The sequence below is a fragment of the Coregonus clupeaformis genome, chromosome 9 (genome assembly GCF_020615455.1).
Source record: "Coregonus clupeaformis isolate EN_2021a chromosome 9, ASM2061545v1, whole genome shotgun sequence".
Classification (NCBI taxonomy): domain Eukaryota; kingdom Metazoa; phylum Chordata; class Actinopteri; order Salmoniformes; family Salmonidae; genus Coregonus; species Coregonus clupeaformis.
This window is the reverse complement of record NC_059200.1, coordinates 38,857,684-38,994,144: the sequence shown is the minus strand read 5'-3', so window position 1 is coordinate 38,994,144 and position 136,461 is coordinate 38,857,684. Positions and strand designations below refer to the sequence as shown.

Sequence of the window (136,461 nt, the reverse complement as noted above, 5' to 3'; positions counted from 1 at the left end):
TTATTGACCAAATACTTATTTTCCACCATAATTTGAAAATAAATTCATTAAAAATCCTACAATGTGATTTTCTGGAAAATATTTTCTCATTTTGTCTGTCATAGTTGACGTGTACCTATGATGAAAATTACAGGCCTCTCTCATCTTTTTAAGTGGGAGAACTTGCACAATTGGTGGCTGACTAAATACTTTTTTCCCCCACTGTATAGTGTATGTTGAAAGAGGTTACAGAAGACAGAAATGCAAAAAGTGTCCTAATTTTTCTGAATTCACCCTACAAGTGATCTGTTCAAAGTAAAGATTATGAAACTATTTGAAGTGTTGCAACACTGTCTCCTTTTATATGTGGTCTCTCTTCATCAGGTCCTTCTGCCTGTGGTCCATGGCTGGGTTCAGATTCTTCACCCTTCTCCCAAAGTGTGCACTTACACACTCCGAGTCATGGATTTAACAGTGATGGAAACCCTCTCCAGCCAATGCTCTTCCCAATCCAATGCTTTTAAATCCATGAGAGGGAGTGTGCAAGTGACCACTTTGGGAGAAGTGTGTAGAATTGTAATGCAGCCCAATAGTCCCAAATATCTTCCTCTCCTCACCTTTCTTTCAGTTCATAACCGCTAATCTGGAGGAAGTAGAACACTAAAAGCAATATGTTGAAAACCTATTCTGCCCTTTCATCTATCTGGGACAATAATTAGGAAAAAGAGATGAGGAAAGAAAGCCACTTAAGAATATTAGGAACCATATTATATGCAGTACAAAGAAGGCACTCATGTCCATTTGAATGCAAGAAGATAATCAATGTATAATATCATTTTATGAGCTCAAATATCAATGAAATTAGGACAAGGTCACATCTAAGACAGTACAAGTAGTCATCTGTGATTTCATCCAGATTCTGTTACTACAGGATACAATGCAAGGACAAGATTTAATCATGTATAAGCTGCATATTAAGGGTGTCTGCCCGCAGGTGGTGAAAATGAAACCAAAGGGAAATTCATAAAAATGTGGACATGGAATACTATAAACTTATATTGTGTGGACTGTTTTGACAGATTAGGGAGGGAACTTTATTTATGAAAGGGGTTACATGGACCTCTCTGTAATGAAAATGGATGGCCATTCAGCACAATATATTTGACCTAAACCCTCCCTGAATGCTTGAAAAAAAACAAGTGACCCTCCACTATACCCCAAATAATAATGAAAACAAAGTGGATAGCAGAGAACATGTCTACAGTTTACACTCACGACTTGGAAAGACCAAAGCCTTAGATATGCAGTTTTAGAAACTGTTCTTCGTCCTGTAAGCATTACATGGCAATGCAGGAATTTTGATAGCGCAGAGTGCTGCAGGCCAGAAGGTCGTGGGTTCGCAGACCACCGTGGACAAGAGTAGGGGTGGAAAGATCTCCTTCATAGAAAAACATTGCATGAATCTATCAACGTATTTGCAGGTCCGACAAAAAATTGCCTTTTATAAACATTTCATGCAATTCTACGTCATTTTACATATTAGCAGAATCTTTTTTAATACCACACAAATTACTGAAATGACAGGCTAAGAATGGACAGATATATGCAGTGCCTTCAGAAAGTATTCACACCCCTTGACTTTTTCCACATTTTGTTGTCTTACAGCCTGAATTTAAAATTGATTACATTTTGTGTCACTGGCCTACACATAATACCCCATCATAATGTCAAAGACATTTGTACAAATTAATTAAAAATGAACAAATGAAATGTCTTGAGTCAACAAGTATTCAACCACTTTGTTATGGCAATCCTAAATCAATCTTTGCTTAACAAGTCACATAATAAGTTGCATGGATTCACTCTGTGTACAATAATAGTGTTTAACTAAATGTTTTAATGACTACCTCATCTCTGTACCCCACACATACAATTATCTGTAAGGTCCCTCAGTCGAGTAGTGGATTTCAAACACAGATTCAACCACAAAGACCAGCGAGGTTTCCAATGCCTCGCAAAGAAGGGCAATAAAAATAAGAAAAAGCAGACATTGAATATCCCTTTAAGCATGGTGAAGTTATTAATTACACTTTGGTTGGTGTATCAATACACCCAGTCACTACAAAGATACAGTCGACCTTCCTAACTCATTTGCCGGAGAAGAAGGAAACCGCTCATGGATTTCACCAATGGTGACATTTAAAACAGTTACAGAGTTCAATGGCTGTGATAGGAGAAAACTGAGGATGGATCAACAACATTGTAGTTACTCCACAGTACTAACCTAAATGACAGAGTGAAAAGAAGAAAGCCTGTACAGATAAAAACAATATTCCAAAACATGCATCCTGTTTGCAATAAGGTGATAAAGTAATACTGCAAAAGATGTGGCAAAGAAATGAAGTTTTTGTCCTAAATACAAAGTGTTATGATTGGGGCAAATCCAACACAACACATCACTGAGTGCCACTCTTCATATTTTAAAGCATTGTGGTGGCTGCATCATGTTATGGGTATGCTTGGCATCGGCAACAACTAGGGAGTTTTTTAGGATAAAAATAAACGGAATAGAGCAAAGCACAGGTAAAATCCTAGAGGAAAACCTGGTTCAGTCTGCTTTCCAACAGACACTGAGAGACAAATTCACCTTTCAGCAGGACAATAACCTAAAACACAAGGCGAAATATACACAGGAGTTGCTTACCAAGATGACATTGAATGTTGATGAGTGGCCTAGTTACAGTTTTGACTTAAATTGGCTTGAAAATCTATGGCAAGACTTGAAAATGGTTGTCTAGCAATGATCAAAAACCAACTTGACAAAGTTTGAATAATAATAATAAAAATAAGGGCAATTATTGTACAATCCAGGTGTGCAAAGCTCTTAGAGACTTACCCAGAAAGACTCACAGCTGTAATTGCTGCCAAAGGTGCTTCTGCAAAGTGTTGACTCAGGTGTGTGAATACTTACGTAAATGTGATATTTCTGTATTTCATTTTTTATACATTAGCAACATTTGGGGTATTGTGTGTAGATGGGTGAGATTCTTTTTCAATTTAATCCATTTAGAATTCAGGCTGTAACACAACTACATTTGGAATAATTGAAGGGTTATGAATACTTTCTGATGGCACTGTAGGCCTATTTGTTTATGTTATCATATTTCTCCAATGCCAAATCTGTGTGTATTGTTTGCAACTAAACTGTCCCTGTTTGCAAATAATTAAATCTGAGACGTCATTAGGAATCTGAGCATGGTACCTTTCTACCCCAGACAGTGTAGGCCTACCGACGCAGAAAAATGTAAGCATTAATTGCTGGCTACTTTCCTTCCGTGGCTTAACCTAACGAGAGAAGGTCACAAGTGTTTCCCTAAAAGCTGTCTGGGTTTAAACATTTATTGTACAGAAAGTGAATAGCTTAATCAATTGATAGTGACAGAATTAGATTACTTCTCAAGCAAAGTCTATTTATTGTCTCCTCGGCTATAGAAGGGTGTAGATCAGCCCCTGAATGTCAAAGAAACTAAGCAATGATATCCTCATATGCATCGGCGTCTTTCCTGGGTATTTTACAGCTTGTTCCTAGCATAAGGCATTGCGGACCAAAATGCTGTTATTGATTACTTTATATAATCGGTTGATCAGTTTCATTTTCTTCCAAATCTTAAGCTAACAAGGGTAGGCCTGTGCTTTTTGCCATTTTCTTTAATAAAAGGTAGGCCTATGGCATACCCTCTTATACCCCCTCAATTCGAAACTTGGTTTTAACTTAACAACCCTTCACTGACACGGAGGTAGGCTATTTAAAGAGTGCATGGTGGGTTGAGGAACTCACCTACAAATCTATTGATATAGCAGCCTATGGCCTAATTCCGTCTGTCAAGCAGGTAGGCCTACCTCTTATAATGAAGACGGTTTAAATTAATTATGCCTACTCAAATTTGCCTACTTTCAGCACCATGAGCTGTCCATTTCCGATTGATTTTGCTGTGGCTGCTGCTTCAAGTTTCAGGACCACAATGTAAGTTACTCGAATCTGGCTTATTGGGAGGTGAATGTTTCTGATAAATACATCATGAGCAAGAAACATATTGTTTTTATAAAAACAATTATAGTAGCAAGCTATCAAAATTGACCTCTGGTCCTCCTCATCTTCGCGCCTATACCCTATTCTTTTCGGAAGAAACCTTTGACTCTCCTGCTGAACTGCCACCATAGGCCCACACAGCACAGCCATTGGTTAGGCAGCACACAAAACGTTTTTGATCAGCAAGAGCAGAGCAGGCTGGGCCTCACGATTGGAATATTCATTGCAGTGTGTAATGCGGCCTAGTTGTAGTTACACCATCCCAGCAGCTATCTTAGAAATATAACTTTGCTCTGTGCTTCTCCGAGCATGCACTTTGTAGCCTATAGCCTATAGGCTATGGATTACTTGATTGAGACCACACTAAATAGCCTACAGGTGCACTAGATATAGCCTGATAAACAACTCATTCTAAAACACTGAGAAATATTTACATTTCATAAATTACAAATTACATGAAACACACGGCCAAGGCAACAAAGGTGTGTCTCAAGAAGAAGCACATTAAGGTCCTGGAGTGGCCTAGCCAGTCTCCAGACCTTAATCCCATAGAAAATCTGTGGAGGGAGCTGAAGGTTCGAGTTGCCAAACGTCAGCCTGGAAACCTTAATGACTTGGAGAAGATCTACAAAGAGGAGTGGAACAAAATCCCTCCTGAGATGTGTGCAACCTGGTGGCCAACTACAAGAAACGTCTGACCTCTGTGATTGCCAACAAGGGTTTTGCCACCAAGTACTAAGTCATGTTTTGCAGAGGGGTCAAATACTTATTTCCCTCATTACAATGCAAATCAATTCATAACATTTTTGACATGCGTTTTTTCTGTATTTTTGTTGTTGTTATTCTGTCTCTCACTGTTCAAATAAACCTACCATTAAAATTATAGACTGATCATTTCTTTGTCAGTGGGCAAACGTACAAAATCAGCAGGGGATCAAATACTTTTTCCCCCTCACTGTATATACTGCTTACACAGACAAGTTACATAGGCATTGTTCATAGGGTTGGTTCCGGCATGTGTCTGGCACCATCTCCTATCTTAACTTATAGAACATATTCTGGGCGTTCTGCCAGATGGTCCTAAGGAGGGGGTCATGTCGCCCCCCCCCCCCCTCATATCTTTACCAAACACAGGTAGGAACCAAGGACTATTTATGACACGAAAGACAAGATTAACATTTTCAAGGCTGTCTATTCACACAATAACATTTTCCATCACAACCTCAAGTGCACATTACTGTGCTATCACTCAGAGTGCATGGTTATGTTCCTTCACTCATTCACCCACATTGTAAACGACCCCGACAGATGAAAATGCACATGATTTACTTACTTAGTCCTATTCGATTATCAATGAAATAGGCTACTAAATAGGCTAATGCATGGCTGGCTACTACTGCCTGCATTTATTCCAGACACAGATTTAGATGACGTTAGGCTAATTCTCTTGCCCCATATATTGTTTCACTTTCGAGAGGAGCAAAACCTGTCTACTGTCACTTATGCCATAACATTTGTACAATCAAAATAAACTATCTACATTTGTCATTTTATTTTCTAATGATCTGTCGCATGGGAAACATGCCTGGGTGAGAATAAATTATAATAGCACGCAAGGTCTTGGATCATGACATAATGACAGACGTCAGCAATGGAATAATTATACGGACAAAGTAGGCCTACTAAACAACGCCAAGTAGACACACATAAACTACCATATGGCCTCAGCAAAGTCAAAAGGAAATAACTAGATTGAACAACAATGACTAGCTACTGATTCTGATTCATACACAATGTTTGCAGTGGCATGTATTCATGGATGCCAAGGGAAGCCAGGCTTCCCCAAATATTTGACCAATCCCAAAATATAAATTCTAAAATACTGTATCTTTCGTCTCTGTATTTTCATAAGAGAAATCATCAGAGTGAGCGAAACAGCGCCCCTCTGTCTCAGTATGTGTAGCCCATGTTTCTGATGCTGTCGGGAACAAAAGCATTTGGCCTCCCTTGATAAAAAAAATAATAATTAGCCAATATCGGTGTTGAGCTGAGCTCAACTGTTGGTTGTCCTGGCACAGCAAAAATCCCCACAAGGGAGGCCAGTTTGCAAAGTAAGCAAAACGTCATCATTGTTAGACAAACGTGTCTGTTTCTGGTCTGCTTGTGTTGATGTCCTTCAGTAGCTAGCTTGCTAAATCGGCCCTTTCCTAAGCCATGGATGAAGATGTGGATTTGGACTTGTGGTTTTGACTTAATTCTCTGTATAGGCCAATGATTATGATGGCGATTCTGATCTAACCGTAAATTCATATAATGTGCCACTGGTCTGAGACGACTGAAGTTCAATATACTAGCTAGCTAACTTAGCTGGTTCATTTTTGCCCATGCGAGGAAGTTAGGCTAGCAAGCATTTTAGCTAGGTAGCCTATGAAAACAAAAACTAAAAGCGTACTGTATGACAGAGCCCTAGACCATTTTCCAACATGAAAGAGAGGAGGGTGGCATTGGCGTTCAACTAGTCTATAAGTAGGGTGAGACAACTTTTTTTTTACTTGCACTCGCAAGCAAGCATGCACATACGCACACACGCAGAAATCAGTACCATGGACAGCCACATGATATTTAGCAACATTGATTGGACTAAATGGTTTTTGGTATCTTTACGTTTGTTTTCAGTGTATTAAACTAAGCATATATAGTCTTGTTGATTTGATGATGTTTAAATGTTTAAGTTCAAATGGTGCTGCAATAATGGAGGCAGTGCTCCTGTTGTCTTTGTGCTGACTTGCGGTAACTTTGTGGTTCTAAATCAGTAGTTGTTTAGTAAACTGTTGAAAACATGAACTTGCGTGACCATGCTGCAGGTCATATACAGTAATCTATGTGTAGTTGAAATTATTCCGCCACTGTGTGACTGATGTCTTTTTGTTGTCACGGCCTTATTGTATATCATGGTGGCATATCAACAAATGGGTTATAGAGCAAACAACGCAAATATCACAACATAGGTTGTAATATGGCTTTTTTATTGGCTTGGCTTCCCCAGTGATTTTACCCATGCACCACTACTGGATGTTTGGAGGGGAGACTTGTGCCCTGAGACGAGCGACCGTGAGTGAATGAAACAGAGCCGCGCCTGTGTCTGTCTGGGGAAATGAGAGCAGAGCAGAGCGGCTTGTTCTAATCCAATCGTTGCAGCAGGCTCAACCGATACCCCGCCCATTTCTTTACAGACAGAAGAACTAGCCAATAGTTGCTTAGAGCACACAGCTCTTAACACTGTTTGAGTGATAATTACAAAAAATACTCATGTCATAATTGTATTCTGAAAATTCTCCATATCCTTTACGATACTTGTTTTGTCCAAGTACTCAGCACACCCCTAATCCAAGCGATTGATAGTTGGTATTCAACAGTCATAAAAGTGTGCCTATTTACTTTAAAGAAATACTAAAATAGTGTTTTTGTCAGACAGTATAGGCAGCAGCTCTATAGAGATGAGATGATGACTTGGAATGAAATAATAAAGTCATCAAATAAAACAAATGTAATATACACAACAACTGAAATATTTTATTAAGCTAAACTAAAGTAATGTAAGTAAATTATGGTTAATAAGTTATTCAACCCACATAATACAGCATTCAACCCACATAATGCATAGTGAATTTAATGTTTTTAAAAATTCTAGAACCGAAACTGAACCGACCTCAAAAAGCACTAATCGCTCAGCACTGCTGTGACTCCAGTGCATTGATGAACCTAGGTGCTATAAAGCTCTGTAATATTAATTATATACAGTTAAAAGCCATTTAGGGTGATATTTTTGGTCAGAGGGTTTGACACATTGGACATTTCACAATTTAGGCTAAACTAATGTCACGTACGTTAAGGAACGGACCAAGGTGCAGCGTGAACGGCGAACATGTTTATTAACTAATAAACACACGAAACAGTAACCAAAACAACAAACTTAACCGTGATGGTCCAAAGGCTAACACACAAGCCTAAACATGAACATAACAAAATCCCACAACGCAGGCAGGAAAACTGGTTGCCTAAGTATGATCCCCAATCAGAGACAACGAGCGACAGCTGCCTCTGATTGGGAGCCACACCCGGCCAAACATAGAAATACAAACCTAGAATATATTCACACCCTGACCAAACTAGCTAGAGTTCTATAGGCCAGGGCGTGACAGTACCCCCAAAGGTGCGGACTCCGGCCGCACAAACCTGACTGAATCGGAGTGGAGATCCAGCCACTGACCGGAGCTGGATCAGGCAACGGTGGAGCGGACTGCTCTGGCTCCGGAGTGGAGCCGCTGACCGGTGCCGGACCAGGCACCGGTGGAACGGGCACGGGCCATGCCGGACTGGTGACGCGCACCACTGGTTTGGTGCGAGGAGCAGGAACAGGCCGGGCCGGACTGGCGACGCGCACCACTGGCTTGGTGCGAGGAGCAGGGACAGACCGGGCCGGACTGGCGACGCGCACCACTGGCTTGGTGCGAGGAGCAGGAACAAGCCGGGCCGGACTGGCGACGCGCACCACTGGCTTGGTGCGAGGAGCAGAGACAGGCCGGGCTGGACTGGCGACTCGCACCACTGGCTTGGTGCGAGGAGCAGGAACAGGCCGGGCCGGACTGGTGACGCGCACCAGTGGCTTGGTGCGAGGAGCAGGGACAGGGACAGGCCGGGCCGGACTGGCGACGCGCACCACTGGCTTGGTGCGAGGAGCAGGGACAGGCCGGGCCAGACTGTCTCCGTCCTTTACACTCCGCGCCCCGTCCTCCTCCAGTGAGGACTCCTCCTTGAGCCCCCACGAGTGCAGTGGTCGGGGCTCCTCTCTGTCGCTCCCCGACCACCCTTTTAGCCCCCCTCAAAAAAATTTTTGGGGCTGTCTCTCCACCCTGATCCCTTTCAGGGCCTCCATCTTTCTTGCCAGATCCTCTCTTATCTCCCGCCAAGTCCATCCTCTCTGCTCCTCCTCGGCACACTGCTTGGTCCAGGTCTGGTGGGATTTTCTGTCACGTACGTTAAGGAACGGGACGGACCAAGGTGCAGCGTGAACGGCGAACATGTTTATTAACTAATAAACACATGAAACAGTAACTAAAACAACAAACTTAACCGTGACGGTCCAAAGGCTAACACACAAGCCTAAACATGAACATAACAAAATCCCACAACGCAGGCAGGAAAACTGGTTGCCTAAGTATGATCCCCAATCAGAGACAACAAGGGACAGCTGCCTCTGATTGGGAACCACACCCGGCCAAACATAGAAATACAAACCTAGAATATATTCACACCCTGACCAAACTAGCTAGAGTTCTATAGGCCAGGGCGTGACAACTAAACCACAAATCCAAATGTACTTTGAATAAAGTTTTCATCAGCCCCAGTGTCAATCCATGAATATATTGTTCATGCTGAAGGTGTCTGCCATAACCGTCCACCTCCAAGCAAATAATTCTTCCTCTAAGAACTCAGAGTAGTTGTGGCATGCATTGCTAAGAATGATGAGTTTTTGTTGTGTTGTGAACCATTTCTGCATCACAGCCACATTTGGAAGTTACATTGTCTCCTAACGGTGTTTTCGCATATAGTCCTCTTTAAAAGAACTGATCTCAGTCCTCTTTAAAGTGAACTCTGGGGTAAGAAAAAGCTAAAGAACTCAGTTCTCTTTGTATTCACACTGCCCTTGCCTTTGAATGAAGACTCAACTCTTTTGCCAGTTCACTTCCCTTCACCTATTTTGTGGGTTTTTACAAAGTGCAGGGCAAGCCATTCTATCAGAATGTGTTATTGGACAGCTAGATATTCTTACTTACATTTTGGAATGCATTTAGTTAAAAGATGAGACATAATAATTGTAATCAGAAGATATTATTATTGGTAACAGAATAAATGTATTTTGTACATTCTGTTGTCTTCTCACACTATTCAAACCCCACAATCAAATAAACAGCTTATGAAGCTCTCTTACCCTATAGATCACATATTGCAAACAAATAATCTGAACTAAAAACACCACACATATTTTAGAATTTCTGTGCATCCTTGACAATCGCTAATCAATATCCAAAAACAGCCCAAGTTTTTTCTGTGAACCTGCACATCATCATCTTGTCTCTTTTGTGGCACCAATGTGAGGGTTTATGGCAGGGGAAACATTGTTGCAGTAGTGTAGTGTTTGGTGCGGGAATAATGACAAACTAACCTGGGGAGCATTGTGTTCACATTGCCCTAAAAAGGGAACCGGACCGTGGAATTCAAGCGAACCGAACTCAGACCACCTCTCGAGATGGTCTCAGTTCGTTCGCTTCGGGGTCTCTTTTAAAGGGTTCTGAGTTCCATTGGAGTGTTCACACTGCACAAAAAATTCAGCGAACCACGCTGAGTTCACAAAAATTGGTTGAAAGGGACCAAGTGTGAAAACACCCTTAGGAAACAGTAATAAAAAGGGATAGTTTATCCCAATTCAAAAATAAGATGTTTCCTTATCTTGAGAGTAGTAATCCATGGTTCAGATTTGTTAATTTAGCCACTGCCATCAACTTCTAACATTAGCATTAATCAATGACCAAAACAGTGGGAATGATGGTGTCACGACTTCCGCCGAGGCTGCCCCCCCTCCTGGTTCGGGCAGGCTTCGGCGTTCGTCGTCACCAGAGTACTAGCTACTGCCGATCCCATTCTCATCACTCCACTTGTCATGTCTTGTCAATCACACACACCTGGTGCTCATTCCCCTAATTAGTATGTGTATAAGTGTTCCCTCTGTTCCCCTTGTCTTTGTGAGTGATTGTTTGTTGTGAGAGCGTGTAGCTTGGTTGAGCTACTATTCACTGTGTTTATGCCAAGGTGGATGTTTTCCCTTGTATAGTTTCGTTTGACCCTTGAGGCGTTTGATTCATGTAAACGGAACAAACTCTGGACTTCGGTATTTTACCTCCTGCGCCTGACTCCTTCATTCACACCTCATCACAGAATCACTCACCCGATCTGATATGGAGTCAGCAGGAGAAGACCGTATGCCTGGAGTTGTGGCAAGGGTCCAGGAGCATTCCTCGATGTTGGCCAGCTTGGGAGAAGCGATGGATCGGGTTCTTCAGGTGGTAGAACGCCTGGAGAGGAGACGATTCGATCCATCGAGACCAGCTGGTCAACCGGATCCAGCCACCTACACCCCAGCCCCTGGAGGGATCCAGATATCCCGGCCACCGGCGTTTGATGGGACGGCAGCGGGATGTAAGGGATTCCTACTGCAACTGGAGTTGTATTTCTCCAGTATCAGGCCGGAGCCCCGGGAGCAGGAGAAGGTATCCGTCCTCGTTTCCTGCCTTTGTGGGAGATCCCTGGAGTGAGCCAACACGGTGTGGAACGAGGGAGGTACCGCATTGGAGGACTACGGGGAGTTTGCTCGCCTCTTTCGGGCTGTTTTTGATCACCCGCCTGAAGGTCGAGAGGTGGGCGAACGACTGGTTCATCTGAGGCAGGGGACGAGGACCGCTCAGGACTACGCGCTGGAGTTCCGGACGCTGGCAGCGGGGTCCGGGTGGAACGAGCGGGCACTGATCGACCATTTCCGGTGCCACCTAAGGGAGGACGTCCGACGGGAGATAGCCTGCCGGGATGCCATGCTATCGTTCTCCCAACTGGTGGACATGGCCATCCGGCTGGACAATCTGCTAGCAGCCAGAGGACGTCCTGGAAGGGGTCTACCCGTTCCCACTCCAGACGACTCTGAGCAGATGGAGCTGGGGGGAGCCGCCGGTCGAGAGAGCGCAGGAGGACAGCGACAGTGCCACTCTGGTGGCACGAAGGGACAATCCACCTCATGTCGCAGTCAACGATCTTTTGGGTCTGGAGGCGGTAGGCAGGGTACTCACGCATCACCCCAAGTAACGAACACCCAAACGTGTTCAGAGCCCTTTGCGGCGCACTGTACTTTATCAATCTCCTTTCCCGATCACTTGGTAGGTTCCCAGTGTAAGGCGCTAGTCGATTCAGGCGCAGCTGTGAATTTTATGGACAGGGCATTTGCATGCCGTCAAGGCATTTCATTGGTTCCTCTAACCATTCCACTCCCCATCAGAGCACTTGATAGTCGACCATTAGGGTCCGGGTTGGTTAAGGAAGTTACGGTACCAGTCACCATGATTACGCAGGAGACGCATGTTGAGCAGATCACCTTTATGATTATTGAGTCTCCTGCTTACCCTGTAGTCTTGGGTATCCCGTGGTTAGCCCTTCACAAATTATGTGGATATATTGAAGCAACATCTCAAGACATCAGTCAGGAAGTTAAAGCTTGGTCGCAAATTGGTCTTCCAAATGGACAATGACCCCAAGCATTCTTCCAAAGTTGTGGCAAAATGGCTTAAGGACAACAAAGTCAAGGTATTGGAGTGGCCATCACAAAGCCCTGACCTCAATCCTATAGAAAATTTGTGGGCAGAACTGAAAAAGCGTGTGCGAGCAAGGAGGCCTACAAACCTGACTCAGTTATACCAGCTCTGTCAGGAGGAATGGGCCAAAATTCACCCAACTTATTGTAGGAAGCTTGTGGAAGGCTACCTGAAACATTTGACCCAAGTTAAACAATTTAAAGACAATGCTACCAAATACTAATTGAGTGTACTTCTGACCAACTGGGAATGAAAGAAATAAAAGCTGAAATAAATAATTCTCTCTACTATTATTCTGACATTTCACATTCTTAAAATAAAGTGGTGATCCTAACTGACCTAAGACATGGAATATTTACTAGGATTAAATGTCAGGAATTGTGAAAAACTGAGTTTAAATGTATTTGGCTAAGGTGTATGTAAACTTCCGACTTCAACTGTATAGTGCACCACACACAAAAACACACTAGCCAGTAACAATCAGGCATGTAAAAACCCTATTCATTGTAGTGTGTTGACCATTGTTGAATAGACATGTGTACACCTTCTGAGTTGTTTTTGGAAGCTATAGTAGTACTCCAGTAGTGACAGAGAAGTAAAACTCACAGAGCCTCCTCAACAAATTGCTTTACATTGTTGTGTCCTGAGCTAAAGATTATTTATGCTCTCTTCTAGTAGTCAAGATAGCACAAAGTAAAGCAGTGATGTTACTATGAATACCTTCTTTGTGATGCATTATAGGTGCATTTACAATGCCTTATGAGCTTGACATAATCCACTATAATGCATGACATAGGTATAACTACATTCATAAATCATAATGAGCAGGCAAAGTGTTATAATGCCTTGTTCATAATGCACTATAAATGTAGTCACAGATGTTTATGAGCAGTTTATAGTGCCTATGCTGTGAATAATACATTATGCATAGCTCATAGGGCATTATAAATGCTCCTATAGTGTTTAGACTCTATGATTACAGAATACAAGTGTACAGTAATTAAGATTAGATTTTGGGGGATGACAAACTTTTTTAACCAGCCTGTATCATCATCATCATCATCACAATAAAGCACCTCTGAATGTAGAGCTGGAGAACATAGAGACCTCCACCAAAGAAAAAAGGTTATTGTGTTCCAGGGATGTGTCAGATGATCCTGAAGCTGAAGCAGTCACCAGTGGTGTTTAAGCTGCTCACATTGCTCTCTTGGCTTTCCCCTTTCTTCTCAAAGCCACCTGTTTTGTTTCCGGTTGCCCTCTTTCACATCCATTCACTGGAAAAGAGGCCAGTATAAATAGCTGTGATTCATGAATGGGGAAAGAGAATAAGAAAGAGAGACCGAAAGAGAGGAGAGGGAAGATACATTGCAACCACCCAAGGTCATTTAGTTTTTTCTCAATTCTGATTGTTTACAATGCAACAGGGAGGAATGGGAAGGGAAATTACTGTAGTTTTAGGGCTCCCTTGAAAAATAGATTAATATCTCAATTGACTAACCTGGTTAAATAAAGGATTAATAATAACAAAAAAACATATAGGGTACTTAATGAAGTTTGTAGTTATCACATGACTCTGTTCACTTTAAATTACCTTGCCAAATGCCATTTTAGCCTTAAAGTGGGCTTGTTTTATTCACTGCTTATTGCTTATTTTGTAACTTCATTTTCTTCAGTTTGTGATAAAATGTTCAAATCAAATGTATTGGTCACATACACATGGTTAGCAGATGTTATTGCGAGTGTAGCGAAATGCTTGTGCTTCTAGTTCCGACAGTGCAGTAATATCTAGCAAGTAATAACTAACAGTTCCACAACAAATATCTAATACACACAAATCTAAGTAATGGAATGAAATAAGAATATATAGATATATGGATGAGCAATGTCATTGTCAGAGCGGCATAGGCTAAGACGCAATAGATAGTATAGAATACAGTATATACATATGAGATGGGTAATGCAAGATATGTAAACATTATTACGATAGTATAGAATACAGTATATACATATGAGACGAGTAATGCAAGATATGTAAACATTATTAAAGTGGCATTACTAAAGTGACTAGTGTTCCATTTATTAAAGTGGCCAGTGATTTTCAAGTCTGTATGTAGGCAGCAGCACCTCTGTGCTAGTGATGGCTGTTTAACAGTCTGATGGCCTTGAGATAGAAGCAGTTTTTCAGTCTCTCGGTCCCAGCTTTGATGCACCTGTACTGACCTCGCCTTCTGGATGATAGCGGGGTGAACAGGCAGTGGCTCGGGTGGTAGTTGTCCTTGATTATCTTTTTGGCCTTCCTGTGACATCGGGTGCTGTAGGTTTCCTGGAGGGCAGGTAGTTTGCCCCCGGGGATGCGTTGTGCAGACCGCACCACCCTCTGGAGAGCCCTGCGGTTGTGGGCGTTGTAGTTGCCGTACCAGGCGGTGATACAGCCCGACAGGATGCTCTCAATTGTGCATCTGTAAAAGTTTGTGAGGGTTTTCTTCAGCCTCCTGAGGTTGAAGAGACGCTGTTGCACCTTCTTCACCACACTGTCTGTGTGGGTGGACCATTTCAGTTTGTCAGTGATATGTACGCCTAGGAATTTAAAACGTTCCACCTTCTCGATGTGGATAGGGGGGTACTCCCTCTGCTGTTTCCTGATGTCCACGATCATCTCCTTTGTTTTGTTGACGTTGAGTGAGAGGTTATTTTCCTGACACCACACTCCGAGAGCCCTCACCTCCTCCCTGTAGGCTGTCTCATCGTTGTTGGTAATCAAGCCTACTACTGTTGTGTCGTCTGCAAACTTGATGATTGAGTTGGAGGCGTGCATGGCTATGCAGTCATGGGTGAACAGGGAGTACAGGAGGGGGCTGAGCACACACCCTTGTGGGGCCTAAGTGTTGAGGATCAGTGAAGTGGAGATGTTGTTTCCTACCTTCACCACCTGGGGGCGGCCCGTCAGGAAGTCCAGGACCCAATTGCACAGGGCAGGGTTGAGACCCAGGGCCTCAAGCTTAATGATGAGCTTGGAGGGTACTATGGTGTTGAATGCTGAGCTATAGTCAATAAACAGCATTCTTACATAGGTATTGCTCTTGTCCAGATGGGATGGGGCAGTGTGCAGTGTGATGGCGATTGCATCGTCTGTAGACCTATTGGGGCGGTAAGCAAATTGAAGTGGGTCTAGGGTGACCGGTAAGGTGGAGGTCATATGATCCTTGACTAGTCTCTCAAAGCACTTCATGATGACAGAAGTGAGTGCTACATTGCGATAGTCATTTAGTTCAGTTACCTTTGCATTCTTGGGTACAGGAACAATGGTGGCCATCTTGAAACATGTGGGGACAGCAGACTGGGATAGGGAGAGATTGAATATGTCCATAAACACACCAGCCAGCTGGTCTGCGCATGCTCTAAGGACACGGCTAGGAGTGCCGTTTGGGCCGGCAGCCTTGCGAGGGTTAACACGTTTAAATGTCTTACTCACGTCGGCCACGGAGAAGGAGAGCCCACAGTCCTTGGTAGCTGGCCTTGTCGGTGGCACTGTGTTATCCTCAAAGCGGGCAAAGAACTTGTTTAGCTTGTATATTGCATACCTGGATTAATTACATTTGACACATTCTCTTCACTATGACATAACAATGAAAACAATTTGAATACAAAGCTATAAACTCTATATTAACATAAACATATTTTACATTTCACTTGTCAGAGTGGCCTTGCAAAAGCAGGTTAGAGAGATCCTGATATCTGGGTTTCCCCCTCTTCTGGTTTGAGGACAATGTGGCAGGCCCTCCTTGTCTATCATCTTGTTCTGATTCCTCTCGTCCAGGCTCAGAATGACTACTGCAGCACACATCCTACATTCAGGGAGCCAGGTCAGTGGAAGCTGCCGCCCAAACTCCACTTTCTCCCCACCTGTCCCACACCTTGCCTTTCCTGTACCCCTCCACTTTCTCACCTTTATTTTTTTGGAACCTAATAAGAGTTGGGGCCACCTAGCAATTTGAGGAGTATTTGCTTTCTGAGAGAGGTGTGTATTAGTATATGTGGGCTATGGGAAATAGACTAAGGCCAGATCTGATGTCATACATCTTTGCAGTGTATGAAAGGGTTAGATGTGCTGCATGATTGCAGGTGTCTTGTATGCATGGTTTAAAGGTGGTGAAAATGTGGTAATGCACACTCATGAGGTACTGGGTATATAGATGTACTGTAGAGATGTTACATTTTGTAACCCAAATGCCAATTGGGATAGGCTGGACACATGACATAAAAAAAAAAATCGGATAAAACTAGTTCATTGCATCTGCCGTGGAGCCCAGGTTCATAATATTACCATATGTCCCAGCTGCTTGCCGCAGTTTTGAAGTAATCACGAAAAAACAGGCCTTATTTTAGGGCATTTTTCACCCTGCCAGCTCCTAGTAGTTCTATTGAGCACCGTGGCACCAACTCGCCTTCGGAATGTTTTATTCCCAGCCCATTGTTCTACATCACAATGCCTGCTTCGCTATTGTTGGCAATGAGACCTGCCCAGGTTGAACCAATTGCTGGTAGTTAAAACATCAACAACTAAATATTACTCATGGAACTCTGAGGTCATCCCATTGTTTCCTATAGGGGAAATATAGGTATGTCTGTCTATTTCGCAATGTGTATATTTAAAAGTTTTCAAGTCGGGCACCATTTTAATCATGAGAACCTCCTCTTTCTAATTATGTCAAGCTGGACAGCGTACTCCATTGTCGTCAAACACTAGCCCCTAAATACTTTTTGCCCTTGGAACGCTGAGCTCCCCCCATTGTTTTCCTATGGAGAGGCATGCTAGTATATTTCGGCAAATATCTCGCAATGTGTATATTTTGATTTTTTAAGCAGGACACCATTTTAATCACGACAATCTCCTCTTTCTAATTATGTAAGGATGTGCAGCGTACTCCGTTGTCATCGATCGCTAGACCAGAAATAGTCAGAAGTTGCCATTTTTTCCCTACTTCCTCGTTATGCAGACATAAGCACAGTTTACACGATCGACGTGTGGATGTCTACTTTCTACACGAGTTGTTATTTTTCAGTTTTGTCCTAAGAACAGATTGTAGTGGTAAAATGAAAAGATATACATTTTTTGGTGCCATTTAGGAGAAATTGAATTCTAAGCATAATTCCAGTCAAAATAGGCTCTGCGAACGTTCGATTCAATTAATTTGCTATGGGCTCACGCTAGTGTTCCAGTTCAGCCAATGTTCTATTGCCATTTTTCAGCCTTGGGTGAATTTTGACTCGTTCTATTGTCCAGCCTACTTGGGAAAGGCTTGCCTTCTAGTTAACCCCCTAGAGTCAATTAACACACCGGTGCGTCAATCTAAGTAACATAATACAAAAATCCCCATCAAAATCCGTCAATTTAAACTAGAGATTCAGTGGGGGAAAAAAGTATTTAGTCAGCCACCAATTGTGCATGTTCTCCCACTTAAAAAGATTAGAGAGGCCTGTAATTTTCATCATAGGTAAACGTCAACTATGACAGACAAAATTAGAAAAAAAAATCCAGAAAATCACATTGTAGGATTTTTAATGAATTTATTTGCAAATTATGGTGGAAAATAAGTATTTGGTCAATAACTAAAGTTTCTCAATACTTTGTTATATACCCTTTGTTGGCAATGACACTGGTCAAATGTTTTCTGTAAGTCTTCACAAGGTTTTCACACACTGTTGCTGGTATTTTGGCCCATTTCTCCATGCAGATCTCCTCTAGAGCAGTGATGTTTTGGGGCTGTCGCTGGGCAACACAGACTTTCAACTCCCTCCAAAGATTTTCTATGGGGTTGAGATCTGGAGACTGGCTAGGCCACTCCAGGACCTTGAAATGCTTCTTACGAAGCCACTCCTTCGTTGCCCGGGCGGTGTGTTTGGGATCATTGTCATGCTGAAAGACCCAGCCACGTTTCATCTTCAATGCCCTTGCTGATGGAAGGAGGTTTTCACTCAAAATCTCACGATACATGGCCCCATTCATTATTTCCTTTACACGGATCAGTCGTCCTGGACCCTTTGCAGAAAAACAGCCCCAAAGCATGATGTTTCCACCCCCATGCTTCACAGTAGGTATGGTGTTCTTTGGATGCAACTCAGCATTCTTTGTCCTCCAAACACGACGAGTTGAGTTTTTACCAAAAAGTTCTATTTTGGTTTCATCTGACCATATGACATTCTTCCAATCCTCTTCTGGATCATCCAAATGCACTCTAGCAAACTTCAGACGGGCCTGGACATGTTCTGGCTTAAGCAGGGGGACACGTCTGGCACTGCAGGATTTCAGTCCCTGGCGGCGTAGTGTGTTACTGATGGTAGGCTTTGTTACTTTGGTCCCAGCTCTCTGCAGGTCATTCACTAGGTCCCCCCGTGTGGTTCTGGGATTTTTGCTCACCGTTCTTGTGATCATTTTGACCCCACGGGGTGAGATCTTGCGTGGAGCCCCCAGATCGAGGGGAGATTATCAGTGGTCTTGTATGTCTTCCATTTCCTAATAATTGCTCCCACAGTTGATTTCTTCAAACCAAGCTGCTTACCTATTGCAGATTCAGTCTTCCCAGTCTGGTGCAGGTCTACAATTTTGTTTCTGGTGTCCTTTGACAGCTCTTTGGTCTTGGCCATAGTGGAGTTTGGAGTGTGACTGTTTGAGGTTGTGGACAGGTGTCTTTTATACTGATAACAAGTTCAAACAGTTGCCATTAATACAGGTAACGAGTGGAGGACAGAGGAGCCTCTTAAAGAAGAAGTTACAGGTCTGTGAGAGCCAGAAATCTTGCTTGTTTGTAGGTGACCAAATACTAATTTTCCACCATAATTTGCAAATAAATTTATAAAAAAATCCTACAATGTGATTTTCTGGATTTTTTTTCTCAATTTGTCTGTCATAGTTGACGTGTACCTATGATGAAAATTACAGGCCTCTCTCATCTTTTTAAGTGGGAGAACTTGCACAATTGGTGGCTGACTAAATACTTTTTTTCCCCACTGTATTTTGCGGTTTTTGGCATGGGATGTATCTCGATCTACCACATCCGCATCTGCAGTGAAAGGTGGCAGAGCTAGAGCGGTGTTTGTCAGACCATGAGACATCCTGAAAATCGGTCTTCTAATGAAAATGTTTATAGCGTGTGAATGGTTTGACCTAGAAACTATGGAAAGGGGAGACTCTTACGAACATGATGGTGTTCTCCGTTTTGCACTATGACCCCCATAAGTGTCACTGGACTCATCTGAAGGTAAACGGTACCGGTATATATTTTTTTGTTGTAGTTTTGTGCCTACCCAAAAAATAGGTTAAATATGTGTATAAAAATGTTATATATAAATGTACACTACCAGTCAAAAGTTTGGACACACCTACTCATTCAAGGGTTTTTCTTTATTTTTACTATTTTTTACATTGTAGAATAATAGTGAAGACATCAAAACTATGAAATAACACATATGGAATCATGTAGTAACCAAAACAGTGTTAAACAAATCAAAATATATTTTAGATTTCAGATTCTTCAAATAGCCACCCTTTGCCTTGATGACAGCTTTGCACACTCTTGGCATTCCCTCAACCATGCTGGAATGCATTTCAATTAACAGGTGTGCCTTGTTAAAAGTTAATTTGTGGAATTTCTTTCCTTCTTAATGCGTTTGAGGCAATCAGTTGTGTTGTGACAAGGTAGGGGGGATATACAGAAGATAGCCCTATTTGGTAAAAGACCAAGTCCATATTATGGCAAGAACAGCTCAAATAAGCAAAGAGAAATGACAGTCCATCATTACTTTAAGACATGAAGGTAAGTCAATCTGGAACATTTCAAGAACTTTGAAAGTTTCTTCAAGTGCAGTCGCACAAACCATCAAGCGCTATGATGAAACTGGCTTTCATGAGGACCGCCACAGGAATGGAAGACCCAGAGTTACCTCTGCTGCAGAGGATAAGTTCATTAGAGTTACCAGCCTCAGAAATTGCAGCTCAAATAAATGATTCACGGAGTTCAAGTCACAGACACATCTCAACATCAACTGTTCAGAGGGGACTGTGTGAATCAGGCCTTCATGGTCGTATTACTGCAAAGAAACCGCTACTAAAGGACATCAATAAGAAAAAGAGACTTGTTTGGGCCAAGAAACACGAGCAATAGACATTAGACAGGTGGAAGTCTGTCCTTTGGTCTGGAGTCCAAATTTGAGAATTTTGGTTCCAACCGCCGTGTTCGGTGTGGATGAACGGAGGATCTCCGCATTGGTAGTTCCCACCGTAAAGCATGGAGGAGGAGGTGTTATGGTGTGGGGGTGCTTTGCTGTTGACATTTATTTAGAATTTAAGGCACACTTAACCAGCATGGCTACCACAGCATTCTGCAGCGATACGCCATCCCATCTGGTTTGGGCTTAGTGGGACTATCATTTGTTTATCAACAGGGCAATGACCCAACACACCTCCAGGCTGTGTAAGGGCTATTAGACCAAGAAGGAGAGTGATGGAGTGCTGCATCAGATGACCTGGCCTCCACAATCCCCCGACCTCAACCCAGTTGAGATGGTTTGGGATGAGTCGGACCGCAGAGTGAAGGAAAATCTGCCAACAAGTGCTCAGCATATGTGGGAACTCCTTCAAGACTGTTGGAAAAGCATTCCAGGTGAAGCTGGTTGAGAGAATGCCAAGAGTGTGCAAAGCTGTCATCAAGGCAAAGGGTGGTTATTTGAAGAATCTCAAATTTGTTTAACACTTTTTTGGATACTACATGATTCCATATGTGTTATTTCATAGTTTTGATGTCTTCACTATTATTCTACAATGTAGAAAATAGGAAAAATAAAGAAAAACCCTTGAATGAGTAGGTGTGTCCAAACTTTTGACTGGCACTGTATATATATTTCCGGAGCTTTCTTATATATCCTAGATATACAAACACTTCAAAACCTTGTTTGTTATGATTTATTTTTTGGCTGTCTTTTTTGTCATTTATGAATGTGTTATTAAATTTCTCTCGGCTATAGTAGTATCAAATTATGTTTGTATATATTTTTTGGATAGCTAAAGGGGTCCTAAAATTCCAAATAAAATAGCTAAATGATCCATGGTATGACCATCTTAAATAAATTATATATGTCAGCTTAGAACCCCCCCGCCACTCACAGCTTAGACTTTTAAGAATTAACAAGTTACATCAATAAGGGATCATAGCTTTCACCTGGATTCACCTGGTCTGTCTATGTCATGGAATGAGCAAGTGTTCCTAATGTTTTGTACTGAGTGTAGATAGCTTCATATAATCAGGTCCATTAACCTCTACGGGATCGGTGTCCCGTATACGGGACGGTTGAGCTAACATGTGCTAATGTGATTAGCATGACTGTTGTAAGTAACAGCAAACTTTCCAGGACACAGACATGTCTTATATGGGCAGAAAGCGTAAATTATTGTTAATCTAACTGCACTGTCCAATTTACAGTAGCTATTACAGTGAAAAAATACCATGCTATTGTTTGAGGAGAGTGCACAACAACAAAACACTTATCACGGTAACAAGATTGATAAATTCACCTCTAAAGGTAAATAATGTACTTAAGTTCAGTAATCTTGCTCTGATTTGTCATCCTGAGGGTCCCAGAGATAAAATTTAGCATAGTTTTGTTTGATAAAATCCATTTTTATATTCAAATGTAGGAACTGGGTTCTACAGTTTGAACCCTTGCTGTCTCTGGCTCCACACCCAACCCGCCCGGTCATCTAGATGTGTGAAAGTTAGTTTATAAGCTAATGATCCATCATGTATGACATTCCTGGGAGTGTGTAAACTTACATTTTGTATTACCATATAATTTTTGTATGTTCTCTATAGTTATGTACTTGAAAATGTATCAATTGACCAATTCGGCACATTTGGTCAGACTTGATACAAAATAGTCCAGTATTGCAATGCTTCCCTGGATCAATCTGAAACTTTGCACACACACTGCTTCCATCTAGTGGCCAAAATCTAAATTGTGCCTGAACTGCAATATTATATTGTGGCCTTTCTCTTGCATTTCAAAGATGTTTGAAAGATATTGGTATTATCTTTTACCAGATCTAATGTGTTATATTCTCCTACATTAATTTCACATTACACTAACGTCAAAGTGTTTCCTTTCAAATGGTATCAAGAATATGCATATCCTTGCTTCAGGTCCTGAGCTACAGGCAGTTAGATTTAAGACTCCTTCAATACTGTTGGAAAATCATTCCAGGTGAAGCTGGTTGAGAGAATGCCAAGAGAGTGCAAAGATGTCATCAAGGCAAAGGGTGGCTATTTGAAAAATATCAAATATTTTGATTTTTTAAAACACTTTTTTGTTTACTACATGATTCCATATGTGTTATTTCATTGTTTTGATGTCTTCACTATTATTCTACAATGTAAACATTGTAAAAATAAAGAAAAACCCTTGAATGAGTAGGTGTGTCCAAACTTTTTACTAGTAGTGTATGTAAATATACACTGAACGGGTTGGCCTACAAACTATACTGAACAAAATATAAACACAACATGTAAAGTGTCGGTCCCATGTTTCATGAGCTGAAATAAAAGATCCCAGAAATGTTCAGACACACAAAAAGCTTACATATCTCAGACTGCCCATCTGATCTTTTATTTTTATTGGCCAGTCTGAGATATGGCTTTTTCTTTGCAACTCTGCCTAGAAGGTCAGTATCCCGGAGTCGCCTCTTCACTGTTGACATTGAGACTGGTGTTATGTGGGTACTATTTAATGAAGCTGCCAGTTGAGGACCTGTGAGTGCCTTCAGAAAGTAGTCACACCCCTTGACTTATTCAACATTTTGTTGTGTTACAGCTGGAATTCAAAATGAATTAAATAGATTTTTCCCCCCTCAACCATCTACACACAATACCCCATAATGACAAAGTGAAAACATGTTTAGAAGTTTTTGCGAATGTATTGAAAATTTAATACAGAAATATCTCGTTTACATACGTACAGTTGAAGCCGGATGTTTACATACACCTTAGCTAAATACATTTAAACTCAGTTTTTCACAATTCCTGACATTTAACCCTAGCAGAAGTTCCCTGTCTTAGGTCAGTTAGGATCACCACTTTATTTTAAGAATGTGAAATGTCAGAATAATAGTAGAGAGAATTATTTATTTCAGCATTTATTTCTTGCATCACATTCCAAAGTGGGTCAGAAGTTTACATACACTCAATTAGTATTTAGTAGCATTGCCTTTAAATTGTTTAATTTGGCTCAAATGTTTCAGGTAGCCTTCCACAAGCTTCCCACAATAAATTGAGTGAATTTTGGCCCGTTCCTCCTGACAGAGCTGGTGTAACTGAGTCGGGTTTGTAGGCCTCCTTGCTCATGCACGCTTTTTCAGTTCTGCCCACACATTTTCTATAGGATTGAGGTCAGGGCTTTGTGATAGCCACTCCAATACCTTGACTTTGTTGTCCTTAAGCCATTTTGCCACAACTTTGGAAGTATGCTTAGGGTCATTGTCCATTTGGAAGACCCATTTGCGACCAAGCTTTAACTTCCTGACTGATGTCTTGAGATGTTGCTTCAATATATCCACATAATTTTCCTTCCTCATGATGCCATCTATTTTGTGAAGTGCACCAGTCCCTCCTGCAGCAAAGCACCCCCACAGCATGATGCTGCCATCTCCGTGCTTCACGGTTGGGATGGTGTTCTTCGGCTTGCAAGCCACCCCATTTTTCCTCCAAACATAACGATGGTCATTATTGCCAAACAGTTCTATTTTTGTTTTGTCAGACCAGAGGACATTTCTCCAAAAAGTACGATCTTTGTCCCTATGTGCTGTTGCAAACCGTAGTCTGGCTTTTTTATGGCGGTTTTGGAGCATTGGCTTCTTCCTTGCTGAGCGGCCTTTCAGGTTATGCCGATATAGGACTCGTTTTACTGTGGATATAGATACTTTTGTACCCGTTTCCTCCAGCATCTTCACAAGGTCCTTTGCTGTTGTTCTGGGATTGATTTGCACTTTTCGCACCAAAGTACATTCATCTCTAGGAGACAGAACGCGTCTCCTTCCTGGGCGGTATGACGGCTGTGTGGTCCCATGGTGTTTATACTTGCGTACCATTGTTTGTACAGATGAATGTGGTACCTTCAGGCATTTGGAAATTGCTCCCAAGGATGAACCAGACTTGTGGAGGTCTACAATTTTTTTTCTGAGGGCTTTGCACATTTTTTGCGATTATCCCATGATGTCAAGCAAAGAGGCACTGAGTTTGAAGGTAGGCCTTGAAATACATCCACAGGGACACCAATTGACTCAAATGATGTCAATTAGCCTATCAGAAGCTTCTAAAGCCATGACATCATTTTCTGGAATTTTCCAAGCTGTTTAAAGGCACCGTCATTTTAGTGTATGTAAACTTCTGACCCACTGGAATTGTGATACAGTGAATTATAAGTGAAATAATCTGTCTGTAAACAATTATTGGAAAAATTACTTGTGTCATGCACAAAGTAGATGTCCTTACCGACTTGCCAAAACTATAGTTTGTTAACAAGAAATTTGTGGGGTGGTTGAAAAATGAGTTTTAATGACTCCAACCTAAGTGTATGTAAACTTCCGACTTCAACTGTATTTTCACCCGAGTCAATACTTTGTATAAGCACCTTTGGCAGCAATTACAGCTTTGAGTTGTCTTGGGCATGTCTGTATCAGCTTTGCACATCTGGATTTTGGGATTTTCTCCCATTCTTCCTTGCAGATTTTCTCAAGCTCTGTTATGTTAGATAGGGAGTGGCGGTGAACAGCAATCTTCAAGTCTTTCCACAGATTTTCAATGGGATTCAAGTCAAGGACTTTCACATTTTTGTTCTGAAGCCATTCCAGTGTTGCTTTGGCTGTATGCTTGGGGTCATTGTCCGGTTGGAACGCAAATCTTTGCCCCCAGTCTAAGGTCGTTTGCACTCTGAAGCAGGTTCTCATCAAGGATCTGCCTGTGTTTGGCTCCATTCATTGTTCCCTCTATCCTTACCAGTCTCCTAGTCCCTACTGCTGAAAAGCATCCCCATAGAATTATGCTGCCACCACCATGCTTCACGGTAGAAATGGTGTTAGACGGGTGATGAGCTGTGCCTGGTTCTCTCCAGACATAGCACTTTGCATTCAGGCCAAAGAGTTCAATTTGTCAGACCACATAATATTTTGCCTTATGCTCAGTCTTTCATGTGCCTTTTTGCACACTCCAGGCATGCTGGCATGTGTCATTTTCTCAGGAGTGGCTTCCGTCTGGCCACTCTCCCATAAAGCCTAGATTGGTGAAGTGCTGTAGAGATTGTTGTCCTTCTGGTTCTCCCATCTCAGCCAAGGAACTCTTTCGTTCTGTCAGAGATGTCATTGGGTCCTTCTTGCATGGTTGCTCTGTTTAGTCAGACAGCCAGCTCTAGGCAGAGTCTGGGTAGTTCCATCTTTTTTCCATTTCCCCAATGATGGAGACTACTGTGCTCTTGGAAACGTTCAACACTCTAGAAATGGTTTAATACCCTTCCCCAGATATATGCCTCATCACAATTCTATCTCGGAGATCTACAGACAGTTCCTTTGACTTCACGGTATAGTTTCTGCACTGTCAACTGTTGGACCTTATATAGACAGGTGTGTTTCTTTCTAAATCATGTCCAAACAATTGAATTGGCCACAGTTGTAGCCATAAATCAAGGATGATCAAAGGAATTGGATGCACCTGAGCTCAATTTGGAGTGTCATAGCAAATTGGTGTGAATATTTATGTAAATGAGATCGTTCTGTATTTCAATTTCAATACATTTGCAAACATTTCTAAAAACATGTTTTCACTTTGTCATTATGGGGTATTGTGTGTAGATAGGTGAGAAAAGCAATCCATTTTTAATTCAGGCTGTAACACAAAATGTGGATTAAGTCAAGGGGTATGAATCCTTTCTGAAGGTAATGTATACATATATAGACACCGCAACCTTTTCCCTATATTGAGTACTTCATATTTTAATTTCAAAGGATATAATTTTACTAAAGTTTTGTCTAAAAACTATCTTTGTGAAGTCTTTTCTCCGAACCTGTGTCCTTATCTTGGCAGTTGCTGAGCAGTTGGGGAAAAACATCAATCAATCAATTTTATTTTATATAGCCCTTCGTACATCAGCTAATATCTCGAAGTGCTGTACAGAAACCCAGCCTAAAACCCCAAACAGCTAGTAATGCAGGTGTAGAAGCACGGTGGCTAGGAAAAACTCCCTAGAAAGGCCAAAACCTAGGAAGAAACCTAGAGAGGAACCAGGCTATGAGGGGTGGCCAGTCCTCTTCTGGCTGTGCCGGGTGGAGATTATAACAGAACCATACCAAGATGTTCAAAAATGTTCATAAGTGACAAGCATGGTCAAATAATAATCAGGAATAAATCTCAGTTGGCTTTTCATAGCCGATCATTAAGAGTTGAAAACAGCAGGTCTGGGACAGGTAGGGGTTCCATAACCGCAGGCAGAACAGTTGAAACTGGAATAGCAGCAAGGCCAGGCGGACTGGGGACAGCAAGGTGTCAGCATGCCCGGTAGTCCTGACGTATGGTCCTAGGGCTCAGGTTCTCAGAGAGAAGAGAGAACGAGAGAATTAGAGAGAGCATACTTAAATTCACACAGGACACTGGATAAGACAGGAGAAGTACTCCAGGTATAACCAACTAACCCCAGCCCCCGACACATAAACTACTGCAGCATAAATACTGGAGGCTGAGACAGGAGCGGTCCGGAGACACTGTGGCCCCATCCGAAGAAACCCCGGACAGGGCCAAACAGGAAGGATATAACCCCACCCACTCCGCCAAAGCACAGCCCCCGCACCACTAGAGGGATATCCCAACCACCAACTTACAATCCTGGGACAAGGCCGAGTATAGCCCACAGAGGTCTCCACCACAGCACAAACCAAGGGGGTGCCAACCCAGACAGGAAGATCACGTCAGTAACTCAACCCACTCAAGTGACGCACCCCTCCTAGGGACGGCATGAAAGAGCACCAGCAAGCCAGTGACTCAGCCCCTGTAACAGGGTTAGAGGCAGAGAACCCCAGTGGAGAGAGGGGAACCGGCCCGGCAGAGACAGCAAGGGCTGTTCGTTGCTCCAGAGCCTTTCCGTTCACCTTCACACTCCTGGGCCAGACTACACTCAATCATATGACCTACTGAAGAGATAAGTCTTCAGTAAAGACTTAAAGGTTGAGACCGAGTCTGCGTCTCTCACATGGGTAGGCAGACTGTTCCATAAAAATGGAGATCTATAGGAGAAAGCCCTGCCTCCCGCTGTTTGCTTAGAAATTCTAGGGACAATTAGGAGGCCTGCGTCTTGTGACCGTAGCGTACGTATTGGTATGTACGGCAGGACCAACTCGGAAAGATAGGTAGGAGCAAGCCCATGTAACGCTTTATAGGTTAACAGTAAAACCTTGAAATCAGCCCTTGCCTTAACAGGAAGCCAGTGTAGGGAAGCTAGCACTGGAGTAATATGATCAAATTTCTTGGTTCTAGTCAGGATTCTAGCAGCCGTATTTAGCACTAACTGAAGTTTATTTAGTGCTTTATCCGGGTAGCCGGAAAGTAGAGCATTGCAGTAGTCTAACCTAGAAGTAACAAATGCATGGATTAATTTTTCTGCATCATTTTTGGACAGAAAATTTCTGATTTTTGCAATGTTACGTAGATGGAAAAAAGCTGTCCTTGAAACAGTCTTGATATGTTCGTCAAAAGAGAGATCAGGGTCAAGAGTAACGCCGAGGTCCTTCACAGTTTTATTTGAGACGACTTTACAACCATCAAGATGAATTGTCAGATTTAACAGAAGATCTCTTTGTTTCTTGGGACCTAGAACAAGCATCTCTGTTTTGTCCGAGTTTAAAAGTAGAAAGTTTTCAGCCATCCACTTCCTTATGTCTGAAACACAGGCTTCTAGCGAGGGCAATTTTGGGGCTTCACCATGTTTCATTGAAATGTACAGCTGTGTGTCATCCGCATAGCAGTGAAAGTTAACATTATGTTTTCGAATAACATCCCCAAGAGGTAAAATATATAGTGAAAACAATAGTGGTCCTAAAAACGGAACCTTGAGGAACACCGAAATGTACAGTTGATTTGTCGGAGGACAGACCATTCACAGAGACAAACTGATATCTTTCCGACAGGTAAGATCTAAACCAGGCCAGAACTTGTCCGTGTAGACCAATTTGGGTTTCCAGTCTCTCCAAAAGAATGTGGTGATCGATGGTGTCAAAGGCAGCACTAAGGTCTAGTAGCACGAGGACAGATGCAGAGCCTCGGTCTGACGCCATTAAAAGGTCATTTACCACCTTCACAAGTGCAGTCTCAGTGCTATGATGGGGTCTAAAACCAGACTGAAGCATTTCGTATACATTGTTTGTCTTCAGAAAGGCAGTGAGTTGCTGCGCAACAGCTTTTTCTAAAATTTTTGAGAGGAATGGAAGATTCGATATAGGCCGATAGTTTTTTATATTTTCCGGGTCAAGGTTTGGCTTTTTCAAGAGAGGCTTTATCACTGCCACTTTTAGTGAGTTTGGTACACATCCGGTGGATAGAGAGCTGTTTATTATGTTCAACATAGGAGGGCCAAGCACAGGAAGCAGCTCCTTCAGCAGTTTAGTAGGAATAGGATCCAGTATGCAGCTTGAAGGTTTAGAGGCCATGATTATTTTCATCATTGTGTCAAGAGATATAGTACTAAAACACTTAAGTGTCTCTCCCGATCCCAGGCCCTCGCAGAGCTGTGCAGATCCAGGACAGCTAAGCCCTGGAGGAATACGCAGATTCAAAGAGGAGTCCGTAATTTGCTTTCTAATGGTCATGATCTTTTCCTCAAAGAAGTTCATGAATTTATTACTGCTGAAGTGAAAGCCATCCTCTCTTGGGGAATGCTGCTTTTAGTTAGCTTTGCAACAGTATCAAAAAGAAATTTTGGATTGTTCTTATTTTCCTCGATTAAGTTGGAAAAGTAGGATGATCGAGCAGCAGTGAGGGCTCTTCGGTACTGCACGGTACTGTCTTTCCAAGCTAGTCGGAAGACTTCCAGTTTGGTGTGGCGCCATTTCCGTTCCAATTTCCTGGAAGCTTGCTTCAAAGCTCGGGTATTTTCTGTATACCAGGGAGCTAGTTTCTTATGACAAATGTTTTTCGTTTTTAGGGGTGCAACTGCATCTAGGGTATTGCGCAAGGTTAAATTGAGTTCCTCAGTTAAGTGGTTAACTGATTTTTGTCCTCTGACGTCCTTGGGTAGGCAGAAGGAGTCTGGAAGGGCATCAAGGAATTTTTGTGTTGTCTGAGAATTTATAGCACGACTTTTGATGCTCCTTGGTTGGGGTCTGAGCAGATTATTTGTTGCGATTGCAAACGTAATAAAATGGTGGTCCGATAGTCCAGGATTTTGTGGAAAAACATTAAGATCTACAACATTTATTCCATGGGACAAAACTAGGTCCAGAGTATGACTGTGGCAGTGAGTAGGTCCAGAGACATGTTGGACAAAACCCACTGAGTCGATGATGGCTCCGAAAGATATTAAAATCACCAAAAATTAGAATATGATCTGCTATGACTACAAGGTCTGATAGGAATTCAGGAAACTCAGAGAGGAACGCTGTATATGGCCCAGGAGGCCTGTAAACAGTAGCTATAAAAAGTGATTGAGTAGGCTGCATAGATTTCATGACTAGAAGCTCAAAAGACGAAAACGCCATTTTTTTTTTTGTAAATTGAAATTTGCTATCGTAAATGTTAGCAACACCTCCGCCTTTGCGGGATGCACGGGGAATATGGTCACTAGTGTAACCAGGAGGTGAGGCCTCATTTAACACAGCAAATTCATCAGGCTTAAGCCATGTTTCAGTCAGGCCAATCACATCAAGATTATGATCAGTGATTAGTTCATTGACTATGACTGCCTTTGAAGTGAGGGATCTAACATTAAGTAACCCTATTTTGAGATGTGAGGTATCACGATCTCTTTCAATAATGGCAGGAATGGAGGAGGTCTTTATCCTAATAAGATTGCTAAGATGGAACAAGGACTCGAGTAGTATCCCTACGAGATTTGACGAGATTTGACGTGACTTCCGTCTCGCTTCCGCATTGTCTCCGTACTGCTGTGCTGTTTGTTGCTACTTGGCTACCTGCCAAACTATTCACGTTTTACTTTTAATAAACGTTTAATCAATCTTTGTGTTCAACAAATTTACCAACTTTTTAGTTTTGTCCTCACTCATCTTTTTTCGTTAAACTTTTTCACCCCGGACGTTTATCCCGAGACAGAAGAGTCATTTTCCTGTGCGCTTTAGCTGCCAACTTTACGTTATTTTCCTTTTTTCCATCGCAACTTTTTTCCCTTATTCAACTTTTTTCACTCCGGACGCTTTATCTGGACATGGTTCATCAACATCTTCAACAGCCGAAGCTAAGTAGTAACATTAACATGATGTCTTCTAATTGCAGTCGCTGTACTCATAATATACAGGAGAACGATCGCCTTACGGCGAAAATAGCTGTGCTACAAGCCCAGCTTCAGACGCAATCGTTAGGCAAGGGTAATCTCAGTGTAGGAAAGGAAGAAACAGCGTCTGTGCCACCAGTAAGTACAGACAGTAACGTTAGTATAAATCCCCCCGCACAGTCCCCGCAGCCGGACAACTTTCTCATGGCTTCTGGAGGGAAATACTGTTGGAATGCTCAACCGGTGTCGCTCATTCAGCCGACAGAAACCTTCAACCGGTTTTCCCCATTATGTAGCGAGTCGGAGTCTGAGTCTGAGTCTTCTCTAGTCTCTACTCCTCCCGTTACGGGGTCTGAGACGCCCGAAGGCTCCCACCATTAGCTCTGACAAATTGAAAACCCTAGTCATTGGCGACTCCATTACCCGCAGTATTAGACTTAAAACGAATCACCCAGCGATCATACACTGTTTACCAGGGGGCAGGGCTACCGACGTTAAGGCTAATCTAAAGATGGTGCTGGCTAAAGCTAAAACTGGCGAGTGTAGAGAGTATAGAGATATTGTTATCCACGTCGGCACCAACGATGTTAGGATGAAACAGTCAGAGGTCACCAAGTGCAACATAGCTTCAGCTTGTAAATCAGCTAGAAAGATGTGTCGGCATCGAGTAATTGTCTCTGGCCCCCTCCCAGTTAGGGGAAGTGACGAGCTCTACAGCAGAGTCTCAGCACTTAATCGCTGGTTGAAAACTGTTTTCTGCCCCTCCCAAAAGATAACATTTGTGGATAATTGGCCCTCTTTCTGGGACTCACCCACAAACAGGACCAAGCCTGACCTGCTGAGGAGTGACGGACTCCATCCTAGCTGGAGGGGTGCTCTCCTCTTATCTACCAACATAGATAGGGCTCTAACTCCTCTAGCCCCACAGTGAAATAGGGTGCAGGCCAGGCAGCAGGCTGTTAGCCAACCTGCCAGCTTAGTGATGTCTGCCAATAGCACAGTCAGTGTAGTCAGCTCAGCCATACCCATTGAGACTGTGTCTGTGCCTCGACCTAGGTTGGGCAAAACTAAACATGGCGGTGTTCACCCTAGCAATCTTATTAGGATAAAGACCTCCTCCATTCCTGCCATTATTGAAAGAGATCGTGATACCTCACATCTCAAAATAGGGTTACTTAATGTTAGATCCCTCACTTCAAAGGCAGTCATAGTCAATGAACTAATCACTGATCATAATCTCGATGTGATTGGCCTGACTGAAACATGGCTTAAGCCTGATGAATTTGCTGTGTTAAATGAGGCCTCACCTCCTGGTTACACTAGTGACCATATTCCCCGTGCATCCCGCAAAGGCGGAGGTGTTGCTAACATTTACGATAGCAAATTTCAATTTACAAAAAAAAAAATGGCGTTTTCATCTTTTGAGCTTCTAGTCATGAAATCTATGCAGCCTACTCAATCACTTTTTATAGCTACTGTTTACAGGCCTCCTGGGCCATATACAGCGTTCCTCTCTGAGTTTCCTGAATTCCTATCAGACCTTGTAGTCATAGCAGATCATATTCTAATTTTTGGTGATTTTAATATTCACATGGAGAAGTCCACAGACCCACTCCAAAAGTCTTTCGGAGCCATTATCGACTCAGTGGGTTTTGTCCAACATGTCTCTGGACCTACTCACTGCCACAGTCATACTCTGGACCTAGTTTTGTCCCATGGAATAAATGTTGTAGATCTTAATGTTTTTCCACAAAATCCTGGACTATCGGACCACCATTTTATTACATTTGCAATCGCAACAAATAATCTGCTCAGACCCCAACCAAGGAGCATCAAAAGTCGTGCTATAAATTCTCAAACAACACAAAAATTCATTGATGCCCTTCCAGACTCCTTCTGCCTACCCAAGGACGTCAGAGGACAAAAATCAGTTAACCACTTAACTGAGGAACTCAATTTAACCTTGCGCAATACCCTAGATGCAGTTGCACCCCTAAAAACGAAAAACATTTGTCATAAGAAACTAGCTCCCTGGTATACAGAAAATACCCGAGCTTTGAAGCAAGCTTCCAGGAAATTGGAACGGAAATGGCGCCACACCAAACTGGAAGTCTTCCGACTAGCTTGGAAAGACAGTACCGTGCAGTACCGAAGAGCCCTCACTGCTGCTCGATCATCCTACTTTTCCAACTTAATTGAGGAAAATAAGAACAATCCAAAATTTCTTTTTGATACTGTTGCAAAGCTAACTAAAAAGCAGCATTCCCCAAGAGAGGATGGCTTTCACTTCAGCAGTGATAAATTCATGAACTTCTTTGAGGAAAAGATCATGACCATTAGAAAGCAAATTACGGACTCCTCTTTGAATTCTGCGTATTCCTCCAGGGCTTAGCTGTCCTGGATCTGCCAGACTCTGCGAGGGCCTGGGATCGGGAGAGACACTTAAGTGTTTTAGTACTATATCTCTTGACACAATGATGAAAATAATCATGGCCTCTAAACCTTCAAGCTGCATACTGGATCCTATTCCTACTAAACTGCTGAAGGAGCTGCTTCCTGTGCTTGGCCCTCCTATGTTGAACATAATAAACAGCTCTCTATCCACCGGATGTGTACCAAACTCACTAAAAGTGGCAGTGATAAAGCCTCTCTTGAAAAAGCCAAACCTTGACCCGGAAAATATAAAAAACTATCGGCCTATATCGAATCTTCCATTCCTCTCAAAAATTTTAGAAAAAGCTGTTGCGCAGCAACTCACTGCCTTTCTGAAGACAAACAATGTATACGAAAAGCTTCAGTCTGGTTTTAGACCCCATCATAGCACTGAGACTGCACTTGTGAAGGTGGTAAATGACCTTTTAATGGCGTCAGACCGAGGCTCTGCATCTGTCCTCGTGCTACTAGACCTTAGTGCTGCCTTTGACACCATCGATCACCACATTCTTTTGGAGAGACTGGAAACCCAAATTGGTCTACACGGACAAGTTCTGGCCTGGTTTAGATCCTACCTGTCGGAAAGATATCAGTTTGTCTCTGTGAATGGTCTGTCCTCCGACAAATCAACTGTACATTTCGGTGTTCCTCAAGGTTCCGTTTTAGGACCACTATTGTTTTTACTATATATTCTTGACCCTGATCTCTCTTTTGACGAACATATCAAGACCGTTTCAAGGACAGCTTTTTTCCATCTACGTAACATTGCAAAAATCAGAAATTTTCTGTCCAAAAATGATGCAGAAAAATTAATCCATGCATTTGTTACTTCTAGGTTAGACTACTGCAATGCTCTATTTTCCGGCTACCCGGATAAAGCACTAAATAAACTTCAGTTAGTGCTAAATACGGCTGCTAGAATCCTGACTAGAACCAAGAAATTTGATCATATTACTCCAGTGCTAGCTTCCCTACACTGGCTTCCTGTTAAGGCAAGGGCTGATTTCAAGGTTTTACTGTTAACCTATAAAGCGTTACATGGGCTTGCTCCTACCTATCTTTCCGAGTTGGTCCTGCCGTACATACCAATACGTACGCTACGGTCACAAGACGCAGGCCTCCTAATTGTCCCTAGAATTTCTAAGCAAACAGCGGGAGGCAGGGCTTTCTCCTATAGATCTCCATTTTTATGGAACAGTCTGCCTACCCATGTGAGAGACGCAGACTCGGTCTCAACCTTTAAGTCTTTACTGAAGACTTATCTCTTCAGTAGGTCATATGATTGAGTGTAGTCTGGCCCAGGAGTGTGAAGGTGAACGGAAAGGCTGGAGCAACGAACAGCCCTTGCTGTCTCTGCCGGGCCGGTTCCCCTCTCCACTGGGGTTCTCTGCCTCTAACCCTGTTGCAGGGGCTGAGTCACTGGCTTGCTGGTGCTCTTTCATGCCGTCCCTGGGAGGGGTGCGTCACTTGAGTGGGTTGAGTTACTGACGTGATCTTCCTGTCTGGGTTGGCACCCCCCCTTGGTTTGTGCTGTGGTGGAGACCTCTGTGGGCTATACTCGGCCTTGTCCCAGGATTGTAAGTTGGTGGTTGGGGATATCCCTCTAGTGGTGCGGGGCTGTGCTTTGGCGGAGTGGGTGGGGTTATATCCTTCCTGTTTGGCCCTGTCCGGGGTTTCTTCGGATGGGGCCACAGTGTCTCCGGACCGCTCCTGTCTCAGCCTCCAGTATTTATGCTGCAGTAGTTTATGTGTCGGGGGCTGGGGTTAGTTGGTTATACCTGGAGTACTTCTCCTGTCTTATCCAGTGTCCTGTGTGAATTTAAGTATGCTCTCTCTAATTCTCTGCTCTCTCTGAGAACCTGAGCCCTAGGACCATACGTCAGGACTACCGGGCATGATGACACCTTGCTGTCCCCAGTCCGCCTGGCCTTGCTGCTATTCCAGTTTCAACTGTTCTGCCTGCGGCTACGAAACCCCTACCTGTCCCAGACCTGCTGTTTTCAACTCTTTAATGATCGGCTATGAAAAGCCAACTGAGAGACCTGAGCCCTAGGACCATACGTCGGGACTACCGGCCGTGGTGACTCCTTGCTGTCCCCAGTCCGCCTGGCCTTGCTGCTATTCCAGTTTCAACTGTTCTGCCTGCGGTTATGGAACCCCTACCTGTCCCAGACCTGCTGTTTTCAACTCTTAATGATCGGCTATGAAAAGCCAACTGAGATTTATTCCTGATTATTATTTGACCATGCTTGTCACTTATGAACATTTTTGAACATCTTGGCATGGTTCTGTTATAATCTCCACCCGGCACAGCCAGAAGAGGACTGGCCACCCCTCATAGCCTGGTTCCTCTCTAGGTTTCTTCCTAGGCTTTCGCCTTTCTAGGGAGTTTTTCCTAGCCACCGTGCTTCTACACCTGCATTACTAGCTGTTTGGGGTTTTAGGCTGGGTTTCTGTACAGCACTTCGAGATATTAGCTGATGTAAGAAGGGCTATATAAAATAAAATTGATTGATTGATTGATTGAAGGCGAACACCGCCATGTTTAGTTTTGCCCAACCTAGGTCGAGGCACAGACACAGTCTCAATGGGTATGGCTGAGCTGACTACACTGACTGTGCTATTGGCAGACTCCACTAAGCTGGCAGGTTGGCTAACAGCCTGCTGCCTGGCCTGCACCCTATTTCACTGTGGGGCTAGAGGAGTTAGAGCCCTATCTATGTTGGTAGATAAGATGAGAGCACCCCTCCAGCTAGGATGGAGTCCGTCACTCCTCAGCAGGTCAGGCTTGGTCCTGTTTGTGGGTGAGTCCCAGAAAGAGGGCCAATTATCTACAAATTCTATCTTTTGGGAGGGGCAGAAAACAGTTTTCAACCAGCGATTGAGTGCTGAGACTCTGCTGTAGAGCTCGGCCACTCCCCCTAACTGGGAGGGGGCCAGAGACAATTACTCGATGCCGACACATCTTTCTAGCTGATTTACACGCTGAAGCTATGTTGCACTTGGTGACCTCTGACTGTTTCATCCTAACATCGTTGGTGCCGACGTGGATAACAATATCTCTATACTCTCTACACTCGCCAGTTTTAGCTTTAGCCAGCACCATCTTTAGATTAGCCTTAACGTCGGTAGCCCTGCCCCCTGGTAAACAGTGTATGATCGCTGGGTGATTCGTTTTAAGTCTAATACTGCGGGTAATGGAGTCGCCAATGACTAGGGTTTTCAATTTGTCAGAGCTAATGGTGGGAGCCTTCGGCGTCTCAGACCCCGTAACGGGAGGAGTAGAGACAAGAGAAGACTCAGACTCAGACTCCGACTCGCTACATAATGGGGAAAACCGGTTGAAAGTTTCTGTCGGCTGAATGAGCGACACCGGTTGAGCATTCCAACAGTATTTCCCTCCAGAAGCCATGAGAAAGTTGTCCGGCTGCGGGACTGTGCGGGGGATTTATACTAACGTTACTATCTGTACTTACTGGTGGCACAGACGCTGTTTCTTCCTTTCCTACACTGAAATTACCCTTGCCTAACGATTGCGTCTGAAGCTGGGCTTGTAGCACAGCTATTCTCGCCGTAAGGCGATCGTTCTCCTGTATATTATGAGTACAGCGACTGCAATTAGAAGACATCATGTTAATGTTACTACTTAGCTTCGGCTGTTGAAGATGTTGACGAACCATGTCCAGATAAAGCGTCCGGAGTGAAAAAGTTGAATGAGGGAAAAAAGTTGCGATGGAAAAACTAAAAATATAAACGGTAATTAAAAACAAAACAAAACAAAAAAAACATAAAGTTGTCAGCTAGCAAAATAAAGTAAAGTTGGCAGCAAAAAAAAATCCAGTAGCCTTTATGGCGTACTGGATCGTTGTGCCAAGGACCATTGGGGCCGCGGAGAAGACAACGCTCTACTCTACACAAGAGTGACAGTTGTTGGAGGATACTCTTAAGGTGGTTTATGCTCACTGACCTAAAGGACTAGGTGGGTCAGTGCAATGACGCAATAACTTAATTAGCGTACCAGTTGACCATATTGTTTTCATCCACACAGTTTATTCAAGGAAATAGCACATGGGCATGGCTGGCTGGTCTAAACATGTCTAGGCTACTAGCCAGTGAGGAGGCAGGAAGGTTTTTAGTCCAAAGATGACTAGCAAATTTCAGGCTGAAATAAAAGCACTTATCCATATGAATATATCTGTGTAACCTACACATATAGCACTGCATGTTTAAATCGTTTATTTCAATTAAGGCATTGAAGGTCTGGTATTGGTTTTTGGAATTAAGGGTTATCTTCTTTGTTTAGGGACATGGACAAGTACAAATGGATGCTATATAATATCTAGTATAATCATAATATGTCACAATAAAAAATGACTACATATTTTGGTGTATTAGGGTTTCAAGGGCTCCTTTTCAATGTTGTCCATCAAATCATATTTTAAATGTTATATTTGCTATCCAGTTCTTTTTCTTAAAATGTCCCAGTCTTTACAAATATCGGTGTATAAAACCATACTCATTATAAACACTTGACATACCCTTTATACAAGTAAAATATAATAAATTACCCATTTTGTTTCCAATTATGGTCAAATCTTTCTTCATAATCTGTCCTGCTGGTCTTCAAATTGGGGTCAATTACACATTCACACAGACCATTCTGGAATTGAAACGCAATGAAATGGAGAGAAACAATTACTTTGATTATTTGATTTACAAAATCGACCCTAGCCCAGAGTTACAATGGTACCTTTGAAAATGTGTATTTGAAGACCCACCTCCTCTTATTTTTAAAGACAGATTGAGGGGAAAAAGAACACACATTCCACTGTTCATCACCCAGTCATAAAAAAAAAAAAAAAAACTTTTATTAACAGTTTCGAAACAAAACATTGTTGGCATCTCCCAATCCCGTTTTATTTAGTTTATTTCCCCCCCCCCCTCACGCACCATCTGAGGTGATGCAAAGAACAGGAACCACACACTCCTCTGCTAGATTCAAGCATCTTGAGACGTGGATAATATTATCTGCTTATTCTTCAGTCAGTGCAACACAGTTGAGCAGTCCTCAAATTCATACTGGCATCCATACACATCCATTTCACACCACACCAATTTTTTTATAATTTTTTTTTCACCTACTGAACACAACCCATGGCAGCCCCAAAATTGCACCTTGGTGATTGAAGTAAGTTTACTGAACTATCTGTATTGAGTACAATCTATAGAGAAACTGCAAGTAAGTATTGCATATGAAGATAGATGTACTTTCATTGAAAAATATGTTTCCCTCATGCTAATTAATTGATTAATTGTCAGAAATATTAAGACCATGGAGAGAGGGTTCTGAAAAGCATAAAATATGGATTTTACGCCTATGAACACATTTAACGACTGGTCGTCAATATTATAATATTTGGATGACAAATAATTGCGCCTTTGTGGCATATTGTATACACACATCACGGATTGTTTATGCATTTTAAATCAGCCACAATACAAGGCATTAAACCGAGGAATTCAATATTCAAAGACAACTAAAACCCATTCCATTTCCCAAGAGGAGCATCCATTAGCTCCAGCACCTTCGATATCTTTCCACACACACACACACGAAAACCCACAAAAAAATGAATGAAAGCAAGATTTGCGTAGAGAAAACAGAAGAGATGAGGATAACTGTGCTTGAGAGGACAAATCACAACAACCCTTACTGATCACAGAATGCGATGAACGATGCAATTTTTGACAGTGGTGCTGTGGAGGAAACATTGAGTCCTGTTATAATTAGTCCTACCAAAACTAAACATTTTGTATCAGGTACTTGTTCTGTTCTATGCAGGGCAATCATACAGTTGTCAAAATAAAGTTGTTTACATGTAGGAAAGTATACCTAAACCTTTAGGGCACGATAGTAGAATACAAACTTGAAGTCTTGTGGTCAGTTCATTCGATGGATATTCCAGGCTTCGTAAGTGCTCCTTGCTCACCATGTAAAAGTAAGAGGGGGAAAGATGTTTGGCGGCCGAGAAGGATGAAGATGAACAGAAAGTGAGAGGGGGAATAAGATAGTTCAGGGTGTCTGAGCTGATCCAATGACTTTCCGGTTAAACATTGTCAATAAATACAAATGAGATCTCTTCAGTTCCAGCTGTTATAACTCATCCCCTATGTGGTTTTCTGACTGGTTTTTCTCTGTTGGTTCTGAAAATTGGGAGGAGGAATACAATATTATACTCAAATACAGTGAGGGAAAAAAGTATTTGATCCCCTGCTGATTTTGTACGTTTGCCCACTGACAAAGAAATGATCAGTCTATAATTTTAATGGTAGGTTTATTTGAACAGTGAGCGACAAAATAACAAAAAAATCCAGAGAAACGCATGTCAAAAATGTTATAAATTGATTTGCACTTTAATGAGGGAAATAAGTATTTGACCCCCTCTCAATCAGAAAGATTTCTGGCTCCCAGGTGTCTTTTATACAGGTAACGAGCTGAGATTAGGAGCCCACTCTTAAAGGGAGTGCTCCTAATCTCAGCTTGTTACCTGTATAAAAAGACACCTGTCCACAGAAGCAATCAATCAATCAGATTCCAAACTCTCCACCATGGCCAAGACCAAAGAGCTCTCCAAGGATGTCAGGGACAAGATTGTAGACCTACACAAGGCTGGAATGGGCTACAAGACCATCGCCAAGCAGCTTGGTGAGAAGGTGACAACAGTTGGTGCGATTATTCGCAAATGGAAGAAACACAAAATAACTGTCAATCTCCCTCGGCCTGGGGCTCCATTTAAGATCTCACCTCGTGGAGTTGCAATGATCATGAGAACGGTGAGGAATCAGCCCAGAACTACACGGGAGGATCTTGTCAATGATCTCAAGGCAGCTGGGACCATAGTCACCAAGAAAACAATTGGTAACACACTACGCCGTGAAGGACTGAAATCCTGCAGCGCCCGCAAGGTCCCCCTGCTCAAGAAAGCACATATACAGGCCCGTCTGAGGTTTGCCAATGAACATCTGAATGATTCAGAGGAGAACTGGGTGAAAGTGTTGTGGTCAGATGAGACCAAAATCGAGCTCTTTGGCATCAACTCAATTCGCCGTGTTTGGAGGAGGAGGAATGCTGCCTATGACCCCAAGAACACCATCCCCACCGTCAAACATGGAGGTGGAAACATTATGCTTTGGGGGTGTTTTTCTGCGAAGGGGACAGGACAACTTCACCGCGTCAAAGGGACGATGGACGGGGCCATGTACCGTCAAATCTTGGGTGAGAACCTCCTTCCCTCAGCCAGGGCATTGAAAATGGGTCGTGGATGGGTATTTCAGCATGACAATGACCCAAAACACACGGCCGAGTCAACAAAGGAGTGGCTCAAGAAGAAGCACATTAAGGTCCTGGAGTGGCCTAGCCAGTCTCCAGACCTTAATCCCATAGAAAATATGCGGAGGGAGCTGAAGGTTCGAGTTGCCAAACGTCAGCCTCGAAACCTTAATGACTTGGAGAAGATCTGCAAAGAGGAGTGGGGCAAAATCCCTCCTGAGATGTGTGCAAACCTGGTGGCCAACTACAAGAAACGTCTGACCTCTGTGATTGCCTACAAGGGTTTTGCCACAAAGTACTAAGTCATGTTTTGCAGAGGGGTCAAATACTTATTTCCCTCATTAAAATGCAAATCAATTTATAATATTTTTTTTTACATGCGTTTTTCTGGATTTTTTTGTTGTTATTCTGTCTCTCACTGTTCAAATAAACGTAACATTAAAATTATATAGACTGATCATGTCTTTGTCAGTGGGCAAAAGTACAAAAACAGCAGGGGATCAAATGCTTTTTTCCCCTCACTGTATATATAGCAGCACAGTATTACATATGACTTGGTATAAAACCAAATTAAAGACAAAAGGAAAAGACTGAACAAAGCACTTCCTTTTCATAGATGCAGACAGTTGCTCCACCTTGAATGGAATGCCCAATTATATTCCTTTCCGTCAGATGCCCACTTATGTAGCGAGAAATTGTAAGGCAACTGGGTACCAATTTGCACACGCAAAAAGGTAGTTGCCATGGCAGACGCTCTTGCTATGACAGACGTACCTGCACTTGCAGTTTTATCTGTAGGCTGTGATTGGCTGGGTGAGTCAGTGTTATGTCCAATGGGCTCTTTGATGGGAGGTTCCTCTGGCTGCACCTCCTCAGTGCCTTCTGTTGAATGAAAACAAATGCCACCAATGAAAAGAGGGGACTGTGATTGATGATAAAATGTGTGTCTAAAAGGGATTATTGACAAAATCATCACACGTCATGTGAACAAGTCTGCAAAAACACTTCCTTTGCAAATTACACATTCATTACAGACGAACATCATTGCTGAGGAACCCCCTTCATTACGTACCAAACGGAATAACTTTTACAAACAGGGCGGGACTACCTGGATTTGTCCAATAAAACGCTCCATAACATTTTGCTACGGTGTGCCTTATTGAACATGACCACACACACACACGGAAAGTATTCAGACCTCTTCCCTATATCCACATTAGACTTCCCTTACAATGAATTAAATTATTTTCCCCATCGATCTACACACAATACCCCATAATGACAAAGCGAAAACAGGTTTAGACATTTTTGCAAATGTATTACAAATAACAAACAGAAATACCTTATTAACATAAGTATTCAGACCCTTTGCTATGAGACTCAAAATTGAGCTCAGGTGCAGACGGAAATCACTCCTCAGTAAAAAGGCACACGACAGCCCGCTTGGAGTTTGCCAAAAGGCACCTAAAAAGGACTCTGACCATGAGAAACAAGATTCTCTGGTCTGATAAAACCAAGACTGAACTCTTTGGCCTGAATGCCAAGCATCACACCTGGAGGAAACCTGGCACCATCCCTACGGTGAAGCATGGGTGGCAGCATCATGCTGTGGGGATGTTTTTCAGCAGCAGGGATGGGAGAGTAGTCAGGATAGAGGGAAATATGAACGGAGTAAAGTACAGAAAGATCCTTGATGAAGACCTGCTCCAGAGTGCTCAGGACCTCAGACTGGGGTGAAGGTTCACCTTCCAACAGGACAACGACCCTAAGCACACAGCCAAGACAACACAGAAGTGGCTTCGGGACAAGTCTCTGAATGTCCTTGAGTGGCAGAGTCCATATTATGGCAAGAACAGCTCAAATAAGCAAAGAGAAACGACAGTCCATCATTACTTTAAGACATGAAGGTCAGTCAATCTGGAAAATTAAGAACTTTGAACATTTCTTCAAGTGCAGTCGCAAAAACCATAAAGCACTATGATGAAACTGGCTCTCATGAGGACCCCCACAGGAAAGGAAGACCCAGAGTTACCTCTGCTGCAGAGGATAAGTTAATTAGAGTTATCAGCCTCAGAAATTGCAGCCCAAATAAATGCTTCACAGAGTTCAAGTAACAGACACATCTCAACATCAACTGTTCAGAGGAGACTGTGTGAATCAGGCCTTCATGGTCGAATTGCTGCAAAGAAACCACTACAAAAGGACACCGATAAGAAGAAGAGACTTTGCTTGGGCCAAGAAACACGAGCAATGGACATTACATTTAAGTGATTTATCAGACGCTCTTATCCAGAGCGACTTACAGTTAGTGAGTGCATACATTTTCTTACATTAGACCAGTGGAAATGTGTCCTTTGGTCTAGAGTCCAAATTTGAGATTTTTGGTTCCAACCGCTGCGTCTTTGTAAGACGCAGAGTAGGTGAACGGATGATCTCCGCATGTGTGGTTCCCACCGTGAAGCATGGAGGTGGTGTTATAGTGTGGGGGTGCTTTGTTGGTGACACGGTCTGTGATTTATTTAGAATTCAAGGCACACTTAACCAGCATGGCTACCACAGCATTCTTCAGCGATACGCCATCCCATCTGGTTTGGGCTTAATGGGACTATCATTTGTTTTTCAACAGGACAATGATCCAACACAACTCCAGGCTGTGTAAGGGCTATTTTACCAAGAAGGAGTGTGATGGAGTGCTGCATCAGATGACCTGGCCTCCACAATTCCCCGACCTCAACCCAATTGAGATGGTTTGGGATGAGTCGGACCGCAGAGTGAAGTAAAAGCAGCCAACTAGTGCTCAGCATATGTGGGAACTCCTTCAAGACCGTTGGAAAATAATTCCAGGTGAAGCTGGTTAAGAGAATGCCAAGAGTGTGCAAAGCTGTCATCAAGGCAAAGGGTAGCTATTTGAAGAATCTCAAATAAATCAAAATATTTTTTATGTTTAACACATTTTTGGTTACTACGTGATTCCATATGTGTTATTTAATAGTTTATCTTCACTATTATTCTACAATGTAGAAAAGTCAAAATAAAAGAAAAACCCTTGAATGAGTAGGTGTTCTAAAACTTTTGACTGGTAGTGAGTGAGTGAAAATATATATATATCACATGTACCATAACTTTGGCGTTTCTACACTTACATGCGACTTTATCAGTATACGAAGATCACATTGAAAAGTTGGGTTTAGATGCACAAAAGTCGCTTTGTGGTCTGATTGTGTTCAGATCTGGCTGACCACTTCAGGTGGTGGTCAGATTTGCATCGTTTGCGGATTTCTCCTCAGTCTGGACTCAAATCAGGCTACCTACCTAAAGCACATATAGTGGGCGACGTCATCAGCACTCCTCCCACAAGTCTCCAGAAAACTTGTTTTGGGACCGAGGGGCACTTTTCATTATAACGAAGGAAATAAGTTCCTAGCGTGTGAAGAACTTCTTCGCTGGCCTCAAATGCTAGCCAGCTAGCTAATATTTAGAACAACTATTTTTTGTTTAGCTAGAGTTATGCTAACCCGTTTTGAAATCCTTTTAGCGTGGCTTGGTAGCTTGCTGGCTAGTTAGCTATAGTAGTTAGGTACTGCCATCAGTTGTTGTGTTATCATATTTAGCCTATTCCACCGTTTGTAGAATGCATACTGGCATTTGAATATAATGCGGAAAACAGGGAATCCGGACACACTGTGGACACATTTAAAATGTATGTGTAGACGTATGACGCGTTCGGAATTCCATGATCAGAACTCTATGATCAGAATACTAAAGATGCATGAACTGTCAAGTCTAGACATGGCCAGAAATGTGTTGCGTTTTTCCCCCTCTCTCCCACCTTTGTCTTTGGTCTCCAAAGATGTATGGCGGCCAAGGGGGATGAAGATGAACAGAAAGTGAGAAAGGAGGGGGAGGAGGGAATAAGACAGTTCAAGGTGTCTGAGCTGATCCAATGACTTTCCGGTTTTCAAAATAAAAAAGGCTGGAAAAACAGAACCAAAGCAACAAAATAGTTTTTTTTATATTTATATAAATAAATAAATTGTGGGAACGTGAACAATTAAACATTGTCAATAAATACAAATGAGATCTCTTCAGTTCCAGCTGTTATAACTCATCCCCTATGTGGTTTTCTGACTGGTTTTTCTCTGTTGGTTCTGAAAATTGGGAGGAGGAATACAATATTATACTCAAATATATATATAGCAGCACAGTATTACAAATATGACTTGGTATAAAACCAAAATAAAGACAAAAGGAAAAGACTGAACAAAGCACTTCCTTTTCATAGATGCAGACAGTTGCTCCACCTTGAATGGAATGCCCAATTCTATTCCTTTCCGTCAGATGCCCACTTATGTAGCGAGAAATTGTAAGGCAACTGGGTACCAATTTGCACACGCAAAAAGGTAGTTGCCATGGCAGACGCTCTTGCTATGACAGACGTACCTGCACTTGCAGTTTTATCTGTAGGCTGTGATTGGCTGGGTGAGTCAGTGTTATGTCCAATGGGCTCTTTGATGGGAGGTTCCTCTGGCTGCACCTCCTCAGTGCCTTCTGTTGAATGAAAACAAATGCCACCAATGAAAAGAGGGGACTGTGATTACATTGTTGTCTAAAAGGGATCATTGACAAGATATCACACGTCATGTGAACTAGTCTGCAAAAGCACTTCCTTTGCCAATGACACATTCATTACAGATCATCATTGCTGAGGAACCCCCTTCATTACGTAACAAACAGAAGAACATTTACTAAAACAGGGAGGGACTACCTGGATATGTCCAATAAACAGTCCATACACTTCAATTAGTTTTAAAATGTTTTGCTACTGTGTGCCCTACTGAACATGACCCCTTTATATGAAGCACATGTACCATAACAGAAATGTGTTGGTTTTCCCCCCTCTCTCCCACCTTCGTCTTTGGTCTCCTCCTTGGGAAGTATGACTTTCTCCTCTGTGTTGCTGCTGTTGGCCTTGCTGCTGCTCTCTGAGGTGGTACTGTTGTTCTTGGCCTTGGGCTTGGCCTTGGGCTTGGCAAACTTGGCCTTGTTCAGCAAGTAGTTGACCTCGCGGTCCAGCAAAGACAGCTTGGACTCGATGTCTTTGGACAGCAGCAAGGGCCGCTCCGTGGGAGAACGTTTCTCCTGCTCAGCTACTGTGGTGTTCTTCCACGTCTGTGGAGGAGAGGCGGGTGAGGTGTTGGCGGTTAAAATAAAACAAAAAATGATAAAAGGTTATGATTTTTCTTTGGTCCACATTGACGACAAACGATGGACAACGAGGGCACTCAAAGTGAAACACTTCCATATAGATTGTTTTGAACAATGTCATCTAAAAATGGTGTAATTCCAAATTCCTGAGGTAATAATGGTAGATCAAAATAATATCATTGACAAATGCGATGACTAAAACAAATAGGAGTTAACTAAACATAACTACATACAGTGGTCTCGTTGATGACTTTTTCCAATGTCTTCAGCTCCACGTCAGTGAAGATTTGGTCGTCTTCTGGTATGAGTTTGGCGCTCCTTAAGGAAAAACCACAGAAGACCCATGTCAAATGGATGCATTTGTTAAACTCTGAAGCTAAGCAGGGTCAGTCCTGGTCGGTCGCTGGATGGGAAACCAGATGCTGCCGAAAGTGGTGTTAGAGGGCCAGTAGGGGGCACTCTTCCCTCTGGTCTAAGGAAGGAGATCCCAAATTCCCAATCTGGCCCTCATACCATTATGGCCACCTAATCATCCCCAGCTTCCAATTGGCTCATTCATCCCCTCTCCTCCCCCCTGTAACTCTTCCCCAGGTCATTGCTGTAAAAGAGAATATGTTCTCAGGCAACTAACCTGGTAAAAATAAGGGTAAATAAATAATAGATCTTTGGTCAGTTTTTCCATTGTCACCACTAATTGTTAAGGTTATGATTGGGGAAGCCGATCCTAGATCTCTAAGGGAGCTGCTGTGACCCACCTGAGGAAGAAGCTGGAATGGTTGAGCATGCTCTCCAGGGCGGCCAGGTGGTCAGGCAACTTCCTGCGCTCCTCCACACGGAAGAACATGGCCTTGCACAGCTTCCGGAGCTCCTGCAGCTTCTCCCGCAACTCCTTGGTGGCCGCAGTGTAGCCATCCTCGTCCATCCAGGCCGACGCCTCACTCAGCTTGGCTGTGATGGCTTCTTTCTCTTCCTCCGACACCACCGCCTGGTACTCCTCCTGGTACATCTTGTCCTAATGGAGGGGGGAGATAATAAGGGGAGGGGGAGAGAATAAGGGGGGGGGTGTAGGCTTTATAAACCTGTGTGAGAGAAAGAGAGAGCCAGAGCGAGAGAGCCAGACAGAGAATATACTGGTGTTGTACTGTAAGGGTGCTGTTCTAACCTGGGTCTCAAAAATGAATGCCTCAAGACTGTTTAGGGTCTTCTCCCTCTCCTGTTTCTCCAGGTCTCGATCAGTTAGGTCTTGGAGCCTGAAAGGAAGAAAACAAAAACATTATTATTGCAGCGAATTTGGAGGTTGCCGGGACTCAAACCTGGGTCTACGCGTCTGTCAAACAACTTAGCCATTACACCGAGATTCAAAACCTCTGAAGTCGCTAGGTGTTTGACAAGTCACGATGCTACATCAATATCATCATTATTATAGCTTGAAAAATCATTTCAGCTACCCCACCCTGCACATTTGAACCCGTCTAAAATGTCAGAAGGAAAGATAGAGCGACATACTTCTTATTTGAGGAGGTGATGGCTTCCAAGCTAGGGTTAAGGATGTCGTTCACTTGGAGCTCCACTGCGACGTCCTCAGAGATCTTGGTTTTCTTCTGAGGCTTGGCTTTCTCCTCTGCCTCAGTCTTTGCCGCTTCCTCTGCTGCTTCCTCTGTCGTTTTCTCCTCTTCTCCGGATTTGGCTCCCTCCTTTTCATCCTGCTCGGAGAAAGATCATTTTTTAATAGTTCATGGAAACTTGTTTATTCAAGAGAGCCTCATTTACATCATTTATTTTTAACCTGTATTTTACCAGTTAAGCCAGTTGAGAACAAGTTCTCATTTACAACTGCGACCTGGAAATGACAGTTATTTAATGTCCAATTCAAACAGAGAATGAGCTAAAACTAATTAATGTGAGGTTAGTATACACACACACCACTCATATCTGCTTTACTGACAACATTCTGTAACCAAATGTTCCATTCAACACTTAACATTTTGGAACGTTCATTAAACACAACAGCACTGAATACACCCCAAGTCTGCGCTAAACAAACCAGGGCCATGTTCAGAAGGCAAATATTGTGGAATGTTGCAGATAGAAATGTCATGAATAGAGCTGTCCAGATTCCTTATTCTACATGCCAGAGGAATTTTTGTTCTACATATTTCCATCTGAACATTCCACAATGTGGAACTAGGCCCAGCTACGTCCCAGGCATTTATGTGGAATCCAACTGAGCCAAGCTCTTACCTGAGGGTCAGCCTTGCTGTCCACTCCCTCAGTGTTCTCCTGGGTTGGGGCCGCCTCCTCCTGCTGTTTCTCCCCAGGCTCCTGCTTCTCTTCCTGGGGAGCAGCCTCCTCCTTCTCTTCCTGGGGAGCAGCCTCCTCCTTCTGGCCCTGCTCCTCCTGCTCCTTCCCAGCCTCCGGATGAACCTCTTCTTCATCCTGGATACAGAGACAATAGGGGAGAGGCAGAGAGAGTTAGACAGCCATGAACTAGTTTTAAGGAGGAACTCTGGAGCATGTTACATTTGGATGGTAATTTAGTAGAGGGTTACCTGAACTGCTTCTGTCACATTTGCATTGGGTTCCGAGGTGGCCCCTCCAAACAGGCTGGAAATGGTATTACCCAGTTCTGACAAGTCAAAAGAGAAAGCTCTAAATCATAGTCTCTTCCATGTCTTAATTCTAAGACAATAACCTGAACATTTTCGACACCAACCACTTATCGCAGGCATTTTGCTGATATCGTTCATTACGATAAGTGGCCTATACTAGAGAAATGTGAAGCTTGAAATTAAATAAGTTTGCTAATATGGGTGATTGTTGATGGTACAATTGATGGCTACAACAATCAAACTAGTAGCAGTATTTTAAAATATAATTTTTTTTTAAACAGCGGTGCACATTAATGTTTTAAACTTATCGTTCTCTCATCAATTCAGGCAATCTATGGTGATTTTTGGCAGGCGCCCACCTCTACTATGATTATGACTAAAGGGGGTGATCAGATGTCAATTGATTACGATGTTAGCATAAAACCCACTTGTCAGAGTAGACTCCTCTTCCTTCTCCTCCACAACGGTCTCAAAGACAGACTCCACCTGAAGAAAACAACTATTAGTTAAAGCGATAGGTCAAATAAAATCATAGCTAAAACCACCACATCGATTACCCCAAAACAATGGAGTTCAATAGTGTCTAAATCAACTCAAAATCACTTCAAACCAAGCCAATTTCAATTGGGTTTATGTGGGTAGATTTAAAACCTCAGAGATACAAACACGATGGGAATTTAGGTTTTACATTTTTTTTTTTTTTAGTTAAATTTACTTTTTACATGTACTTACAAAATGCATCAAACCCTTAATGTAAATATAAAATATTATTTTGATGTATTTTGCAACCATCTTGAAAATGTAAAATGCCTGATGCGTTTTGTATTTGAGGTTTATTTGTACTTCCAGAAAGGAGTGCCATAAGCATTAGAGGGTTGCACTGATGCATATAATTCCCATTCGATAAGTAATTCTATGGTGCTGACCCGGTCCAGGAGGAGCACGCCACTCTCGTCCATGTTGAAGTGGGCCTTGATGCCCTTGGACTCAGCATCTGTGTGCTTCTTGAAGCTGCTGCCCACCCCAGACAGCTGCACTGTGGTCAGGTTGAGAGAGCCAAACACACTGGTGGAAGAAAGAAAAGACAGACAAAAAATATATTAAAATAAAAAAATCAGACCCCCTCCCCCCAAGTGAACTCATCTAATGATAACTGAATGTTAATGCAACATAACAGGTAAGTTTGGGCTGTTTGTCACTTCCATTACAATTCAATCTGCTTTATTTGTCCCCTTAGGCAAATTCTATTAGGACTATAGCCACTGACAAACTAATGCTGCTATAGTATATCCTTAATTTTCCAGGCTGTCTACATAAAACATTTTCAGACCTTGCTGTTTGACCGCATTGGCTCACAGAGTGGGGTAAATCTATGGGCCGATTTCCTGGACACAGATTAAATCAAGTCTTGGGCAAAAAAAAAATTATTCCCCATTGAGCATGGTTTTTAGTCCTAGGCTTAATCTGTGTCCAGGAAGCTGGCCCTAAATTCCTACCTATTAAACCCAACTTTATTGGAGAGGTGCTCACCTGAGGTCTTCCTGGCCCAGGAAGCTGAGATCTCCGTAGTTGATGTAGAAGGCAAAGTCGTCAGTGTAGCGGTTGAAGGTGATTACCTTGCGCTGGGGGTAGGGGGCCATCCTCTGGAACAGGATACGCTTGTTGTGCTTCAGGCTCCTGGAGCCATCCTCCTCCTCCATCTCCCTTGTGAACTCCACCTGGAGAGTGAGAGACAGATACAGCTGTATGCCACAATCCAAAATGAATTAAAAAAGATGAGCACCATATGATATCCAGTTTTGTGGTGCTTAGCTTTTCCATTCATTTTGGATGTGGTTTTTTAAAAAGGGGTGGGTTTCAATGTTAAGAGTGGGATGTGTTACCTGGATCGGGAAAATAGCTGCCTCTCTGACCAGGAAGGGTTTGACTTTGAAGGCCTTGCTGAGGGCAGCGGCCTGGTACACGGCACCCATGGCTGCAGCCTCGTCTGCGTTGATGTTCTTCCCTAGCTCCTCTCTACACACACAGTCAGTCAGGTCAAAGTGATATTTCACTCCAAGAACAAGGTTGGCCAGAGACTTTTTCAGACCTCAAAAGCAGTCAAATGGTTTGTATATCGAACTACATGCCTCAACCAATGTTCCCTCTAAGCTGCGGACAGCCCGAGACTGCCACGCAGAAGAAATATCAGGCCACGGAGAGGAGCACGAGATTGAACTTCTCTCAACTTTCTAGAGTTTTCCCTCTTAGTTAACACTATCAACGTTTCCCTTTTTTTGCTGTAAGCAGAACGCGTCGGAGTAGGATTCTATTGCGCATACTCAGCCCGTACTCTACACAGAGCGGTGCGGCATAACCAATCAAAGCTGCAGTAGGCCTATATGCAAATCGACCATTGCCATATATGGATCTGTGCCATTACTTTGAACTGGACTGTGTTTACAGCTGTGGACATGAGTAGATGTGCTTGTTTTGAGATCAATGCAAGTGCTGCATGTAGCCACGTGTGCACATTTTGTTCATATCCTTTGCTAGTTAGTGAGTTATTAGCCCAGTTATAGCTAATTTCTAGTCAGCAATGGGGGAGTGATTGGTTCCTACAAGAGCATAAAACGTGTACATTTCTAGACATCTTTGAGAAGCGAGTCAGGTAAAGAGCTTTTTTTTGTCTTAAAAGGGGCAGAGTTGTATTTTGAGAGAAGCTTGAATAAGCTACGTAGGCTATAGGCAGATGGTAGCATAATTTGTCTGATTCTCTATAATAATGGTATGGGAACAATAATACATTTTATTTTGTAAAGTGGTTTCTTACATCAAACACCACAACAACATTTTTCAGTCACCTCCTTGTCTGAAGGACAACTACATAAACAGGTTAATGTCAAGCCCTGCATGTTTTTTTTCCAAAAGTCTCATGGAATGTAGGCCTACATTGAACACCACACATTGGCTGCTACTGGCGGAACGATAGAACAGCAATTTCCATGTTTAAATGTTATGGGATGCATTTTCGCAATTGTTTTTGATGGTAGGCCACTCTGGTAGGCCTACTACATTATGATCAAATAGCCACAGTAGCCTACTTGGCCACTGTTAAAACTAACTTAAAACGGGTACAGCCGAAAGTTCCACAGACTTTTCACAACGTTCAAGTTTACAGCCAGCAGACCTGAAATCTGCTCAGTGGCGAGACATTTTTTTGAGGGAACATTGGCCTCAACTCCAAATAGATAAGAAAATAAACATTTTCATATTCATTTGCAATTAAGGCATATCTAGCTGGATCTACACAACAAATGGTGTACGCCTAAGAACGTGAACTCTTCTTGAAAGTTAGATTTGGGATCTGAATAGCCTTTTAAGCCTTTTCATCCCAGGTGGAGCTTTGCCAACTTGTGAGTTACATGTCCCTCATGTTTGTTTTTCCTGTAGTGTAGAGCCCCAGGTATTGACAGTGTTGAGTGAAACTGTTGACATACTTACTTCCCAACGGCTTTGAGCAGCACTTCCTGCACCTTAGGCACTCGGGTGGAGCCACCCACAAGGATCACCTGCTCGATCTCGTCCTGTTGGAAGACAATGTTGGAAGATATCCTTACAGTATTTGCAAATAAACAAACAGAAGGCTTGACATGCCGAAACATGTCAAGAGTTAACCCCCTAAGGTCGATGTCCATGCCCTCGCAGAAATGTAATTAGCAGAATACAACAATCCCCATAACAATCTGTCAGTTTAAGCTAGAGATATGTTTTTGGATGGGTCTCAATCCACCACATCCACCTATGTCACACTTCCACATCTGCGGTGAAAGGTAACAGAGCTAGAGCGGTGTTTGTCAGACCATGAGACATCCTGAAAAATCGGTCTTCTCACAAAATCGTCTGAACGGGTTGGCCTACAAACTACACTGAACAAAAATTATAAACGCAACACGTAAAGTGTTGGTCCCATGTTTCATGAGCTGAAATAAAAGATCCCAGAAATGTTCCATATGCACAAAAAGCGTATTTCTCACAATTTTGTGCACAAATTTGTTAAGAGTATTTTTCCTTTGCCAAGATAATCCATCCAACTGACAGGTGTGGCATATCAAGAAGCTGATTAAACAGCATGATCATTACACAGGGGCACCTTGTGCTGGGAACAATAAAAAGGCCACTATATAAATGTGCAGTTTTGTCACACAACACAATGCCACAGATGTCTCAAGTTGAGGGAGCATGCAATTGGCATGCTGACTGCAGGAATGTCCACCAGAGCTGTTGCCAGAGAATTGAATGTTCATTTTAGAGAATTTGGCAGTACATCCAACCTGCCTGACAACTGCCGACCACGTGTACCCATGCCAGCCCAGGACCTCCACATCCGGCTTCTTTACCTGCGGGATCTGAGACAAGTCACCCAGATAGCAGATGAAACAGAGGAGTATTTCTGTCTGTAATTAGAGAATTTAGCAGTACGTCCAACCGGCCTCACAACCGCAGACCATGTGTACGGCGTTGTGTGGGCGAGCGGTTTGCTGATGTCAACATTGTGAGCAGAGTGCCCGATGGTGGTGGTGGGGTTATGGTATGGGCAGGCATAATCTACGGACAATGAACACAATTGCATTTTATCGATGGCAATTTTAATGCACAGATACCGTGATGAGATCCTGAGGCCCATTGTCGTGCCAGTCATCCGCCGCCATCACCTCATGTTTCAGCATAATGCACGGCCCCATGTCGCAACGATCTGTACACAATTCCTGGAAGCTGAACATTCCCTAGTTCTTCAGTGGCCTGCATACTGTCCTTCCATGGACTGCATGTTTGGGATGCTCTGCGTCGACTTGTACGACAGCATGTTTCAGTTCCCGCCAATATCCAGTAACTACGCACAGCCATTGAAGAGGAGTGGGACAATATTCCACAGGCCACAATCAACAGCCTGACCAACTCTACGCGAAGGATATGCGTCGCACTGCATGAGGCGAATGGTGGTCACACCAGGGCATGGATCAGAAAACCAGTCATACCCTTTTTCTTTTTTTTACAGTATCTGTGACCAACAGATGCATATCTGTATTCCCAGTCATGTGAAATCCATAGATTAGGGCCTAACACACTTATTTCAATTGACTGATTTCCTTATATGAACTGTAACTCAGTAAACCCTTTAAAATTGTTGCGTTTATATTTTTGTTCAGTATATTATGACCCCTCTATGGAAAGATGAGACTCTACGTTTTGCTCTACAACCCCCACAAGCATCTTGGGACTTGTCTGAAGTCGATACAGCCGATCTGAAGTTCTGTCTGTAGCGTCTAAACAGTTTGGGCTACACACACTAATATCAACCCTCTGTGCAAAGGTGAGACTCTCACGAACATGTCGGTTGTTTTGCTCTAGGACGCCCACAGGCCTCACATGACTTGTTGAAGGTCCCCCAGTACCAGTTTAATTAATGGAAGTATATATGGTTTAGTGCCAAAATTAAGGGGTTAAATATGTCCCCCAAATAATTGTGTTTCCTGTTGTGTCTTATCTCTCTCCTTTAGATTTTTTTTTTTTTTTTTTTGGGGGGGGGACTATCTGTTGTTCCATTTATTGAATCTGTTATTCAATGTGTTTGTATGGTCTAATAGCAGCAAGGCCAAAACATGTTTTTCTTAATCAAATATTGTTTCTTTATATTTTTTTGATACTTCAAGGGGTCTTAAATTCAAAATTAAAATGATCCTTGGTATGACCTTCTTAAAATAATTTCATTTAGTTAGTAGAACTCCATCTCCCCCGGCTTAGACTCTTATGGGTTAAGATACTGTGCCATGAACACAATAAAGGATATTTAATATCAAACCTACATCAAAGTGCAACGTTTCGTTCCCATAGACCTCAGGCATCAACTATTCTACTTCAGTTTTTGATTCTACTACGCAACTGTGATAGGATGTTAAGAGAAGACTTTATCCTAAGGAGCATAGCCATTCTACAGATGATCTTGTGAAGTTACAGTGTGATCTTTTTGATACTGCTATTTTCCTTTGTCTTTTTGTGGGTCAATTGATGCTTTTGTCTGCGTCGTTGTTTGTGCAAGTTTCCCCCAAGATGTAAAATAAAGTTAGTGATTGATTAACTAAAAGATCAATTGAGAAACAAGTGTCATGTTCGTTAGGGCACACAATGGAAAATGTTTTACGTTTTGCAACGGAAATTGAAAATGAACTTTCCTTATTGGACAAATCCAGGGAATCCCTTCCTGTTTCAGTCCATTTGGTGCCTAATGAATACACACAAGCTGTGGTGACTCACCAGGGTCATCTCTGCAGAGCTGAGGGCCTCCTGTACGGGGCCAGGCACTCTCTCAAACAGGTCAGCACACAGGGCCTCAAACTCCACACGGGTCACCTTGGCCTTGAAGTCCATGTCATCCAGCAGCCCTTCCACCTGAACAACAAAGCGAGAGTATATTTGGTTTACATGTACAGTATTACACATCTACAGTAGAACACTATGGGTGACAGTAACACTGACAGTGCAGCATAGAGTTAGTGCAGCAATAAACATACGTTTCCCCAATTGAATGGGTGCTTACTTTCAGGTCTAACAATACTACACACCCGACACCGAACACCACCATTACATAAGAGACGTTACCAAAAAATACCATATTTCTCTAAATGTGCAGAACGGTGTAAGACGGGAAGTGACAGGGAATGGAAGGATAAAGAAGCAATGTGATGGCTTCACCTGTGTAATTATTTTACAAGGTTACTCATCTACAGTAGAACACAATGGGTGACATAGGAGTAGCCGGGCAACTACTCAACTGCAGCAAAGGTAAGGGGAATGATGTAAGACAGGTGTGAAAGATACAAAATAAATAAAAGGGGTCAGCGAAGGTCCCGTTACCTGTGCCATGAATTCGGCGTTAGCGCTCAGCACAGTCTTGAGTCTTTGGGCCTCCTTGAGAAGCTTGGCCATGGCACGGTGGTTCTCCCTCACATCCTTCTTGGTCTTCTTCTGCTTGTTGAACAGCTTGGCCAGGTGGTCCTGCAGTCGCAGCTCCATCTCAAAGCCTCCCAGAGAGCGGTCAAACCTTGCCAGAGATGGAAAACATCCGTTAGGTCAGGAACATTTTTGAGAAATGTGCTTGTAATAGCTCCACCATAAGTATTGGGACAGTGACCCAGTGTTGTTTTGGCTCTGTACTCCAGCACTTTGGATTTGAAATGATACAATGACTGAGGTTAAGTTGCAGACTGTCAGCTTTAATGTGAGGGTATTTTCATCCATATTGGGTGAACCGTTTAGAGATGATTGCACTATTTGTACATAGTCCCCCCCCGCCATATTATTAGGGGACCAAAAGTATTGGGACAAATTCACTTGTACGTATATTTTGGGGGGGTATAATATTTTTGTAATTGTAACTTTCTCACGACTCAGTCAGGATTATCCGTAATCATGGTATCATCCACATGAATGTAGAAGTGTTTAGAAACATTCTATACATATTTACAATAAAATGACAATACATTATTTACCATTCATTTCTATTGGGCACAAAATAATCTGAAACAACCTAAACAGCAAATGCATCCAACAAATTTGTAGTCATAAGCTTGGGCCGCTCAAGGACATTCAGAGACATGTCCCGAAGCCACTATTGCGTGGTCTTGGCTGTGTGCTTACGGTTGTGGTCCTGTTGGAAGGTGAACCTTCACCCCAGTCTGAGGTCCTGAGCTGGTTTTCATCAAGGATCTCTGTACTTTTGCGCCGTTCATCTTTCCCTCGATCCTGACTAGTCTCCCAGTCCCTGCTGCTGAAAAACATCCCCACAGCATGACGCTGCCACCACCATGCTTCACCGTAGGGATGGTGCCAGCTTTCCTCCAAACGTGACACTTGGCATTCAGGCCAAAGAGTTCAATCTTGTTTCTCATGGTCTAAGAGTCTTTAGGTGCCTTTTGGCAAACTCCAAGCAGGCTGTCATGTGTCTTTTACTGAGGAGTGGCTTCCGTCTGGCCACTCTACCATAAAGGCCTGATTAGTGGAGTGCTGCACTGATAGTTGTCCTTCTGAAAGGTTCTTCCATCTCCACAGAGGAACTCTGGAGCTCTGTCAGAGTGACCATTGGGTTTTGGTCACCTCCCTGAACAAGGCCCTTCTCCCCCGATTGCTTAGTTTGGCCAGGCAGCCAACTCTAGGAAGAGTCTTGGTGGTTCCAAACTTCTATTATTTAAGAATGATGGAGGCCAGTGTGTTCTTGGGGACCTTCAAGGCTACAGAAATGTTTTGCTACCCTTTCCCAGATCTGTGCCTCAACACAATCCTGTCTCGGAGCTCTACAGACATTTCCTTCGACCTCATGGCTTGGTTTTTTCTCTGACATGCAATGTCAACTGTGGGACCTTATATAGACAGGTGTGTGCCTTTCCAAATCATGTCCAATCAATTGAATTTACCACAGGTGTACTCCAATCAAGTTGTAGAAACATCAAGGATGATCAATGGAAACAGGACGCACCTGAGCTCAATTTCAAGTCTCATAGCAAAGGGACTGAATACTTATGTAAGTAAGTACATTTCTAAAAACCTGTTTTCACTTTGTGATTATGGGGTATTGTGTGTAGATTGATGAGGAAAATGTTTTATTGAATACATTTTAGAATAAGGCTGTAAAGTAAGGAAAAAGTCAAGGGGTCTGAATATTTTCCGAAGGCACTGTAACTGAATTTGTACCAATACCGTCGGTCCCCTAAAATGGGGGGGACTATGTACAAAAAGTTCAGTTCACCCGATATGGATGAAAATACCCTCAAATTAAAGCTGACAGACTGCACTTTAACCTCAGTCATTCTATCGTTTCAAATCCAAAGTGCTGGAGTACAGAGCCAAAACATCAACAAATTGTGTCACTAACCCAATACCTTTGTAGCTCACTGTATATAGGGCCTCCTGTAGCTCAGCTGGTAGAGCATGGCGCTTGCAACGCCAGGGTTGTGGGTTCGATTCCCACGGGGGGCCAGTATGAAAAATGTATGCACTCACTAACTGTAAATCGCTCTGGATAAGAGCGTCTGCTAAATTACAAAAAATGTATATGGAATGAAAACAAAACCAGTATTTATTTCATATTGATCAGTGCAGAGGTCAAGGTGTGTGCTTTCCCCAACATCCTGTGTTGCAGTGTGTGTGTGTGTGTAAATGTGGGTATACAGGTCCTTTTGTCTCACCCCACTCCTCGTATCTGGAGCTGTGGCTGGGTACCCGACTCTTTGGTCTTGACCGTCTGGTACGTGACGATGGTTGCTGTTGTGCTGCCTGAACCCATGTCATAGAACATAATGTTCTGTAGAGCGAGACAACAGGCAAGAGGAATATAAGACTAGGGTTACACAAAGCAACTTACTAGTTGATTCTCAATTGACCAACCTAGTTAAATAAAAAACACAAATGTAAAAGCAGCCTAGTTAGTGCACCTGAGCTGTGCTGTTGATGTCTTTTCTCCTGAAGACGCCGTAGTTGAGCGCCACCGCCGTGTTGTCGTTGATGAGCTGAAGGACCTTAACACCTGCCATCTGTGCGGCCTGCAGGACTGCTCTGCGCTCTGCCTGATTGAAAAAGGCCGGGACGGTGATCACTGCATCTTTGATGGGCTGCTCTGTAAGCGAGAGTAAAATACATTCCGTAAAGGGGACATCAAAATAATTGTATAACACAAAATGTTGAAAAATGCCAACCTTTCCCCCATTCTACTATTGAACAGACAAACCTGCAAAGTCCTGAGCCAGTCCACGTGAATAGTTCAAAACCATGCCCAGGAGCTCCTCTGGAGAGTACTGCATTTCTCTGCAGGAAAACAGAGCGGACATTAGAACCAATCACTCTTATCCACAACTACAGCATAGGACATAGTGGATCAATGACATTGTCACAGGCTGTTTAAAATGTTCCATTTGGGCAGTATGCAAAGGAACGTCGTACACTGAACCAATAAGTTCATGGGTCAGCATTTTGCCCCTCATTGGTAATAGCCCATAGACTTCAGTATTATTAGTACTCTTCAACAGTACTTCAACAACAAATCACTTGGCTCAATCACCTACTGCTAAACAAAGGAAAAGGGAACCAATGAGAGGAAATCAGATATGACTTACTCTGAGTTGCTAAAGAGAACTGTGCCCCGACTCTCATCTTTCCCCAGATGGTGCTCGGGGAAGCGTTTCTGATAGACCGCCACCTGTGGGTTGTCATGTTTCTTGCCAAGGAGGCTCTGAAGATGCCTATAGACAAATTTGGGGTTCTTCACAGACTGTGGGAGAAAAAAATCCAAATCCATGTCAGTGTAGATATGAATGAATTAACTTTATTGATTCCCATGGGGGAGTACAGAGTACTAACTGTATGATACAGACATTTTAAAATGTGTGACCTGGTAGGTTACCTACGACAAAGTGCCTTACCACTCCCAATGCACTGTCTCCAAAAAGTCTCTCATTTTCTTTTAAACACACAGCTATTGGCGTTTTCCTCCTGGACTCCCTGTGCCACACAAAGAAGGAAAAGACAGACTATTGAAACATGTTAAAGCTTTGAGAATGCATTTTTTAAATCATCTTTATCATGACCTGACCCTTAGTTCTCTCCCACAAATGTTCAGTTACCCAATTTTCATTCACCATTCAGCACACTTGGCACAGGCCCATTTAGGTATTTCCATGTTAACATACAGTGGGGGGAAAAAAGTATTTAGTCAGCCACCAATTGTGCAAGTTCTCCCACTTAAAAAGATGAGAGAGGCCTGTAATTTTCATCATAGGTACACGTCAACTATGACAGACAAATTGACGAAAAAAAATCCAGAAAATCACATTGTAGGATTTTTAATGAATTTATTTGCAAATTATGGTGGAAAATAAGTATTTGGTCACCTACAAACAAGCAAGATTTCTGGCTCTCACAGACCTGTAACTACTTCTTTAAGAGGCTCCTCTGTCCTCCACTCGTTACCTGTATTAATGGCACCTGTTTGAACTTGTTATCAGTATAAAATACACCTGTCCACAACCTCAAACAGTCACACTCCAAACTCCACTATGGCCAAGACCAAAGAGCTGTCAAAGGACACCAGAAACAAAATTGTAGACCTGCACCAGGCTGGGAAGACTGAATCTGCAATAGGTAAGCAGCTTGGTTTGAAGAAATCAACTGTGGGAGCAATTATTAGGAAATGGAAGACATACAAGACCACTGATAATCTCCCTCGATCTGGGGCTCCACGCAAGATCTCACCCCGTGGGGTCAAAATGATCACAAGAACGGTGAGGAAAAATCCCAGAACCACACGGGGGGACCTAGTGAATGACCTGCAGAGAGCTTGGACCAAAGTAACAAAGCCTACCATCAGTAACACACTACGCCGCCAGGGACTCAAATCCTGCAGTGCCAGACATGTCCCCCTGCTTAAGCCAGTACATGTCCAGGCCCGTCTGAAGTTTGCTAGAGTGCATTTGGATGATCCAGAAGAGGATTGGGAGAATGTCATATGGTCAGATGAAACCAAAATATAACTTTTTTGGTAAAAACTCAACTCATTGTGTTTGGAGGACAAAGAATGCTGAGTTGCATCCAAAGAACACCATACCTACTGTGAAGCATGGGGGTGGAAACATCATGCTTTGGGGCTGTTTTTCTGCAAAGGGACCAGGACGACTGATCCGTGTAAAGGAAAGAATGAATGGGGCCATGTATCGTGAGATTTTGAGTGAAAACCTCCTTCCATCAGCAAGGGCATTGAAGATGAAACGTGGCTGGGTCTTTCAGCATGACAATGATCCCAAACACACTGCCCGGGCAACGAAGGAGTGGCTTCGTAAGAAGCATTTCAAGGTCCTGGAGTGGCCTAGCCAGTCTCCAGATCTCAACCCCATAGAAAATCTTTGGAGGGAGTTGAAAGTCCGTGTTGCCCAGCGACAGCCCCCAAAACATCACTGCTCTAGAGGAGATCTGCATGGAGGAATGGGCCAAAATACCAGCAACAGTGTGTGAAAACCTTGTGAAGACTTACAGAAAACGTTTGACCTGTGTCATTGCCAACAAAGGGTATATAACAAAGTATTGAGAAACTTTTGTTATTGACCAAATACTTATTTTCCACCATAATTTGCAAATAAATTCATTAAAAATCCTACAATGTGATTTTCTGGATTTTATTTTCTCATTTTGTCTGTCATGGTTGACGTGTAACTATGATGAAAATTACAGGCCTCTCTCATCTTTTTAAGTGGGAGAACTTGCACAATTGGTGGCTGACTAAATACTTTTTTTCCCCACTGTACATTGTAAACACTAAAGAACAACAACTAGCTTACTCAAACATTAGCGATGAGTATGGATATTAACAGTTATGAACACATATCAAACAAACATGAAACAGAATAGGGATTTCCATCTAAAAGCACAAAGTCCTAAACCCATTGTGATGACATGGTTAGAGACAATGAAAATGGCAATACTCACTTGTTTAGAGCAATCTCCATTGGCACGCCAGGTTTTACTATCGCTACTTTCATCCACTCACTGCCCAGGTCAACTGACATGACTGCAACAGAGGCTTTATGGACAGAATAATGGGTATGATTATTCCATTACCTGTACTTTTGTAATAACAAAATGATGATTACACATTTTGAGTGAGACAATACTAAAGGTGATTAGCCTCAACGATTTCTCACTGACTACAGTGGTATGGTGGCAATGTGAGTGATTAATATCAAAACATTTGACAAGTCCTTTGCATCAGTTGACATTGAACTTAAATCAATGTTCACCCGTGCATCAGTAAATTAATGTGTGTAAATAGGTACAAATATGGACAATGCATCATATTGTGATGTGATTAACTATATTCTCTGCATGTGTCCATTCTCTTCACACACTCAAAATGGAGGCATTCAGATTTACGTTGAAATTTGAATTTGGTGTTAGGTGAATCTGCCGGTGCTTGATGCGGGCAGGTGTCTTGGATGGAATAACCATGTGTAGTGTTAGTACCCGTTTGTGAAGGCAGCAGTGCCAGGACAAGGCAGAAGAGAGCCCATAATGTCAGCTTCCTCCTCATGGTGACCTGTACACACAAAACAGAACAAAAACATAGATTTTCAAATGCTAACAGCAGCCTTCCTGTTGACATGGTAAGTGTGCTTAAGAAATAATTGGTTCATTATTTTGAGATACATTCTCCTATACTGTTTTTGCATCCTGTACAAAGCCACTTGCTACAAATGTTGTCATTTGTTTTAAAAGTCTTCTTCGGGGATCAAATATCCATTTGGAATGATTTTGGGAAACGCTGCTCTAGAGCAGGGGTTCCCAAAGTTTTTCACTCAGGCCCCCCTTCCAGAATTGGGGAACATCCCGATGCACTACACAATTTCAAAATTGCACCTTGTGCCTTCTACTATTACAATTTGAAAGCCGGATTGAGTTCCAAAAAATTCCTGCCACCCCAGTTTGGGAACCACTGCTCTAGAGCAGTAAGTAAGGTAACACGGTCATCTCAAAGATGCCTCCTGTCCTTGTGTGTCCATTCCTTCACCTGCACTGTCGAACAGGAGGGGAGGTGAAAGCAAATGCCTGGTGGTCATACACCATATTGATTTCACCTATATGAAACTCTTTTCATACCAGTGCAGAAGTGGGAAGTCCACTTGAATATTTAGATAATGCTCTGCCATTACTCTTCAGCACCTCATAAGGGTTCTTTAGACGTCACAGTTCCAAACTGTAGGTGGGGACAATATGCCACCTTCACTGTCCAGGGGTATTCAGGTAACTGGATGTTTCATGACTCATGCCCTTTGATCTTGAACGTGCAATCCATCTAATTAGCCTGAGAATAGATTAGTTCTGTGACTGTTAATTGAAGTGCTGATGGAAAGTCCCGTGTAGCTCAGTTGGTAGAGCATGGCGCTTGCAACGCCAGGGTTGTGGGTTCGATTCTCACGGGGGGCCAGTATGAAAATGTATGCACTCACTAACTAAGTCGCTCTGGATAAGAGCGTCTGCTAAATGACTAAAATGTAAGTCAGGAAGCATGATGACAACGTGAGGCAATACTTTTTCTAACTACGGACTAGGGCACGTTTTACGAAATGAAGGATATATAGGCTAGCTAATGTCTATTTCAAGTGTCAAACAGCAAACTAATGGCTATATAGCATGCAGTTGTTCATATTCAAATACACGAACGTAGAAACTTCTAGCCCCATCATGTAGCACTGGCGTACAGTATGAATGATATGGACGCCCAGCGCAGGTGATGCCTTGACCATTCATTGAAAAACAAAAAGCAGTCTTGGGTTCTGGAAACGGGTTCCGTCTACTAGTTAGGTAACGTTAGCTAGTTACAATACAAATAATGCTTTTTAGAAACACAGCTAGCTAGAACACACCTTTAAAATCCCTCAACCATTTCATTTGAAATGAGGCTATGTTAGCAAATAACGGGTAGCTACGACTGCTTCAATGGACCAATGAGCAACCGCATTTGCAAGTAATTAGATAGAATATAATGGAAAAACAATTACTTAACTAGCTAACTAGGCACCTTGATGACTGACCTGACAGACCAGAACCTTACCTTCTCCACTCCAGCCAGCAGCAGTTCAGTTTTTTGAAGCAGGCTGGCTTAAACAAAAATATCAACAAAATGAAAGAGCACGCCTTTACTTGCAGAAAGCTAAAACGGTCTATCTCGTATTATTTAGGTGTATGCTTCTTACTGTTGGCTTGATCTATTGACTGGAAACCTCTTCGTAGCCACACTAATAAAGGTTTCTTGATCTTTTCCCCCTGCTATCACCGGCTTGTTCTCGCCATAGGGCCCAGAACGCGGCGTGATCTCATTGGATCCACTCGAGTCGGTCGTCAGTAGTTACCACAGACACAAAGTCATAAACCCCGCCTATATCTACAATGCGTCTTATTTAAATTTGATTTAAACCTGACCTTAACCACACGGCTAGCCTTATGCCTAACCTTACATTAAGACCAAAAAGCAAATGTTTGCTTTCATTACTTTTTACCATATAGCCGATTTTGACTTTGTGGCTGTGCTATATAGTGGAAACCACTAGAATCGTTGTTCCGCGAGGACAAAAAAGCACATTTTTGCTTTTATGACTTTGTACGATATAGCCGATTTTGACTTTGTGGCTGTACTATCTAGTGGAAACCACTAGAGTCGTTGTTCCGCGAGGACAGCGCTGACCCTGTGACCCACCCACAGATGGTGCTTTCAAAACAACTGGGGACTCGGAAAAACGAGGTGGAATCAGGACGTCAGTGATATTCAGGTCAGAAAGAGTTCTAGAGAGAAGCCCGAGTTCCCGATGGTTCTAAACGATTTTCACTAGTCGGAGCTCGTTTTTCCCCTGGTCCCAGTTGTCTTGAACGCACTGAAGACGGAAGTAGGAGATGTCCGATTTCCCAGTTGTTAGTAATGCGGCAAGAGCCAGTTTTCCAAGTTCCAGGTTCTGCAGAGTGATAGGTCCACGTGCAGTGATGGCTGTCGAGAACAAACCTTTGTCAATATGTGATTGGTCCACGTTCAATTAATGGGCGTAAATTGTAGGACAACATTGTATTAAGGTGACCGATTGTATCGGTGACTACTAGTAGTTGTAGTCAAAACAATGTTGAAGTCAATGTACTTTTTATTTATTACTGATTGATCTGTGACTTATTGGTAGAACGAGTTCTTAGCTATACTTTATGTAAATAATGTTTGTGACACTAAATGTTTTTTATTTATATAACTGAGGGACTACAGATGGAAACTAGTCCGCTGGCTAAATCTGGCACATTTACAGAAATGTTAATTGATGTGCATTGTCCCTGTCAAATAAATAAAGTAAGTAAGTGCAGGGAAAAAACACTATTGAATGGGTGGTATTTCAAAATGAACATGATCAACAGTTAACCACTTTATTTTGTGACCCTTGTAGCCTACCACCTACATTGATAAACATATTAATTTCGTGTGTTGACTGACATTTAATTAAAAAATATATATAATAAATATATATAACATTTATCTCTTTCCGCCTCCCCCTCTCTCACATGACTTGTGATGGTATCACATGATTTGTTCACTGAGGATACAGACAGTGCAAAGAAAATGGCTGCGTTCTTACAGTGGAGACGATTTGTATTTTTTGATAAAGAGACCGTGAAGGACGCTGGAGATAATGGGAAAAACTTCGTCCTCCCCGTTGGCATATCGGCATGTGACTCGGGCCGGGGTCACATCGTTCTTGGAGATATCCTTTCGGTGGTTTCCATGATGTAAACATAGCTTAGTTAATTTAGCTTGTCAATGCCAGCTAACAAACTTGCTACCCAGACATCCCTCTCAAGCAGTCTTGCCATTTTAAGCAAGCGAACTAATAACGTTAATGACATTGAGATTATATGCCCAAATTATGCTCCTTGGCTAACTACAAAAAATGAAATTATTATTAATGATTATGTCCAGCTAAATGGCAACATCTGAGTTGGCTAGTTTGCTAGCTAACTGATTGACGTTAGTAAGCAGCCAGGACATGAGCCTTTAGTTAGCTAAACTAGCCTTGGTGCCAGTCCGATAAATTAGTTTGAGAGGAGTGAATCAACAACTTCAGACTGGCTCCCAGGCTTTCAATGATGCAATCAACTGAATCAATGTCCCTGTTCAAATAGGGTCTTGAAAATGTCCTCCTTCCTTGAAGTAATGATTAATCTGATGTGACAACTGATGTAATGCTGTGGAAAGCTTGCTTACACCAGTCCATACTAGTCTTACGACTAAGAAGTGTACATATTTACATTGCTTGTATTCATTACTCTTCTTATTCATATGGCTAATTATATACACTACCAGTCAAAAGTTTGGACACCTACTCATTCAAGGGTTTTTCTTTATTTTTTACATTGTAGAATAATAATGAAGACATCAAAACTATGAAATAACACATGGAATCATATAGTAACCAAAAAAATGTTAAACAAATCAGAATATATGTTAAATGAGGTTCTTCAAATAGCCACCCTTTGCCTTGATGACAGCTTTGCACACTCTTGGTATTCTCTCAACCAGCTTCATGAGGTAGTCACCTGGAATGCATTTCAATTAACAGGTGTGCCTTCTTAAAATTGAATTTGTGGAATTTCTTTCCTTCCTAATGCGTTTGAGCCAATTAGTTGTGTTCTGACAAGGGGGGGTATACAGAGGATAGCCCTATTTGGTAAAAGACCAAGTCCATATTATGGCAAGAACAGCTCAAATAAGCAAAGATAAATGACAGTCCATCATTACTTTAAGAATGAAGGTCAGTCAATACGGAACATTTATTTGAAAGTTTATTCAAGTGCAGTCGCATAAACCATCAAGCGCTATGATGAAACTGGCTCTCCTGAGGACCGCCACAGGAATGGAAGACCCAGAGTTACCTCTGCTGCAGAGGATAAGTTCATTAGAGTTACCAGCCTCAGAAATTGCATCCCAAATAAATGCTTCACAGAGTTCAAGTAACAGACACATCTCAACATCAACTGTTCAGAGGAGACTGTGTGAATCAGGCCTTCATGGTTGAATTGCTGCAAAGAAACCACTACTAAAGGACACCAATAATAAGAAGAGACTTGCTTGGGCCAAGAAACACGAGCAATGGACATTAGACTGGTGGAAATGTGTCCTTTGGTCTGGAGTCCAAATTGGAGATTTTTGGTTCCAACCACCATGTCTTTGTGAGAAGCGGTGTGGATGAACGGATGATCTCTGCATGTGTATTTCCCACCGTAAAGCATGGAGGAGGAGGTGTTATGGTGTGGGGGTGCTTTGCTGGTGACACTGTATGTGATTTATTTAGAATTGAAGGCACACTTAACCAGCATGGCTACCACAGCATTCTGCAGCGATATGCTATCCCATCTGGTTTGGGCTCCACATGGCCTCCACAATCCCCCGACCTCAACCCAATTGAGATGGTTTGGGATGAGTCGGACTGCAGAGTGAAGGAAAAGCAGCCAACAAGTGCTCAGCATATGTGGGAACTCCTTCAAGACGGTTGGAAAAGCATTCCAGGTGAAGCTGGTTGAGTGAATGCCAAGAGTGTGCAAAGCTGTCATCAAGGCAAAGGGTGGCTATTTAAAGAATCGCAAATATAAAATATATTTTGATTTGTTTAACACTTTATTGGTTACTATGTGATTCCATATGTGTTATTTCATAGTTTTGATGTCTTCACTATTATTCTACAATGTAGAAAATAGTTTAAAAAATAAAGAAAAACCCTTGAATGAGTAGGTGTGTCAACTTTTGACTGGTCAAAAGTTTTGAGAATGACAAGTATTGGTCTTCACAAAGTTAGCTGCTTCAGTGTTTTTAGATATTTTTGTCAGATGTTACTGTGGTATACTGAAGTATAATTACAAGCATTCCATAAGTGTCAAAGGCTTTTATTGACAATTACATTGAGTTTATGCAAAGAGTCCATATTTGCAGTGTTGACCCTTCTTTTTCAAGACCTCTGCAATCCACCCTGGCATGCTGTCAATTAACTTCTGGGCCACATCCTGACTGATGGCAGCCCATTCTTGCATAATCAATGCTTGGAGTTTGTCAGAATTTGTGGGTTTTTGTTTGTCCACCCGCCTCTTGAGGATTGACCACAAGTTCTCAATGGGATTAAGGTCTGGGGAGTTTCCTGGCCATGGACCCAAAATGGCGATGTTTTGTTCCCCGGGCCACATAGTTATCACTTTTGCCTTATGGCAAGGTGCTCCATCATGCTGGAAAAGGCATTGTTCGTCACCAAACTGTTCTTGGATGGTTGGGAGAAGTTGCTCTCGGAGGATGTGTTGGTACCATTCTTTATTCATGGCTGTGTTCTTAGGCAAAATTGTGAGTGAGCCCACTCCCTTGGCTGAGAAGCGACCCCACACATGAATGGTCTCAGGATGCTTTACTGTTGGCATGACACAGGACTGATGGTAGCGCTCAACTTGTCTTCTCCGGACAAGCTTTTATCCGGATGCCCCAAACAATAGGAAAGGGGATTCATCAGAGAAAATGACTTTACCCCAGTCCTCAGCAGTCCAATCCCTGTACCTTTTGCAGAATATCAGTCTGTCCCTGATGTTTTTCCTGGAGAGAAGTGGCTTCCTCGCTGCCCTTCTTGACACCAGGCCATCCTCCAAAAGTCTTTGCCTCACTGTGCATGCAGATGCGCTCACACCTGCCTGCTGCCATTCCTGAGCAAGCTCTGCACTGGTGGTGCCCCGATCCCGCAGCTGAATCAACTTTAGGAGACGGTCCTGGCGCTTGCTGGACTTTCTTGGGTGCCCCGAAGCCTTCTTCACAACAATTGAACCTCTCTCCTTGAAGTTCTTGATGATCCGATAAATGGTTGATTTAGGTGCAATCTTACTAGCAGCAATATCCTTGCCTGTGAAGCCCTTTTTGTGCAAAGCAATGATGACGGCACGTGTTTCCTTGCAGGTAACCATGGTTAACAGAGGAAGAACAATGATTTCAAGCACCAACCTCCTTTTAAAGCTTCCAGTCTGTTATTCTAACTCAATCAGCATGACAGAGTGATCTCCAGCCTTGTCCTCGTCAACACGCTCACCTGTGTTAACTAGAGAATCACTGACATGATGTCAGCTGGTCCTTTTGTGGCAGGGCTGAAATGCAGTGGAAATGTCTTTTTGGGATTAAGTTCATTTTCATGGCAAAGAGGGACTTTCCAATTAATTGCAATTAATCTGATCACTCTTCATAACGTTCTGGAGTATATGCAAATTGCCATCATAAAAACTGAGGCAGCAGACTTTGTGAAAATTAATATTTGTATCATTCTTAAAACTTTTGACCGTGACTGTACATTTTGAGAGGATTCGAACAAGGCCTTGCCTTTGTAATTGTCTCCTCTATCCCTAACCATGCAAATGGCCATTTGTCTCTCCTGATCTAAAATTATGCTTCCTTGAACCAGAATAAATTACATATGGACGGTCAGATCTGGTTTTTGACACGCTCCCTGCAGTTGTCCTCCTTTCAGGCTTACAAGCTGAGAGTGACCCACCTTTACCAGCTCAAGCAGCACAGCATTTTGGTCTCAGTTGGGCAGGACGAGCAAGGAATTAACCCCCTGGTAAGAAATTTAGTAGGATGTATTTAATACTGAGTATCAAAAAACAGTATGTTAGTTCCCTTGGTTGTTATTTGTGAACTGTTATTAAAAACCCAGCTGTGTTACTGTTTCCCAGGTGAAGGTATGGAATCCAGACAAGCGTGACAGCGGGAATCCTCTGTGCACAAGAATATTCCCAGCAATTCCTGGGAACAAGCCAACAGAGGTGTCATGCCTCAGTGTACACGAGAACCTAAACTTTATGGCCATTGGTAAGTGGCATTTCTTCAGTACTACCTATGTCGGCTATAGTTTAGATTTGGTTTTGAGATTTGTGTTTGCTCCCTGTTATAAATTGATAATCCCCATGTCATTGCAGGCTTCACAGATGGCAGTGTGGTGTTGACAAAAGGTGACATCACCCGGGACAGGCACAGTAAAACCCTGACACTGCATGAGGGCACCTGTCCAGTCACGGGCCTCGCTTTCCGTCAGCAGGGCAAGGTCACTCACTTATTTGTTGCCACTTTGGAAAAAGTCCACGTAAGTCATTTGAGCTTTCCAATGTCACTCTGATAAGTGAAGTCCATAGAATCAAGTTTAAGATCAATTCAGGTTATTAATGTAAATTACAATTCAATATTTGAAAAGTGCCATATATTTTCAAGGAGGATTTGAATTGATATATTTTTAATGGCATTGACCCCAAGCCTGTCACCATACTACTTTTCCCTTGGAGCATAAGCACTAACTTGCTTCTGTTTCATTTGGTGTTGTTTCCACCCTGTGATTAGTGCTACACTTTGTCAGTGAAGGAGTACCCTAAACTGGAACTGGACACCCACGGCTGTGCGCTGCGTTGCTCTGCGCTCACAGACCCCTCCCAGGACTCCCAGTTCATTGTCGCAGGGGACGAGTGTGTGTACCTTTACCAGCCTGACGAACGGGGGCCCTGTTTCGCTTTCGACGGGCACAAGCTGCTGGCCCACTGGCACCGGGGCTACCTCCTGCTGCTCACCAGGGATACCAAGTCTCCCAACAAGTAAGAACAACTCCCTCAGATGGTGGCACAGTAGCCATTTCTATTGAACGGGTCCCCTAAGGTTAGCCAAGTGTCATTTCTTTTTTTATTGCAACAATGAAACACAACAAGTAATTTTATACTAAATCCATTCATGTTGACTGTAAGTAGAAAAAAAACCAGTAGGTTGTATTTTGGTCTAAGGCACTGCATCGCAGCTGTGCCACTAGAGATCCTGGTTTGAATCCAGGCTCTGTCGTAGCCGGCCGCGACCGGGAGACCCATGGGGCGGCACACAATTGGCCCAGCGTCGTCCAGGGTAGGGGAGGGAATGGCCGGCAGGGATGTAGCTCGGTTGGTAGAGCATGGCGTTTGCAACGCCAGGGTTGTGGGTTCGATTCCCACGGGGGGCCAGATTTTTTTTATTTAATATACACTGCTCAAAAAAATAAAGGGAACACTTAAACAACACAATGTAACTCCAAGTCAATCACACTTCTGTGAAATCAAACTGTCCATTTAGGAAGCAACACTGATTGACAATACATTTCACATGCTGTTGTGCAAATGGAATAGACAACAGGTGGAAATTATAGGCAATTAGCAAGACACCCCCAATAAAGGACTGGTTTTGCAGGTGGTGACCACAGACCACTTCTCAGTTCCTATGCTTCCTGGCTGATGTTTTGGTCACTTTTGAATGCTGGCGGTGCTTTCACTCTAGTGGTAGCATGAGACAGAGTCTACAACCCACACAAGTGGCTCAGGTAGTGCAGCTCATCCAGGATGGCACATCAATGCGAGCTGTGGCAAGAAGGTTTGCTGTGTCTGTCAGCGTAGTGTCCAGAGCATGGAGGCGCTACCAGGAGACAGGCCAGTACATCAGGAGATGTGGAGGAGGCCGTAGGAGGGCAACAACCCAGCAGCAGGACTGCTACCTCCGCCTTTGTGCAAGGAGGAGCAGGAGGAGCACTGCCAGAGCCCTGCAAAATGACCTCCAGCAGGCCACAAATGTGCATGTGTCTGCTCAAACGGTCAGAAACAGACTCCATGAGGGTGGTATGAGGGCCCGACGTCCACAGGTGGGGGTTGTGCTTACAGCCCAACACCATGCAGGACGTTTGGCATTTGCCAGAGAACACCAAGATTGGCAAATTCGCCACTGGCGCCCTGTGCTCTTCACAGATGAAAGCAGGTTCACACTGAGCACGTGACAGACGTGACAGAGTCTGGAGATGCCGTGGAGAACGTTCTGCTGCCTGCAACATCCTCCAGCATGACCGGTTTGGCGGTGGGTCAGTCATGGTGTGGGGTGGCATTTCTTTGGGGCGCCGCACAGCCCTCCATGTGCTCGCCAGAGGTAGCCTGACTGCCATTAGGTACTGAGATGACATCCTCAGACCCCTTGTGAGACCATATGCTGGTGGCCCTGGGTTCCTCCTAATGCAAGACAATGCTAGACCTCATGTGGCTAGAGTGTGTCAGCAGTTCCTGCAAGAGGAAGGCATTGATGCTATGGACTGGCCCGCCCGTTCCCCAGACCTGAATCCAATTGAGCACATCTGGGACATCATGTCTCGCTCCATCCACCAACGCCACATTGCACCACAGACTGTCCAGGAGTTGGCGGATGCTTTAGTCCAGGTCTGGGAGGAGATCCCTCAGGAGACCATCCGCCACCTCATCAGGAGCATGCCCAGGCGTTGTAGGGAGGTCATACAGGCACATGGAGGTCACACACACTACTGAGCCTCATTTTGACTTGTTTTGAGGACATTACATCAAAGTTGGATCAGCCTGTAGTGTGGTTTTCCACTTTAATTTTGAGGGTGACTCCAAATCCAGACCTCCATGGGTTGATAAATTTGATTTCCATTGATAATTTTTGTGTGATTTTGTTGTCAGCATATTCAACTATGTAAAGAAAAAAGTATTTAATAAGATTATTTCATTCATTCAGATCTAGGATGTGTTATTTTAGTGTTCCCTTTATTTTTTGGAGCAGTGTATAATAATAATAATAATAATAATAATAATAATAATAATAATACAAAAAATAATAATAATAATGTATGCACTCACTAACTGTAAGTCGCTCTGGATAAGAGCGTCTGCTAAATGACTAAAATTTAAAGATTCAACCAAACCACCCATGCATATTTTTAGGTGATAAAACTATATTAACTCCTATGACAATATATTGAATACAAGTTCTGTACTCAGGTCTGAATTTGGGAGCAGAGAGACGTCTCCTTCGGAGAAACAAATCTTGACAATCTACGACCTGGACAACAAGTTCATTGCCTACAGCGTTTCCTTTGATGACATCATCGACGTTCTTGCCGAATGGGGCTCCTTCTACATCCTAACTCGGGATGGAAAGATGTTTGTGCTGCAGGAGAAAGACACTCAGACCAAGCTAGAGGTAAGCCCAAAATACGCTGACTGACATCATATCGCCTTTTCCCCTCAAACGTATTATGTTCAACTCAGCACCGGATTGAACTGGAAACTGGAGGACGACAGGTTTCAGATCCAAGGTATCGTTTACTGCCGTTGTACCCTTGAGCAAGGCACTTAACACTTCAATCTGTCTTTAGATGCTCTTCAAGAAGAATCTGTTTGTGATGGCCATCAACCTGGCTAAGAGCCAGCACTTGGACAGTGACGGGCTGTCTGAGATCTTCAGGCAGTACGGCGACCACCTCTATGTGAAGGGGGACCATGACGGAGCCATCCAACAGTACATCCGGTACGATCTCACCCAGAGGTTGATGCATCTAACTTCGACTTCATAATACATAGTTACCGTATTTTCCGCACTATAAAATTACAGTGCGCCTTATAATCCGGAGCGCCTTATATATGGATCAATTGGTTAATTGGTTGATCCATACTGGTTGTACACGGCACTCAAGGCGCTCTGTCAAAATGTTTCAGTATGAAAAACCAATAAAAACAATTGAATAATAATGAAATGTTTCAGTACGACTGGTAAACTACAAAGCCGCACCGCTTGCAGCATTACGGCTACCGTAGTCAGTAAACACCGGTACTGTGCTTACTCACAGTCCCACACCACTTGTGTGTGTATAAAGACCCCAAAATGGTACCTTTCAAGAGACACGCTTACGACGCAGAGTTCAAGCTCAAGGCTGTCGGTCACGCAGTAGAATATGGGAATAGAGCAGCAGCGAGAGAATTCAACATTAATGAATCAATGGTACGGAAGTGGAGGAAGCAAGATGATGACCTGCACCAAGTAAAGAAGACTAAACAGAGTTTCCGAGGGAACAAAGCGAGATGGCCACAGTTAGAGGACAAACTCGAACAGTGGGTTGTTGAACAGAGAGCAGCAAGTAGAAGCGTCTCTACAGTCACTATTCGAATGAAGGCAACAGCGCTAGCACGGGACATGATCATCGATGAATTTCGAGGCGGTCCTTCTTGGTGCTTTCGTTTTATGAAAAGACGTAATCTCTCCATCCGCACACGAACTACCGTCTCGCAGCAACTGCCAAAAGATTACCAAGAAAAGCTGGTCACTTTCCGCGCATACTGCAAAAAGAAGATCACTGAAAAGAAGATCTGGCCAGAGCACATCACCAACATGGACGAGGTTCCACTCACCTTTGATATTCCCGTGAACCGCACTGTGGAGAAAACGGGGACCAGTACGGTGTCTGTACGCACCACAGGGAATGAGAAGTCATCCTTCACTGTAGTTCTCGCCTGCCAGGTTAATGGCCAGAAACTTCCACCCATGGTTATTTTCAAGAGGAAGACCTTGCCAAAAGAAAACTTTCCAGCCGGCGTCGTCATCAAAGCTAGCCCGAAGGGATGGATGGATGAGGAAAAGATGAGTGAGTGGCTGAGAGAAATTTACGTCAAGAGACCGGGTGGCTTTTTCCACACAGCTCCGTCCCTATTGATCTACGACTCAATGCGCGCCCATATCACAGATGCTGTCAAAAAACAAGTGAAGCAAACTAATTCGGAGCTTGCCGTCATTCCGGGTGGATTAACTAAAGAACTCCAGCCGCTAGATATTGGTGTCAACAGGGCGTTCAAAGCTAGACTGCGAGCTGCGTGGGAGCATTGGATGACAGAAGGCGAACACACGTTCACCAAGACGGGGAGACAGCGCCGGGCGACTTACGCCACTATCTGCCAATGGATCGTGGATGCCTGGGCTGATATATCAGTCTCAACTGTGGTCAAAGCTTTCACGAAGGCAGGAATAATCTCTGAACTGCCAGGCAACAGCAGCGACACTGACTCGGATAATGACGAGAGGGAGCCGGGCAGGTTGGATGCCGTAGTCGCCCAACTGTTCAATTCGGACACTGAAGAATTCGAGGGATTCGTGGACGGGGAATGAACTGAAAAAGTGAGCTTTACGTGTTATACGTAACTGAACAATGTTGAGTTATGCACTAACGTTTGATTTAGTGGTATCAGACTGTTTCTTTTACTACGTGTTTACTGAATCAGGGAAAAGTTCCCCTCCACATTTGGGAGAAGAGTGAGCAAGGCTTGGAGATATTGTTAATATGCACATTAACGTTTGAACAACGTTACCATGGGAGTGAACGGAGTTGTCAGAACGCTTAATAAAGTTTGACTTTATCTGACTGTTTTGTTGACATTCCCTTTAGCACAGCTCCATCTAGTGGATGCATAACGCAACCCCAGTCAAACGTTTGACTGCAGTATCTTCTATTCTATGCGCTTTATAATCCGGTGCGCCCTATATATGAAAACAGTTCTAAAATAGGCCATTCATTGAAGGTGCGCCTTATAATCCGGTGCGCCTTATAGTGCGGAAAATACGGTAATAATAATACATATATATGATTTATATACCGTTTTTGTAAACCCCAAAGACTCTTAAAGTTCATGTCATAAATGCTGATTTTACAGACAAGTAACCCTATAGAGGTGGGATTGTATAACATCAATAAGGAAATGTATAATATATATTCACTTTGTAGTGTATCTTTGGTGGCACGCAGTAAATGTGACCAGTGGTCAATTTCTATTGAAACCACTTGGTTATTGTTATAAAGTGGCACTCCAGTCTCATTTTCACCTAATTTAACACCTGATTTACTCAACAAAAGGCACATTTCAATAGGTGGTCCAGGTGTCATGACATAGCACAAAACATATTATTTTTACACTTTAGTGTATGTACTTTACTGTATTTATACCTGGGATATTGCTTTTCAACAGCAAAAGTTCAAAAATTCCCCTCCCTCCCTCAGCACAATCAAGAAGCTGGAGCCCTCTTATGTAATCCGAAAGTTTCTGGATGCTCAGCGGATCCACAACCTGACGGCCTACCTGCAGGCCCTGCACCGGCAGTCGCTGGCCAACGCCGACCACACCACCCTGCTGCTCAACTGCTACACCAAGCTCAAGGACAGCTCTAAGCTTGAAGAGTTCATCAAGGTTAACATTTAAACTGTAAACCAAGTGTTGGTCTCCAACTCTGGTCCAGGGGAGTTAACTGTGTGTGCAGGTTTTCATTCCGGGGCTTCAGATAATCATGGTCCAGACTAAAGTCTGGGAGTAGTTGAAGCAGATGTGTTAGTGATGGCCTGGAACAAAAGCATACACACATAGTAGCTCTCCAGGATCATAATCATTGCCCTGAGAAGGATTCCAGGGATTCAGAATACAATTTTGGATTAGAAAGTGATGATAGAAAACATATTACTGTATGGATATAGACAATGAATCCACAGATACTGTATGTATGACATCATGCACATAAGGTCTCAATGCTCTGACATTTCCTTTCCCCTTCGACCCCCTTCAGAGCAGCGAGAGCGAGGTCCACTTCGACGTGGAGATCGCCATCAAGGTGCTGCGGCAGGCAGGCTACCACAGTCACGCAGTCTTTCTGGCCGAGAGGCACCAGCACCACGAGTGGTACCTGAAGATCCAGCTTGAGGACCTAAAGGTGAAAGAGATTAGAAAGTAATACTGGATGTAGTAGTGTTAAGATGAGCCGTCTGGGCTAGATAAATAGACACCGGGTCCCCCCTAGCTTACATGACCTAACTGCCAGATCTCTTAATCTTGTCCCTGATAAAAATAAGATAGATGAGCTTCGAGTCCGTTTCAGGCTGTTGGACAATATTGAAATGAGCAGCAATGTCATTTGATTGTATTTAGATTACTGAGTCAAAATCTACATTAAGGATAGTTTAAACATTTGTCACTTTTAGAGTGAATAAACACATTTGACCATTGATGATTATAATTGGACAAAGAGCTTCTCCTACCCTTGGGTAAAGTCAACCCGATTTGAACGACCCTTTACTGAAATTCAAACCCCTTTGTCTCTCTTTATGTTCCATACAGAACTACCAGGAGGCTTTGCGCTACATTGGAAGACTTCCTTTCGAGCAGGCAGAGAGCAACATGAAGCGCTACGGCAAGACCCTGATGCACCACGTCCCTGATGGCACCACACTGCTTCTCAAGGGCCTGTGTACCGACTACCAGCCCAGCCGGGATGCCATGGAAAGAGACAGCCTGGACAGAGGCCCGGCGGTGGCCAAGAAGGTCAGCCGTTTAGCCGTTAGCGGTTAACCTTAAATGGCGGCCACACCTCCCGGGCAGCCGAACACAAAGTCTAGCACATTAGTCCTAGCAACACTAGTCTAGCAGCATTAGCACTTTGGACTTGAGATCCTTTCTCTAATTAAAATGGCTTTATCAATTACGTGTAATATGGTACTACTTCTAATGGTAATGATGATACAATGATGATAAAATGTATCATGGTTATAATGGTGGTAATAGTAATAGCACTACTCACTGTACTCCTCTTTATCTCCCAGGCAAATTCAGAGGAGTTCATCTCTGTGTTTGCTAATAACCCGCGGGAGCTAAGGGCCTTCCTGGAGCACATGATCGAGGTGGAGCCTTTCTCCTCTCAGGGGGTGTATGACACACTGCTAGAACTACGGCTGCAGGACTGGGCACATGAACAAGACTCTGAGGTGATAGGAACACACACACACAAGTATTTGTACAAAAAACTGCCACGTGTTTACTCAAACAACCTAAACTCACATACAATACCGGTCAAAAGTTTTAGAACACCTATTCATTCCAGGCTTTTTCTTTATTTTTACTATTTTCTACATTGAATAATAATAGTGAAGACATCAAAACTATGAAATAACACATATGGAATCATAAAATAACCAAAAAAGTGTTAATATAATTTAAATTTGAGATTATTCAAATAGCCGCCCTTTGCCTTGATGACAGATTTGCACACTCTTGGCATTCTCTCAACCAGCTTCACTTGGAATGCTTTTCCAACAGTCTTGAATGAGTCCCCACATGTTCTGAGCACTTGTTGGCTGCTTTTCCTTCACTCTGCGGTCCGGCTCATCCCAAACCATCTCAATTTAGTTGAAGTAGGGGGATTGTAGACGCCAGGTCATCTGATGCAGCACTCCATCACTCTCCTTTTTGGTAAAATAGCCCTTACACAGCCTGGAGGTGTGTTGGGTCATTGTCCTGTTGAAAAACAAATTATAGTCCCACTAAACCCAAACCAGATGTGTTGGCATATCGCTGCAGAATGCTGGTCTAGAGTCCAAATTTGAGATTTTTGGTTCCAACCGCCGTGTCTTTATGAGACGCGGTGTGGGTGAACGGATGATCTCCACATGTTTGGTTCCCACCGGGAAGCATGGAGGAGGTGTCATGGTGTGGGGGTGCTTTGCTGGTGACACTGTCAGTGATTTATTTAGAATTCAAGGCACACTTAACCAGCATGTGACTTGAATTCTAAATAAATCACTGACAGTGTCACCAGCAAAGCACCCCCACACCATGACACCTCCTCCATGCTTCCCGGTGGGAACCACACATGTGGAGATCATCCGTTCACCCACACCGTGTCTCATAAAGACACGGCGGTTGGAACCAACAAATTTCCACCGGTCTAATGTCCATTGCTCGTGTTTCTTGGCCCAAGCAAGTCTCTTCTTCTTATTGGTGTCCTTTAGTAGTGGTTTCTTTGCAGCAATTCGACCATGAAGGCCTGATTCACACAGTCTCCTCTGAACAGTTGATGTTGAGATGTGTCTGTTACTTGAACTCTGTGAAGCATTTATTTGGGCTGCAATTTCTGAGGCTGGTAACTCTAATGAACTTATCCTCTGCAGCAGAGGTAACTCTGGGTCTTCCATTCCTGTGGCGGTCCTCAGGAGTGCCAGTTTCATCATAGCGCTTGATGGTTTTTGCGACTGCACTTGAAGAAACTTTCAAAGTTCTTGACATGTTCCAGATTGACTGACCTTCATGTCTTAAGGTAATGATGGACTGTCGTTTCTCTTTGCTTATTTGAGCTGTTCTTGCCATAATATGGACTTGGTCTTTTACCAAATAGGGCTATCTTCTGTATACCCCCCCTACCTTGTCACAACACAACTGATTGGCTCAAAGGCATTAAGAAGGAAAGAAATTCCACAAATTAACTTTTAAGAAGGCACACCTGTTAATTGAAATGCATTCCAGGTGACTACCTCATGAAGCTGGTTGAGAGAATGCCAAGAGTGTGCAAAGATGTCATCAAGGCAAAGGGTGGCTATTTGAAGAATCTCAAATATAACATATATTTTGATTTGTTTAACACTTTTTTGTTCACTATATGATTCCATATGTGTTATTTCATAGTTTTGATGTCTTCACTATTATTCTACAATGAAGAAAATAGTAAAAAGAAACAAAAACCCTTGAATGAGTAGGTGTTCTAAAACTTTTGACCGGTAGTGTAGATATACAAATGTTACATATTAGATGACAAACTTGCAGCCTAAATAATTTTTTATTACATTTTCAGAATACCTTTTTGTCTGGAGTATCAAATGTTTGGTTTTGTCTGGTCTGTCTGACTGTGCGCTTTCTATTTTGTCTGGCAGAGGAAGAAGGTCCTGCAGGGGGCAGCACTGTCCTTGCTGCGGAGCGACAACACCGTATTTGACAAGGCCCTCGTCCTGTGCCAGATGCACAACTTCAAAGAAGGGGTCCTGTACCTCTATGAGAAGGGCAAGCTGTGAGTATTCCTGTCTCTAAACTTCTCCAGTCAGAAACACATGAGCCCAATTCCAATATTTCTACTTCTCCCTGAGTGTGTACTCGTTCACTCCCCCTAGTGGATTTAAAACCGTGGGGTTGATGTAGCCTGAGTGTCTTCCATTTAACATCCAGATCCAATGCTTTTAAAGTCCATGAGGGAGAGTGAACAAGTACCCAATTGTCATACTTGAGTAAAGTAAAGATACCTTTAATAGAAAATGACTCAAGTAAAAGTGAAAGTCACCCAGTAAAATACTACTTGAGTAAAAGTCTAAAAGTATTTGGTTTGAAATGTTAAGTATCAAAAGTAAATGTAATTGCTAAAATATACTTACGTTTTCAAAAGTAAAATTATAAATCATTTCAAAATCCTTATATTAAGCAAACCAGACGCCATCATTTCCTGTCCTGCTAAGTATTCAAAATGTAATGAGTACTTTTGGGTGTCAGGGAAAATGTATGGAGTAAAAAGTACATTCTTTTCTATAGGAATGTAGTGAAGGAAAAGTTGTCAAAAATAGTAAAGTACAGATAGCCAAAAAAATTACTTAAGTAGTACTTTAAAGTATTTTTACTTAAGTACTTTACACCACTGGACTTTGGAGACTTCATTGGTATGTACTGATTTAGTCAATTATGTAATTTGAATGATATTGTTGATGATGTCCCTCTCTCTAGGTACCAGCAGATTATGCACTACCACATGCAGAATGAGGAGTACGGCAAAGTGGTGGAGGCCTGCAAGCGCTACGGCGACCAGGAAGTGTGCTTGTGGGAGCAGGCGCTGGGATACTTTGCCCGCAAAGAGGAGGACTGCAAGGCCTACATCAGCCAAGTCCTGCAGCACATCGACCAGAACAACCTGATGCCTCCCCTATTGGGTGAGCGTGAGCCAGTGGCTATATTTGCGGTTTTTCTCTGTATTTCTCCATCCCTGTAGATGAAGACTCTGGGGCTTTCTGTAGGGATTTGCCTACTTGTCACTGCCTGAATTATATCAGACTTCACTAGGGCTGTTGCGGTGACTGTATTACCGCCACACCGGCGGTCACAAGTCATGAAGGCAGTCAAATTCCACATGACCGTTTAGTCACGGTAATTAGGCTTCTCCAAGCTCCGATGCTGCTCATGGTCATTAGTAGCCTACCAAACTTGCTAACTTCCTGGTACTCAGCACTCTATTGTCCCTCTAATCACTCTGACATCAATGCAAATGTATTCGAAAATCGAATCAAAAACTTCATGAGAGCCCATGAGCTCATGTTGCACAACATTTCTATAGGCTATGCAATTGCGTGAGAATACAGAGTGATGGCCTCCACTTTCTATAGGCTAGGCCTACTATATTTATTTCTCAACTTTCCTAATATTAAGCTTCTCTCCTGAGTGGGGCAGTGTCCTCCTGAGTGGCGCAGTGGTCTAAGGCACTGCATCGCAGTGCTAGCTGTGCCACTAGAGCTCCTGGTTCGAATCCAGGCTCTGTCGTAGCCGGCCGCGACCGGGAGACCCATGGGGCGGCGCACAATTGGCCCAGCGTTGTCCAGGGTAGGGGAGGGAATGGCCGGCAGGGATGTAGCTCAGTTGGTAGAGCATGGCATTTGCAACGCCAGGGTTGTGGGTTCGATTCCAGTATAAAAAATAAAAATGTATGCACTCACTAACTGTAAGTCGCTCTGGATAAGAGCGTCTGCTAAATGACTTAAATGTAAATGAGTATAGCCTACCTGGCTGGCATGAAAATGAATCACAGGAAAAGTGTCCTCCATCTGCTATTTAAGTGCATAGATGACATGTATTTGTTCCAGCTGCCCCTGTTTCGATACAGGTTCATGATAATGGTCCGTTCTAAAGGAAAACAAATTTCACACATATATGATTTAGTATATTTAAAGACAAGATTAAATCAAGAATAGTCTGATGGGTGACAATATTAGCCTATCACTTGTGAATTATATATCATCTCTTGTGAATGATGGGCAGCATAAGAAAGCCTTTATTTTGGCGACTTTTTCGAATCATAGTTGCACACCTCACGTAGCCAAGCCCATAGGCCTATATGTTTTGATAAGGTTTGTATCACAACTAAAGTGGCCCAACATTTTCTTAAAATTAAGCACATTCATCCGATTTACACAGGGTTTAGAGCCTAACTGCCATACATAAGCAGCGCATAAGTTTCAAGTTTGGGGAAGATAATTTTCACCATAAAAATGCACCTTTATAATAAAAGCATTAAATGCATAATCGCATTTGCGATCACTTTTGATAATGGTGTTTTCCCGCTAATGGAACATTCCCGCTTATAGCTTAATGCGATGTGCGCATTGCTGTGCTTATAATGTGAAGAAATAGCCTAATAGTTTATCAACATTTTAAGCTAAATGTTCTGATCTGTTGCGTCAGCCACATTGCATATATATATATTTTTAATGCTAGTGGTTGTATTAATTTGCATCCCACAACTGTCCCAGACTATGTTTGGAATATTTATTTCTGGCACAGAATAGAATAGGTCGACTTTTGTAATATGGGGGATAGTAGATTGACATAGGCGAGTGCTTTTGCTGTTCGTTAGGCCTACTCATCTTGTTGGCTGACGAAAAGTAAATGTGGACAGTTCTTCCAATATCTTCAATATGCACCTCGGAATTGGATAAGGACACGCGAAGTTGAATCCCCGATGTCTGCTGTCTTCACTTGTAGCCTGTGAGAAAGACCTGATCACGTGATGGAGAGTGCGCAGCACTCAGTCAGTGCTTCAGAGCGCGCACTCAGGGAGAAGGGCACAACAAGGCATGGAGTACCGATTTCTTTGTTAACCGCTCAACACAGAATAGCCGCATGTGCGCACTCCCTCAAATTGTTTGGAGAAAATATTTATATTTTATTCTGCTGTGTTCAATTGTATTCTTCATACTATAAAATAATGCCACGGAATTCTAAGCAAATCTTGTCTGCTAAATGAACTAGTGTAGCCCATAGCCATATGGCATAGCCACACCAGGACCTAACATAAGGACAACTCAGAGTATGCTGTTCTGTTCTTCTGAAATAGACTACATTTTCTTCATCTCATGCTTCTTTAGACCTGTCTAAAATAAATAATGGATTTATTGTGAAGGTGTAGGCTATATTACATGGATTTATTAGACTTTTTTAAATGTAGATGTCAGCATCAGTGTCTTGTAGGCTATGTGTGGAAGCCAGGAGATGCTAAATGTGTTTATGTTAAGTAACGGTCAATTACCGTGAGACCAACTGTTATTTGCTTGACAATCACCGGCTGACAAAATGTCGTGACCGCCAAAGCCCTAGACCTCACCAACTTAAAATAAACTCAAACGTTCTTTGCAGTCTTTTGCCTCCACTTCCTTCCTGTCATTGAATGTCTCACTGGCTAGTGTTCAGTTCTATTTTGACGTCACACGCGCACATCCATGATAAACTTGCCAGTTGTTGGGTTAAGTGAAACTACAGTGCCTTCAGAAAGCATTCACACCCCTTGACTTTTTCCACATTTTGTTGTTAAAGCCTGAATTGAAAATTGATTAAATGTAGATTTTTTTTTGTCACTGGCCTACATACAATACCCGATTTAATGTCAAAGTGGAATACTTTTTTAAAACTAATTAATAAAAATTGAAAGCTGAAGTGTCTTGAGTCGATAAGTATTCAACCCCTTTGTTATGGCAAGCCTAAATAAAAGTCACAAGTTGCATGTACTAACTCTGTGTGCAATAATAGTGTTTATTATGATTTTTGAATGACTACCTTATCTCTGTACCCCATACATACAATTATCTGTAAGGTCCCTCAGTCGAGCAGTGAATTTCAAACACAGATTTAACCAGGGAGGTTTTCCAATGCCTTACAAAGAAGGGCACCTATTGGTAGATGGGTAAAAAAAAGAAAAAAGGAGACTTCGAATATCCCTTTTAACTTATTAGTTTAACTTTGGATGGTGTATCAATACAGGCGGCCTTCCTAACTCAGTTGCCGGAGAGGAAGGAAACCGCTCAGGGATTTTACCATGAGGCCATTGGTGACTTTAAAACAGTTAGAGTTTAATGGCCATGATAGAAAACTGAAGATGGATCAACAACATTGAAGTTACTCCACAAAACTAACCTAATTGACAGTGAGAAGAAGGAAGCCTGTACAGAATAAAAATATTCCAAAATATGCATCCTGTTTGCAACAAGGCACTAAAGTAATACTGCTAAAAATGTGGCAAAGCAATTAACAAAAATCTATTTAATCCATTTTGAGTTCAGGCTGTAACACAACCAAATGTGGAATAAGTCTTTGGGGTATGAATTCTTTCTGAAGGCACTGTATATGCTCATAAGAAAAGTACTTGGAGCATTATAGCAGAGCATGGGATAATTTTATTGGGCACTGTTGCTAAGTTGTGTGTGTGTGTGTATGCATGTCTATGCACGTGTTGGTCCACAGTGGTGCAGACGCTGGCACACAACTCCACGGCCACGCTGTCGGTCATCAAGGACTACCTGATCAACAAGCTGCAGAGGGAGAGCCAGCAGATCGAGGACGACGAGCGCAAGATCCGCCAGTACCGTGAGGAAACGGCCCACCTCCGCGCCGAGATCCAGGAACTCAGAAGCAGGTGAGGGACAGGACAATCTGAGCCAAAGTCCAGTCCTAAAACAACCCCTATCCCCTAGAGCTGGGTCCTGTTCACAAGTGTGAGTTTCCTCCATGTTCCATCCATCTATCCAGTTATTTTGGCATCTATAAGGGGTGAGAAGTGTCTAAGAAACACAAACACAATCTGTTTGTTTGATGGCTGCCCTTAGATTTAAATTGGACTGAATTCATAATTACATTTACATTTACATTTTAGTCATTTAGCAGACGCTCTTATCCAGAGCGACTTACAGTTAGTGAATACATATATATATATTTTTTATACTGGCCCCCCGTGGGAATCGAACCCACAACCCTGGCGTTGCAAACGCCATGCTCTATCAACTGAGCTACATCCCTGCCGGCCATTCCCTCCCCTACCCTGGACGACGCTGGGCCAATTGTGCGCCACCCATGAGTCTCCCGGTCGCGGCCGGCTGCGACAGAGCCTGGATTCGAACCAGGATCTCTAGTGGCACAGTTAGCACTGCGATGCAGTGCCTTAGACCACTGCGCCACTCGGGAGACATATAATAATTTTTTTGTACTGTACAGGGCTCCACATTAACGCTTGTCCGCTTGCCCGGGGCAAGAAACATTTTTTTGGGGCAAGCAGATAGATAGTAAAAAAAAACAACACTCAAAAATCACAATGACAAACAATTAGGTTACTACGATCACATTTGGGTCAAAGTGTCCTCCAGATGCGATGTGTTGCGCACTGTCCTCCCAATCTCTGCAGAGTGCATCGGAGTATAATTATTGTAGACCTGCATTGACCGGCACGAGCAGTCTTTTTTTGTTGTTGACCAAAGTGAGTTGATATTCATTGCTAGTTAGTGAGTTATTTGCCCAGTTGTTGCCCATTTTTGGTCAACACAGAAAATCCTGGAAAAGACATGGTGTATGCATCACCTGAGTGTGTGCCAGTGCGAGTGGGCCGTTGCCAGAGGAGAAAGAGATATTGCAGCAGCAGGTAAAATATTGGTATACAACAGACTAACTAGATAACCAGCCAAACTACAAAATATGCTTTACATTTTCGCTATTTAGCTATTTGCATATATTAATGTAATTGTCATGTCCGGTGTCCTAAAAATCTTTCCACCGGCACTAGTGTATAACTACAAATGGCCGACACGCAGTTGATACGGGTGCACAGTTGATGAAACCAATGCTGCATACTCCGGTTGTAAAACCATCTCTCAAGCTCTCACAGTTGGATGTTGAAAAATAGTTCTGACACTGTTGGAAAGCAGGCATTCTCCTCTATTCAATATGGGCCATTTACTTCGGACAAAAATATAGAATAGCCTAATTGGCCTCCCGAGTGGCGCAGCGGTCTAAGGCACTGCATCGCAGTGCTTGAGGTGTCACTACAGCCCTGGGTTCGATCCCAGGCTGTGTCACAGCCGGCTGTGACCGGGAGACCCATGAGGCGGCGCACAATTGGCCCAGCGTCGTTAGGGGAGGGTTTAGCCGGCCAGGATTTCTTTGTCCCATCACGCTCTACCGACTCCTTGTGGCGGGCGGGGCGCCTGCAAGCTGACTTCGGTCGCCAGTTGGACGGTGTTTCCTCTGGTGCGTCTGGCTTCTGGGTAAACGAGCAGTGTGTTAAGAAGCAGTGCGGCTTGGCAGGGTTGTGTTTCGGAGGACGCATGGCTCTCGACCTTCGCCTCTGCCGAGTCCGTAGGGGAGTTGCAGCGATGGACAAGACAATTGGATATCACGAAATTGGGGAGAAAAAGGGGTAAAAAAGTACATAAAAAATCAAATTAAAGCCTCATTGACAAGAAACTCCTATGCTGTCAAGGTCTCCATTGAAAACGTTATATTCTAGCCTTATAAATATACTGAACAAAAATATAAATATAAATGCAACATGCAACAATTTCAACGATTTTACTGAGTTACAGTACATATAAAAATGTATGCACTCACTAACTGTAAGTCGCTCTGGATAAGAGCGTCTGCTAAATGACTAAAATGTAAATGTAAATATAAGAAAATCAGTCGATTTGAAATACATTAATTAGGCCCTAATCTGTGGATTTCACATGACTGGGCAGGGGCGCAGCCATTGATGGACATGGGAGGGCATATGCCCATCCACTGGGGAGCCAGACACAGCCAATCAGAATGAGTTTTTCCCCACAAAAGGGCTTTATTACAGACAGAAATGCTTCTCAGTTTCATCAGCTGTCCGGGTGGCTGGTCTCAGATGATCCCGCAGGTGAAGAAGCTAGATGTGGAGGTTCTGGGCTGGCGTTGTTACACGTGGTCTGCGGTTGTGAGGCCGGTTGGACATACTGCCAAATTCTCTAAAACGACGGAGGCGGCTTATGGTAGAGAAATGAACATTCAATTCTCTGGCAACAGCTCTGGTGGACATTCCTGCAGTCAGCATGCCAATTGTGCACTCCCTCAACATGAGACGTCTGTGGCATTGTGTTGTGTGACAATACTGCACATTTTAGTGGCCTTTTATTGTCCCCAGCACAAGGTGCACCTTTTTATTGATCATGCTGTTTAATCAGCTTCTTGATATGCCACATCTGTCAGGTGGATGGATTATCTTGGCAAAGGAGAAATGCTCACTAATAGGGATGTAAACAAATTTGTGCACAATTTGAGAGAAATAAGCTTTTTGTGCGTGTGGAACATTTCTGAGATCTTTTATTTCAGCTCATGGAACATGGGACCAACACTTTACATGTTGCGTTCATATTTTTGTTCAGTATAGATAAAAATGTCTTAGTTAGCTACCTTGCTTTGAAGTTGCCCACCTTAGCCATTTGATCCCTGGTTCATTAAATGAGGGAATTGTTTTATAAAGACAAACAGTATTTGGTTGTAATTGTAATGTTGCAGGGTGGCCAACAATCCTCCAGGGAAGTCCAGGAGAGCTACTGGGTGTGCAGGCTTTTGCTTCAGCCCTGCAGGGTTGGATCAAAATCCTGCACACCCAGTAGTGCTCCAGATGGGGGGTTATATACAGTAGCCTATCAGTGCAGTATTTTACTTTATGTGGGGTTAAGTGCCTTGCTCAAGGCCACACCGGCAGGCGATATAATACATGGGATCAGAGACCAGTAGCCTTCTATTGTCAATACCAGTGATAATTATGATTTTTATTTTGTGAAGTGGTTCCTTGCATCATACAACACAATTTTGTCACCTTTTTGGCCGATGGTCTTACAGACCTTTTCTTGGGGGGACAAGTGACTTGAGCTTTCGGACAAGTAAAAAATCTGTCCTACTTGTCCAAAGGACAAGAGGCAAAAAAATGTAATGTCAAGCCCTGTATTTTGAGTGCTCGATTTGACCGCACGAAGACCATTAATTGAAACTGTACTGATTTTGATGTTTTTTCTTGTTTCTCTCTGTCCTTCTTTTCTCACTCACTCACAGCGCAAAGATTTTCCAGAAGACCAAGTGCAGCATGTGCAACAGCCCCCTCGAGCTGCCCTCTGTTCACTTCCTGTGCAGTCACTCCTTCCACCAGCACTGCTTTGAGAGCTACGCCGAGAGTGAGGCCGAGTGTCCCACCTGCACACCGGAAAACCGCAAGGTCATGGACATGCTGCGTGCCCAGGACCAGAAACGAGATCTGCACGACCACTTCACCAGACAGGTGAAACACACACAGACAGCCCTAGTCACTTCACGTTCTTCTTTTGTTTGTTGTGTGTTTTATCTTTTGTGGTAACTGCTGAGGGGGCTGACTAAAGTGTAAATACCCTCTTTGCTTGCCTTTCTCTCCCTCGCTCTCTCTTTTGTGTTCAAGTATGTTTTATTGGCACATGACTTGAAACTACAACAACATTTTGTATACTATAGTAGTCAAAAGTCATTCAATAAGACGTAGTAATAGTGCAACACTTAATCTATCATGTCCAAAGATCAATATAAACTTCACTAGTATAAGAGAAAAGATCTCCATCTTTTTTTCAGAACTGATGTGTAGGCTATCACTTCTCTATCCTGGCTCACTTATTTCTATGCATTTCAGCTGCGCTGCTCCAATGACGGTTTTTCCGTGGTGGCAGACTACTTTGGCCGTGGGGTGTTCAACAAGCTGACCCTGGTCACTGACCCCCCGGGCAGCAAGGTGGGGGCGGGAAGCCTGGAGGCAGACCTGCAGAGGGACCTACTCATCCACACCAAGAGGAACACTTGAGGGCCATAGGGCACAATGGACACAACGGCTTGCAACCCTACACTATTACCCTTTTCACACTATCATGCTGACCCAAACTGGGCTGGCTCGGATAGTTTCTTTTCAGATTGTCCTTTTTAGCACGTTTGGTTTGTTTGGCTCGGCTTGGTTCAACTCAGTTGTGTGAAAAGCCCTTAGGTTCTGTGTTGTGCTGTCTGCTGCTCAAGCTAAAAAGTAACTACTATACCCAGTTGCAGAGCAGCAGACCCTCTTCTGTTCAATGGGGACCCTGACCCATAGTGCTTTGTTCTATAGTTCAGGATGCCACACAATATTTAGTCAAGATGAATCAGTCAGGCTCCTGTCGCAACACCAGTAAGAGATGTGTTGCTAGGTTCTGTTTCTATGTGTGATCATGTTCTGATGCATGTTACTTAACACGTCTGTGCATCTGGGTTGTGTTTATTAGGTGAAATAACGGAAAACGTTTTTGCAACGGGCAATGAATGTGATCATTTCTTATTGTACAGGTAGTCCCTGTTTTCTTCCATTTGGCACCTAATAAACACAACCCTGGTCCAAGCACAGAGGTTCAGAAGAATGTAAGGTAGTTGGATGGATTATGTTTTATGCACTTGATTTATGTGTATTGTATGTCTTTGAGCACTCTGTTGTAATTAGCAAACTTAACGAAGTTAGAATTTGTATTTTATAAAAGAAGACTAACTCTTGACATAAAGAAATGTGGCTTATTGATGCATACTGGGAGTGCACAGACAGTTGCATTTTATTCCTTGTTGTGCCTTCTCCAAATGCGGTGTGCATGTATTTTTCTGTATGGGATGTGTCATGTTTGGGTTTTATACCATGGCATTGTTGAATACTCGTTTCTGATTGGCTTGAAGGGCATTCTAGAGCGTGCATTATTTCCCTATAAAGCACGGTATATCAGCACGGTAGAATTCAATGGCTATAGTTCATTCTTACATGTTTTGTATGAGCTGCTTTTGAAACCAAAAGTAGAATTGAAAACATTGGCATTGTTGAATTTGATTTTCATAATAGCAAGCTAGGACTGATGGTTTGGTTAGCGAAACTAGCAAGTCTGTGTGCTTGGTTACCATGGCAACTACTGTGGCTATCTAGTAAACTTGCTAGGTACTTCAGTGGACGTTGAACACATTTCTACCAACACATTTCTAGTGGCAAACGTGTTCAATTATAGCCACGGTTTAAATGGGATAATCAACGAGGGGCTATGCGGTCTCTGGAAAATAATGCAACTCCATGGACGGTCAGTTCCACTCAGCTAGTGCATAGTGGAACATACCTTCCACATCGTTCATTATTTTCCAGAGAACGCATAGCCCCTCGTTGATTATCCCTTACTTATAGAAATGTAGTCCATCTCACACTTAAAGTCTGAATTTGGCTACCCCCAAACATCATTATTAATGTCTTTAATACACTTCTCTTCAAGGTGATGGCCAGAAATGTGCATGTTGTGGCTAGTGAGACATTTTGCCTAGATAGTGTGCAATCAACCTGTGATTCTGTAATGTCTTCGTATCAATCCATTTATGTTGTATATAGATTTGACCTGCACATTACCTGAATAATTAATGAACTAGCTACATGTAATATGCTTAGAATTCTAGATCACATAAATGATCTTGTTGAAATTTTTTTGTGCTTATCTAAATAAATGTGCACAGATATTCAAGTCAATGGTCTGTGTAATCATTGTGTGACTGTTTTATATACAAGTTATGGTACAGCTCAGTGGAGTTTGCTGAGAGAAGGATGGCTCATAATAATGGCTGGAATGGAGGGTATGGAATGGCATCAAACACATGGAAACCATGTGTTTGATGTATTTCATACCATTCCACTCATACTGCTCCAGCCATTATCAGGAGCCCGTCCTCCCCAATTAAGGTGCCACCAACCTCCTGTGGTACAGCTAAGATTTGTATACAATTTGTGGTACAATTTCCCGTTTCTAACCCCTCTCCAAGAGAGCTAACACAGCGTGGCATCGCGATACTTTGTATCCCTTGGTGACGGTACACTGGCTTTCATGGATAGAGCAGAGAAACAAAAGGTAACCAAAAAGTCAGATTATCTTTCACAAATCGAAATAATTGTTCACACTTCTTCTGTACAGAATTGGTATTTCATGCATGCCTCCTTTTATGCTAGTTTTGCCAATGGTATCCAACTTTTATGGCAATGCTAGCTAACGCGTTAGCTAGCTAACAGGGTTTATATAAATGTAATTGCTGTGGCCTTGCCAACAAACATTGCCAACAACTCAAGCCACATAACTTACATTAGCTAACTTGCTAGCTAGCTATCCAGCTACCCAACGTGCCCAGCTAGTTTGCATGTAGCCTAGAGTCCGTAACAGTAATGTTACATTCTTAGGCTAGTTTGCATGTTGTCATGAAGTGATTTGTCTCCTCTTCAGACCAAGCTCATAACTAACCAGCCCTATGACGAGAGCCTGGAGGTAAACGACTACGAGGAAATCGCCAGTGTGTACACCCCGACACCACGAAGACCAGGTATTAAAAGTCACCTAGTTAACTAAAAGTCAAATTCAGAAGCAAATTGTATGATGCTAACGTTATTTATTAGACCGATGAAGACATAAATTCAGTGACACTGTAGCATCCATAGAAATAGAGACATCCCCCCGACATTAATGCATTATGGCCTCATCAAAGATATATAGACCTTTATTATGGCACAGTCAGGTGGTAGTGCACTCTCACCATAGCCACGGCACAGGGTTGCTGCTGGTTCAACCCCTGCTGCGACTGTTCCCCCTCATCGCTAACAACATCTCAACTTTCTCCCCATTACAAGTCTCAAGGAAGAAGAACAGACCTCTGCGTGAAATGGCGAACAACAGCAGTGATGAATTTGAAGAAGACGTAAAGGTGATTATGTAAGGGCTATGCATTCTATGGAAAATAATGGATGACGTGGAAGGTGTTACATTATTTCCCCAGAGAACGCATAGAGCCCCGAGTTGATTATCCCATTTATACCATGGCTATAATTTAACACATTTGCTGCTAGAAATGTGTTCAACAGCCACTGAAGTAGCTAGCAAGTTTACTACATCGCTACAGTAGTTGCCTTGGTAACCAAACAGACTTGTTAGTTTAGCTAACTAAATCATCAAATCAAATTTTATTGGTCACATACACATATTTAGCAGATGTTATTGAGGGTGTAGCGAAATGCTTGTGTTCCTAGCTACAACAGTGCAGTAATATCTAACAATTCACAACAATACACACAAATCTAAAAGTAAAATAATGGAATTAAGAAATATATAAATATTAGGACAAGCAATGTCGGAGACGCATTAACTAAAATACAGTAGAATAGAATACAGTATATACAGTGGGGGGAAAAAGTATTTAGTCAGCCACCAATTGTGCAAGTTCTCCCACTTAAAAAGATGAGAGACGCCTGTAATTTTCATCATAGGTACACGTCAACTATGACAGACAAATTTAGGGAAAAAAATCCAGAAAATCACATTGTAGGATTTTAAATTAATTTATTAGCAAATTATGGTGGAAAATAAGTATTTGGTCACCTACAAACAAGCAAGATTTCTGGCTCTCACAGACCTGTAACTTCTTCTTTAAGAGGCTCCTCTGTCCTCCACTCGTTACCTGTATTAATGGCACCTGTTTGAACTTGTTATCAGTATAAAAGACACCTGTCCACAACCTCAAACAGTCACACTCCAAACTCCACTATGGCCAAGACCAAAGAGCTGTCAAAGGACACCAGAAACAAAATTGTAGACCTGCACCAGGCTGGGAAGACTGAATCTGCAATAGGTAAGCAGCTTGGTTTGAAGAAATCAACTGTGGGAGCAATTATTAGGAAATGGAAGACATACAAGACCACTGATAATCTCCCTCGATCTGGGGCTCCACGCAAGATCTCACCCGTGGGGTCAAAATGATCACAAGAACGGTGAGCAAAAATCCCAGAACCACACGGGGGGACCTAGTGAATGACCTGCAGAGAGCTGGGACCAAAGTAACAAAGCCTACCATCAGTAACACACTACGCCGCCAGGGACTCAAATCCTGCAGTGCCAGACATGTCCCCCTGCTTAAGCCAGTACATGTCCAGGCCCGTCTGAAGTTTACTAGAGTGCATTTGGATGATCCAGAAGAGGATTGGGAGAATGTCATATGGTCAGATGAAACCAAAATATAACTTTTTGGTAAAAACTCAACTCGTCGTGTTTGGAGGACAAAGAATGCTGAGTTGCATCCAAAGAACACCATACCTACTGTGAAGCATGGGGGTGGAAACATCATGCTTTGGGGCTGTTTTTCTGCAAAGGGACCAGGACAACTGATCTGTGTAAAGGAAAGAATGAATGGGGCCATGTATCGTGAGATTTTGAGTGAAAACCTCCTTCCATCAGCAAGGGCATTGAAGATGAAACGTGGCTGGGTCTTTCAGCATGACAATGATCCAAAACACACTGCCCGGGCAACGAAGGAGTGGCTTCGTAAGAAGCATTTCAAGGTCCTAGAGTGGCCTAGCCAGTCTCCAGATCTCAACCCCATAGAAAATCTTTGGAGGGAGTTGAAAGTCCGTGTTGCCCAGCGACAGCCCCAAAACATCACTGCTCTAGAGGAGATCTGCATGGAGGAATGGGCCAAAATACCAGCAACAGTGTGTGAAAACCTTGTGAAGACTTACAGAAAACGTTTGACCTGTGTCATTGCCAACAAAGGGTATATAACAAAGTATTGAGAAACTTTTGTTATTGACCAAATACTTATTTTCCACCATAATCTGCTAATAAATTCATGAAAATTCCTACAATGTGATTTTCTGGATTTTTTTTCCTCATTTTGTCTGTCATAGTTGACGTGTACCTATGATGAAAATTACAGGCCTCTCTCATCTTTTTAAGTGGGAGAACTTGCACAATTGGTGGCTGACTAAATACTTTTTTTCCCCACTGTATCTATTCCAAAACATTCTGAGAGTCAGATAGATATTTTATGACTATCTTTTGTGTTCCACCACCGACAGCCAAAAAAGAAGGAGCAAAGGAACGGCCAGCTTGGCTTGAGTGAGAATGAGGAAGAGGAGGAGGATGATGATGAAGATGATTCGGATGAGACTGAGTCTGATGAAGAGGAGGGTGAGCCGGGATCCGCCCCGGAAGGGTGAGTGTAGTCAAATCTCAGTGCACACACTGAGTAGGCTATAGACCATATATCGACCCCGTCATGAAAAGTTGTGCGTGCAGTTCCGAATCAGAAACTGGTTTGTTTACATGGAAGCGAGTATGATCACATCCGACTTTAGATGCAGCTCATGCAAGTTAGCAAACAAGTAATCAGATGGTTATCATCTACTACAACATCGCAGATGTCATCGGAGGATTGATTACCTAGCAAGCTAGCAAGCCAGCGAGGCAAGGTAAATTATCACAAAAAGAGCCGGAAGAATAATATATACTGAACAAAAATATAAACGCAACATGTAAAGTGTTGGTCCCATGTTTCATGAGCTGAAATAAAAGATCCCAGAAATTTTCCATATGCACAAAAAGCGTGCTTCTCTCAAATGTTGTTCACAGATTTGTTTATATCCCTGTTAGTGAGCATTTCTCCTTTTCAAAGATAATCTGTCCACCTGACAGGTGTTTTATATCAAGAAGCTGATTAAACAGCATGATCATTACACAGGTGCACCTTGTGCTGGGGACAATAAAAGGCCACTCTAAAATGTGCAGTTTTGTCACACAACACAATGCCACAGATGTCTCAAGTTTTGAGGGAGCGTGCAATTAGCATATTCACTGTAGGAATGTCCACCAGAGCTGTTGCCAGATAATTTAATGTGAATTACTCTACCATAAACCGCCTCCAACGTTGTGGCTCCCAAGTGGGTGGGCCTCCCATGCCCACCCATGGCAGCGCCCCTGCCCAGTCATGTGAAATCCATAGATTAGGGCCTAATGAATTCATTTCAATTGACTGATTTCCTTTATATGAACTATAACTCAGTAAAAGTATTGAAACTGTTGCATGTTGCATTTATATATTTGTTCAGTATACTTGTTGAGCATAGCTTTAGCCATCAGCCTTGTGTTTTCATGGTCACTCACTGGTAAGTTTGTCAAGGTCCTAACATCAGTGTATACTGTAGCTAGCTATCTGCTACAGGGCTTTTTGTTGCGAGCATGCATGTGAATCACTCAAATGTGACGTTTGCTTGTAAACAAAAAATGGCTCTATATACAGAACTCTGTACACACACACACACCAGGGTTTCCATTAGGAAAATGTGGCGCAGGACATTTGACTGGCATCATTATAATTTTCCGGACATTTAAGAAATGTACCAGATCCGTAGCATTGGTTGCGCAACCTGATTAGGGCATCCACCCAAGGTGCTCAGAATGCCAGAAATCACATTTAGTTTATGGTAATTCATCTTAACAGAACACGCAACACCGATGCAATGTCATTCTTACCGAATTCCGATGAGCAATTTGAAAATGTTACAAAACAAAGGCGGTGCATGCATAAGGTTAGGGGAAGCTAATCTTTCCCTAAAGTAAATGTAATTAAATTGTCAAAGTTATACAGTAAGGGAAAAAAGTATTTGATCCCCTGCTGATTTTGTAAATTTGCCCACTGACAAAGAAATGAACAGTCTATAATTTTAATGGTAGGTTTATTTGAACAGTGAGAGACTTAATAACAACAAATAAATCCAGAAAAACACATTTCAAAAATGTTATAAATTGATTTGCATTTTAATGAGGAAAATAAGTATTTGACCCCTTCTCAATCAGAAAGATTTCTGGCTCCCAGGTGTCTTTTATACAGGTAACGAGCTGAGATTAGGAGCACACTCTTAAAGGGAGTGCTCCTATTCTCAGCTTGTTACCTGTATAAAAGACACCTGTCCACAGAAGCAATAAATCAATCAATCAGATTCCAAACTCTCCACCATGGCCAAGACCAAAGAGCTCTCCAAGGATGTCAGGGACAAGATTGTAGACCTACACAAGGCTGGAATGGGCTACAAGACCATTGCCAAGCAGCTTGGTGAGAAGGTGACAACAGTTGGTGCGATTATTTGCAAATGGAAGAAACACAAAAGAACTGTCAATCTCCCTCGGCCTGGGGCTCCATGCAAGATCTAACCTTGTGGAGTTGCAATGATCATGAGAACGGTGAGGAATCAGCCCAGAACTACACGGGAGGATCTTGTCAATGATCTCAAGGCAGCTGGGACCATAGTCACCAAGAAAACAATTGGTAACACACTACGCCGTGAAGGACTGAAATCCTGCAGCGCCCGCAAGGTCCCCCTGCTCAAGAAAGCACATATACAGGCCCGTCTGAAGTTTGCCAATGAACATCTGATGAAAGTGTTGTGGTCAGATGAGACCAAAATCGAGCTCTTTGGCATCAACTTAACTCGCCGTGTTTGGAGGAGGAGGAATGCTGCCTATGACCCCAAGAACACCATCCCCACCGTCAAACATGGAGGTGGAAACATTATGCTTTGGGGGTATTTTTCTACTAAGGGGACAGGACAACTTCACCGCATCAAAGGGACGATGGACTGGGCCATGTACCGTCAAATCTTGGGGGAGAACCTCCTTCCCTCAGCCAGGGCATTGAAAATGGGTCGTGGATGGGTATTTCAGCATGACAATTACCCAAAACACCCGACCAAGGCAACAAAGGAGTGGCTCAAGAAGAAGCACATTAAGGTCCTGGAGTGGCCTAACCAGTCTCCAGACCTTCATCCCATAGAAAATCTGTGGAAGGAGCTGAAGGTTCGAGTTGCCAAACGTCAGGCTCGAAACCTTAATGACTTGGAGAAGATCTGCAAAGTGGGACAAAATCCCTCCTGAGATGTGTGCAAACCTGGTGGCCAACTACAAGAAACGTCTGACCTCTGTGATTGCCAACAAGGGTTTTGCCACCAAGTACTAAGTCATGTTTTGCAGAGGGGTCAAATACTTATTTCCCTCATTAAATGCAAATTAATTTATAACATTTTTGACATGTGTTTTTCTGGATTTTTTTGTTGTTATTCTGTCTCTCACTGTTCAAATAAACCTACCATTAAAATTATAGACTGATCATGTCTTTGTCAGTGGGCAAACGTACAAAATCAGCAGGGGATCAAATACTTTTTTCCCTCACTGTATAGCCTAAATAGCTTATTCCTGTCTATACAGAAATAAGTAAAATCATTCAAAATGGGCTACTACACCAGAAAGCATGATTTGGCCACCGAGGATAATTAGCTTCTTAAAAGAAAAAGCTGTGAATTGTTTTAAATCGCATAGCCTACAGTCGGAGGGGCCTGCAATTTGGGCAGAGCGAGCGGCAAATATCAAATAAATTATTGTTGAGTTGCGACTATCAGTGAAGAGCAGAGAGACCCAGCCAGGTATATCGCAATATTTAAAAATGCAATCGCGGAAAAACAGTTTGGAAAGCGAAATGGCTATTGCTGTAGGCCTAAATAGAAGACAATGAAAAGACTCCGATCTGTCTTTTTTAATTATGACAATTCTCAACTTAATTGAGCAAAAGCCTATATTATTGGCACCAGCGGAGAACATCGGCCATATCCCCGGTGAGTGTGCATATTCATAGTCTTTATCATTGGGTCAGTGCCACTTTTGTATGTTTTTGGACAATCATTTCTTCCTCCAGGTTAGATGGACGTCATTGTATTTGTTTCTCCCCTTTTCGTAGGCCCAGAGTAGGCTACCCTGTAATTTTTGCAGTGGTGTAAAGTGCTTAAGTAAAAATACTTTAAAGTACTACTTAAGTAGTTGTTTTAGGTATCTGTACTTTACTATTCATATTTTTGACAACTTTTACTTTTACTCCACTACATTCCTAAAGAAAATAATGTACTTTTTACTCCATACATTTTCCCTGACACCCAAAAGTACTCGTTACATTTTAAATGCTTAACAGCACAGGAAAAGGGTCAAATTCACACACATCCCTGGTCATCCCTACTGCCTCTGATCTGGCAGACTCACTAAACACAAATGCTTAATTTGTAAATTATGTCTTAGTGTTGGAGTATGCCCTTGACTATCCGTAAAAAAAATAAGGACATTGTGCCATTTGGATTGCCTAATAAAAGTAATTTGAAGTGATTTTTACTTTTGATACTTAAGTATGTTTAAAACCAAATACTTTTAGACTTTTACTCAAGTAGTATTTTACTGGGTGACTTTCACTTTTACTTTAGTCATTTTCTATAGCATTCGGAATGTATTCATACCCCTTGACTTTTTCCACATTTTGTTACGTTACAGCCTTATTCTAAAATATATCAAATTCATATTTTTCCTCATCAATCTACACACAATACCCCATAATGACAAAGTGAAAACAGATTTTTAGAAATGTTTGCAATGCAAAAACAAATACCTTATTTACGTAAGTATTCAGACCCTTTGCTATGAGACTCAAAATTGACCTCAGGTTTCCATTGATCATCCTTGAGATGTTTCTACAACTTCATTGGAGTTCACCTGTGGTAAATTCAATTGATTGGACATGATTTGGAAAGGCACACACCTGTCTATGTAAGGTCCCACAGTTGACCGTGCATGTCAGAGCAAAAACCAAGCCATGATGTCGAAGGAATTGTCCGTAGAGCTCCGAGACAGGATTGTGTCGAGGCACAGATCTGGTGAAGGGTACCAAAAAATGTCTGCAGCATTGAAGGTCCCCAAGAACACAGTGGCCTCCATCATTCTTAAATGGAAGCATTTTGGAACCACCAAGACTCTTCCTATAGCTGGCCGCCCGGCCAAACTGAGCAATCGGGGGAGAAGGGTCTTGGTCAGGGAGGTGACCAAGAACCCGATGGTCACTCTGACAGAGCTCAAGAGTTCCTCTGTGGAGATGGGAGAACCTTCCAGAAGGACAACCATCTCTGCAGCACTCCACCAATCAGGCCTTTTTGGTAGAGTGACTAGACGGAAGCCACTCCTCAGTAAAAGGCACATGACAGCCCACTTGGAGTTTGCCAAAGGCACCTAAAGACTCTCAGACCATGAGAAACAAGATTCTCTGGTCTGATGAAACCAAGATTGAACTCTTTGGCCTGAATGCCAAGCATCACATCAGGAGGAAACCTGGCACCATCCCTACGGTGAAGCATGGTGGTGGCAGTCTAATGCTGTGGGGATGTTTTTCAGCGGCAGGGACTGGGAGACTAGTCAGGATCGAGGCAAAGATGAACGGAGCAAAGTACAGAGAGGTCGTTGATGAAAACCTGCTCCAGAGCTCTCAGGGCCTCAGACTATGATGAAGGTTCACCTTCCAACAGGACAACGGCCCTAAGCACACAACCAAGACAACGCAGGAATGTCCTTGAGTGGCCCAGCAGAGAAGAATGGGAGAAACTCCCCAAATACAGGTGTGCCAAGCTTGTAGCGTCATACCCAAGAAGACTCGAGGCTGTAATCACTGCCAAAGGTGCTTCAACAAAGTACCCAGTAAAGGGCCTGAATACTTATATAAATGTGACATTTCAGTTTTTTATTTTTAATAAATGAGCAAAGAGTTATAAAAACCTGTTTTTGCTTTGTCATTATGGGGTATTGTGTGTAGATTGATGAGGGATAAAAAATAAAAAAAATCAATTTTAAAATAAGGCTGTAACTTGTGGAGGTTAAGGGGTCTAAATACTTTCCGAAGGCACTGTATCTTTACTTTGACTGAAGTATGACAATTGGGTACTTTTTCCACCACTGAATTTTTGTCGTATTAAAAAAGAGTCTCCAGTCATAGAAAATGTAGTAGAATTGCATGAAATGTTTTTATGAAAGGCCAACATTTTCCTGTGAAATAGCCTAGGCCTACTCTACGCCACTACGTGCTGCATTGAATAGTATTTTTGCGAACAGAGATTGAGTTATATTATTAGCCTAAATTATGACTATCCAGTCTAATCATCACATTAGGAATAGTAGGTTCTTACATACGTCTGCAAATGCGAGGATGCACGGAATGGTTTATTATAAAGGTGCATTTTTATGGTGAAAATGGCTTCCCCAAACTTGAAACCCACACGCCGCCTATGTTAGAATAACTGTCCACATTTACTTTTCCTCAGCCAACAAGGCGAGTAATGAACAGTAAAATCACTAACCTATGTCAATCTACTATCCCCACCCATAGTAGAAAAGTTTACCTATTCTGTTGGTCAGTTTGTCATTCTGTGCGAGAATTAAATAGCCTGTCCCAAACAGACTCTGGGACAGTTGTGGCATGATAGATCCCAAATCCATCCAACCAGTAGGCCTATAGGCTACATGCAGAAAACGTTAAAAAACAATGAGGCTCATGCGACAGATCAGAATGTTTAGCTTAAAATGTTGATGAACTATTATTTCTTCACATTATAAGAGCAGCAATGTGCACAAGGCAGTAGGCTACGCGCGAATGTTCGTTCCATAATGCAATTAGTGGGAAAACACCATTGTGAGTAGTTTCATGTGATAGAGAGGATATATAAATATGCAACAACTAGATTGAGTTGCTAATATGACTAGGATTGTGCCTTTTGCTACTGGACAATGAAAGAAAGTTGATTTGAAAACCAATCGAGAAAAAGGCTACTTTTTTCAATGGCATATGGAAGTCTTTATAAAATAATTCCCTGCAGGTTAGATTTTTGCTAGCTAGCTACTTTGAAGCAAGGTAAGATATTCCTCATTAATATTTTTTACATTTACATTTTAGTCATTTAGCAGACGCTCTTATCCAGAGCGACTTAGTTAGTGAGTGCATACATTTTCCATACTGGCCCCCCGTGGGAATCGAACCCACAACCCTGGCGTTGCAAGCGCCATGCTCTACCAACTGAGCTACAATAATATGTAGGAAAATGTTCAGGATATGTCTCCAGCTTATACAGTATGTCATACTGTATGTCTCCAGCACATTGCAAAGTGGTGTGTGACGCACTTAAGCCTGCCTAGTTGCCTATGCACTTGAATGGCGAATGTGAAGCATACTTCAATTTACCAGTTGAGAAACATTTTTTTTAGCTCTTTTAATCGTGCCCATATTTTATTTTTTACATGCTATTTCCTTTGGAATTGTTGGTAAATTATTGGGCTTGTTAAAGCAGCTGTTTCACTCCAGCAGCAACAAACAGCTGAGCGAATTTTTTATATATATATATATATATATGTGTGTATGTGTGTGTGTGTGTGTATATACAGTGGGGAGAACAAGTATTTGATACACTGCCGATTTTGCATGTTTTCCTACTTACAAAGCATGTAGAGGTCTGTAATTTTTATCATAGGTACACTTCAACTGAAAAAATCCAGAAAATCACATTGTATGATTTTTAAGTAATTAATTTGCATTTTATTGCATGACATAAGTATTTGATCACCTACCAACCAGTAAGAATTCCGGCTCTCACAGTTGAAGTGTACCTATGATAAAAATTACAGACCTCTACATGCTTTGTAAGTAGGAAAACCTGCAAAATAGGCAGTGTATCAAATACTTGTTCTCCCCACTGTTAATATATATATATATATATATATATATATATATATATATATATATATACATACACGCAGTGAGGGGAAAAAAGTATTTGAGCCCCTGCTGATTTTGTACGTTTGTCCACTGACAAAGACATGATCAGTCTATAGTTTTAATGGTACGTTTATTTGAACAGTGAGAGACAGAATAACAACAAAAAAATCCAGAAAAACGCATGTCAAAAATGTTATAAATTGATTTACATTTTAATGAGGGAAATAAGTATTTGACCCCTCTGCAAAACATGACTTAGTACTTGGTGGCAAAACCCTTGTTGGCAATCACAGAGTAATCACTTGTAGTTGGCCACCAGGTTTGCACACATCTCAGGAGGGATTTTGTCCCACTCCTCTTTGCAGATCTTCTCCAAGTCATTAAGGTTTCGAGCCTGACGTTTGGCAACTCGAACCTTCAGCACCCTCCACAGATTTTCTATGGGATGAAGGTCTGGAGACTGGCTAGGCCACACCACACCAGGACCTTAATGTGCTGCTTCTTGAGCCACTCCTTTGTTGCCTTGGCCGTGTGTTTGGGTCATTGTCATGCTGTAATACCCATCCACGACCCATTTTCAATGCCCTGGCTGAGGGAAGGAGGTTCTCACCCAAGATTTGACAGTACATGGCCCCGTCCATCGTCCCTTTGATGCGGTGAAGTTGTCCTGTCCCCTTAGCATGAAAACACACCCAAAGCATAATGTTTCCACCTCCATGTTTGACGGTGGGGATGGTGTTCTTGGGGTCATAGGCAGCATTCCTCCTCCTCCAAACACGGCGAGTTGAGTTGATGGCAAAGAGCTCAATTTTGGTCTCATCTGACCACAACACTTTCACCCAGTTCTCCTCTGAATCATTCAGATGTTCATTGGCAAACTTCAGACGGGCCTGTACAGTGGGGGAAAAAAAGTATTTAGTCAGCCACCAATTGTGCAAGTTCTCCCACTTAAAAACATGAGAGAGGCCTGTAATTTTCATCATAGGTACACGTCAACTATGACAGACAAAATGAGAAAAAAAATCCAGAAAATCACATTGTAGGATTTTTTATGAATTTATTTGCAAATTATGGTGGAAAATAAGTATTTGGTCAATAACAAAAGTTTCTCAATACTTTGTTATATACCCTTTGTTGGCAATGACACAGGTCAAACGTTTTCTGTAAGTCTTCACAAGGTTTTCACACACTGTTGCTGGTATTTTGGCCCATTCCTCCATGCAGATCTCCTCTAGAGCAGTGATGTTTTGGGGCTGTCACTGGGCAACACGGACTTTCAACTCCCTCCAAAGATTTTCTATGGGGTTGAGATCTGGAGACTGGCTAGGCCACTCCAGGACCTTGAAATGCTTCTTACGAAGCCACGCCTTCGTTGCCCGGGCGGTGTGTTTGGGATCATTGTCATGCTGAAAGACCCAGCCACGTTTCATCTTCAATGCCCTTGCTGATGGAAGGAGGTTTTCACTCAATCTCACGATACATGGCCCCATTCATTCTTTCCTTTACACGGATCAGTCGTCCTGGTCCCTTTGCAGAAAAACAGCCCCAAAGCATGATGTTTCAACCCCCATGCTTCACAGTAGGTATGGTGTTCTTTGGATGCAACTCAGCATTCTTTGTCCTCCAAACACGACGAGTTGAGTTTTTACCAAAAAGTTATATTTTGGTTTCATCTGACCATATGACATTCTCCCAATCCTCTTCTGGATCATCCAAATGCTTCAGACGGGCCTGGACATGTACTGGCTTAAGCAGGGGGGCACGTCTGGCACTGCAGGATTTGAGTCCCTGGCGGCGTAGTGTGTTACTGATGGTAGGCTTTGTTACTTTGGTCCCAGCTCTCTGCAGGTCATTCACTAGGTGCCCCCGTGTGGGTCTGGGATTTTTGCTCACCGTTCTTGTGATCATTTGGACCCCATGGGGTGAGATCTTGCGTGGAGCCCCAGATCGAGGGAGATTATCAGTGGTCTTGTATGTCTTCCATTTCCTAATAATTGCTCCCACAGTTGATTTCTTCAACCCAAGCTGCTTACCTATTGCAGATTCAGTCTTCCCAGCCTGGTGCAGGTCTACAATTTTGTTTCTGGTGTCCTTTGACAGCTCTTTGGTCTTGGCCATAGTGGAGTTTGGAGTGTCACTGTTTGAGGTTGTGGACAGGTGTCTTTTATACTGATAGCAAGTTCAAACAGGTGCCATTAATACAGGTAACGAGTGGAGGACAGAGGAGCCTCTTAAAGAAGAAGTTACAGGTCTGTGAGAGCCAGAAATCTTGCTTGTTTGTAGGTGACCAAATACTTATTTTCCACCATAATTTGCAAATAAATTCATTAAAAAATCCTACAATGTGATTTTCTGGATTTCTTTTTCTCATTTTGTCTATTATAGTTGACGTGTACCTATGATGAAAATTACAGGCCTCTCTCATATTTTTAAGTGGGAGAACTTGCACAATTGGTGGCTGACTAAATACTTTTTTCCCCCACTGTATATGTGCTTTCTTGAACAGGGGGACCTTGCGGGCGCTGCAGGATTTCAGTCCTTCACGGCGTAGTGTGTTACCAATTGTTTTCTTGGTGACTATGGTCCCAGCTGCCTTGAGATCATTGACAAGATCCTCCCGTGTAGTTCTGGGCTGATTTCTCACCGTTCTCATGATCATTGCAACTCCACGAGGTGAGATCTTGCATGGAGCCCCAGGCCGAGGGAGATTGACAGTTATTTTGTGTTTCTTCCATTTGCGAATAATCGCACCAACTGTTGTCACCTTCTCACCAAGCTGCTTGGTGATGGTCTTGTAGCCCATTCCAGCCTTGTGTAGGTCTTCAATCTTGTCCCTGACATCCTTGGAGAGCTCTTTGGTCTTGGCCATGGTGGAGAGTTTGGAATCTGATTGATTGATTGCTTCTGTGGACAGGTGTCTTTTATACAGGTAACAAACTGAGATTAGGAGCACTCCCTTTAAGGGTGTGCTCCTAATCTCAGCTTGTTACCTGTATAAAAGACACCTGGGAGCCAGAAATCTTTCTGATTGAGAGGGGGTCAAATACTTATTTCCCTCATTAAAATGCAAATCAATCTATAACATTTTTGACATGCGTTTTTCAGGATTTTTTTGTTGTTATTCTGTCTCTCACTGTTCAAATAAACCTACCATTAAAATTATAGACTGATCATTTCTTTGTAGTGGGCAAACGTAAAAATCAGCAGGGGATCAAATACTTTTTTTCCTCACTGTATTTTAAGGCCTACCTTCAAACTCAGTGCGTCTTTGCTTGACATCATGGGAAAATCAAAAGAAATCAGCTAAGACCTCCGAAAAAAATTGTAGACCTCCACAAGTCTGGGTCATCCTTGGGAGCAATTTCCAAATGCCTGAAGGTACCATGTTCATCTGTACAAACAATAGTACGCAAGTATAAACACCATGGGACCACGCAGCCGTCATACTGCTCAGGAAGGAGACGCGTTCTGTCTCCTAGAGATGAACGTACTTTGGTGCGAAAAGTGCAACTCAATCCCAGAACAACAGCAAAGGACCTTGTGAAGATGCTGGAGGAAATAGGTACAAAAGTATCTATATCCACAGTAAAACGAGTCCTATATCGACATAACCTGAAAGGCCGCTCAGCAAGGAAGAAGCCACTGCTCCAAAACTGCCATAAAAAAGCCAGACTACGGTTTGCAACTGCACATGGGGACAAAGATCGTACTTTTTGGAGAAATGTCCTCTGGTCTGATGAAACAAAAATAGAACTGTTTGGCCATAATGACCATCGTTATGTTTGGAGGAAAAAGGGGGTGCTTGCAAGCCGAAGGACACCATCCCAACCATGAAGCACGGGGGTCGTAGCATCATGCTGTGGGGGTGCTTTGCTGCAGGAGGGACTGGTGCACTTCACAAAATAGATGGCATCATGAGGAAGGAAAATTATGTGGATATATTGAAGCAACATCTCAAGACATCAGTCAGGAAGTTAAAGCTTGGTTGAAAATGTGTCTTCCAAATGGACAATGACCCCAAGCATACTTCCAAAGTTGTGGCAAAATGGCTTAAGGACAACAAAGTCAAGGTATTGGAGTGGCCATCACAAATCCCTGATCTCAATCCTATAGAAAATGTGTGGTTAGAACTGAAAAAGCGTGTGCAAGCAAGGAGGCCTACAAACCTGACTCAGTTACACCAGCTCTGTCAGGAGGAATGGGCCAAAATTCACCCAACTTATTGTGGGAAGCTTGTGGAAGGCTACCCGAAACGTTTGACCCAAGTTAAACAATTTAAATGCTACCAAATACTAATTGAGTGTATGTAAACTTCTGACCCACTGGGAATGTGATGAAAGAAATAAAAGCTGAAATAATCATTCTCTCTACTATTATTCTGACATTTCACATTCTTAAAATAAAGTGGTGATCGTAACTGACCTAAGACAGGGAATTCTTACTAGGATTAAATGTCAGGAATTGTGAAAAACTGAGTTTAAACGTATTTGGCTAAGGTGTATGTAAACTTCGGACTTCAACTGTATATGTGTGTGTGTGTGTGTGTGTGTGTGTGTGTGTGTGTGTGTGTATGTGTATATATATATGTACAGTGGGGAGAACAAGTATTTGATACACTGCCGATTTTGCAGGTTTTCCTACTTACAAAGCATGTAGAGGTCTGTAATTTTTATCATAGGTACACTTCAACTGTGAGAGACGGCATCTAAAACAAAAATCCAGAAAATCACATTGTATGATTTTTAAGTAATTAATTTGCATTTTATTGCGTGACATAAGTATTTGATCACCTACCAACCAGTAAGAATTCCGGCTCTCACAGACCTGTTAGTTTTTCTTTAAGAAGCCCTCCTGTTCTCCACTCATTACCTGTATTAACTGCACCTGTTTGAACTCGTTACCTGTATAAAAGACACCTGTCCACACACTCAATCAAACAGACTCCAACCTCAACCACAATGGCCAAGACCAGAGAGCTGTGTAAGGACATCAGGGATACAATTGTAGACCTGCACAAGGCTGGGATGGGCTACAGGACAATAGGCAAGCAGCTTGGTGAGAAGGCAACAACTGTTGGCGCAATTATTAGAAAATGGAAGAAGTTCAAGATGACGGTCAATCACCCTCGGTCTGGGGCTCCATGCAAGATCTCACCTCGTGGGGCATCAATGATCATGAGGAAGGGTGAGGGATCAGCCCAGAACTACACGGCAGGACCTGGTCAATGACCTGAAGAGAGCTGGGACCACAGTCTCAAAGAAAACCATTAGTAACACACTACACCGTCATGGATTAAAATCCTGCAGCGCACGCAATGTCCCCCTGCTCAAGCCAGCGCATGTCCAGGCCCGTCTGAAGTTTGCCAATGACCATTTGGATGATCCAGAGGAAGAATGGGAGAAGGTCATGTGGTCTGATGAGACAAAAATAGAGCTTTTTGGTCTAAACTCCACTCGCCGTGTTTGGAGGAAGAAGAAGGATGAGTACAACCCCAAGAACACCATCCCAACCGTGAAGCATGGAGGTGGAAACGTCATTCTTTGGGGATGCTTTTCTGCAAAGGGGACTGGACGACTGCACCGTATTGAGGGGAGGATGGATGGGGCCATGTATCGCGAGATCTTGGCCAACAACCTCCTTCCCTCAGTAAGAGCATTGAAGATGGGTCGTGGCTGGGTCTTCCAGCATGACAACGACCCGAAACACACAGCCAGGGCAACTAAGGAGTGGCTCCGTAAGAAGCATCTCAAGGTCCTGGAGTGGCCTAGCCAGTCTCCAGACCTGAACCGAATATAACATCTTTGGAGGGAGCTGAAAGTCCGTATTGCCCAGCGACAGCCCCGAAACCTGAAGGATCTGGAGAAGGTCTGTATGGAGGAGTGGGCCAAAATCCCTGCTGCAGTGTGTGCAAACCTGGTCAAGACCTACAGGAAATGTATGATCTCTGTAATTGCCAACAAAGGTTTCTGTACCAAATATTAAGTTCTGCTTTTCTGAACATAGATTCCAAGATGGCGTAGTAGTGCAGTCCTGTTTTTGTCGTGTGTCTGTAAATAGCCTGTAAATACCCTGTTTTTTTTGTATTTTTCGTACATATTTTCCTATCAGACTTTTCATCCTTCTACAAAATATAATTTCCTGCAACCCGCCTCACTCAATGTGGAACGGATTCTATTATTGACTTACCTTTTATCTAGAATCTCCAGTTGAAACTAGCTAGCCAGCTAACTAGCTACTTGCTATTAGCCACAGTTGCTATTTCACCCAGAACATTGGATTTTCTGCCGGAATAATTTAATCACTGGACATTAATCACCGGATCGCAACTAGCTAGCCGCAACCGAATGGATGTTGCTGTTTGGCTAATCACCACTGCCCCCGATGCAAGCACCAGTTAGCCTCGAGCTAGCCTAGAGTCAGGCTCATATCCCGGCTATCTACCTCTAGGTCTACCGGACGGGAGTAGCCAGCTAACTAGCTACTTGCTATCAGCTACCGTTAGGGGTTTTTCACCATTGTCCTTGGCCTGCACCACCTACCAGCCAGCTCTAGTCTGGACTATTATTCGGCCAGTCTGCACTGTCTGCACAGCGCGTTATCGACCCAGAACATATCAGTTTTTCTGCCGGAATCACTGAATCACTGGACCTTTAACTCCGGATTCATCGCTACCAGCTAGCTGCTACAAAATGGACGTTGAGGTCTGGCTAATCATCCTGAGCTAGGCCCATCTCCCATCTCCCGGCTATCTACCTCTCTGTCAACCGGACGGGACCACCTAGTGTTGACACGGAGCCCCGCCGATCCAACACGACTGGTTTGCCGACGAAATAGTCTGATGTGGTTTCAACAGGCTTCCCGCTGCGACGACCACGAAGATCCATCTGCCAGCCCCGGCCCGCTAGCACACGCAAACTACAACTGTGCTCCCTGCTAGCTGTGCTGAAGCACCAATTTGAACTGCTCTCGGACTCACATATTGCTGTTCACTGGACCTTATGATCACTCAGCTGCACAGCTGATGCCTGCTGGACTGTTCCTTTACACGGTACCCTGTCCTGTTTATTCTGTTTAGTCTTAGCCCAAACGTTATCGCTATTTCCAGTTGTGTCTTAGCTCTCTCTAATAACACCTGTGACTGCTTTATGCCTCTCTCCCATGTCAATTATGCCTTGCCTATTGCTGTTTGGGTTAGTTCTTATTATACAATTTCACTGTAGAACCCCTAGTCCCTCTCAAACTGCCTCATATAGTTCCTTTGTTCCACCCCCCATACACGCCGAGACCGGCTCAATCGATGCCTCCGATGACGCTATCTCTTTCATTGTTACCCAACGCTTAGGGTTACCTGAACTGTACTCATATCCTTCCATATCCTTTTCTGTACATAATGCCCTGAATCTTTTCTACAACGCCCGGAGAACTGCCCCCTTTATTCTATGTACCCAACGCACTAGAAGACCAGTTCTTAAAGCCTTTAGTCGTATCCTTATTCTAGTCCTCCTCTGTTCCTCTGGTGATGTAGAGGCTAACCCAGGCCCTGCAGCCCCCAGTATCACTCCTACTCCCCAGGAGCTATCATTTGTTGACTTCTGTAACCGTAAAAGTCTTGGTTTTCTGCACATAAATATCAGAAGCCTCCTTCCTAAGTTTGAGTTATTCACTGCGTTAGCACACTCCGCCAACCCTGATGTTCTAGCAGTGTCTGAATCCTGGCTTAGGAAGGCCACCAAAAATTCTGAAATTTCCATCCCCAACTATAACATTTTCCGTCTAGATAGAACTGCCAAAGGGGGGTGGAGTTGCAATCTACTGTAGAGATAGCCTGCAGAGCTCCATCATACTATCCAGGTCTGTGCCCAAACAGTTTGAGCTTCTACTTCTAAAAATCCACCTTTCCAGAAATAAATCTCTCACTGTTGCCGCTTGCTACAGACCCCCTCAGCCCCCAGCTGTGCCCTGGACACCATATGTGAATTGATTGCCCCCATCTATCCTCAGAGTTCGTACTGCTTGGTGACCTAAATTGGGATATGCTTAACACCCCGGCCATCCTACAATCTAAACTAGATGCCCTCAATCTCACACAAATTATCAACGAACCTACCAGGTACAACCCTAAATCCGTAAACATGGGTACCCTCATAGATATCATCCTGACTAACTTACCCTCTAAATACACCTCCACTGTCTTCAACCAGGATCTCAGCGATCACTGCCTTATTGCCTGCGTCCGTAACGGGTCCGCGGTCAAACGACCACCCCTCATCACCTGTCAAACGCTCCCAAAAACACTTCAGCGAGCAGGCCTTCCTAATTGACCTGGCCCAGGTATCCTGGATGGATATAGATCTCATTCCGTCAGTAGAGGATGCCTGGTTGTTCTTTAAAAGTAATTTCCTCTCAATCTTAAATAGACATGCCCCATTCAAAAAATACAGAACTAAGAACAGATATAGCCCCTGGTTCTCCTCAGACTTGACTGCCCTTGACCAGCACAAAAACATCCTGTGGCGTACAGCATTAGCATCAAATAGCCCCCGCGATATGCAACTTTTCAGGGAAGTTAGGAACCAATATACACAAGCAGTTAGGAAAGCAAAGGCTAACTTTTTCAAACAGAAATTTGCATCCTGTAGCACTAACTCCAAAAAGTTTTGGGACACTGTAAAGTCCATGGAAAATAAGAGCACTTCCTCCCAGCTGCCCACTGCACTGAGGCTAGGAAACACTATCACCACCGATAAATCTACAATAATCGAGAATTTCAACAAGCATTTTGCTACGGCTGGCCATGCTTTCCACCTGGCTACCACTACCCCGGCCACCAGCTCTGCACCCTCCGCTGCAACTTGCCCATGCCCCCCCGCTTCTCCTTCACACAAATCCAGACAGCTGATGTTCTAAAAGAGCTGCAAAATCTGGACCCCTACAAATCATCTGGGCTAGACAATCTGGACCCTTTCTTTCTAAAACTAGCCGCCGAAATTGTCGCAACCCCTATTACTAGCCTGTTCAACCTCTCTTTCGTAACGTCTGAGATCCCCAGAGATTGGAAAGCTGCCGCGGTCATCCCCCTCTTCAAAGGGGGTGACACTCTAGATCCAAACTGTTACAGACCCATATCCATCCTGCCCTGCCTTTCAAAAAGTTTTTGAAAGCCAAGTCAACAAACAGATCACCGACCATTTCGAATCCCACCGTACCTTCTCCGCTATGCAATCCGGTTTCCGAGCTGGTCATGGGTGCACTTCAGCCACGCTCAAGGTCCTAAACGATATTATAACCGCGATCGATAATAGACAGTACTGTGCAGCCGTTTTCATTGACCTGGCCAAGGCTTTCGACTCTGTCAACCACCGCATTCTTATTGGCAGACTAAATAGCCTTGGTTTCTCAAATGACTGCCTCGCCTGGTTCACCAACTACTTCTCAGATAGAGTTCAATGTGTCAAATCGGAGGGCCTGTTGTCTGGACCTATGGCAGTCTCTATGGGGGTGCCACAGGGTTCAATTCTTGGGCCGACTCTTTTCTCTGTGTATATCAATGACGTTGCTCTTGCTGCTGGTGACTCTCAGATCCACCTCTACGCAGACGACACCATTTTGTATACATCTGGCCCTTCATTGGACACTGTGTTAACAAACCTCCAAACGAGCTTCAATTCCATACAACACTCCTTCAGTAGCCTCCAACTGCTCTTAAACACAAGTAAAACTAAATGCATGCTCTTCAACCGAACGCTGCTTGCACCCGCCCACCCGACTAGAATCACTACTCTCGACGGGTCTGACCTAGAGTATGTGGACAACTACAAATATCTAGGTGTCTGGTTAGACTGTAAACTCTCCTTCCAGACTCACATTAAGAATCTCCAATCCAAAGTTAAATCTAGAATCGGTTTCCTATTTCGCAACAAAGCCTCCTTCACTCATGCTGCCAAACATGCCCTCGTAAAACTGACTATCCTACCGATCCTTGACTTCGGCGATGTCATTTACAAAATAGCCTCCAACACTCTACTCAGCAAATTGGATGTAGTCTATCACAGTGCCATCCGTTTTGTCTCCAAATCCCCATATAATACCCACCACTGTGACCTGTACGCTCTTGTTGGCTGGTCCTCACTACATATTCGTCGCCAAACCCACTGGCTCCAGGCCATCTATAAATCACTGCTAGGCAAATCCCCGCCTTATCTTAGCTCATTGGTCACCATAGCAACACCTACCCGTAGTCTGCGCTCCAGCGGGTATATCTCACTGGTCATCCCCAAAGCCAACACCTCCTTTGGCCGCAATTCCTTCCAGTTCTCTGCTGCCAATGACTGGAACAAATTGCAAAAATCTCTGAAGCTGGAGACACTTATCTCCCTCACTAACTTTAAGCATCAGTTGTCAGAGCACCTTACCAATCACTGCACCTGTACACAGCCCATCTGAAATTAGCCCGCCCAACTACCTCATCCCTATATTGTTATCTATTTTGCTCATTTGTACCCCAGTATCTCTATTTGCACATCATCTCTTGCACATCTATCATTCCAGTGTTAATACTAATTGTAATTATTTTGCACTATAGCCTATTTTATTGCCTTACCTCCATAACTTGCTAAATTTGCACACTGTATATTATATGTATTTCTGTTGTATTTTTGACTTTGTTTTTGTTTTACCCCATATGTAACTCTGTGTTTGTTTTTATCGCACTGCTATGCTTTATCTTGGCCAGGTCGCAGTTGTAAATGAGAACTTGTTCTCAACTGGTTTACCTGGTTAAATAAAGGTGAAATAAAAAAATAAAAATAAAAATGTATCAAATATTTATGTCATGCAATAAAATGCAAATTAATTACTTAAAAATCATACAATGTGATTTTCTAGATTTTTTTTTTTTTTTAGATTCCGTCTCTCACAGTTGAAGTGTACCTATGATAAAAATTACAGACCTCTACATGCTTTGTAAGTAGGAAAACCTGCAAAATCGGCAGTGTATCAAATACTTGTTCTCCCCACTGTATATGTGTATTTTTTTTATCCTGAACAATTGACCAGCTCCAATTGTATTAATTGTCTTTTCTTTTCTTTTTTTGGGACAAAAGCCGACTATTACCGGCTAATGGAAACACTGACACACACACACACACACCATTATACCATCATGTCATGTCTTAGTAAGGAGGACACAAATTGTGTTTTAAACCCTCAGCTCCTTGCATCCAAATTAGACAGACCCACAAACCTTTTTGATGCCAGGGCTCAGGGCCTCAAACTTGGCAAGAACATCTTTGAGTTGTCAAATTAAGGTCCTATATGCTCATCATAACTGTGTTCATTTTGTGAGCAGGCAGCCAGAGTCAGAGATAGTTGAGTATCTTAAAACACATTGGAGGAGAAGGTCCGATCGGAGGGACTTTGGATCTTCTCCTCCTATGTGGATTAAGGAGGTGAGGAGAGAGGTCTTTGAGTTGTTACATGAAGGTCCTATATGCTCATAATAATAACCATGTACATTTTGTGAGCAGACAGCCAGGGCCAGAGATAGTTAAGTATCTCGATAGGGAGAAGACAACGGAAGATGATCCGAGCTATACGTGCAGATCAGTTTTAGAATTGAGTAAGAGGCAGTTCTATTCAGGCCAGGTGTAGGTAGAAGCCATATTTTCTAATAGAAATCTTAATCGAGGATAACTTCACAGAATGCTTTATGCAGCTACAGTGCCTTCAGAAAGTATTCATACCCCTTGACTTATTCCACATTTTGTTGTGTTACAGCCTGATTTCAAAATTGATTTAAAAAATGTTTTCTCACCCATCTACACACAATACCCCATAATGACAAAGTGAAAACATGTTTTTAGAAATTGTGGCAAATGTATTGAAAAAATGAATACATTTACATAAGTATTCACACCCCTGAGTCAATACTTTGTAGAAGCAACTTTGGCAGCGATTACGGCTGTGAGTCTTTCTGGGTAAGTCTCTAAGAGCTTTCCACACCTGGTTTGTGCAATATTTGCCCAATATTCTTTTCGAAGTTCTTGAAGCTCTGTCAAATTGGTTGTTGATCATTGCTAGACAACCATTTTCAAGTCTTGCCATAGATTTTCAAGTAGATTTAAGTCAACTGTAACTCAGCCACTCAGGAACATTCACTGTCTTCTTGGTAAGCAACTCCAGTGTAGATTTGGCCTTGTGTTTTAGGTTATTGTCCTGCTGAAAGGCGAATTCATCTCAGTGTCTGGTGGAAATCAGACTGAACCAGGTTTTCCTCTATGATTTTGCCTTTGCTTAGCTCCAGTTAAATTTTTTTATCCTGAAAAACTCCCCAGTCCTTAAAGATTACAAGCATACCCATAACATGATGCAGCCACCACTATGCTTGAAAATATGGAGAGTGGTACTCAGTAATGTGTTGGATTGGATTTGCCCCAAACATAACACTTTGTATTCAGGACAAAAAGTTAATTTCTTACTTTAGTGCCTTGTCACAAACAGGATGCATGTTTTGGAATGTTTTTATTCTGTACAGGCTTCCTTATTTTCATGCTGTCAATTAGGTTAGTATTGTGGAGTAACTACAATGTTGTTGAGCCAGCCTCAGTTTTCTCCTATCACAGTCATTAAACTCTGTAACTGTTTTAAAGTCGCCATTGGCCTAATGGTGAAATCTCTGAGCGGTTTCCTTCCTCTCTTGCAACCGAGTTAGGAAGGATGTCTGTATCTTTGTAGTGACTGAGTGTATTGATACACCATCTAAAGTGTAATTAATAACTTCACCATGCTCAAAGGGATATTCATTGTCTGTCTGTTTTTTACCCAATAGGGGCCCTTCTTTGAGAGGCATTGGAAAACCTCCCTGGTCTTTGTGGTTGAATCTGTGTTTGAAATTCACTGCTCGACTGAGGGACCTTACAGATAATTGTATGTGTGGGGTACAGAGATGAGGTAGTCATTCAAAAATCATGTTAAACACTATTATCCATGCAACTTATGTGACTTGTTTAGCACATTTTTACTCCTGAACTTATTTAGGCTTGCCATAACAAAGCGGTTGAATACTTTTCAGCTTTTCATTTTTAATTAATTTGTAAACATTTATGAAAACATGATTCCACTTTGACATTATGGGGTATTGTGTGTATGCCAGTGACAAATAAATCTCAATTTAATCCATTTTAAATTCAGGCACAACAAAATGTGGGAAAAGTCAAGAGGTGTGAATACCTTCTGAAGGCGCTGTAGGTTTGCATCTTTATGGTTTGTCCACTCACTCCTGTACAACATTCACTGTGTTCAACATTTATCACAGAAATATTGTTTCATTTATACACACTTACTGTGCTGTGAAAAAGTATTTGCCCCCTTTCTGATTTTCTAGATTTTTGCATATTTTCCTAACTGAATGTTATCAGTTCTTCAACCAAAACCTAATATTAGATAAAGGGAAACCGAGTGACAAAGAACACAACATTTGTCATACTTATTTCATTTATTTAATAAACAAAGTTATGCAACACCTAATGCCCCTGTGTGAAAAAGTATTTGCCCCCTAACGCTCAATAACTGGTTGTGCCACCTTTAGCTGCATTGACAGCAACCAAACGCTTCCTGTAGTTGTTTTTCAGTCTCACATAGCTGTGAAGGAATTCTACCCCACGTTTCAATGCAGAACTGCTTTAACTCAGTGACATTTGTGGGTTTTGGAGCATGAACTACTTGTTTCAGGTCCTGCCACAACATCTAAATCGGGTTTTTTGATAAATGCAGAAAATCGGCAATCAAAATAAAGCTCTACCACAGCGACCATGTTATTGTTGTGATGCCTATTTGATTCTGAGTTGGGGCATATAAAGTTTGTATGGGAAAACTATTTTTAAGATGCCTACTTTTAGTTTCTCCGAAACTCATTTCACTCGCGCAAAAGAATAGAAGCTTGCGCTGCTAGTGCTAGCACATGCGCAGATCTAATACACCACTGTAATTCTGATTTTAAGACGTTAACATGTCCTAATAATTTGAAAGATTGCGCAGAAAACCAGTTTTAATCGGCGTATGCTTACTTTGATTATGACCTTACACTGATTTAAGATAAGCAGAGTAAGGTGTTTATATGACTAATGCCATATTCGGCCTACTGCCATAATCAGTTTAATGTCGAATTATTAGTGTGCATGTAAACATCATTGAGAGCAGTATTCATGGTTCCTTCAATGATGGCAAGTCGTCCAGGTCCTGAGGCAGCAAAGCAAGACATAACGGGACCCATGTCGTCAAGAAATTTCCACTTTTGACTTATCTGTCCATAGAACATTCTTCCAGGATTCTTGACGATCATCCAGGGGCTTTTTGGCAAACTTGAGTCGATTTGTTGGAGGACATGGGTCCCGTTATGTCTCGCAAAAACCAAACACTGCATTCCACAGTAAGAACCTCATACCAATTGTCCAGCATGATGGTGGTAGTGTGGCGGTTTGGGGATGCTTTGCTGCCTCAGGACCTGGACGACTTGCCATCATTGAAGGAACCATAATTCTGCCCTGTATCAGAGAATTCTACAGGAGAATGAAAGGCCATCCGTCCGTGAGCTGAAACTGAAGCACAGCTGGGTCATGCAGAAAGATAATAATCTAAAACACACAAGCAAGTCTACATCAGAATGGCTGAAAAGCAACACATTGTTAGTTTTGGAATGGCTTAGTCAAAGTCCAGACCTAAACCTGATTCATTCTTGAAAATCCACAAATGTCACTGAGTTAAAGCATTTATGCATGGAAAAGTGGGACAAAATTCCTCTACAGGAAGCGTTTGGTTGCGGTAGGAAAAAGGTGATACAACCAGTTACTTTTTCACACAGGGGGATTGGGTTTTGAATTATGTTTAATTAAATAGATGAAATAAGTATCAACATTTTGTGTTATTTGTTCACTCAGGTTCCCTTTATCTAATAGTAGGTTTTGGTTGAAGAACTGATAACATTCAGTGTCAAAAATAGAGAAAATCAGAAAGGGGGCAAATATATTTTCACAGCACTGTAGTTCATTTTAAATGTAAACGGACAAACATCACAAATCTGATGCTTTTCTTTGCAGGGCATATGACCCGGCAGACTACGACCACCTTCCTGTCACTGCGGAGATCAAAGAGCTGTTTCAGTACATCACTCGGTGAGTGGCGCCTGCAGCTCAGATACAGAGCTGTTTGTGTTTATTTACAGCTGACTAAGCTGAATATGCCACTTATTGACATTTCTACACAGGTCGAAAAACAGCCCTTGCTCCAAGCAACAATTCCGCATAATTATTATATATATATATTTTTTAGTAACATTGTTTGTGAATCTGCAGGTATACTCCTCAGACCATTGAACTAGACCACAAGCTTAAACCCTTTATACCTGACTTCATCCCAGCAGTGGGAGACATTGATGCCTTCCTTAAAGTAAGCACATTTTCTCTTAGCTTCACATTTATTTTATGGTGCCAGTTCTTTCCTTCCCTGCTTGATGGAGTCACATTGATGAAATGTCCAATTTGGTGTAAACTTTGTGTTTTCTAATCCAATCAGTGGTTACATCAAAAGATGCAGGGAGGAAGGTGGAATGTAATAATAAGCTCTCCGAGCTGGGCTACTGTCAATTACTTTGTTCCATTGTAACCTCAGGTCCCACGTCCCGATGGCAAAGCAGACAACCTGGGGCTGTTGGTCCTGGATGAGCCATGCACCAAGCAGTCAGACCCCACTGTCCTGTCACTGTGGCTCTCTGAGAACAGCAAGCAGCACAACATTGCGGTAAGAACAACAAGTATAACACGGTGCAGCTTTATAAATCCCCCACAGTCGGGCACAATTTACATCACTGTGCACATAACTATGGGTACTGCTTTGAGACACACACACACACACACACTGCAAATTCATTGATCCCTTCTTTCCATGCGCTGCTCAGGAGGTGAAAGTGAAAAGTGTGGAGAACCCAGAGAAGAATCCCAAAGCCATCGAGAATTGGATCGAGAGCATCAGTGAGCTCCATCGCGCCAAACCCCCAGCCACCGTCCACTACACCAGGCAAATGTTTACTTTACCTCACAGTACTGGTGCTGCCCTAGCCTGGTCCCAGATCTGTTTGTGCTATATAGCAAACTCCAAAACAAATGTTTGGTATGACAATGACCATAAGAGTTTGCTATACAGCACAAACAGATCTGGGACCGGCTAGAACTGGTACTGAAACTGTCACAGACTCTGACCATTATCTGATTCTAAGTCAGTTCAGTGATTTATGTGAAGGTGAATAGACACTGGCTCCGTGCCAAACTTCCAATATCCAAATTTGCATTCTACTAAGAAGGAAGTAATGTATGAATGTATGAACTCACTAACTGTAAGTCGCTCTGGATAAGAGCGTCTGCTAAATGACTAAAAATGTAAAAATATATGCATGTGGTGTGCTAGTATGGACATTGGAATGTAACCACTGATATGAAACGATGGGTGTATTATATTGTTCCAGGTCCATGCCAGACATTGATACTCTAATGCAGGAGTGGCCACCTGAATTTGAAGAGCTGCTGGGAAAGGTTAGTCACCAAACCTGAACTGAATCTGCTCATCTATCTATGGAACAATGGATATTTTAAACAGCAAGAAATTTGACCTGCTAGCTAGCTACTTCCTGTCTGTAATTTCCTGTTCAGCATTGACTTGTCTAAATGCAGCCTTAATTGGACACATCATTGTGACCAAGGTTCATTTTCATACCCCACATTTGATACTCAAATCTAATTTTATTGGTCGCGTACACATATTTTGCAGATGTTATCGCAGGTGCAGCGGAATGCTTATGTTTCTAGCTCCAACAGTGCAGTATTACCGAACAATACAAAACAATACACACAAATCCTATAAATAAGGAAATTAAGAAATATCAGAACAAGCAATGTCAGAGTTCGGGTATACTGAACAAAAATAAAAAAACATGCAACAATTTCAGAGATTTTACTGATTTATAGTTCATATAAGGAAATCTATGGATTTCACATGACTGGGCAGTGGCGCAGCCATGGGTGGGCCTGGGAGGGCATAGGCCCACCCACTTAGGTGCCAGGCCCAACCAATCAGAATTAGTTTTTCCCCACAAAAGGGCTTTATTACAGACAGAAATACTCCTCAGTTTCATCAGCTGTTCGGGTGGCTGGTCTCAGATGATCCCGCAGGTGAAGAAGCCAGATATGCAGGTCCTGGGCTGGCGTGGTCTGCGGTTGTGAGGCCGGTTGGACGTACTGCCAAATTCTCTAAAACAATGTTGGTGGCGTATTATGGTAGAGAAATGAACATTTAATCCTCTGGCAACAGCTCTGGTGGACATTCCTGCAGTCAGCATGCCAATTGCACGCTCCCTCAAAATTGAGACATCTGTGGCATTGTGTTATGTGACAAAAATGCACATTTTAGAGTGGCCGTTTATTGTCCCCAGCACAAGGTGCACCTGTGTAATGATCATGCTGTTTAATCAGCTTCTTGATATGCCACACCTGTCAGGTGGATGGATTATCTTGGCAAATGATAAATGCTCTCTAACAAGGATGTAAACAAATCTGTGCACAAAATAAGAGCGAAATAAGCTTTTTTTGCGTATAAAAAATGTCTGGGATATTTTATTTCAGCTCTTGAAACCAACACTTTACATGTTGCGTTGATATTTTTGTTCGGTGTATATACACTGCTCAAAAAAATAAAGGGAACACTTAAACAACACAATGTAACTCCAAGTCAATCACACTTCTGTGAAATCAAACTGTCCACTTAGGAAGCAACACTGATTGACAATAAATTTCACATTCTGTTGTGCAAATGGAATAGACAACAGGTGGAAATTATAGGCAATTAGCAAGACACCCCCAATAAAGAAGTGGTTCTGCAGGTGGTGACCACAGACCATTTCTCAGTTCCTATGCTTCCTGGCTGATGTTTTGGTTACTTTTGAATGCTGGCGGTGCTTTCACTCTAGTGGTAGCATGAGACGGAGTCTACAACCCACACAAGTGGCTCAGGTAGTGCAGCTCATCCAGGATGGCACATCAATGCGAGCTGTGGCAAGAAGGTTTGCTGTGTCTGTCAGCGTAGTGTCCAGAGCATGGAGGCGCTACCAGGAGACAGGCCAGTACATCAGGAGTCGTGGAGGAGGCCGTAGGAGGGCAACAACCCAGCAGCAGGACCGCTACCTCCACCTTTGTGCAAGGAGGAGCAGGAGGAGCACTGCTAGAGCCCTGCAAAATGACCTCCAGCAGGCCACAAATGTGCATGTGTCTGCTCAAACGGTCAGAAACAGACTCCATGAGGGTGGTATGAGGGCCCGACGTCCACAGGTGGGGGTTGTGCTTACAGCCCAACACCGTGCAGGACGTTTGGCATTTGCCAGAGAACACCAAGATTGGCAAATTCGCCACTGGCGCCCTGTGCTCTTCACAGATGAAAGCAGGTTCACACTGAGCACATGTGACAGACGTGACAGAGTCTAGAGACGCCGTGGAGAACGTTCTGCTGCCTGCAACATCCTCCAGCATGACCGGTTTGGCGGTGGGTCAGTCATGGTGTGGGGTGGCATTTCTTTGGGGGCCGCACAGCCCTCCATGTGCTCGCCAGAGGTAGCCTGACTGCCATTAGGTACCGAGATGAGATCCTCAGACCCCTTGTGAGACCATATGCTGGTGCGGTTGGCCCTGGGTTCCTCCTAATGCAAGACAATGCTAGACCTCATGTGGCTGGAGTGTGTCAGCAGGTCCTGCAAGAGGAAGGCATTGATGCTATGGACTGGCCCGCCCGTTCCCCAGACCTGAATCCAATTGAGCACATCTGGGACATCATGTCTCGCTCCATCCACCAACGCCACGTTGCACCACAGACTGTCCAGGAGTTGGCGGATGCTTTAGTCCAGGTCTGGGAGGAGATCCCTCAGGAGACCATCCGCCACCTCATCAGGAGCATGCCCGGGCGTTGTAGGGAGGTCATACAGGCACGTGGAGGCCACACACACTACTGAGCCTCATTTTGACTTGTTTTGAGGACATTACATCAAAGTTGGATCAGCCTGTAGTGTGGTTTTCCACTTTAATTTTGAGGGTGACTCCAAATCCAGACCTCCATGGGTTGATAAATTTGATTTCCATAGATAATTTTTGTGTGATTTTGTTGTCAGCACATTCAACTATGTAAAGAAAAAAGTATTTAATAAGATTATTTCATTCATTCAGATCTAGGATGTGTTGTTTAAGTGTTCCCTTTATTTTTTTGAGTTGCACCACCTTTTAACCTCAGAACAGCCTCAATTCTACAAGGTGTCTAAAGCGTTCCACATGGATGCTGGCCCATGTTGACTCCAATGCTTCCCACAGTTGTGTCAAGTTGGCTGGATGTCCTTAGGGTGGTGGACCATTCTTGATACACATGGGAAACTGTTGAGCGTGAAAAACCCAGCAGCGTTGCAGTTCTTGACACTCAAACCGATGTGCCTGGCACCTACTAAAATACCACATTCAAAGGCACTTCAATCTTTTGTCTTGCCCATTCATCCTCTGAATGGCACACATACACAATACATGTCTCAATTGTCTCAAGACTTAAAAATCCTTATTTAACCTGTCTCCTCCTCTTAATCTACACTGGTTTAAGTGGCTTTAACAAGTGACATCAATAAGGGATCATAACTTTCACCTGGTCAGTCTATGTCATGGAAAGTGCAGGTGTTCCTAATGTTTTGTACACTCAGTGTATATGATGGTGTGTATAGACAGTATATGAAGAAAAGGTGTGTACAGCAGTAGTTATATGGGATGAGCCTTGACTAGAATACAGTATATACATATGAAGTGGGTAAAACAGTGTATAAACATTGTATTATTGTGACCAGTGTTCAATGACTATGTACGTAGGGCAGCAGTTAAACACTATTAAGTAAAGAAGCTTTCTTATCAACTTCTGGTGTCCTTCAAGAGTTGCTGTGTTCCCTTTGCACAGAAAGCAAAAGCCCAACCATTGTCAAAACTGTTTTCTGTTTTCTCTACCTCAACCCTTCCTCACCTTTTTTTCTAGGTTAGCCTACCAACGGCCGATATCAATTGTGATCTGAACGAGTACATTGAGTTCATATGTGGTGAGTTTTTCTCCATCTCTGCACACAATGCATTCAACAATGTCTGTCTGCTTGTGTAACACATTTGGATAAAACATTTGGACAATCTGGACTCCTATAAGAAATGTGTTAGTTGTGCCTTACTGAATACATTCCTTCTTTTTTTTCACTCTCTCAAAGGAATCCTCGACATCCCCATCTACAAGAGCCGGATTCACTCACTCCATGTGCTGTTCACCCTTTACTCTGAGTTCAAAAACTCACAGGTACCGCAGTATTTACTCCCCTAACTTTCAGTTCAGTAGGGACCATTGGGATGACAGTGTCATCATGTCTGCTGTGATTGTCATGTTCTTTCAGTAGTTTATTTCTGACAAAATTGTTAAAAAGCCAATTTTGCGGAACAGCACCATAAACATGAATTATAAATAGCACAATTTGGTGAAATGTCCAAAGTAATGTAACTTATTTAGCTATTTTTCAATGATAATGTTTAGTCCTCCCATCCTAAAAAACATCTCCTTGTTTCAGCATTTCAAAGCCTTAGCGGAGGGTCGAAAGTCAGACACTCTGTCAGCTCCTCGCTCCACCACTGGAGAGCCAGAGACACTGGCCTTTGACTAAGGACAGACAACTAACTCCTGTTGGGTCAAGGACATGTTGTCTTCATTGTCCACCATCAGTGATTACTGTACTTTGTGGAAAGGAGGACGGAAGGATGCATAGATATATGTAAATGTTTGTAAATATGAAGTTATACACTGAACTTTATACAAAGTGCTTTTTAGGATAGACTTACTGTTATGCTGAAGAAATAGCATTGTTTTCTATTTCAAGTAGTCTTTGGTGTGTTAAGTTTCATTAAGTACTTCCTATTATTAAATGAATTCATATGTTTACATGATAGAAGCTGCATTTATATGTATTTATTATCTGTGAATAAAATAGCATGTTTATAGTAGTTTTAACTTCAGGACTCCTTACTGGAATGTTTCTTTCTAAATGGAATGTAGAATAGTGAGTGATAAAGTATGTCCATTGGTGAAGAATCTCGCAATTTCCAAAGAATAAAGTGTAAAGGACTGTTCAACACTCTAAAATGTAGAGGTAAAGGTCAACTGAAATGTGTGTCCTTATAAGCATGGCTTAACTCATTTTCCATACTCAGTATTTCATATGAGTATACTCGTATCTAATTAGCTACTTCAGGAGTGTAGAACCAGTTTAAAATATAAGCATTAAGTCCAATGTTCCAGCTCATAACAGTTTAACCCATGTATTATAATCACACATATATTTGCTTTAAAAGGAAGTCTGATGGCTCTTCCTGTCATCTTTAAAGCCAACAAACGGCAAACTCACATCTCTGTGGTTTGTGGTAGGAAAAAGCACATCATACTTATGTTGAACTAGCCGCTGCACCTTACACCAGTGTGTATGACAGTTCAACTTTTGATCGGTCCAGCAAGCTATGGCATGATGTTAAACTGGCAGAATTTGATGAGCAATTCCACTGAAAACAGTTATTCTATTGCCCCTGTGCACCACAGCAAATTGAGGTAAGTTACTTTGCTTGAAAGTTGGGCTGTGTCTATTAGGTCTTAATCAATAAAATGTCACAATAATGTGCAAAGCGTTCGATTTGCCTGCTGGGGGGCAAGGAGACCCCAGCTCCGCTAAAACTATTGACAACAACTGCGTACCGTTTTCAAGGGATTGTTAAATGTTAACTATTTGGTTGTAATATCATCTCTTGAAGAGCATAGAGCAGAACTACACATTTCTGATTATTCCATGCAAAACAATTGCGCACATTTAACTATCATCAGAGTTATACAGTAAGTAACTGCATGCTTTTCATGATCAGTAAACATCAATTGATCATGTAATTTCGGATACGTGAGGGTAGCCTCACGATATCTCTCAATATTGGCCAACATTAATTGGATATGAGTGATATAACAGTGAACTACAGTCCTTCAGAAAGTATTCACACCCCTTGACATTTTCCACACTTTGTGTTATAGCCTGAATTGAAAATGGATTCAATTTAGATTTTTTTGTCACTGCCTACACACAATATCCGATAATGTCAAAGTTTAATGATGTTTTACAATTTCAAAATGCAAAGCTAAAATGTCTTGAGTTAAGTATTCAACCCCTTTGTTATGACAACCCTAAATAAGTTCAGGAGTAAAAATGTACTTAACAAGTCCCATAAGAAGCATGGACTCACTCTGTGTACAATAATAGTGTTTAACATGATTTTTAAATGACTACCTATCTCTGTACCCCACACATACAATTATCTGTGAGGTCCCTCAGTCAAGCAGTATATTTCAAACAGATTCAACAACAAAGACCAGGGAGGTTTTCCAATACTTTGCAAAGAAGGGTACCTATTGGGTTAAACCAACAACAAAAAAATACCTTGAATAACCCTTTGAGCATGGTGAAGTTATTAATTACACTTTTGATGGTAAATACTGTAAATACACCCAGTCACTACAAAGATACAGGCAGCCTTCCTAAATCAGTTGCCGGAGAGGAAGGAAACCGCACATACATTTCACCATGCGGCCAATAGTGACTAAAACAGTCATCAAAACTGACGATGGATCAACAACATTGTAGTTATTCCACAATACTAACCTAATTGACAGTGAAAAGAAGGAAGTCTGTACAGAATAAAAATAATCCAAAACATGCATCCTGTTTGCAACAAGGCACTAAAGTAATATTGCAAAAAAATTGGCAATTAACTTTTTGTCCTCAATACAAAGTGTTATGTTTGGGGCAAATCCAATACAACACATTACTGAGTACCACTTTCCATATTTTCAAGCATAGTTGTGGCTGCATATCATGTTATGGGTATGCTTGTAATCATTAAGGACTGTGGAGTTTTTCAGGATGAAAAATAAATGGAATGGAGGCAAAATCCTAAAGTAAAACCTGGTTCAGTCTGCTTTCCACCAGACACTGGGAGATTAATTTACCTTTCAGCAAGACAATAACCTAAAACACAAAGCCAAATCTACACTGGAGTTACTTACCAAGAAGACAGTGAATGTTCCTGAGTGGCCGAGTTACAGTTTTGACTTAAATCTACTTGAAAATCTATGGCAAGACCTGAAAATGGTTGTATAGCAATGATCAACAACCAATTTGACAGAGCTTGAAGAATTTCGAAAAGAATAATGGGCAAATATTGCACAAACCAGGTGTGGAAAGTTCTTAGAGACTTACCCAGAAAGACTCACAGCCGTAATCGCTGCCAAAGTTGCTTCTACAAAGTTGCATGTTGTATCGTGTCAATGCTGGTAATTATTGCTGTCAACCAAAGAGTCCGCTTAGGCTGTACTTTGATTATAAGTTTTATTTATATCACAAGATGTCAGCATAAGTTTACAGACCCTGCCGGGCTGGAGAACAGTGTCCAAAGATAATGTCTGTTCTAACCCCCTCTGCCTCCAGCCTATACTTATAAAGAATGCAAAAATATGGGTTGCTCCCTCTGCTGTCCAATCACCTGTCTCCCCTGGGGCGTCACCCTACAAATGGCTACTTTTGAACTAAAATAAACATCCCCCCCAGGTTCCACTAGAATAGTCATAATCTTAATACACTACATGCACAATCCAGGTGTGGACAGCTCTTACAGACTTACCCAGAAAGACTCACAGCTGTAATTGCTGCCAAAGGTGCTTCTACAAAATATCCGCTCAGGGGTGTGAATACTTATGTAAATGCCATTTTTCATTTTCAATAAATTTGCTAACATTTCTAAAAACATATTTTCACTTTGTCATTATGAGGTATTGTGTGTAGATGGGTGATAATTATTTATTTTTTAAATCCATTTTGAATTCAGCCTGTAACACAACAAAATGTGGAATAAGTCAAGGGGTATGAATACTTTCTGAAGGCACTGTATACCTGACAAGTATGGTTTAGATTAATTTCCCATCCTTTGTGGGCTCTGCCTGTCAAGCAGCAGAAGGGTCCATTTGCCGGTGGTGTACTGTTAGCTGGCAGTGGTGGAAAAAGTACTCAATTGTCATACTTGAGTAAAAGTAAAGATACCTTAATAGAAAATGACTCAAGTAAAAGTGAAAGTCAACCAGTAAAATACTACTTGAGTAAAAGTCTAAAAGTATTTGGTTTTAAATATACTGAAGTATCAAAAGTAAATGGAATTGCCTAAATATACTTAAGTATCAAAAGTAAAAGTACAAGTATAAATAATTTAAAATTCCTTTGAAATTAAGCAAACCAGACAGCACAATTTTCTAGTTTTATTTAATTTATGGATATCCAGGGGTACACTCCAACACTCACACATAATTTACAATTGAAGCATTTGTGATTAGTAAGTCTGCCAGATCAGATGACCAGGGATGTTCTCTTGATAAGTGCGTGAATTGGACAATTTTCCTGTCGAAATGTAACAAGTACTTTTGGGTGTCAGGGAAAATGTATGGAATAAAAAGTACATTATTTTCTTTCGGAATGTAGTGAAGTAAAAGTTGTCAAAAATATAAATAGTAAAGTACAGATACCAAGAAAAACTACTTAAGTAGTTCTTTCAAGTATTTTTACTTAAGTACTTTACACAACTGTTAGCTGGTAATATTTACATTGCAAGCTACGGGTAGAAACTTTGTACAGTTTGCTAAATTTGGTAAATAGACCTAATGTACTTTTTGCTCCAACCAATGTTGGCTAACATCCCATTTTCAACATTGTTTGTAAGTGTTTAAACACCATTGCTGCTGTCAAACATGATAGGCTACATTGATTGATGGACCACATCAAATTGCAGTAGGAGCTGTAACACTGAGAGCTGAATGTTACATTCAGTATAGCATCCAGCTCAGAGTTACATCCAGCATTCGGCTGAGAGTTACATCCAGCATCCAGCTCAGAGTTGCATCCGGCATCCAACGTCCGGCTCAGAGTTACATCCAGCATCCGACTCAGAGTTGCATCCGGCTGAGAGTTACATCCAGCATCTAGCATCCAGCACAGAGTTATATCTAGCATCCGGCTAAGAGTTACATCCAGCATCCGGCTGAGGGTTACATCCAGTATTCAGCTCAGAGTTACATCCAGCATCCAGCTCAGAGTTACATCCAGCATCCGGCTCAAAGTTACATGCACCATCCGGCTGAGAGTTACATCCAGCATCCGGCTCAGAGTTGCATCCAACGTCCGGCTCAGAGTTACATCCAGCTTCCGGCTCAGTTACATCCAGCATCCGACTCAGAGTTGCATCCGGCTGAGAGTTACATCCAGCATCTAGCATCCAGCACAGAGTTATATCTAACATCCGGCTAAGAGTTACATCCAGCATCCAGCTGAGAGTTACATCCAGCATTCGGCTCAGAGTTACATCCAGCATCCGGCTCAGAGTTACATCCAGCATCCAGCAGAGAGTTACATCCAGCATCCAGCTCAGTTACATCCAGCATCCGGCTCAGAGTTATATCCAGCATCCGGCTCAGTTACATCCAGCATCCAGCTCAGTTACATCCAGCATCCGGCTCAGAGTTACATACAGCATCCAGCACAGTTACATCCAGCATCCAGCAGGATGTAACTATGAGCTGGATGTAACACACTTCAAAATTAGAGTTCCCCGATAGGTCATGCCAAAATCAAAGTCCTGCCTGCATTAATGATTTCAAAATAAGAGTCCCTCGCTTTGTCATGTCAAAATAAAAGTCCTGCATTTCCAATTTCAAAATAAAACTAAAAATAAGTGCTGAGATTTCAAATTTCAAAATAGAGACCCTTGATTTGTCATTAAAATAGGCAATGCAATTTCCAATTTCAAAACCATAGTACTAATTTATCATGCCAAAATAAAATTGTCATTTTCCGATTTCAAAATAAGAGTCTGTCAATTTCATGTCAAAATAAGTCCTGCATTTCCAATTTCAAAATAAGAGTCCCACGATTTGTCATGTATGTTTTATTTTATATACAGTGCATTCACAAAGTATTCAGACCCCTTGACTTTTTCCACATTTTGTTACGTTACAGCCTTATTCTAAAATGGATGAAATAGTTTTTCCCCTCATCAATCTACACACAATACCACATAATGACAAAGGAAAAACAGGTTTTTAGAAATGATTGCTAATTTATTAAAAATATAAAATGGAAATATCACATTTACATAAGTATTCAGACCCTTTACTCAGTACTTTGTTGAAGCACCTTTGGCAGCGATTACAGCCTCGAGTCTTCTTGGGTATGAGGCTACAAGCTTGACACACTTGTATTTGGGGAGTTTCTCCCATTCTTTTCTGCAGATCCTCTTAAGCTCTATCAGGTTGGATGGGGAGCGTCGCTGCACAGCTATTTTCAGGTCTCTCCAGAGATGTTCGATTGGGTTCAAGTCCGGGCTCTGGCTGGGCCACTCAAGGACATTCAGAGACTTGTCCCGAAGCCACTCCTGCGTTGTCTTTGCTGTGTGCTTAGGGCCGTTGTCCTGTTGGAAGGTGAACCCCAGTCTGAGGTCCTGAGCTCTCTGGAGCAGGTTTTCATCAAAGATCTCTCTGTACTTTGCTCCATTCTTCTTTCCCTCGATTCTGACTAGTCTCCCAGTCCCTGCCGCTGAAAAACATCCCCACAATATGATGCTGCCACCACCATGCTTCACCGTATAATTGGTGCCAGGTTTCTGTAGCTCAGTTGGTAGAGCATGGCGCTTGCAACGCCAGGGTTGTGGGTTCGTTTCCCACGGGGGGCCAGTATGAAAATGTATGCACTCACTAACTGTAAGTCGCTCTGGATAAGAGCGTCTGCTAAATGACTAAAATGTAAAATGTAAATGTTTCCTCCAGACGTGACGCTTGGCATATAACACCCGTTCTAACAGTCACATTCTGTTAAAGGTTCTGTTCAGTTTGCTGCAGCTAGCGACTGGAACGAGCTGCAAAAAACACTCAAACTGGACCGTTTTATCTCCATCTCTTCATTCAAAGACTCAATCATGGACACTCTTACTGACAGTTGTGGCTGCTTCGCTTGATGTATTGTTGTCTCAAACTTCTTGCCCTTTGTGCTGTTGTCTGTGCCCAATAATGTTTGTACCATGTTTTGTGTTGCTACCATGTTGTTGTCATGTTGTGTTACTACCATGCTGTGTTGTCTTAGGTCTCTCTTTATGTAGTGTTGTGGTGTCTCTCTTGTCGTGATGTGTTTTGTCCTATATTTTTATTTAATTTTTTTATCCCAGCCCCCGTCCCCGCAGGAGGCCTTTTGCCTTTTGGTAGGCCGTCATTTTAAATAACAATTTGATCTTAGCTGACTTGCCTAGTTAAATAAAGGATAAATAAAAATTCAGTCCAAAGAGTTAAATCTTGGTTTCATCAGACCAGAGAATCTTGTTTCTCATGGTCTGAGAGTCCTTTAGGTAACGTTTGGCAAACTCCAAGCGGGCTGTCATGTGCCTTTTACTGAGGAGTGGCTTCTGTCTGGCCACTCTACCATAAAGGCCTGATTGGTAGAGTGCTGCAGAGATGGTTGTCCTTCTGGAAGGTTCTCCTATCTCCACAGAGGAACTCTAGAGCTCTGTCAGAGTGACCATTGGGTTCTTGGTCACCTCCCTGACCAAGACCCTTCTCCCCTGATTGCTCAGTTTGGCCGGGCGGCCAGCTCTAGGAAGAGTCTTGGTGGTTCCAAACTGCTTCCATTTAAGAATGATGGAGGCCACAGTGTTCTTGGGGACCTTCAATGACTTTCAATGCTGTAGAGATTTTTTGGTACCCTTCACCAGATCTGTGCCTCGACATAATCCTGTCTCAGAGCTCTACGGACAATTTCTTCGACCTCATGGCTTGGTAAAAAAAAAGAAAAAAAAAGAAAAGGAGATGAAAAAGAGAAAATCTAAAATAAAATAAAAAAACATTCGATAAATATAAAAATAATAACTATATATATATAAAAAAAATGAAAATTACAAATATACTCTAGAAATATATATATATATTTTTTGAAAAATATAATTAAAAACAAAAAGTTTAAAAAATAAATAAATAAATAAATTGTAAAGCGGTTGTCCCACTGGCTATCATAAGGTGAATGCACCAATTTGTAAGTCGCTCTGGATAGGAGCGTCTGCTAAATGGCGCTGACATGTACTGTCAACTGTGGGACCTTATATAGACAGGTGTGTGCCTTTCCAAATCATGTCCAATCAATTGAATTTACCACAGGTGGACTCCAATCAAGTTGTAGAAACATCTCAAGGATGATCAATAGAAACAGGATGCACCCGACATCAATTTCGAGTCTCATAGCAATGGGTCTGAATACTTATGTAAATAAGGTATTTCCGTTTTTTATGGGGTATTGTGTGTAGATTGATGAGACAAAAAATAATTTAATCAATTTTAGAATAAGGCTGTAACGTAACAAAATGTGGAAAAAGGGAAGGGGTCTGAATACTTTCCGAATGCACTGTATCTGTGCAGTGGCTTTCCCTGACAGAGATGTCCTTGCATCCACAAAAGTACACATCCCTCTCTCCCAGAGACTTCTCACTCTTTCAACGGGACGTCCTGCTCAACATCTATTCGATGGGGAAGCTGAGCGATACACATCACTCCAATTAAATTCAGTTTCAATTTAAGGGCTTTATTGGCATGGGAAATGTATGTTAACATTGCCAAAGCAAGTGAAGTAGATAGTAAACAAAAGTGAAATAAACAATAAATATTAACAGTAAACATTACACTCAGAAGTTCCAAAATAATAAAGACATTTCAAATGTATATATACAGTGTTGTCAAAATGTGCAAATAGTTAAAGTACAAATGGGAAAATAAATAAACATAAATATGGGTTGTATTTACAATGGTGTTTGTTCTTCACTGGTTGCCCTTTTCTTGTGGCAACAGGTCACAATATTGCTGCTGTGATGGCACACTGTGGTATTTCACCCAGTAGATAAGGGAGTTTATCAAAATTGGGTTTGTTTTCGAATTCTTTGTGGATCTCTGTCTTCTCTTGAGAGCCAGGTCTGCCTATAGCGGCCTTTCTCAATAGCAAGGTTATGCTCACTGAGTTTGTACATAGCCAACGCTTTCCTTAAGTTTGGGTCAGTCACAGTGGTCAGGTATTTTGCCTCTGTGTACTCTCTGTTTAGGGCCAAATAGCATTCTAGTTTGCTCTGTTTTTTTGTTTATTCTTTCCAATGTGTCAAGTAATTAACTTTTTGTTTTCTCATTATTTGGTTGGGTCTAATTGTGTTGTTGTTGTTGTCCTGGGGCTCTGTGGGGTCTGTTTGTGTTTGTGAACAGAGCCCCAGGATCAGCTTACTTAGGGGATTCTTCTCCAAGTTCATCTCTCTGTAGGTGATGGCTTTGTTATGGAAGGTTTGAGAATCGCTTCCTTTTAAGTGGTTATAGAATTTAACAGCTCTTTTCTGGATTTTGATAATTAGCGGGTATCGACCTAATTCTGCTCTGCATACATTATTTGGTGTTTTCCGTTGTACACAGAGGATATTTTTGCAGAATTCTGCATGCAGAGTCTCAAATTGGTGTTAGTCCCTTTTTGTGAATTCTTGGTTGGTGAGCGGACCCCAGACCTCACAACCATAAAGGGCAATGGGTTCTATAACTGATTCAAGTATTTTTAGCCAGATTTTTATTGGTATGTCGAATTTTATGTTCCTTTTGATGGCATAGAAGGCCCTTCTTGCCTTGTCTCTCATATCGTTCACAGCTTTGTGGAAGTTACCTGTGACGCTGATGTTTATGCCGAGGTATGAATCGTTTTTTGTGTGCTCTAGGGCAACGGTGTCTAGATGGAATTTGTATTTGTGGTCCTGGCAACTGGACCATTTTTGGAACACCATTATTTTTGTCTTACTGAGATTTACTGTCAGGGCCCAGGTCTGACAGAATCTATGCAGAAGATCTACAGTGGGGAAAAAAAGTATTTAGTCAGCCACCAATTGTGCAAGTTCTCCCACTTAAAAAGATGAGAGAGGCCTGTAATTTTCATCATAGGTACACGTCAACTATGACAGACAAAATGAGGAAAAAAAATCCAGAAATTCACATTGTAGGATTTTTTAATGAATTTATTTGCAAATTATGGTGGAAAATAAGTATTTGGTCAATAACAAAAGTTTCTCAATACTTTGTTATATACCCTTTGTTGGCAATGACACAGGTCAAACGTTTTCTGTAAGTCTTCACAAGGTTTTCACACACTGTTGCTGGTATTTTGGCCCGTTCCTCCATGCAGATCTCCTCTAGAGCAGTGATGTTTTGGGGCTGTCACTGGGCAACACGGACTTTCAACTCCCTCCAAAGATTTTCTATGGCGTTGAGATCTGGAGACTGGCTAAGCCACTCCAGGACCTTGAAATGCTTCTTACGAAGCCACTCATTCGTTGCCCGGGCGGTGTGTTTGGGATCATTGTCATGCTGAAAGACCCAGCCACGTTTCATCTTCAATGCCCTTGCTGATGGAAGGAGGTTTTCACTCAAAATCTCACGATACATGGCCCCATTCATTCTTTCCTTTACACGGATCAGTCGTCCTGGTCCCTTTGCAGAAAAACAGCCCCAAAGCATGATGTTTCCACCCCCATGCTTCACAGTAGGTATGGTGTTCTTTGGATGCAACTCAGCATTCTTTGTCCTCCAAACACGACGAGTTGAGTTTTTACCAAAAAGTTATCTTTTGGTTTCATCTGACCATATGACATTCTCCCAATCCTCTTCTGGATCATCCAAATGAACTCTAGCAAACTTCAGACGGGGCCTGGACATGTACTGGCTTAAGCAGGGGGACACGTCTGGCACTGCAGGATTTGAGTCCCTGGCGGCGTAGTGTGTTACTGATGGTAGGCTTTGTTACTTTGGTCCCAGCTCTCTGCAGGTCATTCACTAGGTCCCCCCGTGTGGTTCTGGGATTTTTGCTCACCGTTCTTGTGATCATTTTGACCCCACGGGCTGAGATCTTGCGTGGAGCCCCAGATCGAGGGAGATTATCAGTGGTCTTGTATGTCTTCCATTTCCTAATAATTGCTCCCACAGTTGATTTCTTCAAACCAAGCTGCTTACCTATTGCAGATTCAGTCTTCCCAGCCTGGTGCAGGTCTACAATTTTGTTTCTGGTGTCCTTTGACAGCTCTTTGGTCTTGGCCATAGTGGAGTTTGGAGTGTGACTGTTTGAGGTTGTGGACAGGTGTCTTTTATACTGATAACAAGTTCAAACAGGTGCCATTAATACAGGTAACGAGTGGCGGACAGAGGAGCCTCTTAAAGAAGAAGTTACAGGTCTGTGAGAGCCAGAAATCTTGCTTGTTTGTAGGTGACCAAATACTTATTTTCCACCATAATTTGCAAATAAATTCATTAAAAATCCTACAATGTGATTTTCTGGAGAAAAAAAATCTCTATTTGTCTGTCATAGTTGACGTGTACCTATGATGAAAATTACAGGCCTCTCTCATCTTTTTAAGTGGGAGAACTTGCACAATTGGTGGCTGACTAAATACTTTTTTTCCCCACTGTAGGTGCTGCTGTAGGCCCTCCTTGGTTGGTGACAGAAGCTCCATATCATCAGCAAACAGTAGACATTTGACTTCAGATTCTAGTAGGGTGAGGCCGGGTGCTGCACTGTTCTAGTGCCCTCGCCAATTCGTTGATACAGTGGGTATTTGACACAATGTCCATTTTGCAGGTTTTCCTACTTGCAAAGCATGTAGAGGTCTGTAATTTTTATCATAGGTACACTTCAACTGTGAGAGACGGAATCTAAAACAAAAATCTAGAAAATCACATTGTATGATTTTTAAGTAATTAATTTGCATTTTATTGCATGACATAAGTATTTGATCACCTACCAACCAGTAAGAATTCCGGCTCTCACAGACCTGTTAGTTTTTCTTTAAGAAGCCCTCCTGTTCTCCACTCATTAACTGTATTAACTGCACCTGTTTGAACTCGTTACCTGTATAAAAGACACCTGTCCACACACTCAATCAAACAGACTCCAACCTCACCACAATGGCCAAGAGCAGAGAGCTGTGTAAGGACATCAGGGATAAAATTATAGACCTGCACAAGGCTGGGATGGGCTACAGGACAATAGGCAAGCAGCTTGGTGAGAAGGCAACAACTGTTGGCGCAATTATTAGAAAATGGAAGAAGTTCAAGATGACGGTCAATCACCCTCGGTCTGGGGCTCCATGCAAGATCTCACCTCGTGGGGCATCAATGATCATGAGGAAGGTGAGGGATCAGCCCAGAACTACACGGCAGGACCTGGTCAATGACCTGAAGAGAGCTAGGACCACAGTCTCAAAGAAAACCATTAGTAACACACTACGCCGTCATGGATTAAAATCCTGCAGCGCACGCAAGGTCCCCCTGCTCAAGCCAGCGCATGTCCAGGCCTGTCTGAAGTTTGCCAATGACCATCTGGATGATCCAGAGGAGGAATGGGAGAAGGTCATGTGGTCTGATGAGACTAAAATAGAGCTTTTTGGTCTAAACTCCACTCGCCGTGTTTGGAGGAAGAAGAAGGATGAGTACAACCCCAAGAACACCATCCCAACCGTGAAGCATGGAGGTGGAAACTTCATTCTTTGGGGATGCTTTTCTGCAAAAGGGACAGGACAACTGCATCGTATTGAGGGGAGGATGGATGGGGCCATGTATCGCGAGATCTTGGCCAACAACCTCCTTCCCTCAGTAAGAGCATTGAAGATGGGTCGTGGCTGGGTCTTCCAGCATGACAACGACCCGAAAAACACAGCCAGGGCAACTAAGGAGTGGCTCCGTAAGAAGCATCTCAAGGTCCTGGAGTGGCCTTGCCAGTCTCCAGATCTGAACCCAATAGAACATCTTTGGAGGGAGCTGAAAGTCCGTATTGCCCAGCGACAGCCCCGAAACCTGAAGGATCTGGAGAAGGTCTGTATGGAGGAGTGGGCCAAAATCCCTGCTGCAGTGTGTGCAAACCTGGTCAAGACCTACAGGAAACGTATGATCTCTGTAATTGCAAACAAAGGTTTCTGTACCAAATATTAAGTTCTGCTTTTCTAATGTATCAAATACTTATGTCATGCAATAAAATGCACATTAATTACTTAAAAATCATACATTGTGATTTTCTGTATTCTAGATTCCGTCTCTCACAGTTGAAGTGTACCTATAATAAAAATTACAGACCTCTACATGCTTTGTAAGTAGGAAAACCTGCAAAGTCGGCAGTGTATCAAATACTTGTTCTCCCCACTGTATATATGTTGAAGAGGGTAGGGTTTAAACTACATCCCTGTTTCACCCCATGGCCCTGTGGAAAGAAATGTGTGTGTTTTTTTGCCAATTTTAACTGCACACTTGTTGTTTGTGTACATGGATTTTATAATGTTGTATGTTTTTCCCCCAACCCCACTTTCCATCAATTTGTATAGCAGACGCTCATGCCAAATTGAGTCAAAAGCTTTTTTGAAATCAACAAAGCATGAGAAGACTTTGCCTTTGTTTTGGTTTGTTTGTTGGTTTGTTTGTTTGTCAATTAGGGTGTGCAGGGTCAATAGGGTGTGCACTCTCTCCCCGAGAAGTCTCGATCTTTCAACAGGACATCCAGGTGCTCTGTACAGGATGTCTTCCTTCCTCAGAGTTATATCTGCCTCTCTTAAATTGGCTAGCTAGCTGGCTAATAATAGATTATGTCAATATGGCTAATTAACAAACTAACTTTCAGGGGATAAACTAGATGGCTATATCCAAATATTGTTTGATTTGCTAGCCATCTATAGTGGTGATGACAGTAGTCCGACTGATAACTTTACTAGAATGAGGACTTGATAATTTCAAGCTCTTTCCAAAAGCCTAATCTCTGATGAAGCAAGCTAAATGACACGTTTGCTTAGCTAGCTAGCTAGCTACATGCCAAATTGTTGGCTACCCTCGCATATCTAAAATTACATGATCAACTGATGTTTACTGATCATGAAATGCATGTATTTACTTGTTGTATAACTCTGATGATAGAGCTAAATGTGGAATAATCTGAAAAAATGCTTCTCATCTCTGTGGTAGGCTAAGTGAATAATGTGATATGCCTCTGCCTGTAATATTTAATTTGTATTTATAAGGGAAAGGGAAAGGGGGATACCTAGTCAGTTGTGCAACTGAATGCATTCAACTGAAATGTCTCTTCCACATTTAACCCAACCCCTCTGAATCAGAGAGGTGCCGGGGGCTGCCTTAATCGACATCCACGTCATCACAGTGTTGCCAACTTAGCGACTTCGTCGCTATATTTAGCGAGTATTCATACCCCTCTAGTGACACATTTTCAAAAAATCGACTAGCGACAAATCTAGAGACTTTTTCTGGTGTTATTTGAGACTTTTGGAGACTCTGACGTGAAAGCACGTATCGTTCTTACTCTTCTCAACGAGCAGCGGGTGCAGCCGTGGGCCCCACCCCGTCCCAAAGCACTCACAGGCGGCCCAGTCCTCGCGCAGCAGCCCCTCCCAGCTGCAGTCAGAGCAGGAGATGTTCACCCCTCCGCGTCCAGACTGCAAATGAATCACGCATGCGGGAAGCTGCCGCTGGCTGATCACGCCCTGGCTTACATTCATGGCGGGATGTAAATGTAAAATGTTCTTTGTCTAAAATAAATCACTGCACAAAAATAAATCACTGCATTTGACTCACACAGCCTCAGTCACTTACTCACCTTGTCCACTGTGTGTGTGCCTCTCTGTGACATAAGCTAAACATCTAGCTGGCTAGCTCATCATGTCTCAGTCTAAACTGTACACTCAAAAATACAGAAAGGAGTGGGAATCAAACCCTGAATTCAAAGGCTGGTTGAAGCCATTTATTGGAGATGATACACAGGCATACTGCCTGTATTGTAAGGCTGATTACTACGCCAAACTTAGTGATGTAAAAAAACACATGACAACTCAAAAACATACTCAAAAGGCAAAGCCTTATAACAGTTCCACCCAAAACAAGCTGCCATTTATGGTTAAAAGAATTGACTCTGCAAAAAAGGCTGAGGCCACCATTGCATTAGCTATCGCTGAACACTGTTCCATGCTGGCATGTGATCACATTGGAGAAGCATATAGAGCTGCTTTCTCAGACTCCACTGCTGCTACCCACTTCAAAATGCACAGGACAAAGTGCACAGAAATGATTAATGGTGTTCTAGCACCATACTTTCTGAAAAAGTTGGTCGCAGATGTGGGTGACCAGCGTTTCAGCCTCCTCCTCGATGAGTCCACGGATGTAAGTGTTTCTAAGTACCTGGGGGTTGTGATAAGGTACTTTAGTGACACCAAGCAGACAATTGTATCAACATTTCTGGGGCTTGTTGAGTTGGAGGGAGGAGATGCCAAATACATTTACATTTGACATGTTATTCATTTAGCAGACGCTCTTATCCAGAGCGACTTACAGGAGCAATTAGGGTTAAGTGCCTTGCTTAAGGGCACATCGACAGATTTTTCACCTAGTCTGCTCGGGGATTAGAACCAGCGACCTTTCGGTTACTGGCACAACGCTCTTACCCACTAAGCTACCTGCCGCCCAAATCTATAGCCCGTGCTGTTGTGGCTTTCCTCGAGAAGTGTTGTCTTAAAAAATAGAAACTCCTGGGGATATGGACTGCCACTGTTATGACGGGGATTAACAATCGGGGTCCATAAAGTGCTGAAGGAGGAGTATGGCCTCAAATATCTGGTTCTTATGCACTGTGTGTGCCACTCTCTGCAGCTTGCTGTAAGTCATGCTTCCAATGACACCATCCCCCGTAGTGTGGAGTACTTGGTACGAGAGACTTATAACTGGTTTTCAGTGTCTCCAAAGCGCAGGGAGGCCTACAAGGCCATATATGAGACCATCAACTGTGGGGAGAAACCTTTACAGATAACCAAGGTGTGTGCCACACATGTTGGCTCTCCATTGAACCCGCGGTTTCATGCATTTTGGACCAGTGGGAGGAGCTTAGGC

At 42.6% G+C, this 136,461-nt stretch overlaps 3 protein-coding genes across 7 annotated transcripts; 2 read left to right on the top strand and 1 right to left on the bottom strand.

Moving 5' to 3' along the window:
* Positions 1-37,477: 37,477 nt before the first annotated feature.
* Positions 37,478-64,195, bottom strand: LOC121573962 (hypoxia up-regulated protein 1). 5 transcript variants are annotated; one of them, XM_041886380.2, is made up of 26 exons: positions 63,363-64,191; positions 63,221-63,267; positions 61,633-61,705; positions 61,099-61,192; positions 59,043-59,121; positions 58,737-58,891; positions 58,352-58,428; positions 58,059-58,240; positions 57,813-57,928; positions 55,486-55,672; positions 54,886-55,020; positions 52,075-52,157; positions 50,475-50,607; positions 50,122-50,309; positions 49,518-49,656; positions 49,020-49,077; positions 48,532-48,608; positions 48,224-48,418; positions 47,489-47,685; positions 47,145-47,232; positions 46,738-46,994; positions 46,216-46,300; positions 45,685-45,946; positions 45,218-45,325; positions 41,552-41,659; positions 37,478-39,651 (listed from the first exon to the last, which is right to left on the bottom strand). In XM_041886380.2, exons 3-26 carry the CDS (start codon positions 61,697-61,699, stop codon positions 39,602-39,604), a joined length of 3,120 nt encoding a protein of 1,039 aa, XP_041742314.1. In that variant the 5' UTR covers positions 61,700-61,705; positions 63,221-63,267; positions 63,363-64,191; the 3' UTR covers positions 37,478-39,601. The 5 variants fall into 5 exon arrangements, with proteins under 5 accessions (XP_041742314.1, XP_041742315.1, XP_041742317.1 ...); XM_041886381.2 differs by having other exon boundaries at positions 63,221-63,263; XM_041886383.2 differs by lacking the exon at positions 63,221-63,267 and having other exon boundaries at positions 63,363-64,192.
* Positions 64,196-64,741: 546 nt separating this feature from the next.
* On the top strand, positions 64,742-89,414 carry LOC121573963 (vacuolar protein sorting-associated protein 11 homolog). The gene is made up of 16 exons (XM_041886385.2): positions 64,742-64,901; positions 68,626-68,774; positions 68,890-69,025; positions 69,133-69,296; positions 69,548-69,795; positions 71,998-72,199; positions 72,375-72,526; positions 75,042-75,228; positions 75,599-75,742; positions 76,147-76,350; positions 76,629-76,790; positions 78,729-78,862; positions 79,564-79,766; positions 83,341-83,512; positions 86,944-87,166; positions 87,545-89,414. The coding sequence occupies exons 1-16, from the start codon at positions 64,760-64,762 to the stop codon at positions 87,710-87,712; spliced, it is 2,790 nt and encodes a 929-aa protein (XP_041742319.2). The 5' UTR covers positions 64,742-64,759; the 3' UTR covers positions 87,713-89,414.
* A 273-nt stretch (positions 89,415-89,687) lies between these two features.
* On the top strand, positions 89,688-121,513 carry LOC121573964 (intraflagellar transport protein 46 homolog). Its single transcript, XM_041886386.2, has 12 exons — positions 89,688-89,795; positions 90,162-90,258; positions 90,563-90,636; positions 92,780-92,916; positions 115,413-115,487; positions 115,668-115,761; positions 115,984-116,112; positions 116,270-116,388; positions 116,834-116,900; positions 120,412-120,472; positions 120,632-120,717; positions 120,983-121,513. Exons 1-12 carry the CDS (start codon positions 89,772-89,774, stop codon positions 121,073-121,075), a joined length of 1,056 nt encoding a protein of 351 aa, XP_041742320.1. The 5' UTR covers positions 89,688-89,771; the 3' UTR covers positions 121,076-121,513.
* The last annotated feature ends 14,948 nt before the right edge of the window (positions 121,514-136,461 follow it).

What these genes read in the sequence shown, in the direction of transcription:
- LOC121573962 (XM_041886383.2), bottom strand. Translation starts at nt 61,699, where the DNA reads ATGAGGAGGAAGCTGACATTATGGGCTCTCTTCTGCCTTGTCCTGGCA. An exon ending in CTGCTCAAAGCCGTTGGGAA is followed by an intron (nt 50,608 to 52,074) that starts GTAAGTATGTCA and finishes CTGTGTGTGTAG; the next exon opens with AGAGGAGCTAGGGAAGAACA. An exon ending in AGATAAAACTGCAAGTGCAG is followed by an intron (nt 41,660 to 45,217) that starts GTACGTCTGTCA and finishes TTCATTCAACAG; the next exon opens with AAGGCACTGAGGAGGTGCAG.
- LOC121573963 (XM_041886385.2), top strand. Translation starts at nt 64,760, where the DNA reads ATGGCTGCGTTCTTACAGTGGAGACGATTTGTATTTTTTGATAAAGAG. An exon ending in ACACTCAGACCAAGCTAGAG is followed by an intron (nt 72,200 to 72,374) that starts GTAAGCCCAAAA and finishes ATCTGTCTTTAG; the next exon opens with ATGCTCTTCAAGAAGAATCT. An exon ending in ATCCAGGAACTCAGAAGCAG is followed by an intron (nt 83,513 to 86,943) that starts GTGAGGGACAGG and finishes ACTCACTCACAG; the next exon opens with CGCAAAGATTTTCCAGAAGA.
- LOC121573964 (XM_041886386.2), top strand. Translation starts at nt 89,772, where the DNA reads ATGGATAGAGCAGAGAAACAAAAG. An exon ending in ACATTGATGCCTTCCTTAAA is followed by an intron (nt 115,762 to 115,983) that starts GTAAGCACATTT and finishes TTGTAACCTCAG; the next exon opens with GTCCCACGTCCCGATGGCAA. An exon ending in GTACATTGAGTTCATATGTG is followed by an intron (nt 120,473 to 120,631) that starts GTGAGTTTTTCT and finishes ACTCTCTCAAAG; the next exon opens with GAATCCTCGACATCCCCATC.